General features: G+C 44.5%; 1 protein-coding gene across 1 annotated transcript; it reads right to left on the reverse strand.

Annotated features, from left to right (window-relative positions):
• Positions 1–59,927: 59,927 nt before the first annotated feature.
• On the reverse strand, positions 59,928–103,030 carry LOC311231844 (kinesin-like protein KIF2C). The gene is made up of 22 exons (XM_084318465.1): positions 102,905–103,030; positions 102,238–102,332; positions 101,227–101,337; positions 97,717–97,765; positions 86,300–86,335; positions 84,008–84,094; positions 83,164–83,289; positions 82,229–82,329; positions 81,760–81,855; positions 77,207–77,261; positions 76,181–76,343; positions 75,933–76,023; positions 75,228–75,291; positions 73,743–73,828; positions 73,060–73,202; positions 70,499–70,712; positions 67,613–67,723; positions 67,237–67,304; positions 66,825–66,903; positions 65,921–65,998; positions 61,313–61,406; positions 59,928–60,228 (listed from the first exon to the last, which is right to left on the reverse strand). Exons 1-22 carry the CDS (start codon positions 102,957–102,959, stop codon positions 60,155–60,157), a joined length of 2,076 nt encoding a protein of 691 aa, XP_084174591.1. The 5' UTR covers positions 102,960–103,030; the 3' UTR covers positions 59,928–60,154.
• Between the last annotated feature and the right edge of the window lie 41,149 nt (positions 103,031–144,179).

Below are 144,179 nucleotides of genomic sequence, written 5' to 3' on the forward strand. Positions count from 1 at the left end.
ACTCAGGGCAGTATGGGGTAGAACACATAGTAGCATACTACATGAACCTAGGCGTCCACAAAGACGACTTCAAACTGGAAATAGTAACTACAGATGAGGTACTCAAAAAACTGAGCGCCCTCCAACCAAACAAGGCCACTGGCCATGACAACATCCCCTCCAAATTCCTCAGAGACTCAGCAGCAGCCATCACCCCAGTCATCACACACATAATAAACCTCTCCATAAAACAGGGACACGTCCCCAAGGACTTCAAAATTGCGAGAGTAACACCCCTGCACAAAAAGGGCAGCAAATTAGACCCGGGTAACTACCGCCCTGTTTCTATCCTTACATCCATCTCGAAAGTCATGGAAAAAATAGTATACGAACAGATCGAAAAGTACCTCGCGGAAAAAAATCTAATCTACGAATTCCAATCTGGCTTCAGAACATCCCACTCCACTGACACATGCCTTCTCTACTTGAACGACCACATCAAACAAGAGGTGGACGCGGGCAAATACTGCGGCATGGTCATGCTGGACCTACAAAAGGCCTTCGACACTGTCAATCACACCATTCTGATTGACAAGCTAAAAGCAATTGGTTTTGATAGTTTATCAGTGAGCTGGATACAATCCTACCTGGAGGGGAGGGAACAGATGGTGGAAGTAAACGGTACCCTATCCCCCCCCCTCACAGTGAGCTGTGGTGTTCCACAAGGAAGCATACTAGGACCGCTACTATTCCTAATTTATGCAAATGACATGTCGTCAGCTTGTGACTGCAACTTGTTCCTGTTTGCGGACGACTCAGCCCTGCTGGTCTCTGACAAGAACAAGTTACAGGTTGAAAAAGCCCTCAGCTCGGAACTAGGCAAAATCTGCATATGGCTCGCCGACAACAAACTATCATTACACATGGGCAAAACAGAGTCCATTCTCTTCGGTTCAAATAACAAACTCAGCAAGACCGACGGCTTCTCGGTTACAGTGGGTGACAATATTATCACAAGGAAAGATGAAATTACCTACCTGGGTTCCATCCTAGAGGCTAATCTTTCCTGTGACAAAATGGCATCCAATGTAATAAAAAAAGTCAACCAACGAACGCGATTCTTGTACCGGATCTCCTCTCTGGTAAACAAGAATACCCTGAAGACTCTAGCAGGAGCACTCATTCAAGGGTACTACGACTATGCTTGCACCTCATGGTACCAAAGCACCTCAAAGGCACTAAAAAACAAATTACAAACATCTCAAAACAAGCTAGTCAGACTACTACTTGACCTGACTCCTAGAACCCACCTCACCCCTGCCCACTTTGACAACCTAGGATGGCTTAGAGTAGACGACAGAGTACAGCAACTTGCAATGGGCCTGGTCTACAAGATACACTACGCGACCAAGGTACCCATGTACATGTCAAAATACTTCCCAAAGGTCAGTGAATACCACGATCACAACACCAGAGGGAGCTCCACAAATCATGTAAAACCCAGATTCGGCTCAAACAAGGGACTAAACACGTTTCGCAATTATGCCACATCAATGTGGAACGCCCTGCCTAAAGCTGTAAAGGAATGTGAATCACTACCCACCTTCAAAAACACTCTCAAAAAACACCTACGTGAGACTGCAATTCGAAACTGGCCCCTACAAATGTCCTAACCTAGTTGTACAGTAAATGACCAAGTAAGGCTTTGTCAATATTCCAATGTACAGTGTAAAATGTGTGTGTGTCCCCTACCCAAACCCCCCCCCCCCCCACCTCCAATGTACAGCCCTCACCCAACCCCACCCCACCAACCTCCTCCAATGTACAGTTTCTACGCCAAATGTATATACACTCCTTTTCTGGACACTTTTGTATCACAAACAGTACTGTATTTGCAAATCTGATATGTCATAAATGTATAGATGTAGCAGTACTGTCTATCTGTATGTCATGTATGTCATATATGTTATGATGAATTGAAAATGGGGGACCCTGGTGTAAACAAGACGAAAGTCTTTCTCTGGTCTGCATCCCCTTAACAATTGTATGTATTGAGATGTACTGTACTGTACCCATTCTGCAATCTGTTAATAAACTTTTCAATCAATCAATCAATCCCCTCCTAATAGACAGTCTCCTCCCCACCGCATGTATATTTCTCTCCCACCCACCCACCCCCTCCTAATGTACAGTCCCCTCCTCATCATATACTCTGTCAGGATCTATGGGTAACAGTACTGTATATTTGCATATTGTATGTCACAAATGTAACAGTACTAAATACCTGTATGTCATGTATGTCCCTATGCCATACATGTCATATATGTTGTGTATGTCATAAATGTCACTATGAATGAAAATGGGGTACCCTGATGTAAACAAGACAAACGTCTTTCTCTGGTCTGCATCCCCTTAACAATTGTGTGTATTGGGCCGTACTGTATTGTACCCATTCTGCAATCTGTTAAATAAAGTTTTCATTCATTCATTCATTCATTCATTCATTCATTCATTCATTCATTCATTCATTCATTTATTTATTCATTTATTCATTAATTAATTAATTCATTCATTCATTCATTCATTCATTCATTCATTCATTCATTCATTCATTCATTCATTCATTCATTAATTCATTCATTCATTCATTCATCATCCCTCTCTCTCGCACTCTCTCCAACCGCACGTCTCAACCGAGCCTGGTCAGGGGGGAGGGGCTAAGCCCAATGTGGAGTGACGACCCCTCTCCGCCAATCAGCGCGCGGTCTGTCGCGGCCACGGCTTTTCCCGTGTGAGGCAGCTATTGGCTGTTTATTTCCAAAGGGGCGGGGCGTGGGGTGCCGCGTGACGCAGACGTAGCTGATTGGTCCAGCCCTCCCTGACGTCACCAGGAAATACGGAAATGCCATGCAATGTCTCGTCCTAGCCACCAGGGGCACCACACTCCATGCTTCACCTCGTTGTCTGTTGCTATAACGAGCTAATGCTGCTAATCTCTAACGTTAACTCTCTGAACAGATCTAGATGCAGTGATCGTGTAAAGAACGGACTAACTGCAGCTGCTGGAGACACATTTGAACTAAGGAGGAGTCGAGACTGGCCGTAAACTTCAGAGTGTTGTGAAAGTGAGATGAAGAAACACAAAGCAGGTTTGTTTAATCAGAAGGTCCTTTGGACATTATTCCTTGATCAATATGTTCCCGTTTGTGATTACGGTATTTCACAATTGCCTAACCCTTAATAATAATGTACCCAACAGTTAGACCAGCGGTGCTGCCATAAATAAAACATTAGATGCGATATTACGCCATAAATCATGGGATAACCGTCCGCCATCTTGGTCTGGATATTGTTTAGGCAGCAACTATGTTTGTCGGCTGTGCAGCCTAGTTACTGTACTAACATGATCAGAGAGACTAGTGCAGCCTAGTTACTGTACTAACATGATCAGAGAGACTAGTGCAGCCTAGTTACTGTACTAACATGATCAGAGAGACTAGTGCAGCCCAGTTACTGTACTAACATGATCAGAGAGACTAGTGCAGCCTAGTTACTGTACTAACATGATCAGAGAGACTAGTGCAGCCCAGTTACTGTACTAACATGATCAGAGAGACTAGTGCAGCCTAGTTACTGTACTAACATGATCAGAGAGACGTGCAGCCTAGTTACTGTACTAACATGATCAGAGAGACTAGTGCAGCCTAGTTACTGTACTAACATGATCAGAGAGACTAGTGCAGCCTAGTTACTGTACTAACATGATCAGAGAGACTAGTGCAGCCTAGTTACTGTACTAACATGATCATAGAGACTAGTGCAGCCTAGTTACTGTACTAACATGATCAGAGAGACTAGTGCAGCCTAGTTACTGTATGTTACAACCCCAGTATGTCTAGGGGAAGGGGTGAATAACATAAAAGATGACTGTTGTAATTAGTGATAAATGAACCAAAGGATAAATAATTCAATGCCCACAACAAGTTTAGTTTAAAGAAAGTAATATATTGTGCCTTTTATATATACAAACAAAACAGACTAATAGACAATGACAATGGTGGATTTGATACACACAACCAAAGGGGAAAGGGGGGGGGGGGAGAAGGGAAAAGGAGCTTGAATGATGCCAAAGGAATAAACTAAGTAAAACAAAACACAACTAACTCAGTAAGGAATATCTTGTCTACCTATATACAAACACAAAGGTCAAATAAAACCTACTACTCACTACCTACTCTGACTAACCAAACGTTATGTCCAAAACCTACAATGAGTGGCATCACTCCTTACCTAGTGTCTAGACAATATTACCACTACGTGTACCACCAAATGTGTTGGGCCCCTTACCTGCTCCAATTCCCAACCCACACACACACATACACGTGTACCAAGTTGGCTAAATATATCAGAATCAAACATTTAACCAACAGCATAGAGACAAAAAGAAGGGGGGAAACAGGAAGTGCCACATGGGTTTTAAAACAAGAGGAGAGCTTCTGATTGGTCAACTGGTGATTTGCTTGATGGCTGGGATGACAGGCTGGTTTCCAATTAGTGTCTTGATGAAGGACAGGAACCTGGATCAGAGTATAGCAGGTGGAGGGAGTGGGAGAGAGAGAGAAGGAGAGAGAAAGAGAGAGAAAGGGGGGGGGCACAAAAGTACAAACAACAGCCACATGCTGGAACGTAACACCCCCGTACACAAAAACAAACCCATTACCCAAAAAATAAAAAGAGTGCGGTTGGTACAACAACCACTTGGGTCGATTATGACGATTCGACAGCAACAGGGAACGAGTCGACGGCTAACGAAAAAATTAGTCGACAGAAACAGAACGAGTCGACAGAAACAGGGAACGAGTCGACGGCAACATAAAACTAGTCAGCGGCAACAGAAAACTAGTCAGCGGCAACAGAAAACTAGTCAGCGGCAACAGAAAACTAGTCGACAACAACAGAGAACGAGTTGACGGCAACAGGAAACTAGTCAGCGGCAACAGAAAACTAGTCAGCGGCAACAGAAAACTAGTCGACAGCAACAGAGAACGAGTTGACGGCAACAGGAAACTAGTCAGCGGCAACAGAAAACGAGTCGACAGAAACAGATAACGAGTCGACAGCAACAGAAAAAGAAAGGTAACCCAAACAGTAGACACTGGAGCAAACACACTATTGTTTAGTGGTTTGTCATCAACATCATCAGTAACACCAGAAGCAATCACCTGAACTGAAGCAACTGAGGTGGTTGCTTTTTCCTCTACCTCCTCTGGCTGAGGGTTCCCTCTAAGGTGATACAACTTCAACATGTTAACATGGCAAACACGAGTCTTGCGCTTGCGGTCAGGGGTACTTATCAAAAGGCCTACAACCTTTTCACGAGTCACAGGTAACTGAGGAATACAGCCACTCTTGGTCTGGTCTGTAGAGTTTGGGTGACCTTTGGTCTCTTCCAGTGGTGGGCACCTGGAGACATCAGGGCTAGCAGTTAGAATATCATCACTAACGGCGGTTAGGTGGTCGAGCGGAGATTGCGTTCGTCACCAGCCCCGGAGCTGTGAGCTTGATTCGCCTGTTCGAATCCAGCTCACAGCTCCGGGGTTGTCACCAGCTTGGCTGGCCGTCTGCACTGATACAATTGGCTGTATCAGAGGGTGGGAGAAGCTGGCGGGGTGGGTCCGGGTCGTTGTAAACAGCGACTCCTACAGTTCGGTCGGGGCGCCTGCTAAGCGCGGATTGGACGTGAGGGGGATAGTGTGGTCCTCCCACACGCTACGCCCTCTCAATGAGAATCCGCGCTGCCAGGTGAAAAGAAGCGGTGATTGGCTGGACGTGTGTCGGAGGAAGCACGTGGTAGCCTCCACTCTCCCAAAATGATCTGACTGTGGGGGGTAAAGCGCAGCGACCAGGAAGGGACTGGGAATTGGCATACGACTAACATTGGGATGGGAGAAAATCGGAGGAAAATGGAGGGGGAAAAAGACAAAAAAAAAAAAAAAATAATAATATCATCACTAACAAACAAGGATGTTAGCACAGAGTCAGCCAGATTAACCACATCACCCATTTCTTCCCCTTTTCGTAACTGAGCGTGGATGTCCACGCAGGCAGGGAAGGCCTCAGGGAATAACTGACCAAGGTCTAACACAGGACACTGCTCTGGCTGATCCAATACTTCTAGCACTGGCATCACTTTTCCTCCAGCTATGTCATTACAAATAATGAAGGCAACACCTTCGATTGGCAATGCATGACGCACAGCAATATCAAAGAACCCAGAAGCCAAAGCTGACTGGACGTGGACCTTATGCAATGGCACAGGAATGAAACCCATTTCAATTCCCTGCACTATAACACTAGAGCCACAGGATGTTTGGTCAGAAAAGGGCAGAACGTTAGCAAGCAGGAAGGACTGCTTAGCACCAGTATCCCTTAGGATATGAACAGACTTCTGATCACTCGGATTTCCAGTGAGCGAAATTAACCCATCAAAAATGAATGGCTTAAAACTAGGATCCGGTTCGGTGGGCTGACCTGAGGCAGACGGCCTAATTATCTTAACAAAGCCTACCCCTTTTGTCTGGCATGAACTCTGACCTTGCTGTTGTTTACGTTTAAGAATGTGGCAGTCAGCGATGAGATGCCCAGTCTTATGGCAGTAATAACATTCACGTCGGTTTTTGAGTGGGCAGGTGGCAGTGTCATGTGGATTGATTGCGACACAGGGCCTTCAGGAAGTGACCCTGCAAACGTATCACTACGGGATGGTGTAAAGACCGTTTTGTGAATAAGCGTGAACTCATCTGCAAACACTGCAGCCTGTGACAAAGAAGTTACCTTCTGCTCATTTAAGTAGACCACAATGCGTTCAGACACACAATTCTTAAATTCCTCCAACAGCATCAGTTCTCTAAGAGAGTTGTAGTCCGTAGACTTGTTAGCACTACACCACTTGTCAAAGAGAGTTCCCTTCTCTCTGCCGAACTCAACAAATGTCTGACTTGAGGACTTCTTGTGATTCCTGAATCGTTGCCTACTTGCTTGATGGCTGGGATGACTGGCTGGTTTCCAATTAGTGTCTTGATGAAGGACAGGAACCTGGATCAGAGTATAGCAGGTGGAGGGAGTGGGAGAGAGAGAGAGAGAGAAGGAGAGAGAGAGAGAGAAAGGGGGGGGGCACAAAAGTACAAACAACAGCCACATGCTGGAACGTAACACTGTACTAACATGATCAGAGAGACTAGTGCAGCCTAGTTACTGTACTAACATGATCAGAGAGACTAGTGCAGCCTAGTTACTGTACTAACATGATCATAGAGACTAGTGCAGCCTAGTTACTGTACTAACATGATCAGAGAGACTAGTGCAGCCTAGTTACTGTACTACTAATGAATGAATGAAAACTTTATTTAACAGATTGCAGAATGGGTACAATACAGTACGGCTCAATACACACAATTGTTAAGGGGATGCAGACCGAGGAAAACAAAAACAAACCACGTGAACTTTGGAAATTACTCAATAACCAACTAGGCTGCAGTAAAAAACTTAAAACCAGATTCTCAAACATAAACATAAAGACGGACAACACGCTCATCACAGAAAAGCTGGATGTAGCCAATTACTTAAATAGTTTCTTCACAAACATAGCCACAACACTGGTAAACAAACTACCCTCCCACTCAGGGCAGTATGGGGTAGAACACATAGTAGCATACTACAAGAACCTAGGTGTCCACAAAGACGACTTCAAACTGGAAATGGTAACAACAGATGAGGTACTCAAAAAACTGAGCGCCCTCCAACCTAACAAGGCCACTGGCCATGACAATATCCCCTCCAAATTCCTCAGAGACTCAGCAGCCGCCATCACCCCAGTCATCACACACATAATAAACCTCTCCATAAAACAGGGACACGTCCCCAAGGACTTCAAAATTGCGAGAGTGACCCCTCTGCACAAAAAAGGCAGTAAATTAGACCCAGGCAACTACCGCCCTGTTTCTATCCTTACCTCCATCTCGAAAGTCATGGAAAAAATTGTATACGAACAGGTCGAAAAATACCTTGCGGAAAAAAAATCTAATCTACGAATTCCAATCTGGCTTCAGAACATCCCACTCCACTGACACATGCCTTCTCTATTTGAATGACCACATCAAACAAGAGGTGGACGCGGGCAAATACTGCGGCATGGTCATGCTGGACCTACAAAAGGCCTTCGACACTGTCAATCACACCATTCTGATTGACAAGCTAAAAGCAATTGGTTTTGATAGTCTATCAGTGAGCTGGATGCAATCCTACCTGGAGGGGAGAGAGCAGATGGTGGAGGTAAACGGTACCCTATCCCCCCCCCACAGTAAGCTGTGGTGTTCCACAAGGAAGCATACTAGGTCCGCTACTGTTCCTAATTTATGCAAATGACATGTCGTCAGCTTGTGACTGCAACTTGTTCCTGTTTGCGGACGACTCACTCAGCCCTGCTGGTCTCTGACAAGAACAAGTTACAGGTTGAAAAAAAACCTCAGCTCTGAACTAGGCAAAATCTGCATATGGCTCGCTGATAACAAACTATCATTACACATGGGCAAAACGGAGTCCATTCTCTTCGGTTCAAATAACAAACTCAGCAAGACCGACGGCTTCTCAGTTACAGTGGGTGACAATATTGTCACGAGGAAAGAAGATATTACCTACCTGGGTTCCATCCTAGAGGCAAATCTTTCCTGTGACAAAATGGCATCCAATGTAATAAAAAAAGTCAACCAACGAACTCGATTCTTGTACCGGATCTCCTCACTGGTAAACAAGAATACCCTGAAGACTCTGGCAGGAGCACTCATTCAAGGATACTACGACTATGCTTGCACCTCATGGTACCAAAGCACCTCAAAGGCGCTAAAAACAAAATTACAAACATCTCAAAACAAACTGGTCAGACTACTGCTTGACCTTACTCCTAGAACCCACCTCACCCCTGCCCACTTTGACAACTTAGGATGGCTTAGAGTAGACGACAGAGTACAGCAACTTGCAATGGGCCTGGTCTACAAGATACACTACACGACCAAGGTACCCATGTACATGTCAAAATACTTCCCAAAGGTCAGTGAATACCACGATCACAACACCAGAGGGAGTTCCACAAATCATGTTAAACCCAGATTCGGCTCAAACAAGGGACTAAACACGTTTCGCAATTATGCCACATCAATGTGGAACGCCCTACCCAAAGCTGTAAAGGAATGTGAATCACTACCCACTTTCAAAAACACTCTCAAAAAACACCTACGGGAGACTGCAATTCGAAACTGGCCCCTGTAAATGTCCTAACACAACCTCCTCCAATGTACAGTAAATTACCAAGTATGGTCTTGTCAATATTCCAATGTACAGTTTTGTTTGTACAGTGTCCCCCACCCACCCCTCCTACCCAACCTCCCCCCCACTCCTACCTATCCTCCTAAAGTATTTTGACATGTACATGGGTACCTTGGTCGTGTAGTGTATCTTGTAGACCAGGCCCATTGCAAGTTGCTGTACTCTGTCGTCTACTCTAAGCCATCCTAAGTTGTCAAAGTGGGCAGGGGTGAGGTGGGTTCTAGGATTAAGGTCAAGCAGTAGTCTGACCAGTTTGTTTTGAGATGTTTGTAATTTTTTTTTAGCGCCTTTGAGGTGCTTTGGTACCATGAGGTGCAAGCATAGTCGTAGTACCCTTGAATGAGTGCTCCTGCCAGAGTCTTCAGGGTATTCTTGTTTACCAGTGAGGAGATCCGGTACAAGAATCGGGTTCGTTGGTTGACTTTTTTTTATTACATTGGATGCAGGGACCGAAAACTAAAGCCCGCCGCCCGCCAGGGGCGGTCTGTTTTTACCTTTGGCGCATGACACTTAGAGGGCTGCCCGCCGTGTGGCGTGTAGACGTGTAGTTCATAAGCAGGCCCCTAAAAATATTTGTATGCGAACGGTAAAAATCAATTACGCGCACGCTGTGCGAATACAGATTATAGCCTCTCTCATCTTTTTTTTCCTCCGCTGCGAGATCGTTAAAAAACTACAAGTCCCACATTGCACTCAAGCCAACGGTCCAATCACAGAAGAGTGAAGTGACTGGTTTCATGGGAAATAAAGCAAATGACCAATCGGAAGCTCTCATTTTTCTTGTTTACTTCCTGAAACTCCGCGATCAGGGCTCTCGTTTTCCGAGACACCAACTTATTATTAGGGGTGCACCGATATGAAAATTGGCCACCGATACCGATACCGATTGTTCAACTAACACAATCGGCCGATACCGATACCGATACCGATAATTGTGGCAAAAAATAAGTATTTTTAATTTTTTTTAATATTTTTTTTAATATTTTCTTTTTCTTTTTTAATATTTTTTTAATGAAACTACTGTATATTTGTATGTGTGTTTGTATTTGTAGGCCTCTTTACTTACTTAAAAAAGGAAACATCAAGAAATATGTTTATGGTATCACTGATCCCTCTCCCAGTATCGTCTGGCGGCCTGCAGAGGGATACTATTTTCTCAACCAGAGCTTTCAACCAATGCAATGGAACCATTCTGGCGGCCTGCAGCGGGATACTATTCTCTCAACCAAAGCTTTCAACCAATGCAATGGAACCATTTTGATTGACAGTCGATTCGGCCAATTACGCCACACCGCTAGCACCCACCTCCTGCTTACCACCAAGCGTTTATTCATTTTTCTACTTCGGGGCATGCCGCCATTGATCTGCTTGCAAGAATGCGAGTCAAACTCAGAACCACAACAAGCTAATACGTTAGCTTCCCGGCAGTGCCCGCCGACCAGCGCGCTCCACAGGATGGCCAAACGAGACACAATGATTTTACTGCAACAAATGTTATAATAAAACAAAGCCTTTCTATACATTTGTCTGGTTGAAAACTTTATTAACAGATTGCAGAATGTGTAGTTGGGTACGGAATGAGCAACGGAATGTAACCGAGCTATGCACGGCTTGCTTGCTATCTTCGGGTAAATACTATGCTGATGTAATTGAACGTGTAACTAACTATAATAACGTTAATGCCACAAAACGAATGTTTGTGTCATTTTAACAGCAGATACTTTCTTAAATGCCATCCTCCCGACAGAGCGGTGTTGATGGGGAGCTCTGATGGATTCGCTTGGTTGTGTTATTACTATGCATTGAACAGCTAACCGAAAGCTAGGGTTAACTATGTTAAAGGTTTAGCCATAACGTTACGTTGGCTAAAGTTGGGGCTATTCTTAATCCAGTAATAATGGCTGCAGACCTGCAAGCAAAGTACAGCAAGTTGGCAAAGGAGTATTCCAACGTAAATCACATTTTCACCAGTAACGTTAGTCTTCTGCCTCCCGGCTATGAACGGACTCGGAGTAATGCCTTGCTGCTATGGGTAATAATAATATGCTGATGTTATTGTCCGTGTAACACTAACAACTATATAACGTTAATGCCACAAAACGAATGCCTTGTTAATCATAAATAGTAACTTTGATGCAGTAGCTTGTGTGTGTGTGGGGGGGACGGCGGGCGTTGTGCAGGTGGGTCGCGAGTGAACTTTTTTTTTTTTGCCTTTTGACGCTACACAAATGGATGGTTAGTTATCGGCGACTGCTATCGGCACATTTGAGCTTATCGGCCGATAGGCCGATAGCAGTCAACAAGGCACTTATCGGCCGATACCGATACCCGACCGATATATCGGTGCACCCCTACTTATTATAGTCTCTCTTACCAATAGCAATAGATTTTAGAACACCTAGATTTATCGATAGCAATAGTAATATAACCTTAATGCAACAAAACGAATGCCTTGCTTTGTTAATCATAACGTTGATGCAGTAGCGTATGTCGGTGTGTTGGCTGTAACGGACATGACAATAACATAACGTGTACACATTAAAATTGCGATAATCTATTCTAACATTTTCAAATCGATGCAGTTGAATTTCCCCCTTAGGATCGATGCATTGTTACACCCCTACACCAAAGTCACTGGCCCACTGTGTATCTGTGTGTATAATAACTTGGCTAGCGTTATCAACAGCAGAGGTGGGCAAGCTGCAGCACCGGAGTGCAAGCGATGTGATGTAATTGGCAGACTCGACTGTCAATCAATGGTCTACCTGACACGCAAACTCAAACAATGTTTCTGTACTGGAGGTGTGGTTGATTGATTGAAAACTTTATTAACAGATTGCAGAATGGGTACAATACAGTACAGCTCAATACACACAATTGTTAAGGGGATGCAGACCAGAGAAAGACTTTCGTCTTGTTTACATCAGGGTCCCTCATTTCAATTAATCAGGAAAGTGTACAGTAGGAAAGTGTACAGTATTTCAATAGGCAACCCTGAAAGGATTATTTTTCTAGAAGAGCAACACAGCCAAAACAGACAGTGGAGCTGTTTGCAGATAGCAAGCATTTTGACTTATTGCGTGGTGGCGATGTCTCGCAGATAATACAACTACAAGTATGATTATATAATATATATTTTATTTAAAAAAAAATTGTATATATAAAATATATATTGGCAGGTAAGAAATATGCTTGGCGGGTAGACTCTTCCCATCTACCCGCCACTGGCCGGTGAGTCAAAAAGTTAATTTCGCTCCCTGATTGGATGCCATTTTGTCACAGGAAAGATTTGCCTCTAGGATGGAACCCAGGTAGGTAATATCTTCTTTCCTTGTGACAATATTGTCACCCACTGTAACTGAGAAGCCGTCGGTCTTGCTGAGTTTGTTATTTGAACCGAAGAGAATGGACTCTGTAACTGAGGGGTACAATTCCCTGACTGTATTGATAAGTATGGTATCATTAAACCACTACCGCTTTATGTACTTTAATTACTGGCCATACAGTACATGATATATGAATATGATGAACACTTCCCACAATGAAATCGGTTCCACACAAAGGTATAATCAAGTATTTAATGGAGCAAAAGGTACATAATATACTTTCTATTATACTTTGAATGCACTTGTAAGGCAAAGGAATGTGCGTAGGCAAATCAACAATGAATGTCCATTCTCTGGTTACGCAGGAGGTAATTATACAACCTGAATCTTAGGGAATTATATCTATGGTACACTAGTAATATAGCGGGAGATACTGGAAGGGTCCCCCTGGTTGTAAGCCAGCAGGGGTAGAAGATCTGTCGGTAGTAGAGAGTCTGGTCAACGATGACTAAGGAGACTCCAGGTACAGGAGCCGGTGCAATAGCCTCTTGATCCACAGACGAATACAGCTGTTCTCCGTAGACTGTAGCTCCACAGTGAAGAAAGCTAGCCGGCCTCAGGCTCTCTGAGGCGCCGACTCGACTTGGCTCCTAGCGGGGTAAATCCAACACGTGCAGGCGTCGGCGATTCTCCGCTCCATAAATCACAGGACCAAAGCAAATATATTCCAGCCGCAAAGGGCTATGTAGTCGTCGGGTAGATTAATCCAGTGTACATGTCCACACGGTTCTCGTCTAGGTCTCCTCGGGTGAAAGCGCCATGTGGTCAGCCCAGCCTGGATAAGAACTCTAGCTAATACGAGGAATCGTTGGAGATGCTGGTCACTGTAGAACTTTTAGCCGCACGATACACTATACACAAATAGACTATTATTGACTTAATAGAAATATGTCGCACTCGACGGTATAGCGCCAAACTCTGACAATTCAGTTATTAATTCGCACGCGGTCTCAATGCTCTATTCTGGGGCCAAACAGGCCATACTTCACCGCACGTTGTATCGTGGGTGAGGCTTCAACTTATTGGGTAACATACTTCTGTATTCACCTGCGCCGTATTTATATGCACGGTGAACAAACTAGTGCCAATCTCATTTCTGTCGCGTATCCCTGGGCAAGGCCGGGCATGTCCAGACATGTCTTGACGGTGACTTTGAACCTGACTCCGGAGGCCGGTCTCTGGCGCCTGTGGACCGCTGTCCAATAGGAGAATGAAATATTATGGTCTGTAGTAGGCTAAAGGGATATTCCGTGTATATGTACAAGGAATATACAAGGGATATCAAACGATATACAAATACTATGCAATATATATCAATCAATAAATATATATATTCGGTTTAATCTGATCCTTTGTAACAGCCGCCCCCTAATTAGTCCCACCTAATTAGCTAAGCAGAGACAGATTAACCGCACTGTCCACTACTCAATGTCTGTTGTGAGGGTAGGCAGTTCACAAAGTCAGGGGTCATGGTCGTCATTAAGCGAGTCGGGGAGCCTTGGCGACTATCAGCCTCGCCACGGGTCGGTTGTATGTCCGCCCTTGGCCGAGCACTTCTGCCACTCTGACCTTTCCGTCGGCACCAGTGGTCACTTTGCTTACGCGGCCGGCCGGCCACGCAGCTCGGGGTAGTGACTGGTCTATGGTCATGACGACTGGACGGGATGAAGGGGGGCTTAGGAGGAAGCGGGCCTGAGACTGCTTTGATCTGTGCTTGGCTGTGCCTCCTCCTCCTCCGTCTGTTTCTCTTGTTTGCTCTGTACCCTGTCCGAGGAGGGGCCGGTCCCGGCCGCCCCATCAAGGAGTCGCTTGGGGTGCTGGGTTCGAGGTCAGCTACGTCTGAAGCGCAGCTGAGGGGGGTGGAGTTCCGAACTCCCTCTGGTGCCCACGGTTCTCTCACGGGCCTCTCGCTTAATGTCAATAGCCTCTGCTGTACGAGGGAGTGGCCGGTGTCGCTCGCCTTTGTGTGTAGGCAGCGTGTAGACGTGGGTTGACTGTCAAGTCCGTAGAGGGGGCCCTGGAGCGTCCATCCCAGTCGAGTCTGAACCGCGACTGGGCATCCTTTGGGTCCGATGTGGGCCGCCTCAATTGGGAGAATGAGGTCCGCGTGGTCGGAGCCGATGAGCAGGGTCGGTGTGGCGCCGTCGATAAGCGGTATAGGTAGTTGACGTAGGTGCACATACTTAGCCATCAGCTGTGGGATGGGGTAGGTGTACTGAGACAGGCCTATGTCGTGGCTGGTGAAGACGTTGGTTATACTATACTGCTTCTCGGGCTGGTCCACCGCTGCTATCTTGAAGGAGACCCTTTCACCTTTTATGGTCTTCTGGTCCCTTCTGATGGTGCGTATGGTCATGATATCTTTGACACCCCGCAGGCCCAACTGGGCTGCTGCGGAAGCGAGGAGGAGAGTCTTTTCAGACCCATCGTCCAGGACGGCGTAAGTGTCCAGGACCTTGTCCTCGTAGCTCAGGAGCACTCTGACCACTTTGAGGAGCACTCGGGGGGGGTCCCGCTCTGCTTGGGGTCTATGTGGAGCACTCCTGTTGGTCGGTTGCCTCGTCGGGCTATTCTTATCATGTTATCCTCGCACAAGAATCGGCGGTGACCGGCTTGTGGGGGGTCAGACGCAATCCACTGCTCCATTTCGGCGATGGTCAGTTCCGGGAACACGTCGCACTGGTCCAGCCAGTGTCCTCCTCGGCAGTACGTACAGTCGATCTTCCATACCTCCTTTGCCGGGGGGTTGTCACCTGTCTGTGGTGACACAGAATCTATCTGGTGCGAGTCGCACCGTGACTCCCAGTGTCTGCTGTAGCAGTCGGGACACCAGGGAGCGGTCTGGTGGCTCTTCGGTACTGGTGCCACCGCCTCGGCATGGTACATTACCGCGACGGGCCCACTCTGTTGTCCTGGCTGACGCCTGTTGATGTCATGCAGGACCTCCAAGTGGGTGCCACCGCACCTGCTGCACTTCTTCTTCAAGCGGCACTCAGCTGCTAGGTGGCTGCGCGCGCAGCGGAAGCAGCGGCGGTGGTCCTTGATCCACTGACTCACCTCGTCCGTGGTCAGCTTCCCGAAAGTGTCGCATTGGTACAGCCGATGTTCTCCCTCACAGTACTGGCACTCAATCTTCCACTGGTCCTCTTTCGTCGAGGGAGTGTGGTGGTTCTTGTGCTGCGGTACTGATTCGGCTTGGTGCATAACGGTCACCAGCCGGCGGTTATCCGTTGATCCCCGAGGTCCGAGTCTTGGGCTTGGTCCACTCCATACGAACGTGTCGAGTCGTAGGCTACTGACCTCCCTGGCGAGGAACTCAGATAGGTCTAGGAGGGATGCCTCTGGACCGTTGGGGTCGCGGTAGTCTCTCTGCCGCCAAAAACGCTCTTGTCGGGCGGGAGGGAGCTTCTCTAGTATCCTCTCTACATTAGAGTTAGCGTACAGTTCATAGATCCCTTTTTCCTTTTGGGACCCCAGCATCCCTACCAGGGACTGTACCTTGATAGCGAGGTCATCTAATGCTCTGTTGTCTCTGGCTGGGGGGAGACAGTCAATGTCTCTTATCTCCTGTATCACATAGTCCCATATGCGTCCATAACGTTGGTCGAGGGCTACTAGAGCCGCGGTGTATGGGGTAGTAGAGCTGGAATATGCCAGCGCTATATTGTGCGCTCTGGGCACCTTCAGGTGCTTGAGTAGGATAGCATACTTGTACGGTTCATCTTGTACGTCGGACAGCATAGTCTCTAAGCACATTCGTAGCTCTGTGTACTGTGCTCTGTTCTCGTGTGTGAAGTCCGGGAACGTCGGTGTGCCATGGTACGATGCCATGGATGACTGGCACATCGGTGAGCGTTGGGGGAGAGGCCTCCTAGGCGAGTCTCCTCTTGCGTGTCGTCTTGGGCTGGTACTTGGTGGGTACCGAAGGTCGGGTACCCAGGTTCTGTTCCTCGGGGCTGGCGGTGCGTCAAACTCACCCGTGAGTTGAGTCGGGGGTTTGTAGCGCAGGGCCTCGGGGCTGACGTCTGGGCTGTACTGGACCTCCTGGTCCAGAGTACGTTGCTGCTGGTCGGCTTGACATTCCTCCTCTTCCTCCTCCTCTTCCTCTGCTAGGACCTGGAGTCTTCTGTTCAGTCTCTCGGCGTGGTCCGGTTCTTCCCGGTTGCTGGGTCTCGTATGGACCGGCCGGGGAGGGGGCTCGGAGACGTGGACAGGATCCTCCTGTTGGCGGGGTCCCGGGTCGCTTAGTCGGGTAGGGGAATGTGTCCTAGACCCTTGTCGTGACGATCTCCGGGAGCTCCGTGCGGAGAGAGGGGGTGTCGCCATGGTGATCAATTTGTCCATCAGCTGCGCCTGCAGCCGGTCGCGCTCTGTCTCGCGCTGGGCATGGGCGGCGTCGCGCGCTGCTTCGCGCTGGGCATTGGCGGCGTCGCGCTGCGCATTGGCTGCGGCGTGCTGCGCATCGGCGCGGCTTCTCTCAATGTTCTCTTCCGTCTGTAGGCATCTGGTCTCCAGTCTTATGCGGTCGTCTTCACTCCTTTGTTGCGCCTGGAAGCGCTCTCGCTCGGTTGCAGAATGTTCGCGTTCACGGAGGGCTTGCGCTTGGAGTTGCGCGTGAAGGCGCTCTCGTTCGTCTGCAGCTTGTTCGCGCTCGCTCGTCTGTCGCGCTTGGAGTCGATCGCGTTCACCCTGAAGTCGATCGCGTTCGGTAGAGGCTGCCAGGGTGGCGATGAGTGCCTGTGCCAGCATCTTGTCCGCCTCGCTGGGGGAAGACGCCGGTCGAGGCGATCGGCTCCCGGCAGTACTCGTTGGAGATCCGTTCTCCTGTCGCATACCGAGGAGATCCATCTCCTGGGTGCGCGTCTCTTCTTGTGGTGGGTCGGGTTCCATCCCTGGAGGGCTTTCTTTATCCTGGAGCTCTCCGGGGACTACTTCTTCGGTCTTGGCGGGGGGTAAAGTCGTGTCCGGTCCCTCCTGGTCCCTACCGTGAGCTTGGTCAGTTACGTTAGAACCCACTAGGGCCTCTATTGGCGGGGTAGCCTGGGCGATAGGGTCGGACATAATTTTACTATCTACTTTTTCCGCGTTTACCGTCTGTAGAAGGCTAGGTAGTATATTGGCAACGTAATCCTCTAAGTACTGAGGTGTCTGCCGTCTACGCTGCGGGCGATCTACTTTAGGAGAACCGTTTTGTGGAGTGTTCATCATAGGCCATGTCAATATTAATACCACTATATTAATATTACACTAGTTACCCTCCGGCTCGAAGGACCAATTGTAACTGAGGGGTACAATTCCCTGACTGTATTGATAAGTATGGTATCATTAAACCACTACCGCTTTATGTACTTTAATTACTGGCCATACAGTACATGATATATGAATATGATGAACACTTCCCACAATGAAATCGGTTCCACACAAAGGTATAATCAAGTATTTAATGGAGCAAAAGGTACATAATATACTTTCTATTATACTTTGAATGCACTTGTAAGGCAAAGGAATGTGCGTAGGCAAATCAACAATGAATGTCCATTCTCTGGTTACGCAGGAGGTAATTATACAACCTGAATCTTAGGGAATTATATCTATGGTACACTAGTAATATAGCGGGAGATACTGGAAGGGTCCCCCTGGTTGTAAGCCAGCAGGGGTAGAAGATCTGTCGGTAGTCGAGAGTCTGGTCAACGATGACTAAGGAGACTCCAGGTACAGGAGCCGGTGCAATAGCCTCTTGATCCACAGACGAATACAGCTGTTCTCCGTAGACTGTAGCTCCACAGTGAAGAAAGCTAGCCGGCCTCAGGCTCTCTGAGGCGCCGACTCGACTTGGCTCCTAGCGGGGTAAATCCAACACGTGCAGGCGTCGGCGATTCTCCGCTCCATAAATCACAGGACCAAAGCAAATATATTCCAGCCGCAAAGGGCTATGTAGTCGTCGGGTAGATTAATCCAGTGTACATGTCCACACGGTTCTCGTCTAGGTCTCCTCGGGTGAAAGCGCCATGTGGTCAGCCCAGCCTGGATAAGAACTCTAGCTAATACGAGGAAGCGTTGGAGATGCTGGTCACTGTAGAACTTTTAGCCGCACGATACACTATACACAAATAGACTATTATTGACTTAATAGAAATATGTCGCACTCGACGGTATAGCGCCAAACTCTGACAATTCAGTTATTAATTCGCACGCGGTCTCAATGCTCTATTCTGGGGCCAAACAGGCCATACTTCACCGCACGTTGTATCGTGGGTGAGGCTTCAACTTATTGGGTAACATACTTCTGTATTCACCTGCGCCGTATTTATATGCACGGTGAACAAACTAGTGCCAATCTCATTTCTGTCGCGTATCCCTGGGCAAGGCCGGGCATGTCCAGACATGTCTTGACGGTGACTTTGAACCTGACTCCGGAGGCCGGTCTCTGGCGCCTGTGGACCGCTGTCCAATAGGAGAATGAAATATTATGGTCTGTAGTAGGCTAAAGGGATATTCCGTGTATATGTACAAGGAATATACAAGGGATATCAAACGATATACAAATACTATGCAATATATATCAATCAATAAATATATATATTCGGTTTAATCTGATCCTTTGTAACAGACTCTGTTTTGCCCATGTGTAATGATAGTTTGTTATCAGCGAGCCATATGCAGATTTTGCCTAGTTCTGAGCTGAGGGTTTTTTCAACCTGTAACTTGTTCTTGTCAGAGACCAGCAGGGCTGAGTCGTCCGCAAACAGGAACAAGTTGCAGTCACAAGCTGACGACATGTCATTTGCATAAATGATCAGAGAGACTAGTGCAGCCTAGTTAAATGGGGGACCCTCATGTAAACAAGACGAAAGTCTTTCTTTGGTCTGCATCCCCTTAACAATTGTGTGTATTGAGCTGTACTGTATTGTACCCATTCTGCAATCTGTTAATAAAGTTTTCAATCAATTACTGTACTAACATGATCAGAGAGACTTGAGGAGGCTGGCATCACTTTATACACATGAGTATGGAGGAGATTAGATCACACAAGGCTCAACTACTCTCTTTCTAACACACACACATGCACACACAAGACACTGACGTCACGAGACCGCCGCCATCTTAGTTTTGGGGACAACCAACCAGCAAAAGTGAGCTCTGTTTTTAAAAAGTAGTAACATATAAACATGAAAAAGGCATGTAGGCTACTTGAAGCCTCCAGTGCACACGTACACTGAGAATGGACTATATGGCGAAGTAGCTAGTGTAATGTTTCTGGTCTGGCTGTCACTCTTAGTGTTTAGCAGAAAGAATTGAATGTCCACACGATGACAATATAGCTGAAGGTTCTTTACTTCCACACTTTGGGTTAACTTGCATACATCCAACTGGCGGGCACCGTATCTGACGTCATTAACATGAATCTGGGCTAAACCAACATATGGGTGAAACCATTATTCCAGGATACCACATCCCCCTACTTTTTTTTTAATATTTTATTTTGATTTTCCATTATTCAAAACATACACAAATGCCAATACTGAGACAATTACAGGACAGTAATAACAGCAACAATAACAACAACTATATGTGGGTGCCTATATTAGAGCCATATGAAATCCGCGTTCACGGAATCGCGGACGGAATCGCGGAATTAAGCAATAAAAATGGAATCAACTGCAAAACGTGGAATATTGCAGAATTTGGCCTAATCTGGACTGAAATTCCGTTTTTGGGTGGAACGTTGTGGTGCACACGCGACCGGGGAGGCGGGGACGCTATAGCGTGTTACACACAACACGGCAGTCTCCAAGCGTCTGGCTGCTTCAGTGTTAACATCGTCAAGAAGCTAAGAAATTCTGCAATAAGCCCTCAATTCAGAGCAGAGCAGTATCCTAATGACTTTTATGCCTCCGGTGATAAGGTGTTTTGCTAATTCTGTCAACGTTCCCTGGACTGGACCCGCAAAAACACTTGCGACACTATTGTGATTAAATAGCTATAACGTTAGGACATGATAGCTTCTTGCTAAATCTGGTGCACCCATCCATTTGTTTAATGCAGACGATTGTCATTATACACTGCCTTTATAATCTAAATAAACTTAAATAGCTATGAAACGTTACAGTACATAGTAGGGGTGGACGGTATAAACGGTATACGGTATAAACGGTATGAATTTGCTCTACGGTATGGATTTTGCCTATACCGTGTAACCGGTAGTGCAGCTCTAAAATAGCAATGACGTCATGTAACCACAGCGCGACTATTTCACTCGCATTTGCCCCTAAAAATAGATAGAATTAGTCATAGATAATAGATATGTGCGAACTGGAAAAAGTTATTTAGGAGGCTTCGCGCAGTGGGCGTGCCAGCCCCTCCCGCACGCATGTAAACACGGGTCTACTAGTTAGTCTAGTGGGACGGGACGTCTCCCTGAGCTAACGTTAGCTTAGCTACCGTTACAAAATGACCCAGTCAACTATTCACTTTTAGTTTAATACATGATGAGGCATTGTCTAACCGAACGGTATCTAGTCGGCCAGCTACCGATAGCTCCTGACATCAACAAACGCTCCATCAAGTCTAGTAGAGAGTAGACGTGTATGATAGCTCCGTTAGCCGTTAGCTCACGTTAACACAAGTTAGGTCACCGTTCAAAACGAAATGTCCCATTGAACTAAATAATTCACTGAGGCGTTGTATTAACGTTATATATCCGGCTAGCAGTAGCTACAGATAGCTCCTGATATCAATGTCTTATAACACTGATTCGATGCGTATTCGAGCTGAGGGCTTGTGAATGTGATTTAACGTTATACCAATACTAGGGCCCAGCTGCAGCGCCGGTGAATCCTGGCCGTAGCTCGAGGCTACTCGAGTATAGGTCCAGCTGCAGCTCCGGAGAATCCTGGCCGTAGCTAGAGGCTACTAATGTACACACAGACAGTGGAGCTTGTTGCGTGGTGGCGATGTCTCGCAGATAATACAAGTACAAGTCTAATTATATAATATATATATTTTATATAAAAAAAAAAAAAAATTATATAAAAAAAAAAAAAATTTAATCAAAAACGATGATACCGTGATATATACCGTTACCGTCTATGCTTCAAATTATACCGTGATATAAATTTTAGACCATACCGTCCACCCCTAGTACATAGGACTATAGATGGAAATTATAGCTTCTTGCTAATTCTAGTGCACCCATTCATTTGTTTAATGCAAACGATTGTCATTATACACTGTCCTTTATAAACGAAATATACTAAACTAAAGGTGCCTAAACACTATTTCTGATGGTAAAATGAGCATAAAAAGCAAAATACAGAATTCTGAAATATTAAAACGGAAAAAACGGAATTTGGGAAAAAATAAAATGGAATTTGGAAAATAATAAAACGGATTTCATATGGCTCTACCTATATACGCATATGGTTAATGGTTGTAAATGTGTGGGATAAAGTGATAGAGGTCCCTACATATGTAAACAAACACATCAGGAAAACAAACGACAACAAAAAAAACAGAACAAAAAATAACTATTTTCAGAGACATTGAGAGATACAGGATGTCCTCAACACATCTTTACCAGAATGGAGCTACTAGAGAGATCAATGAGAAGGTCATTCAGTCAAGTTGGGTGGGAGATCTCCAAGATAGTCCAGAAAAGGCTGCCAAATTTTATTGAAATGATCAACCCTGTTCCTTAGTGAATAAGTCACCTTTTCTAGAGGGATACAGCTCTTCACCTCTGAAAGCCACATCCCAAATGGCAAAGGGAGATCTGACTTCCATTTAGTTGCAATACATTTTTTGGCAATAACCAGGAGGAGTTCTGTAAGCTTGATGGAATGACTGCGTGTAAGGTTTGAGTTTGTAAAGTTACCAAGGAGGCATATTTCGGGATCAGTCGGAAATGTTATATTATGAATTTGTGCTATAGCCTCACAGACCCGCTCCCAGAAACTTTGCAGTTTGATACAATGCCAAGTGGAGTGAAGGAACGTGCCCTCCTCCTGGCCACACCTAAAACAGAGGGACGAGATACTAGAGTTGAACCCATGTAATTTGGAGGGGGTAAAATAGACCTGATGCAGAAAATTGAATTGAATCAGTCTTATCTTGAATTTAGTGTGCATGTGACCCCATCTTTACATAGGTCCTCCCAGAGGTCTAAATCTCTCTCCCATCTAGTCCTGGACCCATCAGGTTCAGTGGTCGGCAGAGAGGGTAGTAACTAAGGTGTTATAGACTTGAGAGATGGTTCTCACCATCCTTTGATCATTATGAAAAAGACTTTCAATTAGGGATGCACGATTAATTATGATGTCATCCCGATAAACCCGATAACGTTATTAATAGCTCCGATAATATAATATTTCTTTGGTAAAAGAAAATGCTGTGTGGGTGAATTGGAATGAAGTGCGTTTGTTTTGACTGTAGGCTCATCCCGTTTTGCCAGTACTGTGGTACGACTGACAGCGTGTGGTTTAAGAACAGGGCGTTTTACACAAATCGAGCGCTCCCTTTCTTGGCTGTGACGTAGGCACGTACGTTTCTGAATCAGCGCTGACGTTAAAAACAAAGATGGCCGCGTCGGTACTCGGAATTTCAGAGGAAAAAGATCGCTTGCTATTTGTAATAAATGCAATGGAGAAGTTCCACAAGGAGGGAAAAGGGCAACAACTTGTAATACATCCAGCCTGACGGGTCACCTGCGGCATCACCACCGCTACGATGGTGTGTTATTGTGTTAACTTAGAAGCCTACGACGACGCGAGGAGCTAAGCAAAGCTAGCCCCTTCCATGGCTGTGATGCAACCCTCGGTTGAACGCAGTCACTTATTGCTCCATAGTAGCCAGGTTAATTTGCACCACCAAGGACTGCTTAAAAGCTAGCGGCTTGAGCCCTTGGGTCATTTCTGTCAAACTTCTTTAATTTAGCAAACGACTCGTCAATAGCTGGCTTTGGATTCACAGCAGCTTCTAGGTTCTAGCTTCTAGCTTGTTGCAGGTGACTTGTTGTGGTGGTGATGTGTCCACTCAAAGCCTTTTTTTCAAGGCTCCGCTTTGAAAAAAGAAGAACAAAAAGCTTCGAGCGTCTTAGGTTGGATGTATTATAAGTTGTTGACGGATTGTGAATTTTCATTTGGAAAAATAAATATGGTCACTTTATCAGTCAATACTGTTGTCTTGGCTTTTGTTTCTGTTGTCTGGTTAGGTCACATTTAAGTTGGTGTTAAGTTATTGTCCTGGGAAGTCTTTTTATGTGTTATTATTGTATTGTGATATGTTTTGTTTCATGTTGAAAAAAAAAATGATAAAAACCGATAAAAAATCGATATCGGTTATCGGCCTGAGGAGCATAAAGTTATCGATATCGGTATCGGTGTCAAAAAATCAATATCGTGCATCCCTACTTTCAATGGGAGATTTTTCTGGTAGTTTCCATTGACATTGAGTGTTAACCCTCACAAAATCTCTCAGTTGCAGGTATTTAAAGAAATCTCTTCCAGGAAGTTGATATTTCTCTTTCATTTGCTGGAAGGACATAAAAACCTAATTTTCATAACAATGTTCCAGTCGAGTGATACCTTGTAAAGGCCAGGACTCAAAGTCTCTATTCTGGTATAAGATAGGTATAAGCCTATTTCCCCATTAGAGGGCTATTGTGTCTGAATTCTTTTTGTAATTTTAACCAGGTTTGGACTGAATGGATCATGAAGGGGTTCTGGGTGATGGTCTTAATTGATTTCACGTCCCATTTGTACATGGTATCAGACGGGGTGGTCTCGTTAATGTCTAGACATTCAATGTTCAACCATGAGGCTGAGAGGTCCCCCTCAAACATTTGAGCCAAAAATCTGGCTTGTGCCGCCAAGTAATACAATCTAAAATTAGGAAGTTTCAGTCCTCTCTTTGTATAGTCTAAAGTAAGTTTAATTAAGGCGATCCTTGGGGATTTACCTCGCCATATAAACCGTCTGATCAATCCGTCCAAGGAGGAGAAAAATTTAGAAGGGACTTGGATTGGGAGGGACTGAAATATATAAAGAAACTTTGGCAGGACATTCATTTTTATAGCATTAATTCGGCCTAGTAAGGTGAGAGGGAGGTTCATCCATTTTTCCAAGTCCTCCCCTAGGATTTGTAACTGCCTTAACAGATTGAGCTTATATAGATTCTCCATCTCCTTATCTATTAGTATACCCAAGTATCTTATACCATTTGGTGACCATTTAAAAGGGAAGTTATGTTGAATGGTGTCTTTAATATAATCTGATAAGGGCAGTATTTCACTTTTGTCAAGGTTAATTTTATATCCGGAAAAGGAGCTATATAAGTCCAACAGTTCGACTAAACATGAGAGGGAGCTTTCAGCGTTTGTTAAAAAGAGAAGAATATTGAGATTTTATTGGGAATCTTGTTTTTATGTGCGAAATGGATAATATTAAAAAAGCGTCTAAGATTGTTAGAGGAATGTCTGTTAATTATAAAGCCAGTCTGATCGGAATTAACAAGGCGGGGAAGGAATGTTTCTAATCTTTTGGATGTCATCTTAGTTACAAGTTTATAGTCTGTATTTAGGAGCGAGATTGGCCTGTAGGAGGCGCACTTTAAAGGGTCCTTCCCCGTCTTGTGAATAACCGATATAATGGCCAGAGAGAACGTCTCAGGAAATTGTTTTTCTTCTCTAGCTAATTGAAGGACTTCCATTAAGGGAGGGATTAAGAGGTCTTGAAATTCCTTGTAGAACTCTGGGGGGAAACCATTGTCCCCAGGAGATTTATTTGACGGTAGAAGTTTAATGGTCGCAAAATACTTCGCAAATTGAAAATGGTTTGCTCATAAACTCACTATCCTCGACAGACAAGCTTGGGAGATCAAGTTTGGAAAGAAAGGAGTCTATTGCTGTGCTGTCCCCGCTAGGTTGTGCAGTTGCAGTGTATAAGTCACTGTAATAGTTTCTAAAAGCATCGCTAATTTCTGTGGGTTTATTGGAGATTTTGCCCGGGGCTACTTCAATTCCGTTAACTGCCCTCTTGCTTTCTTCCGTTTTTAGTTGCCATGCCAGTACTTTGCTAGGTTTCTCCCCCAACTCATAGTATTTTTGTCTAGAACGCATAATGGATTTCTCAGTTTTGTATGTATTTAAGTTATTATATTGTATTTTTTTTGTTCACCAGGGTCCTATATGTATCTTTATTTGATGTTCTCTGATAGTCTTTCTCAAGTGTTTGAATTTCAGCCTCAATAGAATCAAGTTCAGCTAGGGGTGGACGGTATAAACGGTATACGGTATAAACGGTATGAATTTGCTCTACAGTATGGATTTTGACTATACCGTGTAACCGGTAGAGCAGCTCTAAAATAGCAATGACGTCATGTAACCACAGCGCGACTATTTCACTCGCATTTGCCCCTAAAAATAGATAGAATTAGTCATAGATAATAGATATGTGCAAACTGGAAAAAGTTATTTAGGAGGCTTCGCGCAGTGGGCGTGTCAACACGCAATTGTCATTTCATAATAAACACATATCACGCATTTTTAACCAGTGGAGAAAGGCAAGAGATTTCCCTATCGTTTTTCTTATATGAATTATTCTACGTTAATAAAACATACCTGGTGATCAACTACAGTTTGCTGTGAACATTATGATGTGTAGTGTTCTGACGGCTGGGCAGCGCGAGCTGGATGCGAGAAGCATATGCAGCTGCAGAGCCGCAGAATCCACTATAACCCACCCATCTGTACCGGCAAAGTGCAGTACTCCAATTCAGCCATTGGCAATTCAGCTGTTGGGTGGGGGGCGCTGTTGAGCGGTCCCCAGATAGAGCCTTAACACTTTGACTGCCGGGAGCCGTCTTTAGACGTCTTTGCTGGCCATGCTAAAGTTGCCGGGGGACGCTGTACGTCGTCTTTATATCAATATTTCAAAAATCTGCGATCGGATTCATAATGTCCCTCCGCTGGCCTGAGATACACCAGCAGGACCCACTGAGCTCTCTGGCGGTTCAGGAGCGTCATCTGGTGGCCGATCGCGCAACCGCTTAACAGGAAGCGCAGTAGAGGTTGTGCTAGATGTCCGTATTGCTTCCGGCCACTCGGGATAGGTTCCGGCACTCTAGCTCGTCACACTACATAGCGATCGATTGCCAATAACTCGATAAACAACATGATTTGGACGTATATACCATTATACAAGCTGGAGATGGACCGGGTAATAATATATCCCATAATGATAAAATTTCTACTCGACGATGATCGCCCAACGGCGCGCGGAGACTGGGGTGAGTTTCAGCGTGTAACGTTACCGTCTTCGATAATAACTGATATTATCAACATTTGACCCACATTAGATGATTGGTATAACGCTGCCCACGGAATTATAAACGCCCCCTCGCCCATCCGGTCAACATCAGATGACGTGTAGTAACTTCTAGAAGTACGTCTAGTTGGAATTTTTTATATCGCGCTGATTGCCATCAAACTGTATTTCATCATCAATATAATGCATTTGGGGCTATATATCACGTTCTGGAGAAAGCTGCAGAAAGAGATGAAAACATACTTATACATTAGACCATACTTTACTATGAATATGTGAATGAAAAAGTTTAACGTTGCTACACAATGAACAATACATATAGGACTTTGAATGGGCCCTAATAATGGCAATGTAGCAATAGAATTTAAAAAGTTATAGCCCTGCAAAGAAGGGGACTTTCTCCATAGACAAATAGCGCTGGCAATCTATGGTATATCATTAATTTAACCTTAGGCAACCAAAGTGTTAAAACAGCTGAATCTGCTGCTCTGCAGCGACATACTCTTTGCAAATAAGTCGTTGCGAGGTGGAGAGAGTCATCACGCAAACCCACGATAATGTTGCCGTCTCTCTCTGCCAAATTTCTCAGTTCTTCGCTTGATATAATTAATACAAATGTCCAATATAACGGAATTCGTTAGCTCATAAAAATGTGATTATAACAGACTGCTGTTTATTAATGTCGGGCGACTGCCCACAGACACCCATTTGATTTAAAGTCGGCAGCAGCACGGAGTCTCTGGACTTATTTTATTTGGAATATAATGACTGTATATACGCAAAAGTAGCCTAGTTTTAAGTTAAAATATTATAAATCTACATGCCTTGAGGATGTCATTATTTATATAGCCTGCCTATCAGGCAAAAAAAATTATTCTAACGGAAACACTGATACCGTGATATATACCGTTACCGTCTATGCTTCAAATTATACCGTGATATAAATTTTAGACCATACCGTCCGTCCACCCCTATTCAGCACAGTATTTCTTTTTCAGTCCCTTTTGTATAGGAGATAATGTGGCCCCTTATGTAAGCCTTGAGTGTATCCCAAAAGATGAGGGGCAGATTGTTTATTTGTTAGTGTAAAGAATGCAATTTGTTCTCTAATAAAGGAGCAAAATTCTGGTTGTTTGAGAAGCATTGGATTAAATCGGCATCTATTGTTTTTATCTTTCTGGCATAAATAAGGATATAATCAGGGGGGAATGATCGCTCAGTAGTCGAGTAAGGTATTGAGCGTTCAATACTCTATGGCCCGAGAGTACTATTTTTTTTCTCAGGAAGACACAAGACATTTTCTAGAATAGATTATGTTTTTGCTTCCCCTAGACTATATGATAGCTTTGACGTGGAATTGGTAACCAGTGCACTATCAGATCACAGCTATTTACTCCTAAAGGGCTCTTTTAGTAGAATGACCTCCCCAAGATGGCGTTTTAACACTGTTGAAAAACACTGAATTCAATTTACAATTCAACATTAAACTAAATTATTTCCTAAATAGTAATACGGGTTCTGTACAAGACCCCAGAATGTTATGGAGATCGGTAAAGGGTTTTATTAAGGAAAACACTACTGTATTTGCCTCCAACCTCCGCAAGAAACGTCAATCCAAATTGGTAGAACTGGAAATGCTACACTCATCACTATTCTCCTCCTTACAACGCAACTACTCATGTCAAGTGGAGTATCAAATCAAAGTGTTAAAAAAAGAGATTAATTCCATTTTATATAATTATTTTTATTTTTTTTACAGTTGATTCCATTTTTATTGCTCAATTCCGCGATTCCGTGAACGCGGATTCCATATGGCTCTAATATCTCTCTACACACACTACCCCACCCCCCTTGCAACTTGCACAAAATACAGCCTTCTCATGTCTATGATCTCCCTTTCTGACACACACATGTAACGGAGGTACCGCGCGTCTATCCACAGTCACGATGGACAGTGTAGTGAAGTGGACGTTAAGTGGTACTGCAAGTAAACTCACTCCCCAGAGGCATCCAGAGTTCACCTCTTGGTATAGCGGTCTGCGATGTCGCCCGCGGCGCGGGAGACCGGGGTTCAACTCCCACTCAGGGCATGTCAAATGAGACCGGTTTCAGTGGTGCCCAGTGACCCGGATGCCCTGGGTGGAGTGAGTTTAGGGGGGTGAGCAGGGCTCTACATTGCGACCAAATTGCTCGCATATGCCCCTAAAAATATGTGTGTGCGAACCGTAAAACTCAATTACGCGCACGGTGTGCGAGTACAGATTACAGCCTCTCGTCTTTTTTTTCTCCGCCGCAAGAAACGTTAAAAAACTACAAGTCCCACATTGCACTCAAGCCAACGGGCCAATCACAGTAGAGTGACGTGACTGGTTTCAAGAGAAAGAAAGCAAATGACCAATCGGAAGCTCTCATTTGGCTTGTTTACTTCCTGAAACGCCACCATTGCGATATGCGAGTTTCCCGAGACATGTAACTTCTAGTCAATACCAATAGCAATATATTTTAGAACACCTAGATTTAGCGATAACAATAGTAATTTAACGTTAATGCAACAAAACGAATGCCTTGCTTTGTTAATCATAACGTTGATGCAGTAGCGTATGCCGTTGTGTTGACTGTAACGGACATGATAACAACATAACACTATGTACACATTAAAATTGCGATAATCGATTCTAACATTTTCAAATCGATGCAGTTGAATTTCCCCCTTAGGATCGATGCATTGTTACACCCCTACACCAAAGTCACTGGCCCACTGTGTATCTGTGTGTACAGCTAACTTGGCTAGCGTTATGAACAGCAGAGGTGGGCAATAGGGTCCAGCTGCAGCGCCGGACGGCCGGAGTGCAAGCGGTGTGACGTAATTGGCAGACTCAACTGTCAATCAATGGTCTACCTGACACGCAAACTCATAAACAATGTTTCTGTACTGGAGGTGTACAGTATTTCAATAGGCAACCCTGAAAGGATTATTTCTCTAGAAGAGCAACACAGCCAAAACATAGGCATTGTATGCATAAAAGGGGCAAAAGCTAAAATTAAGTGACTGCTACTTTTGTAGCAGTAGTTTGATTTGATAGTTTATTTGATAGGGACAGCACATGTTAATGAACATAAAGTACAAAATACAAAATGTAAACATGCATTTGTATTGTGCGTGCATGTGTGTAAATTAGCAAGAGCTAATTTACACACATGCACGCACAATACAAATATACATTTATTTTTGAAAAAAAAAAAAAAAATCTTTTACTTGAAATATTTTCACTGTGCTCCTAAATATTTTTGGGTGCTCCTAAATTTCTTTGTGTGCTCCTAACCTTTTTCATTTAGGAGCACCTGTGCCCCTAGTGAAAAAGGTTAGCGTAGAGCCAGGGGGCGAAATTAAAGCCTGCCGCCCGCCAGGGGCGCTCAGTTTTTACCTTTGGCGCTTGCCACTGGGGGGTCTGCCCGCCGTGTGGCGTGTAGACGTGTAGTTCATAACGATACTCTTATTTTGAAAATCTGTGCAGGTCTCATTTCCGCTCCAAGCGCAGCTCCAGTCATAATATCGATGGCTCCGGCAGTTGGCAACATTCAGTTCGTATGATACTCTTATTTTGAAAGAAACCGTGGCAACGAGTCATATCTGCCCAGCCCTGCAGCGAGATACTATTGGCTTCTGCTCGTATCAACACAGAGGCAGTCTGCTCTAGTCTAGACCGGACCTCCATGAGCTACCGTTACTGTTTAAACAATGACCCAGTCTAGGGCTGGGCGATATAACGATAACGATAAATATCGCGATATATTTTAATAATCGATATCGAATATCGAAATTAAAAAAAAATCGAAAAATCGTTTTTTTTATTTTTTTTTATTATTTTTTTTACCTGCAACAGGGCAGTTTTAAAACCAGAGACAGTGGACAGACTTGTCTTTCTTGCCTGCAACTTAAAGTAATGGCTTTGCTTGTCCAAATGACAATACTGACCAAATTCAGATTTCTTTTTCTCTTGTCCATTTATTTTGTTTGCTTTCTAATTTAAAATACATTTTGAAACCGTCTGTACACAGTAGGCTATGTGTGCTAGCAGAACTAGACTCCAGTCACGAGTCACAGTGCACATGTGCAGTGGTTTGTCCACCAAAAAAGCACTAAAAGATCGAAAATAAACGAGCAGAGCCAGAACTGTTCAACTCCTCTGGAGCCACAGCCAGCAGAGAAGCCGGTTTACTTTAGCTTTTAAACCAGCTGCAGCCTGAGAACTGGAGTGTGAGGGGATGTAACACTAAAGATGGCGGCAATGACAAAGAATTGCTGCAAAATAAACATACATCTGTTGTTTCAATTTTTTTTTTTTTATACTTATAACAATTCGATAATTATCGATATCGAGAAATAAAATAAAATTATCATATCGTTATCGCGATATGATTTTTTTCCATATCGCCCAGCCCTAACCCAGTCAACTATTCACTTTTAGTTTAATACATGACGAGGCATTGTCTAACGGTATCTAGCTGGCTAGCTACTGAGGCCCTGTCCACACGAGCGTTTGGATTTAATATAACCGAAGTTTGAAAAAAATAAACTCCGTCCACACAGGTGAACACAAGTGAACAACCGTGTATAACTGCGTACCCACGGCACCAGCAACCGTTACATGTAGTACAATGCCAAAACAGTAGGCGGCGATGTTGTTCAGACATGAAGGCCATTCAACCAATCAGAAAAGGCTGAACGCTCACTAAACTTCCTGTTTAGAAACACAGCTGGACCCTATTGATCATTTTGCCAACGGAACATATATTTTCAGCAAAGAAAGAAACTGCAATAAACAAACGGATACATTCACTGTGTGTTCTGCCTCTCATTTTGTTGATGAAACAAAACCATCAGCAACACAATTTACCACCAAGAGCGGATAGTTTAGTCTCACAAAAGACCGCCGGTGTTGTTAGCTACATGCTAATGTGAATGGCTATATCCATGTATAGTATATAGCTTAAATGCTAACGTAATGTGGTAACGTTACCGATATGAAATGGATGCAAACGTTATTTAACAGATTGCAGAATGGGTACAATACAATACGGCTCAATACAAACAATTGTTAAGGGGATGCAGTCTGGACTGGGTTCCTTATAACAATAACTTGACAACACATGAGTTTAGTTTAGCTGCAGCTACATGTTTTCTCTGAGCGTCAACAGACATCAGTCGATCACAACACTCTTCAACACAGACGATACGTTTTAAACAAAAGTTTGTTACAATCATTTTCATATAACGCTACTTGGGACAGCTCTGCTGTAAACACTGGTGTAGCTGGCTCTGCTCTAATCTCTCTACCCCGCGGTCTGCCATCCCGTGAACATGGGAAATAATTGCGACAGCTCTGCTGTAAACACTGGGAATAACCTCGGTTGCTATGCCCACACGCAACTGCAAAACCGCAAAACTTCACCCTGGGCACCGGTTTCAAAGACCGCGGAACTTGCAGTGTAGCAAATCCCCGGTTGTGTGTGGCCGAACAGTGCAACTGCGCACATACAATCATGGTTATATTAAAACCAGCGCTCGTATGGATGGGGCCTGATATCAACAAATGCTCCAGCAATAGTCGACTCGAGTGCATAATACCTCCGTTCCCTCGTTAGCTAGCTCACGTTAGCTAGCTCACGTTAGATCTATATGTCCCAGTAAACTAAATTGTCTTAACGTTACCTAGCGGGCTAGCAGTAGCTACAGATAGCTCCTGATATCAATGTCTTATAACATTGATTCAATGCGTATTGTAGCTGAGGGCTTTATGAATGTGATTTGACCAAAGAACCCTAACATTATACCAATAGGGTCCAGCTGCAGCGCCGGAGAATCCTTGCATGCTGAATGTAGAGTATTAGTATAGGGTCCCGCTGCAGCACAGGAGAATCCTTTTTGGAGCTGGAGGCTACTAGAGTACACACAGACAGTGGAGCTGTTTGCAGATAGCGAGCATTTTGACTTATTGCGTGGTGGCAATGTCTCGCAGATAATACAACTACAAGTATGATTATATAATATATATTTTATTTAAATTTTTTTTTTATATAAAATATATATATACATTTTTTTTTAATAAAGAAAAATTTGGCAGGTAAGAAATATGCTTGGCGGGTAGATTCTTCCCATCTACCCGCCACTGGCCGGTGAGTAAAAAAGTTAATTTCGCTCCCTGCGTAGAGCCCTGGTGAGTGTAACGGAGGTACCGCGTGTCTATCCACAGTCACGATGGACAGTGTGAAGTGGCTGTGGACGTTAAGGGTTCCTGCAAGTAAACTCACTCCCCATAGTAGGGCTGCAACTAACGATTATTTACGATTATATCGACTAATCTGTCGATTCTTTTTTCGATTAGTCGACTAATCTAACGATTATTTTTGTCACACCCTCAATCTCTGCTTCCTGTGGGCGCGGCTCCTTCTCCAGTGCATGTTTTACCTCACATGCTCAAGTCTGCACACCTGTGAATGTCACCCTGTTGTCCAGTTCCTCTGCCTTAACACTTTGAGTGCCAGCGATGAGATGTCTCGTCTCTCTGTTTAATTAATTTATCCACTCTGGTTGGATGGTGTGTATATATGTATGTATTGTGCTGTATAATGACAATACATTTTAATCGAATCTCATTTTGAAATCGCTACGCTGCCTATGGACACGACAGTGGCAGACAGCTTCGGAGGTGATTGCATTGCACCATGAGGCATAACAAAAAATATTGTTTGTTTCCGGTTGCCGACCGACCCTGCCGATTTAGGTGCGACCCATTATATTTTATGAGTTTTTAAAAAATATATAAAAAAAGAAAAGAAAGGACTTTTTTTTTTTTTTTTTTTTTTTAGAATAGCGTTTCATAGAAATCTTAGTCAAACCTTTAGTATTATGGATATTAAACATGCTGGCAGAGTACATGCATCTATGTTGTTGTGAACATTTTAATTAAATAAAGAAATTCCCTATCCATAGTAGCCGTGGGAAAGAATAATAAAAAAAAAGAAATCCCTTAATCGGGCTTAACTTAGCATTAAAAAATGCCTTAACTGACAACCAACAGGAAACAAACAATATTTTTTTTTATGCCTGGTGATCCACTCAACAGGTAGCGATTTCAAAATGAGATTCGATTCAAATGTATTGTCATTATACAGCACAATATATACATACACACCATCCAACCAGAGTGGATAAATTAATTAAACGTAAAAAAAAAAAAAAAAAATTGAACCAGAAGTGATTTGAACTTGTGACCATAGGATCCACAGCCAGCAGACTAACAAGGTGAGCTAAGTCGGATGTTAAAACTGAGTGACTAATCCAGTGTTTCTCAAAGTGGGGGGCGCGCCGCCCAGGGGGGACGCAGAGGCATGACAGGGGGGCCTTGAGATCTATAATTTTTTATTTATTTTTTTTATTACAGAAAATTATCACTAAAGTGCTATCTGTTGCAGCTGCACTGTTCTCCATGAAAATACCATTTCTCAAAATCATTATTTAATAAAACACAGAAAAGGATCACCAAGTTACTCTGGATAAAAAAAAAACCTTTACAGACAACATTGAGACAAAGCTTCCTGACACATCTCCATCCAAACTCTTGGAAGAACTCTTTGAAATCTCATCTGATACCACCTGGAGAGCTCGTTTCAGAGTGTGGTGCTGAGTACCAAGTATCTCATCTCATGGCCCACCAAGTATCTCATGATGCAGCAGTTAAGGTGTTGATACCATTCAGCACCACATACAGTATCTGTGTGAAGCTGGCTTATCATCCATGACAGCTCTGAAAACAAAATATAGGGCCAAGTTGAAAGGTCACGATATTGGTGTTATTTCAATAAATTTAAACATGGCCCATTTCATGACTATTTTGTGGGGGGGGGGCAAAATATTTTGGTCCGCCAAAGGGGGGCCTGACAGAAAGTTTGAGAAGCACTGGACTAATCCATGATTTACACTTGTGCCAATTGCGTTTGTCCCTAATCTTTAGTATTGGCATTAATAAATCAGATGTCATGTTCTACAGTAGGAGTTACTACTGTGATACCCATTAAAACAGTAATTCGAATAATAGAAGCCTGCTTTGCTGGAATGATTCATTTCAAAGATGAATTGGATAATGCAGGCGCGAGCTGGGCGTAACTGGCGTAGAAAACTTACCGGGGGCAAAACTAGCGTACGTCAGTGGCCAATCAGGCCGCGCAAACCGAACACGGAAGTGCAATCCTCTTAGGGAAAGTATTCACGCGACCGGTACCCTGTCCCGCACATACAGGACTTCTCTACCCACCTAGCGGGGGCCATCATCTTCTCCAAGGTGGACCTGGTGCGCGTGTACCACCAGGTGCCGGTCCATCCACGGGATGTGCCAAAAACAGTTGTCATTACACCCTTTGGACTTTTTGAATTCCTAAGAATGCCTTTCGGGCTCATGGGGGCGGCGCAGACGTTTCAGCGCCTGATGGACTCTGTGCTCCAGGACATGCCGTTTTTGTTTGTGTACTTGGATGACATTCTTGTAGCCAGTACGTCCATAGAGGAGCACATGACACACCTCCAGCAGCTGTTTGAGCAGCTCAGTAAACACGGCCTCATCGTCAACCCGACCAAGTGCCAGTTTGGGCAGTCCTCCATCACCTTCCTCGGACACCATGTCACTCCACAGGGAGCCACCCCACTCCCTGCCAGGGTGGAGGCCATTGCCAGTTTTCCTCGTCCCCGCACCGTACGGTCTCTACAGGAGTTCCTGGGCATGGTGAACTTTTACAACCGGTTCCTTCCCCATGCTGCCCACCTCATGCGCCCCTTGTACGAGGCCCTGCGGGGCAAAGTGCCCAAGGACGAGTTAGATTGGTCCTCGGGGATGGACGGCTCTTTTGTGGCTGCCATGACCGCGCTAGCCAACGCTGCTCTGCTGGCGCACCCCTCTCCCACTGCCCCGGTCGCCCTCACGACAGACGCCTCTGACTATGCAGTGGGAGCGGTGTGCAAGCAGTGGGTGGGCGGTTCCTGGCAGCCACTGGCCTTTTTTAGCAAACAGCTCCGCGACAACGAGCGTAAGTACAGTACTTTCGACAGGGAACTGCTGGGTCTGTTCCTCGCCACTAGGCACTTTAGATGCCTGTTGGAAGGCCGCCAGTTCCCTGCCTTTGTGGACCACAAGCCGCTAACGTTCTCCATGGCCAAGACCTTGGAGCCGTGGTCGGGACGTCAGCAGCGGCAGCTCTCGGCGATCTACGAGTTAACCACGGACATTGAGCACATGGCGGGCAAGGACAACTTGCCACTTCCGACTGCCTCTCTCTGGCGGTCATCAGATCCGTCCACTTGGGACTCGATTATGCCGCCATGGCGGCAGACCAAGCCACAGACTCAGACATTCAGGCCTATCGGACGGGCCCTACTGCACTGCAGCTGGAGGATGTGGTGTTCGACACAGCTAACGCCACTCTCCTCTGCGACATCTCCACTGGCCAACCGCGCCCTATGGTGCCTACGGCCTGGCGGCGCCGGGTTTTTAACATGATCCACAGCCTTTCCCACCCAGGTGGGAAGGCCTCGACTAAGCTGGTGGGGGTCAAGTTGGCCTCCAGAAGGATGTTAGGACCTGGGCTTGCTCATGTGTGACGTGCCAGCGTGCCAAGGTGCACCGCCATACCAAAGCCCCTTTGGCACCGTTTATAGTGCCAGAGAGGCGGTTCGACCACGTGAATGTGGACCTGGTGGGCCCCCTGCCCACGGATATACTCACCTCCTCACCACCGCACTACGGCGTACAACCCGCAGGGCAACAGACTTTGTGAGCGGTTCCATAGGGACATGAAGGCCGCTCTTCGGGCTGCCCTTACGGATGGCGACTGGGTTGACCGCCTCCCGTGGGTCTTGCTTGGTCTTCGTTCTGCCCCCAAAGAGGACCTCCAGGCCTTGTCCGCTGATCTGGTGTACGGCCAGCCGCTGCGGGTCCCTGGGGAGTTTTTTCCGGAGGCCACAGCTTCCTGGTCCGTCGCCTCCCATCGAACAGTGTCCCGGGGTGTTGCCGATGCCCTTATTCCAATTCCAACATCCCGCCACTGCCTTCCCCAGTCCTACGTCCCCAGGGACCTGCCATTGTCCAAATATGTGTTCATCCGGCACGACAGACATCGGACCCAGCTGCAGCCCCCTTATGACGAGCCTTTCCGTATCCTGGAGGCAGGCACTAAAAATTTTGTTGTGGACATGGGGGGCAGGCCAGAGCGGGTCACTATAGACCGTCTTAAGCCTGCTCACTTGGACAAGGACGAACCAGTTCAGTCGGCCCTACCCCCGCGGTATTTAGTCGAATACAAAAAAATATATATATATTTATAATTTTTTAATTTATTATTTTTTCATTCTTTCCAAAAGAAAAGAGGCCTAGAAGCATGGTTAACGCTAATGGCACGCATACCAGAGGCTAACTGCCTACGAAAACAGGCACAGAGGCGCTGAAAGAGGATTTCACCGATCTAATGAACACACTAGACTAGACAAATATCAAGATGTATCCATCAGTGGACCAATTGCATGCTTTTGCAGAGGACAAGAAGCCTTCAGTCGACTCCTTCAGACATTAAGCACCCCCCACAGCCCAAATGGAATGATAAATATATATATATATATATTTGTTTTTTAATATTAAAAATATGATACTTTAAAAAAAGAAATTACCAATAGGCGACTAACAGCAAATTTTGGCCAATCATGGTCGACCATCCAAATCCTTAGTCGGGGACAGCCCTACTAGCCTCCCAGGAATTACCCTAAACCGCTCTAAAACCATACTTATATTCACCACGGTATAAAACGGGAATGTATGGATGGAAAAATTATTCCTTTTTCACATCTTGAATGATAGATACTCTATGTCAAATGGGCCATGTGTTAATGATACAGTTATCTACTGCATCTTTATGTTTGCTATTCATATTATTATTATTCCTCCCTCCAGACCCCCCACAGCTCTCTGTCTGTGAAGAGGAGGTTCCCCCTGAGCAGCAGGAGAGGAGCCCCAGTCTGAGCCAGGAGGAGCCAGAGCCCCTACAGATGAAAGAGGAACATGAGGAACTCTGGATCAGTCAGGAGGGAGAGCAGCTCCAAGGTCTGGAGGAGGCTGATATCATCAAGTTCACTTTCAATCCTGTCCCTGTGAAGAGTGAAGATGATGAAGAGAAACCTCAGTCCTCATGGTTTAACCAAACCCAGGACCCAGAGTCCCTACAGATTAAAGAGGAACAGGAGGAACTATTTCAAGATCTAGAGGAGGCTGATGGCTCCAAGATGACCTTATACCCTGTGAAATATGAACATGGTGGAGAGAATACTCTGTCCTCACTGCTCAGCCAAACCCAGGACCCAGAGCTCCTACAGATCAAAGAGGAACTACATCAAGGGCTGGAAGAAGCTGATCTCTCCAAGATCACAGTAGACCCAGTGAAATGTGAAGATGGTCAAGAGAACGCTCTGTCCTTCCAGCCTCTTCAAACCCAGGGGGAGAAAAACAGAGAAGCTTACTCTTTACCCAGCACCTCAACTGGACAGATGAAAACAGAACCTGAAGGAGAGGACTGTGGAGTATCAGAACCAGCCAGTAACTTATATCCAGATGGTGATGTAGAACCAACTAGAGATGGCCAGCTTCTCTCTTCAGACTGTCCTGAGACTGATGACAGTGATGATTGGAAGGAGAGTGGGGAACCTCAGTCAGGTTTAAAGATGCTAATATCAGACAAGAAACAAAAAACATTAAGTTTGTCTCATACAGGACAGAAACCATTTAGTTGTTCAGTTTGTTCAAAGGGGTTCCGTGATAAAGGACATTTGAATATCCACATGAGAACTCATACAGGAGAGAAACCATTTAGTTGTTCAGTTTGTGGAAAAGGGTTCACTCACAAAGGAACTTTGAACAGACACATGTCAACTCATACAGGAGAGAAACCATTTAGTTGTTCAGTTTGTGGAAAAGGCTTCAGTGACAAAGGAACTTTGAACAGACACATGTCAACTCATACAGGAGAGACACAATTTAGTTGTTCAGTTTGTGGAAAAGGGTTAACTCACAAAGGACAGTTAAATATCCACATGAGAACTCATACAGGAGAGAAACCATTTAGTTGTTCAGTTTGTTCAAAAGGGTTCAGTATGATTGCAGATCTGAAGAGACACATGATAACTCATACTGGAGAGAAACCATTTAGTTGTTCAGTTTGTTCTAAAGGGTTCAGTGAGAAAGGACATTTGAAGATCCACATGAGAACTCATACAGGAGAGAAACCATTTAGTTGTTCAGTTTGTTCAAAAGGGTTCAGTGATAAAGGACATTTGAAGATCCACATGAGAACTCATACAGGAGAGAAACGATTTAGTTGTTCAGTTTGTGGGAAAGGGTTCAGTCAGAAAGGACATTTGAAGATCCACATGAGAACTCATACAGGAGAGAAACCATTTAGTTGTTCAGTTTGTGGGAAAGGGTTCAGTCAGAAAGGAAATTTGAAGATCCACATGAGAACTCATACAGGAGAGAACCCATTTAGTTGTTTAGTTTGTGGAAAAGGGTTCAGTGAGAAAGGACATTTGAAGATCCACATGAGAACTCATACAGGAGAGAAACCCTTTAGTTGTTCAGTTTGTGAAAAAGGCTTCAGTCACAAAGGAACTCTGAAAATACACATGAGAACTCATACAGGAGAGAAATCCTGAAGTTTGTGGAAATGGTTCAGTGATAATGGGGTTCTGAGAAGACACATGGGAAGTCATACTGGAGAGAAACTCTAGTTGTTTAATTTGTTGGAACAGGTTCAGAGGTTCAGAGATAAAGGGAATGTGAAAATGCACAATAAGTCATTGTAGACCATTTAGCTGTCCAGTTTGTGGCAAAATATTTATTCAGAAAGGTAATTAACATGGAAACAACATGTTAACTATATTCAAGGTGAAATATCTAAGTCATTAGAAATCTTGTATAAATGTAAGGATATATTAAACTATAAAGCCTTGTACATTATCTACTGCTCACCTTACATATCTTACTATGTGGGATATGTAAGTTTGGGGGTCGACATAAAATACTGTAAATCCGATAGTCTTACTGCAAAAGCGTGCCATCCGGAGCCTTCATAAGGCTGGTTACTATGACCACACAAATCCACTGTTTATAAAGTCTCATGTTATGAAATTTAATGATTTGGTTTATTATAAAATTATGCAAATAATGTACAGAGCTAAAGCAAAGTTACTCCCGGACGGACGGTGTGCAAAGGTTTTTTTTTCAATACATGAAAGAAAATATGATTTGAGACATTTGTAAATTTACTGTTCAAAAAGCTAAGAAAGGGATTAAAAGGAGATGTATTTCTATTGTTGGGGTTAACTTGTGGAACAATGCTGATATACATAAGAATGAGTCATTCGCTTTTGGTTTTTAAGACAATGGTTTGTATAGCTATTTTTTAAGATTACAAATGTGAATAATTATTTTTTGTTATTTTCTTTTAGAATACTGTTTGAGTCTTAATTTTGTTAAGAATATAGGACAGGCATGTATAAGCATTATGCTTCAGTCTGTACCTTTTCAGTCACTGCCAAATCAAAGATTGTGGAATGATTGTGTTGTATTGTGTGATGACTGAATAAAACTACTACTACTACTACCTATAAAATAACTTTTTGAGTGATAAACCCAGCTTGTAACTATTTTCACATTGGTCACACCAATTATTATATTCTTAGTCTTCTAGTTTATAACAGAAGTATTGGGTTAAAAGTAGGGATGCTCGATATTGGCTTTCTTACCAATACCGATATACCGATATTGTCCAACTCTTAATTTCCGATACCGATATCAACCGATACAGATATATGCAGGCCCCCCCCCCCCCCCAAAATGGAATAAATTCAGGTAATTAACATTACATATCTCTTGTTGTGGAATTAACACAACATTATGCATACTTTTGACAATAAATAAAATCAGAATTTGTTCTTACTTGCTTGCCTGGGTAAATAAAGGTTATAGAAATAAAAAAAAAAATTGTTTTTGAAAACCGATACCTAGGGATGGATACCTATTTGAACCGGTACCTGTGAATCGGTACCTTTTTTCGGTACTTTAGTCTCAAAAATGGTATCGATATCGGCCGATAATATCGGACATCCCTAGTTAAAAGCCCATGATTTGATGCATAACAGCTTTCTCCTACACAAGAGCAGAATATGTCAGGTAAACTGGCTCCCCCTTGTGGTTGATCCTTTATTTCAGATCTACAGTCAGTAGCCAGTATTGAAACTATTCCAGTCAGAGATGGTCATTATTGCTGGTATGAGGTTGACTGTTTAATATCTGAGATGAAAGAGATTTGCCTTTAATACACATGTTGCTGCTGCTGGTCATGTATTTCAAAATGAAAACAGGGTCCCTTCTTATTAATGATAGTGTGCAATAAGTCACCCACTAAGTGATATTTCTCTGTAAACTACAGCCTTCCTCTCCTAGTGTTATTGAGGCAGTGCAAGACATTGATAATAGGAGACATTTGATCCTTTATCTAAAGCTATCTGCTCCATTGATTACAGAGTAAATAACACTTATATTAATAATATTTAATCTGGCATAGTTTGTAGGTTTTTGAAAGTCATGACTCATTCCGTTAAATAGGGTGAAGATAGAAGTTCTCAATAATTACAGACCAATTTCCAAACTATTCTGTAACACAAATCCTGTAATCATTGGTAATGAATAATCAACCCAGTGTATTCTGTATTGAGCTCTCAACAGTTAGTTCCAGAGTTAAGTTATGTTATTATGTCTTAAATAGTGTATCTGCTATGGGCAACAGAAAACATTGTGCTGTTCTTTTCATCAATCTGGATTGCATTGATATAATTCACTGCTTTTTGAGAGATTACATAGTATTGGTTTTGATTCAACAGGGATTCAACTAAATGTGTTCCATTCCAGGAGCATAGCTGTAACAAGAAAATGTACAAAGTATTTAACACCAACCACTTTGAAAGAAGTCATCCAGGCTCTGGTTTTGTCTTGAGTACTATCCGGTCATATGGTCATCAGCAGCAAAAACACAAATAGCAATTACAAATAGCTCAAAACAAGGCTGCCAGACTCGCTCTCCACTGTTCAAAGTGCACTAATATTGGAGTTATGCACAGAAATGTATCATTGCTTCTGGTTGAGAAACATCTGCAATCTCGTCTTATTACTTTTCTCAGACATTTTCAAGTTGTCAAAAAAACACAGTATTTTTATGATAGAATTGTTCACGTAAGAGAAGAACATGACCATATGACCAGACAAGCTACGTCAGGCCATCTACTGGCACCTAAACCCAGGACAAATCTACTCAAATCTTCTGTGACTTACAGAGCTATCATGGAATGAAACTCATTGTCAAGCTACTTCGCTGAAATAGAATCCAAAACTACTTTCAAGAAGACATTTAAATACCATCTACTAACGAGCATGCACTGAACCCTTATGGCATAGCAGTGAAAACCAATTGACTTTGTTAATTGTATTTATGTTGATGGCAGTGAGTGCTGCTCAGGTAGCACTATTTTATTTTTATACTTTATACAGATAATTATCTTGTACACTGTCATCCTTAACTGAGGATGAGATTGTTAATGATGTTGATAATTATGTAATGTCTTGAATATTGTTGTATTGTTTTAAGTGTCGGACCCCAGGAAGAGTAGCTTTTGTCAAGTGCAAAAGCTAATGGGGATCCTAAATAAACATAAGCATATTGTCTCATCTCATTTTCATGCAGATGCTGTACTGTATTGTTTACAGACTCTAGAATTAGCTGTTGAGAACCTGCCACTTTAGTGCTGAGTAAGATATGTATTAATGTTAAACTGGTACTGAATGAAAATTAAACAAATTAGTTTTAAGCGTCTTTGGGTACCCAGAAAAGTGATATATAAGTTGGATGTATTATTATTATTATTATTAATAAAGTTCCAGCTGTTTTCTAGATCACTGTGAATGGATCTAACATTGAGAGTGTTGTGGAATATTTAAAATGAGCCAAGACGGTGAACTGTAGAAATTCAGACCGAGTCAAACAATTTCAAAAGAAAATCGTTTATTTCTGTGATCACAGAAGAGTCCTCAGTTTACAATCAGAGACAAGTATACACAAGCATCTGACCAGAAAGTGAGACAGAGGTCTGGTCAGACTTACAATCAAATACACAAGCTTGGAGTGACAAATGAAAACAAAGATGACAAATGAAAAAACATTCGTTTATGCAACACTCCCAGACATTCCCCAGTGAAGGTAAGGGAAAAACTCACTAAAAACCTAGCAATAGGGAAAAAGCACTACAGACGATGTGGAGGAGAGAAACCTTAGAATGGCCGTTCAAAGGGGGATCCCCCAACTTCGATGTCGGTGATCATATAGTGTTGCTATGGATGATCGATGGGTGGAGAATATAACAGGTGAATAGTTGGTATGTATGTACATATACCTGTAATAAAACACATGTACATGCAATAGCAACTGGGGTACAAGCTAAGGACAACAGCAACAAAATAAAAAGCATAGAGGAATGAGCACTAGTATGAAAATCAGATAAAGGCTAAATGTCAAGGCTCGGAGCTCAAAATATCAGTCATATACCATTTGGATGAATGTATGTATTCCACTCTGATCCATTTGAAGTAGGGGGGCGACGTAGATAAGATCACACCCCCTTGGCCATCACCATGAGACATCCACCACCTTGATCATCACCAGGAGACATCCACCACCTTGGTCATCACCACGAGACATCCACCACCTTGATCATCACCACGAGACATCCACCACCTTGATCATCACCACGAGACATCCACCACCTTGATCATCACCAGGAGACATCCACCACCTTGATCATCACCACGAGACATCCACCACCTTGATCATCACCATGAGACATCCACCACCTTGGTCATCACCATGAGACATCCACCACCTTGATCATCACCATGAGACATCCACCCCCTTGGTCATCACCATGAGACATCCACCCCCTTGGTCATCACCATGAGACATCCACCACCTTGATCATCACCACGAGACATCCACCACCTTGATCATCACCACGAGACATCCACCCCCTTGATCATCACCATGAGACATCCACCACCTTGATCATCACCATGAGACATCCACCACCTTGATCATCACCACGAGACATCCACCACCTTGATCATCACCATGAGACATCCACCACCTTGGCCATCACCATGAGACATCCACCACCTTGATCATCACCATGAGACATCCACCACCTTGATCATCACCATGAGACATCCACCACCTTGATCATCACCATGAGACATCCACCACCTTGATCATCACCACGAGACATCCACCACCTTGGCCATCACCATGAGACATCCACCACCTTGATCATCACCATGAGACATCCACCACCTTGATCATCACCACGAGACATCCACCACCTTGGTCATCACCATGAGACATCCACCACCTTGATCATCACCATGAGACATCCACCACCTTGATCATCACCATGAGACATCCACCACCTTGGCCATCACCATGAGACATCCACCACCTTGATCATCACCATGAGACATCCACCACCTTGATCATCACCATGAGACATCCACCACCTTGATCATCACCATGAGACATCCACCACCTTGATCATCACCATGAGACATCCACCACCTTGATCATCACCATGAGACATCCACCACCTTGGCCATCACCATGAGACATCCACCACCTTGATCATCACCATGAGACATCCACCACCTTGATCATCACCATGAGACATCCACCACCTTGATCATCACCATGAGACATCCACCACCTTGATCATCACCACGAGACATCCACCACCTTGGCCATCACCATGAGACATCCACCACCTTGATCATCACCATGAGACATCCACCACCTTGATCATCACTAGGAGACATCCACCACCTTGGTCATCACCATGAGACATCCACCACCTTGGCCATCACCATGAGACATCCACCACCTTGGCCATCACCACGAGACATCCACCCCCTTGATCATCACCATGAGACATCCACCACCTTGGTCATCACCATGAGACATCCACCACCTTGATCATCACCATGAGACATCCACCACCTTGGCCATCACCATGAGACATCCACCACCTTGATCATCACCATGAGACATCCACCACCTTGGCCATCACCACGAGACATCCACCCCCTCGATCATCACCATGAGACATCCACCACCTTGATCATCACTAGGAGACATCCACCACCTTGGTCATCACCATGAGACATCCACCAACTTGATCATCACCATGAGACATCCACCAACTTGATCATCACCATGAGACATCCACCACCTTGGTCATCACCATGAGACATCCACCACCTTGGCCATCACCACGAGACATCCACCCCCTTGATCATCACCATGAGACATCCACCACCTTGGTCATCACCATGAGACATCCACCACCTTGATCATCACTAGGAGACATCCACCACCTTGATCATCACCATGAGACATCCACCACCTTGGCCATCACCACGAGACATCCACCCCCTTGATCATCACCATGAGACATCCACCACCTTGGTCATCACCATGAGACATCCACCACCTTGATCATCACCATGAGACATCCACCACCTTGATCATCACCATGAGACATCCACCACCGTGATCATCACCACGAGACATCCACCACCTTGGTCATCACCATGAGACATCCACCACCTTGATCATCACCACGAGACATCCACCCCCTTGATCATCACCATGAGACATCCACCACCTTGATCATCACCATGAGACATCCACCACCTTGATCATCACCATGAGACATCCACCACCTTGATCATCACCACGAGACATCCACCACCTTGATCATCACCATGAGACATCCACCACCTTGGCCATCACCACGAGACATCCACCCCCTCGATCATCACCATGAGACATCCACCACCTTGATCATCACTAGGAGACATCCACCACCTTGGTCATCACCATGAGACATCCACCAACTTGATCATCACCATGAGACATCCACCAACTTGATCATCACCATGAGACATCCACCAACTTGATCATCACCATGAGACATCCACCAACTTGGTCATCACCATGAGACATCCACCAACTTGATCATCACCATGAGACATCCACCAACTTGATCATCACCATGAGACATCCACCAACTTGATCATCACCATGAGACATCCACCACCTTGGTCATCACCATGAGACATCCACCAACTTGATCATCACCATGAGACATCCACCACCTTGGTCATCACCATGAGACATCCACCAACTTGATCATCACCATGAGACATCCACCACCTTGGTCATCACCATGAGACATCCACCAACTTGATCATCACCATGAGACATCCACCAACTTGATCATCACCACGAGACATCCACCACCTTGATCATCACCACGAGACATCCACCACCTTGGTCATCACCATGAGACATCCACCACCTTGATCATCACCACGAGACATCCACCACCTTGGTCATCACCATGAGACATCCACCACCTTGGTCATCACCATGAGACATCCACCACCTTGATCATCACCATGAGACATCCACCCCCTCGATCATCACCATGAGACATCCACCACCTTGGTCATCACCATGAGACATCCACCACCTTGATCATCACCATGAGACATCCACCACCTTGATCATCACCAGGAGACATCCACCCCCTTGATCATCACCATGAGACATCCACCACCTTGATCATCACCACGAGACATCCACCACCTTGATCATCACCATGAGACATCCACCACCTTGATCATCACCACGAGACATCCACCCCCTTGATCATCACCATGAGACATTCACCACCTTGGTCATCACCATGAGACATCCACCACCTTGATCATCACCACGAGACATCCACCCCCTTGATCATCACCATGAGACATCCACCACCTTGATCATCACCATGAGACATCCACCACCTTGATCATCACCATGAGACATCCACCACCTTGATCATCACCATGAGACATCCACCACCTTGGCCATCACCATGAGACATCCACCACCTTGATCATCACCATGAGACATCCACCACCTTGATCATCACCATGAGACATCCACCACCTTGGTCATCACCACGAGACATCCACCACCTTGGTCATCACCATGAGACATCCACCACCTTGATCATCACCATGAGACATCCACCACCTTGGTCATCATCATGAGACATCCACCACCTTGATCATCACCATGAGACATCCACCACCTTGGTCATCATCATGAGACATCCACCACCTTGGTCATCACCATGAGACATCCACCACCTTGATCATCACCAGGAGACATCCACCACCTTGATCATCACCACGAGACATCCACCACCTTGATCATCACCACGAGACATCCACCCCCTTGATCATCACCACGAGACATCCACCACCTTGGCCATCACCACGAGACATCCACCCCTTGATCATCACCATGAGACATCCACCACCTTGGTCATCACCATGAGACATCCACCCCCTTGATCATCACCATGAGACATCCACCACCTTGGTCATCACCATGAGACATCCACCACCTTGATCATCACCATGAGACATCCACCACCTTGGTCATCACCACGAGACATCCACCACCTTGATCATCACCATGAGACATCCACCACCTTGATCATCACCATGAGACATCCACCCCCTTGATCATCACCATGAGACATCCACCCCCTTGGCCATCACCATGAGACATCCACCACCTTGATCATCACCACGAGACATCCACCACCTTGATCATCACCACGAGACATCCACCACCTTGATCATCACCATGAGACATCCACCCCCTTGGCCATCACCATGAGACATCCACCACCTTGATCATCACCATGAGACATCCACCACCTTGATCATCACCACGAGACATCCACCACCTTGATCATCACCATGAGACATCCACCACCTTGATCATCACCACGAGACATCCACCACCTTGATCATCACCAGGAGACATCCACCACCTTGATCATCACCATGAGGCATCCACCACCTTGATCATCACCACGAGACATCCACCACCTTGGTCATCACCATGAGACATCCACCACCTTGGTCATCACCATGTGTAGCGGCAACATGCCGGTGCCGCTTCCTGGTATAGACGGGGAGTGAATCCATACGCACTCAACGTCCAAAGAAATAGTCTTCCACACATTAAGCTCCGTTATCAGACACCGATGTGGTGATCCGATTTAATTAGAATAGGTAGGTTACATGGGAGGGTTGATCAAAGCGATCCTAAGCATCATATAACCTGGTCTAATTGCTTAAAGTGTTTCCTAAATAAGACTAATCTAAAACGTTCCCGAAACGTCCTGAAGCGCTGAAGCGTTCTAAGCGTTCTAAGCGTTGAAGCGTTCTAAGCTGTAAGAAAATCATATGCCTTCCCCGTCGGCTACAGCCCAACAGCTGATTCCTATCACCTATTTAATGATCTCCGCCGCGCTGTGGCCGATCACCTGACAGGTGCAGGTGATCCACCCACAGTACAACAGAGTCCACCCAACAGGTTACACAGAATCATAACATTCCCATGAATTGTAACCTTCTATTAATAATAATAATGATAATACTAATAATAATAATAATAATAATCAATAACAAAAAACACTCATTCGGCCTTTACACCGGCCCCTAATTGTGTTTACACAATTACAAAATAAATAACATGGCCAGGTGAGTGTTCATTTACGGCTGGCAATCCTCCTTTTGGCTCCAGTAGTAGGCACTGGCTGAACCTTTGTCATTTGGAAAGGCTTCCTGGATCCGTCCGAGCGGCCAGGGTACCTGGGCGCTGTGTAGTCCACTATAATGGCTAAGGCACAGTCCTTACCGGCCCCATTATCTTCACCAAGCCTCACCTTTCTCTCTTTAACCGGTGTGGCTGATGCTCCTGCTTGTGTTTGCCATCCAGAGGCTGCCGTCTTGAGGGCTTGGGGCAGCTCTGTCATGGCTCATGTAGTCCACCATAATGGATATGATAATGTTCATTCCGAGTCCGTATTCTGGTCTTCTGGACATTCCATGTTACAAAATAATAAATCTTCATAGCGATGATTAATTCATAACTTAAAAGAGTCCATAATAAACTTAAATGTCTTAATGATGCATATTCCTTGGTCTTAATTGGGTATTATTGTCGTGTGATCAATACACCAATGCATCATGTTCACATTCTTGTGTTTGTGTTTCCTTTTCTCAAGGTCAAGGCCTTGTCAGGACCTTGGTCAGCCTCCCCTTTACCCTACCAAAGTGGGCTGAAAGGGGGGGGGCTTGAGAGTCCACAATCCACCTCACTCCAGAGTTTGCCATGGTGGTGCCTTGGAATGATGATGTGAATCAAGCACCACTCATGTCGTCTTCTCTTTCTTCTTTTATGATACACCTTGTACCAGACATGGCTATCTTCTTTGTTTAGCTCTTGAAGAGGTACATTCTCTGTGCTGTTAGATATGCCAGTCTTCTCTTTGCACTTAGATCTTTTAGTCTTTTCTTTGCTCCTAGATCTTCCAGAGTTGTCTCTGCTCTGAGATCTTCCAGACTTGTTTTTTCTCTTAGATCCTCCAGAGTTGTCTCTGCTCTGAGATCTTCCAGACTTGTTTTTTCTCTCCACCACTACTCCTCTCTTGTTCTTAGTCTTCTTGGGCTTGATGTCCTCTTCTTCATCCCGTTTACTTTTCTTGACCTTGTTTTTAGTCTGGATTTTCTTAGGTTTGAAGTCGATTCCTGTCACATCATCTCGCTCCCTCTTCAGAGACTTCTGGTGTTTAGGAGAGTGGTAGGGGTCCTCTTCATGCTCAGACTTCATATTCTTACGTGAACTGTTCTCTTCCAATACAGAACTGTTCTCTTCCTTCTTAATCTTGCCGTCTGGTGACTTCACTTTCTCCTTCTTTCTCTTGTTCTTGTACTTGTCCTTGTCCTTCCGTTTATCCGTGCCGTCATCTTTGCGCTCTGCATCCTTCATGAGCTTATTTTGCAGGTGCGTGGAAACCTGAGCCACCTGTGGCTTGGTGGCGGCTGTCTGCTGCCGTTTCAGCTGTTGTCTTTGTTTGCCGTCGAGGAACTTCACTTTCTCCTCTGGCTTCTTCTTCAGCTGAGCCTGGCTGGCTGCAGACTTCGGGGTTGGTGCCATCTGGACTTGGTTCTGTAGCTGGTTCTGCTGAGCCTGGAGGACCAGGCTCTGGGCTAGCTTCTGTTGTTGTTGCTGTTGGTGTTGTAGTTGCGGTTGCTGCTGCTGCTGTTGTTGTTGTTGTTGCTCTTGCTGCTGTTGCTGCCGTTGTTGCTGCTCTTGCTGCTCTTGCTGCTGTTGCTGCTGCTCTTGCTGCTGCTGTTGCTGCTCTTGCTGCTCTTGCTGCTGTTGTTGCTGCTCTTGCTGCTCTTGCTGCTCTTGCTGCTGTTGTTGCTGCTGTTGCTGCTCTTGCTGGTGTTGCCGCTGTTGTTGCTGCTCTTGCTGCTGTTGCTGCTGTTGTTGCTGCTGTTGCTGCTCTTGCTGCTGTTGCTGCTGTTGCTGCTGTTGTTGCTGTTGCTGCTGTCGTTGCTGCTGTTGCTGCTGTTGTTGTTGTTGTTGTTGTTGTTGTTGCTGCTGTAGAGACACGAGGTAGGCCCTCCCCTGTTGAAGCTGAAGCAGTGAATTCCAGAATATTTTTCAAATCTGTCAATGACAAGAATTAATTTCCATTATCGTGCATTGAATAGATACAGTATGAAGTTCCACCTTTTGAACACAAGATGGCGATACGACACAGGTTGCTGCTCAGAGCCACTGCTTCTCCACAAGCTGCTCTCTCCCCCATGCTTGCTTTTTTCCCGTAGCCTCTGTGAGCGAAGACCCTCTTTGATTGCAGCGAAGAAGAAAAAGACGCTCTCCGATTGGCTAACCCTAACTCTAAGCATAACCACGTCGAAAGAGGGCCTAAGCATAACCACTTCGAAAGAATGCCTAAGCATAACCACTTCGAAAGAATGCCTAAGCATAACTACTTCGAAAGAATGCCTAAGCATAACCACTTCGAAAGAATGCCTAAGCATAACCACTTCGAAGCAGAGAATATATGTACAAGGCGGAAAAGACCCTTCGGAGCTAAACCAGTCAGAGAGGGTCTTTTTTTCTTCGCTGTACGCGGCCTAGCCAATCAGAGAGCGTCTTCGCAAACAGAGGCTACGGGAAAAAATCACGCCTCTCCCACGGAGCGCCTGAGTGTATCGTGACAACCACTGAGCAAGGGCTCGGATATTTCACGTACTGGCCGAAAGAGAGACCAGATCCCAGCGATTCTCATAGTTACATCAATATTGTGCTGTCAGAACCATTTCATGTTTGTAGGTTAATTATTTATTAATGTTCGCTATATGGCCAATTCCGGACAACACGCTCATCACAGACAAGCTGGATGTGGCCAATTACTTAAACATTTTCTTCACAAACATAGCCACAACACTGGTAAATAAACTACCCACCCACTCAGGGCATTTTGGGGTAGAACACATCATAGCCTACTACAATAACCTAGGGGTCCACAAAGACGATTTCAAACTAGAAATGGTAACAACAGCTGAGGTACTCAAAAAACTGAGCGCCCTCCAACCTAACAAGGCCACTGGCCATGACAATATCCCCTCCAAATTCCTCTGAGACTCAGCAGCCGCCATCACCCCAGTCATCACACACATAATAAACCTCTGCATAAAACAGGGATACGTACCCAAAGACTTCAAAATTGCGAGAGTAACCCCCCTGCACAAAAGGGCAGCAAATTAGACCCAGGCAACTACCGCCCTGTTTCTATTCTTACCTCCATCTCGAAAGTCATGGAAAAAATTGTATACGAACAGGTCGAAAAGTACCTTGCGGAAAAAAATCTAATCTTCGAATTCCAATCTGGCTTCAGAACATCCCACTCCACTGACACATGCCTTCTCTATTTGAACGACCACATCAAACAAGAGGTGGACGTGGGCAAAAACTGCGGCATGGTCATGCTGGACCTACAAAAGACCTTCGACACCGTCAATCACTCTATTCTGATTGACAAGCTAAAAGCAATTGGTTTTGATAGTCTATCAGTGAGCTGGATGCAATCCTACCTGGAGGGGAGAGAACAGATGGTGGAGGTAAACGGTACCCTATCCCCCCCCCCTCCCAGTGAGCTGTGGTGTTCCACAAGGAAGCATACTAGGACCGCTACTGTTCCTAATTTATGCAAATGACATGTCGTCAGCTTGTGACTGCAACTTGTTCCTGTTCGCGGACGACTCAGCCCTGCTGGTCTCTGACAAGAACAAGTTACAGGTTGAAAAAACCCTCAGCTCGGAACTAGGCAAAATCTGCACCTGGCTCGCTGATAACAAACTATCATTACACCTGGGTAAAACAGAGTCCATTCTCTTCGGTTCAAATAACAAACTCAGCAAGGCCGACGGCTTCTCAGTTACAGTGGGTGACAATATTGTCACAAGGAAAGATGAAATTACATACCTAGGTTCCATCCTAGAGGCTAATCTTTCCTGTGACAAAATGGCATCCAATGTAATAAAAAAAAGTCAACCAACGAACTAGATTCTTGTACCGGATCTCCTCTCTGGTAAACAAGAATACCCTGAAAACTCTGGCAGGAGCACTCATTCAAGGGTACTATTCTTGATCCCGCCTCTCCTTTATTACATTAGTGCCGATTCTACCTAGAATAGTCTTATCACATCATCCCATTTCACTAATCCTAGGTATTCTAACCGAACACCCCTCAATACCCTAACTTTAAGTGCTGCGCTGGTGTGCGGCCGAGACCAGAGACAGGTTGTGAATCCTGGTCTCTGGTGCCTTCCGACATCAACATTTTTTCTGGTCCATTACATCATTCACTTCTACCTATAGCAACCCCAATTTGAGACCGCTCGACCTCCACCAATTTAAACGCACCATTATTACTTACCTATAATCCCGCTGTCCTCGGCTGATGACGCGAAGATTTTAACAGTCGCAGAGGCATCGATGATGGGGAGAGAATCTTTCTGTCCCTTTCAGAAGTAGCTTTCGTCATCTTCAACCGGCTTTGGCCGAATACAGCACGGGTCACGGACCATTTGAAGTGTCTTCTCTTCATTTATCTAAGTTCTGTGATCGTATAGTCTTTACCCTTCTCTCTGCATTGTTTGCATTTCAGGGGTTCGGTTCTATTAAGGAAACGCAGACTAGGTGGTCTGAATCAAACAAATGGGGTGTTTATTTCCATTCTTAATAAACACATCTATGAATCAAACAAGTACAGGGTCTTCATTGTATATCTAATAGTCTCTTTGATGAGGGGGCAGTTGGTCCCGTTCTGATAGGCTGCGACCGTCAGAGCGTTCTTCTCCTGGTGTTGGTTGTCTCAGCAACCCTGGTCTCCATGATTCTCCAAGCTGGGAGCGCTTGATTCGTCCTCTCTGTCGGTGGGTGTCTCCCTTTGTGGTTGCTGGTTGCCAAGGCAACTCTTCTCCGCGATTCCCTGACGCAGCGCGGGGGCGCTCGTTTTCCTCCTCTCAGGATCGTCTTCCCAGCGTCTGTTTCTCTTCTCCTCCTGCCACAGTGCCTTAAAACCCTGCTGGACCCGCCTCCCACAAACGTCCTCCCTATGACGCTCACAACTGGCTCATCCAATCACGGTTCTGTGGCTAGTTTGATAACTGGGGAAGTTTGGTTCAGACACTCCTCTTCCCCGTATCAGAGGAGATTAATTTTATCCTGGTTAAACAGTACACGTATCAATTCCACCATAGCCACATATATATTGTTTGGTAATTTTCAAAGACCAACACATCGCTTCTTTTATTGGTGTTTGTACCTTCTATTATACCTGAAAAAGACTATCAGATTAATTACAATCATGTGGTTATTGTAATTTCTAACTTTACATTTTAGACTATAAATATTTAGCCTTGCCATAGATATTGACTTGTTGGCCTATATGCATCGATAATTGAAGACACTTTTCAGTCCTTAACTGTTAATGAGGGGTCTCCTGTATGGTTTTCATCCTGCTCCGTCTCAGTATATCTGTATGAAAAGAAATAAGATCACCCTTCCTTTGAACTGTGGTGCTGTATAGTTTTTTTTGGTCTTTTTCCCCCTCCATTTTCCTCCGATTTTCTCCCATCCCAATGTTAGTCGTATGCCAATTCCCAGTCCCTTCCTGGTCGCTGCGCACTTACCCCCCACAGTCAGATCATCTGGGAGAGTGGAGGCTACCACGTGCTTCCTCCGACACACGTCCAGCCAATCACCGCTTCTTTTCACCTGGCAGCGCGGATTCTCATTGAGAGGGCGTAGCGTGTGGGAGGACCACACTATCCCCCTCACGTCCAATCCGCGCTTAGCAGGCGCCCCGACCGAACTGTAGGAGTCGCTGTTTACAACGACCCGGACCCACCCCGCCAGCTTCTCCCACCCTCTGATACAGCCAATTGTATCAGTGCAGACGGCCAGCCAAGCTGGTGACAACCCCGGAGCTGTGAGCTGGATTCGAACAGGCAAATCCAGCTCAGCTCCGGGGCTGGTGACGAACGCAATCTCCGCTCGGCCACCTAACCGCCTCATAAAATACCTTCTAACCCTTACACAAACACGTTTTTCTGCTGGTCTCAGCTTATTTGAAGGCTAGCCACATTTGTCCTTCCCTGACCTAATAACTAATTAACTTCCACAAATAACGTGCGACTTTGTTACAGCTTTTACCAAGGCTGAGTCTTACAGTTTTTTCCATGTGTGTGGCAATGTTTAACCTAAGTCCATTTTTAGAGGTAATCTGACCTTCCTCAGCTGTGTTCAGTGTTTTCTCTCCTTACATCTCAAGGTAACTTTTGGCCATCTGTCACCATTTAGACTGAGGTCAGTTAACAGCCTTCTTGTTGACTCAAATGTATGGTTAACCTAACAGGTGATTTGGCATAGCTGTGAGTCTCTATTTTTAAGAGAAAATAACCTAGTCCTTTTGGCCATCCTATTTCTTTGCTATTACAAATATGTGCATAATTTCTATTGTTTAATTTACAGGTTTTATTTAGATAATATACGACACTTACACCTAGCCATTTCGAAAAGAGTGCGCCATTCCCTCTCTGCCACTCCGTTCTGGTGTGGGGAGTATGGACATGACGTCTCCCGTCTTATCTTGTTCCTTCTCAACAGTGATTGGAACTCTCTATTTGTGAACTCTGTTCCGTTGTCGGACCTCAAGCATATTATGTTACCATAAGGGGCTACGTCTGCCAGGAATTTCTCCGTGGCCTGGAGTGTTTCACTCTTTGCTTTGAGAAAGTAAACAAACACTGCCCCTGTGCACACATCTGTAAAATACTGTACATATCTAAAGCCTCCTATGGACTCGTTGCTTACTGGACCAGCTAGATCTGTGTTAACTAGCGCAAGTGGTACCTTTACTTTTTCTGTGGGATTTCTGTTTCTCGATTGAGTAAACTTCCCCTTTATGCACACTACACATTCTGTCAGGTCTACGCTTTTCACCTTCAATGTGCATGCCTTCAGTCACTGCTTGCAGTTTAGTAAATCCTCGTAATTACAATGACCCATAATCTCATGCCATGTCTGAATATCGTGACTGACAGTCACATTACACATATCATTATTATTACACTTGTCGTTGTCATTACACTCTGTAGATAATACATTCTCTTGTACACCTTTATGTTAAATCGCGTACCGTCAGGCTCTACAAGAACATTTTTACCTTCATCGAAGAACACTTTGGCACCGTTCGCAGTAGCAGCTATTACAGAGAATAGTTCTTGTGGGAACGTAGAGAGCGTTCTTTAACGTCACTGTACACCGGCGCCCCTCACTGTCTATGAGGCATACCTGTGCATCGCCTCTCTCTTGCGCCAACCCGTAGGTGCGCTTCCCGTCTGCCAGCTCCATGCTGTGTCTCTCCGGGTCGAAAGTGTTGTCAAAGTTCTTGAACCGACTCCTGTCGTTGATGACGTGGGACGACGCACCTGTGTCCACGATCAGTCCCTTCCTTTGGGCCTGCTGCAGCTGCGTTGGCTGGGTGACGTACGCTGTCTGCGCCCCGAAGATGAAGTCTTCTTGCCCCGCTACTCTCCTGGCGTCGTCTCGATTCGTCTCACGTCCACCGTCGCCGCCATCTTGTCCATGCGCATACCGCTCGCTCTGGTCGCGTTTCTTCATGCACACTCTGTCTGTGTGCCCCGTGGATTTGCAGAAGCTACACCAAACAGTCTTTGTGCAGTTACCTTTCCGATGGCCTTTTTCTCCGCATCGCCAACACGCCAGCTCCGTTGTGGGCCTATAACCTGTTGACAGTCTGCTATGGGGCGACAATAATATGTTCATGAGGCATGGTTTCTATCTTTAGCCATTAAACGGCGTGGTTTATTTCACATTGGTCCACAGCAGTACATGAGACATCCTTCTCTTATGAGAGCGAAGGTCGAAGAGACAGAGGGGGAGTCGGCATCTCCTTATATACCCTCTACCTGGCGGCAGCATTAACAGCTCCGCCTATAGCGCCCTCTAGTGGAAACAGGTATACATAGACAGTTACTCAGTTACTTGCATATAACCTCTAACTTTAACACCCTGTCTCGAACGTTGTTAGACCATGCCTCCCACTGGTCGGCTGCAATGTGGACCAAGCCTTGCATCACGTGTCCCGCCCGGTACACGAGGAGGCAGCTGTCGCATCTTTTCACCTGTACAGCACGATCTCTCAGCGGCGAGGAGTAACGTGTGGGAGGCTCACGCTGCCCCCGTTGCTTCCCGATTCTGCTGTACAGGTGCACCAACCGACCTGTAGGAGTCGCTGTCCACAACGTCCGATCCCCACCCACCGGCTTTCCCACCCCCTAATACTGCCAATTGTATTAGTATGAACGACCAGCCAAGCCGGAAGCAACACGCTCGAACCCAGCATCTCCTGCGTTAGTGGCGAGCGCCTTGCCCACTGCGCCACATAGCCGCCCTAAACCATTACATATCTGTAAATTTCCCTGGATACAGGGGGTGGCTCATCTTACTTCACTTGTACGGTAACATTGCCAAGGTGGAGCTTGGCTGCATGTTGTTGGAGCTCCACTCCAGGTATGCTTGTATGCTACAATGGTTTTATAATTCAGAGACCACAAAAAGGTATGTTTAAATATAGCTCATGTTATGGCACTCAGTAAGCTCATGACATGGTTCCACAGCGGGGCCTCAAGCTGCAACACTGAATGGTTTTCATAGTGGGATTACACAAACACCATTTTATATTTGAAACAGCGGCTAATCGTGGTTGTAGATCATGATTGCATTAAATGGCTCTTCTTAATGTCAGATTGTAGGTTAACAAATCCGTCTTAATTAATTATCTGATAACTGAAAAAGATTTGCAATGCATTTTATTGGTCGAGAGTCGAGACCTGGCTAAAAGACATCACTGATAGAAACCAGTTTATGTTTATTTTATCAGTCGGCCAGGCAAAATAAGAAGGGAGGGATTGCCACCATTTTAGCCACATCATTTGTATGTAATGACATTGACCTGGGTGACTTTACATAATTTGAATACCTTGCTATTGAGCTCAAAGCTGAACTGTCTTTGCACATTATACTGACCACCAAAATACTTGTCACTATTTCTACAGAAATTCTCAGAGCTGATCTCATTTGGCATCATTAGATGTGAAAGATGGAGATCTGAATATTCATATGAATAAGAACATCAAGGCCATTGAGGTTATCAACCTACTAGACAGCTTCAAACTCATACAACATGAACTCATCAACATGGTAACACTCTAGACTTAGTGATAACAAGGTTGAACTGACCATCACTGTATTTCTTTATGCTAACCTAATCCTAATGTAGTTAGACGAAGGGTACTCCAACTACAGAGGAAAAGTTCTCCAATATCATGAGACTATCAGAACCATCCAGCTTGGACAGTTTTTTAAATTGCATGGTTGAAAATCTCAACACCTTATAATTTACACTGGATGCCATCACTCCACCGAAGGTTAAAAACAAGTCAACTGGCAAAGTCTCCCCATAGTTAAACAATAGTGTTGGTCAGATTAAGAGAATCTGTAGAGCTGCTGGACAAAAATGGAGGAACGCTAAGCTCACAGTTCACTGTGATACTGTATAAAAAGAAAACATGACCGACAACAAAGCAATACAGGTGGCAAGAAAGGATTACTTTTCTAAGGTTATCACAGAGAATGCTGAAAACACCATTGACCAGCTAGCTACTCAACACTGCCCCCACCCATCTGCATCAAAATGTGAAGAACTTTCACTATTCTTCAATAACTAAATATCAATCAATCAGAGCCAGCATTACCCCTGATGCAAACACAAAAATATGTAACCATGGGAAAAGTCACTTGAGCTCTAAAAAACTGTCATGGGATGTACTGTAACTCCTTTACTTCTTGTATTGACCCTATAACTACAGCATTTAAGTGGATATTCAAGTGTCTCAAATCATGTTAGAGATTATAAACGCAACGCTTCTGACTGCATCTTCAAAACAGCCATCGGAAAACCTACTAAAGAAACCCAAACTAGTCTAATGTACTGAACAACTATAGGGTGATATCCAACCTTCCATTCATTAGCAACATACTTGAAAAAATATAGTCTCAGTCTGCGGCTGGGTGGCGCAGCGGACATTGCGCTAGTCACCAACGCAAGAGTCACCGGTCTCAAATCCGGCTGTCAGCGTTGCCTCCGGCTTGGGCCGGCCGTCATACTGACTCAATTGGCAGAGTCAGCGGGAGGGGAGTCGATGGTTGGTAGTCTGGTCGTTGTAAACAGCGACTCCTACAGGTCGGTCAGGGCGCCTGCACAGCAATGACAGGAGATGGCGGGGGCAGTGTGAACCTCCCACACGTTAACACCTCGCCAATGAGTCCGCGCTGGCAGGTGAAAAGAAGTGACTGGCTGCCTCCACATGTATCGGAGGGGACATGTGATAGGCTTCTATCCTCCCTACGACCGGCCAGTGGGGGGCACATGCGAGCAACGATCAGGACAGGGGAGGGAGAATTGGCACGAGAGGAAAATTGGGATGGTAGGGGAAAAAAAACAGAAAAAAGGAGGAGAAAAAGTAGGTCAAAAAATATATAGTCTCAGTCCAAATAAACTCCTTTCTTGAAGAAAACAGCATCATGGAGGAATTTATTTTTGCTACGGTGAAGCACTTTGGGCTGTAATTCTTGTGACTGGGGACCAAGTGTATGTGGTGTTAGCATACAACTAATGGATGTTGTATTAACTATAGCACATTATCAATTGATTGATAGGACGCATAGTGCAGGTCAATGTGATAGCGTATGAATGAATGTTGTTCATTTTATGGCAAAACGTTATTTACTGTAAATGAGCACTACTTTAATTCAGTCTATTTTATGCTAATCTTGTCTGCACATGCTTTTATTTAGTCATTTTACTGCCGTGAAACACCTTGAGCTGCAATTCCCGTATGAAAGGTGCTATACAATTACGATTATTATCATTACAACTTCAGTTGAATCAGAATTATATTTTACTTTTTAATGTGTTCCGTGGATTTTATATTCTGGGGAAAGTAATCCAAACGTAATTGAAACAAATCCTGTTACTAAGGTAGTGTCAAACAAAGGATGTGATTATCATGTTCAGCAGGTCAACTGTAGCCTTCCCTAACCCTATAATATATATTTCAGACAACTCATTAAAATAATAATTTTATTGAGCATGTACATAAAAGCAATTAGATTTAAAATATACAAAACATTTATAGAAAAATTAACACAGAGGTCCCCGGATGAATAATTAAAACAAATATAGAAAAAACTATCAAATAACGTATATACACACGTGGTTGGCGTTCAAAGGATGGTGCCCAATAACGTATATAAATGTTGTTGGCGGGGAATGAGTTAAAAAAAATAGAAAACATTAAAAAAAAAAAACATATTCATGCCTTAGCATGTGGCAAAATGTGGCACCCTGGCCATCTTCCCCTCAGCGACTGCACTCTCCAATTCCAGGACAGTCTCTGAAGATGAGGAAAAACAGACATTAGGTCCCAGATAAGATCTCATACCTACTCTGCTTCAGCAGAATAGGCTAGGGTAGTTACAGCAGAATAGGCTAGGGTAGTTACAGCAGAATAGGCTAGGGTAGTTACAGCAGAATAGGCTAGGGTAGTTACAGCAGAAGAGGCTAGGGTAGTTACAGCAGAATAGGCTAGGGTAGTTATAGCAGAATAGGCTAGGGTAGTTACAGCAGTACAGTACAGGCTGTACAGAATAGGCTAGCACAAACAACACTACAAACAGCGGTTGACAAAGTGTTCGCTGTTGGAGCAGTTATCTTTTTTGTCATCTACTGTATATAAGGGGCACTTCACAAAAAAAACAATAGAGATTTATTTTGCACATAATCTTGCATACATCCCAAAACTCCACATTAATTTAGTTTCAGAGTAATCGAGTTTGAATATGGCCATCAGTGATGTCACACGGGACATTGAATCCTTAAAACACCACAAGGATGCAATGTCCCCAATGACATCACTGGTGGCCATATTCAAACTAATTTACTCTCAAACTAAATGAATGCATGCAACGCAAAGTGCCCCATTTCTATAGAGCCATTTTATTTAGTTAAGGTCATAACTCTGCTTCCGGATCCAAGCAGATTTGATTTAGAGTTGAAATCATGACCCAGCTCTCAAAACATGAAATGGTACGTAATCTAGTGGTGCCCTCAGTTTATTATGTGCTGCAGTGAGCATTAGAGCTGGGTCAGGATCTTCGCCGTTTACTGCCCTGGCATCTCTGTACATGCAAGTGGATTCATCCAGATGCCATCATTGTTTACAAACAGTAAAGGGGTAATAGAAGGGTGGGCTCAAGCAGATAACGGTTTCTCAACCTTTTTCGGTCGAGGACACCCCAAACTGATGAACATTAGGCCGAAGGAGAGTTGCATGACTTGCAAGCAGCAGTAAACAGAGATGACCATGAATTGGTTTGAAAATAAATCCATACATCTCATAAGGATCAAGGCAACATTTCCATTCACATTTTTATCAAAAATGTGAAAGAAATTCAAGGTGTAATTTGATTTCTACCAACCCAGTAGTTTCTTGGCGTAGTCCACCAGATGAGGGAGATCTTCCTCAATGTCGTATGATCCATTCCCCATTGGCTTAAGAAGCTCGCTGCCCCTCTGGAGAACAAACAATATTGTGCCATTTCTTTAACACATTAACTGCCACGCTTCTATCCATCAATGTATGATCACTGCCACCAGTCTAAGCCTATGGAGATGTTCACCTTCTTTGCAGGGCTATAACTTTTTAAATTGTATTGCTAAATTGACATTACTATGGCCCATTCAACATCGATTATCTATCGTTCAGGATGTAGGAACGTTATACTTTTTCATTCATAGATTCATACGAAAATACCATCTAGAATATAAGTGTTTTTATCGTTTTCTGCAGTAATTCCTAGAACGCTAGTTACAGTATAGGCCCAAATGCATAATATAGATTAGATTATCGATTGCAGTTTATTCGCGATAGACGCTATATTAAAAAATCCAACTGAATACGATCCTAAACGTTATGACTCATCATGCAAGGATGAAAGGGGGGGGGTCGTTTATAATTCCGTGATAGTCAGTAAATGCTTTTTGCAGGGTTCGTACACCTTTTCCAAGGCAAAATACAAGCACTTTAAGCATTTTCAAGGTGCATTTTCAAGATTTTCCAGCATCTTATGCGGCTGTGGTAAATTAAATATTTACTCAAAATGATTTCACTTCTTCCATTACATTAAATCAGATGTTATTGTGCTATAAACAACCAAAATGATGTAGACTTGGCATCATATATAACCTGGCTGAGCCGATGTGTTATGCAGTAACGTACTGTATATCTGTATGTCGTGTATGTTATAAATGTCATGATGAATTGAACATGGGGGACCCTGATGTAAACAAGACGAAAGTATTGCTCTGGTCTGCATCCCCTTAACAATTGTGTGTATTGAGCCGTACTGTATTGTACCCATTCTGCAATCTGTTAATAAAGTTTTCAATCAATCAAATGTGACGAGCCAGGCCAATTTTAGCATGTTAATTTATGGAATATGCAATCTAACAGCTAACGTGAACTTTACAGTAAATTACATGGATAATAATGTTAAGGTAGTTAGTTCATTCCTGTAGGTAAACAATCACTCAAATAATCACCAGATAAAACTTCTTATTTAGCAAATTTTCATTAAATATTTGATTGAAATTGAACAGACTTTGAGGTAGGCAGTCAATCAGCTCCTGGAGCCTTATGTATGTATGTAATGTATACAAAATCAAACACTTTAAAAGCAAAACATATCTCATTGAGAAAAAAACTGCATCCAACAACACAAAATAGTGCAAACAGGCTGTGGTAAATTTACTGGAATTAACTAACTACCTTAACATTATCCATGTAATTTACTGTAAAGTTCACGTTAGCTGTTAGATTGCATATTCCATAAATAAACGTGCTAAAATTGGCCTGGCTCGTCACGTTTGATTGAAAACGTTATTAACAGATTGCAGAATGGGTACAATACACTATGGCTCAATACACACAATTGTTAAGGGGATGCAGACCAGAGAAATACTTTCATCTGGTTTACATCAGGGTCCCCCATTTTCAATTAATCATAACATTTATGACATACATGACACATAGTAAGTTACTGCGTTCCAGACTACAACTGCTCCATACCAGTTCCACACCAGTCTCCGTAAATGTTCCATTATAAAAATAAAATACCATTTCAATACACAACAAGTTTTCGTGTTTTGAAATACATGAAAGGAAATGAGCTAACGTTGATTTGCCTAACGTTAAGCTATGCTACATGCTGCCTATTTCAAAACACTGCAGTGAAAAACAGAGTCCGGTAAACACGAGTTTGTAATTCCAATAGTGTATTCTGCCTGTTACTTGACTATTTCGATTATTGAAGTGGTATTTTTATAACGAACATTTACGGAGACAGGTGTGGAGCACTTGTAGTCTCGAACTTAGTTGTACCTGGCGAGCCAGGCCGAGACACGTTAATAACATCCATGCTCATTGGCTCACCTTTCATGTGACTCGAAAGTGCAGACTCCCCCATGGTAAAAATCTTCAAGTCCTTTCTGCATATTTTGCACACGGCTACTCGAGGATGTTCTCCTCTTTTTAACCATGAATTATATTTGATATCTCCGAGCCAGAGCTCATTAAAACGGCAGCCTCCCGGCATTTTGGCCACACACTCGCTGTTCTCAGATGGCACAGGTAAAAACACTAGTACGGATAGAGCCGAGCCACATTTCATTTTGCGTGAAAGGCGAACGCAAAATAGGCTCGCTCGAGTCGCTCCGACTTATTTTATTTCTTTGTCTAAAAACCAAACTATTCAGTCAGATAGCGATTTATTATTAAAGTATAAAGTGCAATTACAATTTCAATAACTTTCCAGCACTTTATACACAATTCAAGCACATTTAAAACTTTGAAAACAGCACATTGAAATACAAGCATTTTCAAGGATTTCCAGGACCCATACGAACCCTGTTTATGTAGTATGGGTGATATATTGATCAGAGCGGTTTGCATTGAAAAGAATAAACAATCAAGCTGAAAGTAACGTTACTGTCCTCTTACCGTTCGCCGATGAGACTGGAGGAAAAAGATCCCACTTATTTGACGTCGATCGACTAGATCCATTTCCGGTTTGTATGGCGCAATAAACGCCAAAATCATATCGATTATTGAGTTATGGCAGCGATCCATATACACGGATGCGTGTCTAGATTCCCGCAACAATTTGTGACTGCCGGACGGATTTCCCAGATGCACCGAGATCACCAGAGATCCATGTCCGGTTGTAACTCGACCGATCATCCACCAGGTGGCGGTATTGAAGCGTTGCACGGTTGTGCCGAGTCCCACTGTCTCAGCCGAGGCTGGGTGGCGGAATTATGAATACCATGGCGGAAAAATGAAATATGATCTCAATAACGTCGTACGCAGTGGATTGGCGGAATTCGCATGATCAGCCAACCCGTCGTAAGCCGTTTATGGCGGTGGATGTGTTAAGACTGATGGGAGGGTTGGGGGTATGTATTCTTGAATCACAGAGGGAGGGGGGGGGGTGTTACTCTGTGTTCAGGCGTCTACAGAGTACATTACTTGCCACCACCCCTATGCTTTTTACATTTTCTATAGAAATTACATTTATATATCAGTGCCCACATTAAAATTGGAACCTATTCAACTCGATCAAATTACTGGATGGTTCTTAGAGTCCCTCAAGTTTGTTCTGATCTAGGAGAGTCAGCTTTTTCCTTTGATGCCACCAACTCTTGGAATGTCCTCCAACTCTGAAGTTGGAGGTTCTCCCTTCTTTAAACGTATGATTTCAAACCATACCTGTAACTGTTTTAGCAGATTTTTTAAATATTTAAAACGTTTTTTATTTTTACTCTTGTTGCCTAAAATGTTCTGTGAATATTGCTTTTATTATGTACCGTTTACATTTGTACAATCGTCGTTTCTGTAAATGAGGGAAACCTCGGAAGCTTATTTTAAATAAAGGTTGAAATGAAAATAAGAAACACTAATTTCCATCACTGAAAGAGAGTACACACACTACACATTCCTCGCTCCCTTCTGTTCTTTCTAAGTACTTCATCGCTATTATCCCTCTTTCCTTTACCGTTTCAGTAGCACGACCAAGGGTGCTAAACATGTTTAAGCGTGTAAATCAGACAACATTATAAACTGAACGTGCGGACAGCAGCTATTTTTAGGTTTCACATTCACTAGTGTTAACTTCACCTGAAAGAGAGAAACGAGGCTCTAGTCTAGAGGTGCATGTTATACAACGATAGTGGAGGATTCGGATTAAACCCTGTAGCAGTGAAAGCTCAACTGGAGGAACTCAGAGGAACAGGCTAGACCAGCAAAAGTATGTTTGTGTTACACACTAAATAAGGCTACCGGTAGTTATATTGGTCCGTCTGTCAATGAACAGATAGAAAAGTGACTGAAGGTATTACCGTCTGTTGGTTCATCTTTTAATTAGAACCCAACGTCAACACTCATTTGAACAAGAAGGAGGGCTGCAGCGTCTTTGTGTTGTGAATCCAGTGTTTCTTTGAAGGTGCTCTTGGATGAAGGGAGCCAGTTGAATAAAAATAAGGACGTTTCAGGCACTCTTCTTGTATATAAAAAAGGCTTTAATAAATAGCTTAGTTCATTGTAGAACAAATTTGTAGAAGAGTGCCTGGAACTTCCTTATTTTTACATATATACTAATCATTGAAAATGGATTAAGAAAAGATGTAGACCGACACACAGCGGATCAATGTAGCCGCATAACGTTAACTCTACAGATATCGAGGGTAATTTTGTTAAATGTCCGGTGTCACCAGTCATGGGAAATTCCACATCTCTGTGGAAACCCTAATGGGGGGTTGGGGTATGTATGCTTGAATCACAGCATAGAAGAGACATTTCCTGCCATGAGTTATAGAAGGCACAGTTTTACTGCTTAGCATATTTAGTTTTTTACGGTTCAACTTAGTAGACATGTCTAGTCATGTGGCAGGCTTGTATGGCTCGTCTTATACCCATCTGATCTATAAAAGTATATACACCCCCCTCTATCCATTCATCATCCCATCCATACCTTGAGTTCTTCCTGAACCTTGTCCTCTAGCTCCTGGATCTGAGACATTGCCTCAAACATGCTGGGAACCACAGAGTCCTGCAGAGAAGGGAGGCATGATTAGAAAACCTTGCACACAGGAAGAAAGTTTACCAGGTTTTATGAAAGGATTATTTCACTTGTTTTTCAACCTAGACACAATTTTTCGTAGACCTTTTGTAATGAAGTAACCACAAATGAGAAAGTTGACTTTTTCTAAGTGCTCCATCATATCCAATAGGGCAACTGCATAAACATGAAACAAATTAATAAATAATAATCCTCAAAAGCAGCCAAATACTCCATGTCATTTTAAAACTATGAAATGACTAAAGTTAAGTACTTCATGAAATAATCACCACCCATGTATATCAACACAAGTTATATCCAGTCCATGCAGTCTATTTCCTTTCATAGCCCATGCACACCAGCTCCTTGATTTACCAATCTTTTATTTTCTCCCATCCCCCAATGTTATGCCAATTTCCCCCTGGTCGTTGCACTGTCCTACTGGAGCTAGACTTCCACATGCCTCCTCCGATACACGCGGAGTCACCAGCTGCTTCATTCCACATGGCCTCAAGGAGTTTCACTGGGAGAGTGTAACACAGAGGTTCACGCCATCTCCTCCAGATCCCCTCTCTGAATGAACAGGCCCCCCGACCAACCAGTAGGAGTCACTATTCCAATGGCCAATTGTGTTCGTAGGGATGACTGCCCAAGCCGGAGGTACCGCTGTCGGGAATTGAGCTTGGGTCTCTGTGGTGGTAGGCGACTGCTTAAACCTCTACACTACCCAGCAGATCCCAACCAATCTCATGCAGACCCCAGCGGAGTCCTATGTGCCATCTCTGGACTACGATCGGGCCTTTGTGTGAACTCTGACCTCGTCTGAAGAGACGTCCATGGGCTCCTGTGCTTTGACGGCTCCACCAGCTTTGGATGTTCCATTCAGCTCCTTCACCCTGCCCCAGGACGGGAGGAAAACAGATCCATCAGTATGGTCACTACATAGCAATTAGGCCTGGGCCATATGTAAACAAGGACAGAGTATCATAGATGTATTGGCACATTAATTTAAGTGGTCTTAAGACAAATTTCTGTAGCTAGTGGTCACCACTAGGTGCACAGTGGCAAACCATGAGTGAATGACTTGACTGTGATTAAGCGAGTGACATTGCCGGTCTATGAAGTGTGCATTATATATACACATAAGTATGCAAGTATACAACATAAAATACAGCGCCATCATTGGTCACCATCACATTAAATGTAAAAGCTTTAACCGAGGTGGGTACCTGTCAGCATATCGTAGTGTGTTCAGTGTATAGTCACACGATGGCATTCCAGGGGACACCATAGCTATCTGGAAAGACAAACCACAAACAGGATGTTATATTTTGGCTTTATGCTTCGTTGTAAAGTCAGGTGTTCCATCCTTGAGGGGGTCGGCAGAAGAATGGGGAATAGTTTCATTTCACTCAAGAATAACTATTCTGATCACATCACATGTTTCACACGGTCATTTCACCACCTACACTATAGACCGTTATATCTTTTCAGACAGGGGTGCCCGAGACAATCTTCAAACGGGGATCTGTGGGCTAATGTTTATCAATGTGCAGGTCCTTGACATGAAACGAGAACCACTGTGTTGTTATTGTATCGACTTACCATGCAGGTCCTCGAATTGTCTCCGATGAACGAGTCTCTGAGGACCTTTGTTAGTGTGCTCTCCCTGAAGGGGATGTGATCACTGTTCTTACCCAGGGAACGGATACACTCCTACAGGAAATGAAAAGAGTCAAACCTTGTCTAAATCGAATCTCAGACTTCATAAACAATGGCATACCAAAAAGGAATGAGAAAAGTAGGGGGCAGTAAAGGCCTTTCTTTGCATTTCAGCAACAGTCTACCTAGAGATTCTGAAGGTTGCAGTTCAGTGTTTCCCCTAAGATTTTTTTCAGGGGGGGGGGGGGGGGGCAAAACTACTAGTGTTTTCGTGGGGCACGTGTGTCACAGATACGTGGTGTCAACAGTGTCGTCATAGACTGTTAGTATCGGTGCATTTCTCTACACTGAGCTAAAATGAAACGATTGCACATAAATTAGGTAAATAAATATTAACAATATTTATTCACATAAATTTACTTATTTACAATTATACATACAGTAGTGACAAACATATGAACTATTTACAATACAGGGAGGCACATACAACACTCCTAACTATTTACAACCAGTGTCAGAGCGAGCGCACTCAAGTTGTTTGGATTCTGAGGGCTCAGAGTGCACACTGGACACTCTGACCAAGAGTCAGTTTATCAGAGCGGAGCAGATTTTCAGAGTGAATTTATTAACTCACCTTAACTAGGGCCCTATGAAATCCGTTTTTATCTTTTCCTGTTTTCGGATATGAATTTTCCTGTTTTTGGATTTCTCTGTTTTAAATTTTCCCGTTTTCGGATTTCTCTGATTTTATATTTTTTCCTTTGGATTTAATCAACAAAAAAACGATACAAAATTATGTTTTTAACTAACTTTAATAACAGTACATCTGCAAAAAAGTGCCAGTGTAGTTCAATGTTCAGTGCCAGTTAGGTTTCTTTTTTCCAATTCAGTTCAAAGCAGTTCAACTGCCAGTGCAGTGCAATAACTAAATAATAATTTGTTTAAAAGAAATCAGAAAAAAAACTGTAAAATGTGATTTATTTCAAAGAGATTAAAGGTTCATGCTTCTCCCCATCTCTGGCTGACATCACCATTGTGATACATGGTTAGGCTGTGTTTTCCTCAGTGAGGGATTCTCTTTTGTCGGTCAGCAGCGTTTTGTACTTGCTGAAGCTTCTTTCTGTATAATAATTTTTTAAGTTTAAATAACATTATCTGGCCATCCTCAGTGAATACTATCAAACTTGCCAAAGACTAGAGTTGGGACGGGCCAGTTCACATGAAATATCCAGTTCATATATCAACTTATATCAACTATCCAGTTTGTTTTTATAGTGTAACGTTTGGTTACTTGGAGAGAGAGGAGAGAGAGAGAGACTGAGACGTGCGACGCTAGTCAGTCTCGGAGTTGTCTCGGAATGGATTTGGTAGGTTTTTTCTGCATCTCCGTAGACCGTGCCGCACCACCGTTTTAAAGTCTTAAGTGAAAATAGATTTATATGAAAACCGATTTATGTATAATTTAGCTAGCTCGCCCCGCCAAGGCAATGGTAGGGGAAACACTGCAGTTGATCTAAGCAATCTCTAATAATCATGCCATGGCCTCTGCTACTGTGCATGTACAGTATGATGACACCCACAAGTATAAAGGCCATCATATCAATTCTTGTTTTTATTTTAGATTTGTATTAATTTCTTTTGTCTCAATTAATTAGATGAATTAATGTATCTAGTTTTTATTCACTTGACCTACATGTTGTTAATTCATCTGTACAATATAGAACTCTTGAGCACTGTGTTGCTAGGAGATGTGCTTCATTCCCTGATAAAGATCAAGCCAAGTAACATCATCCCGATTCATTTGCTCATTTGCTCTGCTCAGCAAGTGAACATCGGAGTAATAATTGTCAAAATAATAGCACAGCCAAGGAGCACACCCGACATACACCCCATCCAAACAGAATATAAACATTTGACAGACAAGTCTCATGACATGTCAGATCAAAAGGACATGGTTGGCCACCTCTGCATTAAGAATATAGTGGCTAATTCCTACAACAATTTTCCTACAGCTAAATTTAGATGTTGTCAACTGTTAATAATTTGGGTTGATGTTAGTGCTTTATAATATTTAAATACAAGTCATAGTTTATAAATTATTATACCAATGTCAGACTTTGTTTTAAGTTGAACATTTTACTTATTAATTAAGGGTTTTGTCAGCCATAACTATTTCCCCAATGTCAGAATATTTATATTGGCTTATAGCAAATAAATACTTTGCATTGTAACCAAGCAGCTGACTGCATGAAAATAAGGGACAATGCATTAGCAATAGGCAAAAAGGGATATTATTATATTGCGCTAGTGTGAATATGAGAATGTTAAATTCCGTTTCATCAATTATTTATTAGTCTGTTGTGATAAATGATTCCCTGATGAAGATCAAACCAAGCATCATCATCCTGATATAAGGGACAATGCATTAGCAATAGGCAAAAAGGGATATTATTATATTGCGCTAGTGTGAATATGAGAATGTTAAATTCCGTTTCATCAATTATTTATTAGTCTGTTGAAGCATCATCATCCTGATTCTCTTGTACATACTTGTATGCATTTACTCAGGAGTTAATCACAGGATCCATACACATTATATCCCAAGTAGTGTACATCAACTATATATGCAGGGTGTGTAATACATGCAACGCCCATGTTCGCAAAAACTTGACATTTATACATCAGGAGTGACAGAGGAAAGAACAAATAAAAAACATTGTGAAGCTTGGCGTCTTGTTGCCATAGAGACAGAAACCTTAGCCACGTCGAGAGACGGTTGCCAAAAGTGTCAAGCGCCCTAGCATACCGGTAAACAACTCTTTAGTGTACCTTCAGGGCCAACAGGCTGCGGTTGATTTCTGCCGTCTCCAACATCGTGGCTCTGTCGTTGCTGCTGACGTCGTTGCCTCGCTCGTTGCCCGCCAGATCTATCAGCGAGAACTTGCCATGCAGCATATAGCCGCGGTCGTTCCGCCTCAAGACAATCTGGAGGATGGCGTGGGAACGTGAAGAGTTTGCATTAGCCGATGTTTGGCCTGAGGTCCTAGGAGAGGTAGAGGACATTTTAGTTCCGTTAGCGATGTAGTACTGCTTTTCAAGGACATGGATTTGTAAACAAATTTTGTTCTACTAACCCAACAGTATTTTATGTCACTGAAGCACCTACAATCTATGGTTGGCTGAATAAAATACTGTGCGCTTGTCTGTTTGTAGCCTAATTACATGACAATGATTGCAAATTTGTTCAATGATGTATACCAATATTGTGCAATTAAAAATCAACTAGCTTACAACAATCTATAGCTGAAGATTATTCTCCACAACAAAATAATGTCAAAACCGTGACATTTAAAAAAGAACCACACCAACATTATGGGAAATGTGCTTACTGTCTAGAGTCAGACAAGAAGATAGATACTGTTGTAAATTACCCACCATTTGTCATACCGTGTATTATTTCTATTCTATTCTTAGTCCTAGTCAGGCATCTCTCTGGACAGCCCAAGGGTGCTTAGTCTGGTAATTAAATACAGGTGGTGAATTGCCGGCACCCGTGTTTCCATTGCAGACTGAGAGTGCGTTCCTGAGGAAGTAAGTTATCAACAGCCTCCAATGTAGTGCCTGTGGTTTATGCTAGGTGAATGTCACATGTAGCCTGCATTGTGTGTTGTTGGGGTGCTGTGATTTGTGTATGATTATGACGACTTGGGGTTTGCTGCTTTGTGTTGCGTTTGGTTCGTGCCGCTAATTGAGCTAATGCTAGCCAGCTACCATGCTATATGGCATATTTCCAGTGGCATGTCAGCACTAGCGTTGGCTCGGTTGGCCGCAAGGCCGAGCATGGCATGGGGTAGAGACTAGTCGTGGTCATGCATATGGGTCACCTAGCGGCCTAATGCAGGCAGTGTATAGTGCATGATACATACCGGGTTTAGTCAGACTAGGAAACGAAGCTGAGACGTATAGACGTGGACAGAGAGACAGAGCTGGAGGATGGTGGGAGGGGCCTCCCCTCCCCTAGGCCTCTAGGTAGCGAGCTTCGGCTAACAGGGAAGGCTTTTGGATAACCACTAGGCCTCGACCACCATCGGACTGATAGCAGAGGAGACGGTAGAATTTAAGGAATTAAATATACTTTTCAAGGACCTTTCCGAACGGTTTTCCCATCGGGTACAGAAGCTATGTTTATGGAAATAAACATCAACGTCCAGGAAAGGTATCCTGTTTTCCAGTGTGTCGTTAATTCTTTTGAGACGGATGCATCACCGGGGAGGGAGAGAGGGTATCAGTCGGTACGATGAGTAAGAGCTAAACACAACGCAGAAACTTCACGGAACCACAGGTGACGAGGTGATTACTGGCAGATATGCCGAAATCCAACACTGCTAATTATGCATTCCGCTAATTCCTTGTTCTCTGCTTATGTGTTGCAGAAAACCACTCTCAAAATCCCTCTGAAATACCACATATCACTCCCTCTCTCACCGTTTCATCCAGCCTTACAACCTGGATGGAAATTACTCTGAAATACCAATCACTCTGAGAAACCTCATCATCCTTGATCCTTTGATACAATATTAAAACTACAAAGGACTGTTCTGTGTGTCTGCTCTCTGACCGGGGTGTGTCTGCTCTCTGACCGGGGTGTGTCTGCTCTCTGACCGGGGTGTGTCTGCTCTCTGACCGGGGTGTGTCTGCTCTCTGACCGGGGTGTGTCTGCTCTCTGACCGGGGTGTGTCTGCTCTCTGACCGGGGTGTGTCTGCTCTCTGACCGGGGTGTGTCTGCTCTCTGACCGGGGTGTGTCTGCTCTCTGACCGGGGTGTGTCTGCTCTCTGACCGGGGTGTGTCTGCTCTCTGACCGGGGTGTGTCTGCTCTCTGACCGGGGTGTGCCGTTCTGGATAAAGTGGCTCCAGCTAACAATGTTATATCTTCAATAGATACCATTTTCTCTGCATTCAGTAGGAAGCTATCCGGCTGCCAGCGAGCCTAGCTTGAGAACTTAATGGAAGCGGCCGCCTAGCTGTAGCTGTTGGCCAAAACGTTAGGCTAGACTAGTGGTCCTTATCCGCTTCCATTCATTTGTTAAACTAGGCTAGCTTGCAACCAGATAGTGTCCTGCTGAACGCACAGAGGAAATTGTTATCAATCTTCTCGTCTACTCTGGAGACAGTAAGCGCATTTCCCATAATGTTGGCATGTTCGTTTATAAATAATTATTTATAAATGGTTCTAATCTAAACAATAATCACATCAGATTACACTGCATCGTGTGCCGAGGAAGAAAACAAGTAAATACAAATATATCACCACAACATCAAAAGTTTAAATGATTCAACATCCATCACCGACCACACCAACAACAACCCCACGACTCTACACATCATGCACCTGTAGCCTGTGCCGAGTTCTATGAGCTTGATGACATCTTCAGGCACGGAGACCTCCACCTCCTCCAGACCCACCACCTGGACCTGCTGTCTGTCATCCTCCAGAACACGCAGCTTTGCCTTGTTGTTGAGCAGGTCAAACACCTGGCGGACACAAGCGGCGTCACTAGGGCTACAATCTCAGCCCTCAAACAAATACACACCCCCCCCCCCCCATATTTTTCTTGACCATTGTATCACAAGCAAAGGCTAATATATTAGCTAACTCACCGGTAAGCCACCACCCAATGACAGATGGTACGACACATGCTCAGATTACAGGTAGAGTTTGGGGACCAAAAAAAAAAAAAAAAAAAAAAAATCAGGATATGATGCAAAATCATGGTAGTGATCATGGCGGCCCCAAGTATCTAAATTTCAAACTGGGAGAATCCCATCGTAGTTGCTTCTTTTGAATGGGGGGGGTGGCGTTTGGCTCCAGCAGTTGTTATCGCATTTAAGCTCACGGCATGATGTCACACAAACTCCCCTTCCACACCAACCTGCGACGAGGTGCAGCATTGTGGGATTATGAGAAGGAGCCCTAAGAGGGTGAGTTGCCCTATATGCCATAATGGCAAAATTAACTAAATTACTTAAATTTTTTTATTTTAATTTTTTAAACAGTCAAATGATGTTTGGTACCTTGCCGTTGTAGATCTCAAAGAAGGTGACGTAAGGTGACAAGCTGGCGTACCTCCTCTGGTTCAGGAAAGTGAAAACATCTTGAGCTGCAAAGAAAAACACAACATGCGAGTAAATTGTCAAATGTCCAGACAAAAAGTGACTTGATACATCCTGGGTGTGATGCACAATGTTATTGTCTAAATATATCTTGTATACCGTACTTTTCGCACTATAAGCCGCACCTGACTATAAGCCGCAGCAGCTAAATTGAATGATGTGTACATATATAAGCCGCACCGGACTATAAGCCGCATGTGTTTTAATGTTTAATTACCATATGTAAGGAGTGGAGCCTGCGGCTTAATTTGACTCAACACGGGAAACCTCACCCGGCCCGGACACGGAAAGAATTGACAGATTGATTGCTCTTTCTCGATTCTGTGGGTGGTGGTGCATGGCCTCTTATATTGAGCTTTAAGTTCCCACCTCTACAGAGAATGACTCCCACCTCTACAGAGAATGACTCCCACCTCTACAGAGAATGACTCCCAGAATTGGGACACAATACTGTCGGACAAATAACAAGAATTAACTCATTTACAAGTTGTATTAAGTTTAGCAAATAAGGATAAATAACATTTCAATGCAGTAAAAAAAGAAATATTTATTTTCGGGTTTTGTCCACATATAAGCCGCACCGTTATATAAGCCGCGGGGTCGAAAAATGGGGAAAAAAGCCGCGGCTTATAGTCCGAAAAGTATGGTAATATATTAGAATGTTGATTGAAAATTGTTCCCACTGTCCAATATGATGAACGTCAATTGTTCCCACTGTCCAATATGATGAACGTCAATTGTTCTCACTGTCCAATATGATGAACGTCAATTGATTTATCCAACATATGATGAGGCAGATATCGTGATAATCAAAATTAGTCCTTGTGGATGTCAGGATATACATTTGTCTACACATCACTCATGCCTACATTCATCAAGTTTCAAGTTTCTTTAATAGTTGTCATACAGAAGTACAGAATACTTTTATACAAAATGCTTCTTACTGTTACGCTCCAGAGACTGTGCTAGAGCTAGACAACTCATCCTGGTGCTGAATCCTTACACCCCTAGTTACCACCAGCTGCAGGCCTCTCTCAGATGGTCCCCAGCACTGATCTGGTCCCTGGACCAGTATGGATTAGGGCCGCCACTTCCCCCCCCCCACACCAATATCCAACCTGACAAATGTTAACTGATCGAATTCAAAATGTAAATTAATATTCAGGCGCCTTGCTTGCTGTGCACATCTGTCTCTCCTCTGATCGACTGAGTGCTAAGCACAGCAGAGGCTCAAAGAATAAAAGTTTAAATTACTTTTGAACAAATTCTCCTCTACTTAGGCTTTATTTAAACTTGATTGGGGGGGGGGGGGGGGGAAGTGACGGCCCCCCTGGTAAGTATCCATTTAGGCCTATGAAAATATTTTGACCAGAGCATTTAGCCTACCTGCCAAAGCATAGATTCCTTTGGCACTGTTCTGGCTCTTGCCTGAGAAGTCTCCTCCCATCGTCTGAAATGTCATGACAACGTGTTTAATGTAGAATACAACTAGTTTTAAGAATTCATGTTATTGCTACGCTCTTGGGCCCAGGAAATACATGGGAATGTGAACACACATTTGAAATATATTTGGAATTTCACTTTATTTAAATTAATTTCCTTTAGGTTTTTCCAATTTAGATCCTCTTGAATGGACATTGACCCATTCAATCTTTATTTAATCTCGAAAGAGCAGGCTCAGACTTCGAGAGGAACAATGCATAATACGAAAAGAATAAAACAGAAAGTCAATCAATTAGACCCCAAAGCAGGGGAACACCACTCAACTTAAACCTGCACTATGGTAAAGAAGCTATATTGTTTCAAATACAAGTTCCAAAGCCAAAATCACAGAATTAACCTGAAGAGAAAACCCTCCCAAAACAATGTACAGTGAAATTCCCCATACGAGTTATTCTGGACAGGTACGGTCAGTGCTGCAGAATCCATGAAAAGGCTTCAATGTTATTTCTATTAGTTATTTCCAAGAAACAAGGGAGGACTTTAACCTTGTCCAAGGGGTTATGGGGATATTATGTGGTTCAGAACTGATGAGACTATTGCATAATCCAATAAAATGTTTTATATAAAATTTTTTTTTTTAAAACATACGTGAGTCTTTCCACTTCCCGTTTGTCCATAAGCAAAACAAGTAGCCATGCCACCTTCAAAAATACTCTGAACCAAAGGCTTGGCAGTGAACCTGTGGGAAAGAAATTAAGACACTGTCAAACTCAAATTATATTATGAGCAATTATGTTATTGTTACCATCCAGCTTTATTACTACAATTACCTTGTATGTTTAGCATGTTTTACATTGGCATGTCATACCAATAAAGTCTGTTAAGAGTATAATTACCAATACACCAGTTCATTGGTGGCAGTCTCTTGAAAGGAGTAGTCGAAGTGGAAGGTTTGGTTCTCCAGATACTTGGTGAGGTCCACTTTCTGCTTGGGCTCATGGACCAACACTGTGTCCTTTCCTGGTACAGACACCACGTCTATGTCCTTCCTAGCCAGCTCTGATAGAGGAGCATCAGGTTAAAGGGATAGTTCTACACCATGTCTATCTCCTTCCCAGAGGAGCATCAGGTTAAAGGGATAGTTCTACACCATGTCTATCTCCTTCCCAGAGGAGCATCAGGTTAAAGGGATAGTTCTACACCATGTCTATCTCCTTCCCAGAGGAGCATCAGGTTAAAGGGATAGTTCTACACCATGTCTATCTCCTTCCCAGAGGAGCATCAGGTTAAAGGGATAGTTCTACACCATGTCTATCTCCTTCCCAGAGGAGCATCAGGTTAAAGGGATAGTTCTACACCATGTCTATCTCCTTCCCAGAGGAGCATCAGGTTAAAGGGATAGTTCTACACCATGTCTATCTCCTTCCCAGAGGAGCATCAGGTTAAAGGGATAGTTCTACACCATGTCCATCTCCTTCCCAGAGGAGCATCAGGTTAAAGGGATAGTTCTACACCATGTCTATCTCCTTCCCAGAGGAGCATCAGGTTAAAGGGATAGTTTGGATTTGTGGAACCATTGCCCCATTTCCTACTTACCAATGTATGCTGTTGGTCAGTAGTCCTTTCTCAGCACAATCCAAGTTGTTCCTCCTACCAGCTCTGGCTAGTTAGCTCCACTCTGATGTAAAGTCAATGGGGTTGAGCCCCCGTTTGTATGAGCTCACTGAAATCTCTAGCTTCACGTCTTTTCATTCGTTTGTGGCCAACTAGCTAGAACAGCATGGATTGTGCTGAGAAAGGATTCTACCAGTCAACATCATTGGTAAGTAAAATAAAATAAATCAAAGTTCCAAAAATCAAACCTATAGCCATTTAATAATACAATGGTGAGGGGTTTGTCACAGGTCATTCTAAAAACATACCTTTCTTATTGAGTGGCCTCTTGCGAATAGCCACACAGATTCTTTGATGTTTAACCTGTACAATAAAACAAAAAGAATGTCACATATTTGAGAAAAGAAATTAAAAGACTCGGGCACATTCACCCATGGTTGTTTAATATGGCTTACCTGGTTAACAGTATATACAGCATTATTGTACATGCCATCATACAGAGTTATGCATATAGAAGGATTATCCGCAGGTATACAGACAAATACCGTATGTGTATAACGCCTGTCCCGTCTCCCTGTCTCCCTGTGAGTGGCTGTCCCGGAGTGATGACCGGAGTGCTGGACGTCCCGTGATGACACCCACCCAGGATGCGACCCCCTCTGCGTGCCCCCCCATCTCCGGCTGTCTCGTAGTGATGACCGGAGTGTTCGACATGTGACCCTCTCTGCGTCGCCCCCTGTCTACCCGTCTTCGGCTGGGAGGATGCACCCCTGTGCCTCAATCTTTAATCTTATAAAATGCTCAGTTTCACTACACACATGGATGCATGCTTACCAACTGTTCGCCTGTTTTTAATGCAACACTAATATCACGACATCTTTTTTTTTTATCTACTTTTTCTCCCAATTTTCTATTTTTCTCCCTTCCCCAATTTCATATTGTCCCTCCCCTGTCTCGAACGATGTTGGCCACTCCTCCCACAAGCCGGCTGCAATGTGGACGAAGCCTTGCATCACGTGTCCTCTGCGGTACTCAAGGAGGCAGCCGTCGCATCTTTTCACCTGCACAGCGCGATCTCTCAGCGGCGAGGGTCTGCGTGGGAGGGACACCCCCCCCGTCCCCCGCCGCTTCCTGATTCTACTGCGCAGGCGCACCAACCGACCTGTAGGAGTCGCTGTCAACAACGTCTGATCCCCACCCACCAGCTTCCCACCCTAATATTGCCAATTGTATTAGTATGAACGACCAGCCAAGCTGGTAGCAACGCCGAGAGCTGGGCTCGAACCAAGCATCTCCTGTGTTGGTGGCGAGCGCCTTGGCCACTGCGCCACCTAGCCACCCTTATCACGACATCTAAGAAGGGAGATCCCCCCTTGAATGGCCCTTCTAAGGTTTCTCTCCTCCACATTGCCTGTGGTGAATTTTTTTCCTATTGTTAGGTGAGTTTGCGCGTGGGGTATGTCTCGGAGTGTTGCATGCATGCATTTATTTATTTTGAGTTTATTATAATTTTTTGGACCTTATGGTACTCTTTGTTTTTTCTTGACTTGTGTAACTGAGGGGTTACAAAACCCTGACTGTATTCAAGATTGTGATAGATTAAACCACTGCTAGTTATGTACTTTAATTACTGGCCAGACAGTACATCAAATATAGATGGTGAACACCCACAAGAACACGGCATTGACAAAGAAATAGTATTTGAGGGTAATTTATTATTATTAGGCAACGTTAGGTTACAGAATGAGAATTAGGGTCGCGCTTGTATGGCGAAGAATATACGTAAAGTCAGTCAATAGCATGAGTCACTAAGAATAGCAGGAATCCTACGACGGGTCTAAGTTGACACCACCTGTCGTATAGTAGCAACTAGATAGGGCAACACTGGTACCGACTGGAGACAATGGGTTCCCTCCGGGGGTGTAAGGCCTGGAGGGTAGAGGAATGTTCGGGTACTCAGTCTGATTCAATGAAGAATAAAGAGACTCCAGGTACAGGAGTCGGTCCTTGTAAACTCCCTTGATCAGCAGCAAAGCAATAATTGTAATCCAAATGCTCGATAGCACTGATGACAGCTAGCCAGCCTCCGTCCACGAGGCCAGCCCGAGTTGTAATCCTCACAAGGTTGAATCCCAAACGATAGTGGAACTCAACGATGCTCTTCTCCGGGTACCACGTTCCAAATCAATATAATCCAACCAGTAATGGTTCTGCAATCGCCGACTCTGGTTCTCCTGTGCACTATACTTCACATTAAACTAGGTCGAACTTGACGTTACTACATTAAACTCTGACACTTTACTATCCTATTCGCACATGCTCTCAACGCTCTGTTAGACGCACTGCTTCTCACTCCATTAGAATCACACTGAACTTGTCACACTGCTTGCTTAGACGAACTGCTGCCGTGCGCACCTGCGCCAGCATATATACTTAAGTGGTTATCTAGTACCAAACCTCAGTTCTTGTCTGGTATCAATACACTGCCTCCGGGCATGTTCTGACATGCCCCAAACTCGCCCATTGCACCTGTCTGAGTGCGAGACTGCCTGGAGCCTAGGGCTCTATCCAATAAGGAGAGCGAATATTACTCTGGTTTGAACGTAGGTAAAGGGATATTCCGTGTATATATATAAATAATATACAAAGTATATCAAACGATAAAGGTAGATTCTCAGTTTAATCTGGCCCTTCACAACAACTTGTGTTGTTTCTTCTTGACTTGTTTAAAGAAGACGTGTCTCTGTTAAGCACTTTGAGTTGCACTCAGTGTATGAAAGGCGCTATATAAATGAAGATTATTATTTTACATATATACGGTAAATATAAATATGCGGTATATACAAGTGTATATATATATGTATGAATATATATACGAGGTTGTTAGTTAACCTCTTAAGCCCGATCTTTTTCAAATGTAGCCAAGAGTAAAGAGCCTATCAAAACAGCAGTCAAAGTATATTTTCAGCACATTTGTTTACCAATTATGTTAAAGGGGAACTATCTTATAAATGGCCTTTTCCTGTGGTTTGCGTTGTTTTCTAGCAATGTGGGGTTGTACCAACACTGACTAGATGTGAAATTTCTTCAGTTCAGCTCAGACAAGAACCTCCCCCACTGAACCAAGGCATTCAGAATTTACTGGCTCCCTGACGTAAGTAGGTGCTGCTGATCTGCATATCTCAGCCCCCTCTGTGGTTGTAGCCACCGCCCACAATCAACAATTCGCTCAACAACGGAGCGAGTGGAAATAATGCGAAAGCGGTTACCCAGTCACCGACACTTCCTCAAAAGAGAGACACCGATAGAGGGAGAGAGGCTCTCATACAGTGCGACTCGTCTCGGAACATTTACACACTCGCGACCGAGTGTGTGTGGGGGGAACACATGAGCGCTCTGAGGGATCTCTCCTCTCTCTACATCCGTCTCTCCCTCTCTATCTCCATCTCTCCCTCTCTCTCTCGAGTCATGTCAACCTGTTGCAAAATATCATAGCGCACAATTAGAAATACATGTTGCAGTCCGGTCAAAAATGGCGGAGCTATGGAAGTTATACAAAAGTAACTGTACTTACAGTACATTTCATTTACAGTCTTTGCTGTGAATCCAGATTGAACTGCCATTGGAAAGAGGAGATTTGGCCCAATCCATAGATGTATGACTTGGCCATAATAAGGTCATTTATAGACCTGATATTCTATATTCATATTTCAAATTGCATGTGTCCGGATGGCAAAATTCAGTAGTGCATCTACAAAAAAACCTGTAAATCTGCCCTTTGTTCATTTTCTTAGGTTTTTAAGTACACTTGATCTCAAGGTGGTGCTGAATGAGCTCAGTGGCAATTTCTCACTTTGTCAATGTTAGCATGGTGTTAGGGCCCGCGTCCACCTAGCGCATATTTCTCCGTGAAACATGCTGGGAGTGCGCCGGCAGCGCTGGCTTGCAGCGCATCTTGTAGATGACAGAAAGAAATCTACAGCCATGCCGCGGTTTTGCACATATTATAGCATATTTGAATAACTTTATTGTATATTAATTATATATATAGTTATTGCCTGACACCACAGTTCGCCCTTTGCTTTTTATTAGCTTTTTAGTAGTGTATTCGTGTAGTTATTATTATTAGTTTTGTCGCGAATCTCAATGGTCTGTGGGAGACAGCCAGACAGGCAGGCAGCTCCGGTGTCAGGTTACAAACAGAGTGGTAGATGAATGGCTGTGATTGGTTGTCTGAAAATGAGCCCAGCGCATCGCTCTGAAAGTTGAGAAAGTTTAAACTTTCGACCGCACAAAAAAGCTGAGAAAAGAAGCCGACGGCAGCGCACTTCCTAGAGGCGGCCGCATGCGCTCCCTCCCCATTGGAATACATTGAAAACAGATGCGTGCGGTCAGAAATATGCGCCAAGTGGACGCGGGCCCTTATTCAGTCAGAAAAAAAATTTATATTCTCATTTGGTTTATTAAAATGTACTCTAGCATAGTAACCGACACAATATGTCGCGACACTGGGAATACATTCCCTGTGGCTCATAGATGTCCCTAGATACCAAGAACATGCACCTTGTAGAAGTGGAGCAATCTTCCTTTACTTGGGTATGTACTGGTACTTTTAGGCAGATTTTCTGAAAATATGGCTAGGGCTTTCTTTTTAACTTGGGACAGCAAACGTAATCATTCAGCAACAAAAACGTTCTGTATTCAATGGTGTAACCATGGCCTAAGGTTAAGATTATTATGATTAGTGTCGGGCAGTTGTAGACCGTGAAAGTAGTAGGTAGGTATAAATTGAGTATAGGCAACAGAGTTTAGAGTCAGGGGCAAAGGTTTAAGATAGGTCAGGCACTGGCTCTAATCTTACCAGGTCGGAGGTTGACAGGGGTAATATCTCCAGGGTCTCTCTGAAATCCTCAATCATCTGATAGAACTTGAGGTTTGGCCGGTTGGCATCCCCCATCTAAAAATGAAATGTTAAAATATCTAAATTAAATAATCACTTTGGCACTACTGAAATTGTTAAATCTCATTACATGTTTTCTTTCAGGTCAGAAAACAAAACATTTAAGAGTTTCCTAAGAGTTTAACATGCAGGTAAAACTCAGTAAATGTACAACATTTACTAACTGAGGCGGTGTATTGATATGCAGTATCCAGTCAATCAAATACAAAAGTGTAGAACTACTAAGTAGTTTTTCTTCCTCATCTATTAAAACTGTCTACCAGTCAAATGGGAATAAATAACTCAAAACAGCAATCTAGAATCATATCTATGCATCCATCAAATGTATATCTAATCATGACACCAAATCCAATCGTGAGATTAGTCTGACCTTTCCCCTCTTGGTCAGTAAGTCGGGCTGCTTCACAGGACAGGACAGACGTTTGTTCCCCTTGGTCCCATCTGGATAGGCCATAGTCCTCCTCCTGCCTGCTATACAAAGAGATAATGGAACCAATATTATAGTCACAGGAGAAATTAAGTCAAATTAAATCCTCAATGGGGGAAAAAAACACATGGATTGGTCATAGTGATACAAAAGTAGTGATTTTTACAGATTGTTTTTATACAGTATGTATGCTCACAGGAAATCATCAAACATCAAAAATGTAAATTCTCAACATCTGTAATGGATATCAGCTAGCTAGTAGACAAACCACTTCATTTACTAGCAGTTGATTTACCACCTGCTAGCACAAACTGCTAGTGTAATGTCCACTAGCAGATGATTCCCATGAATTTGAAAGCTTATTATGCTGCTACCTTGACATCTCCGACATGTTACTCCTAGGAACAAACCTATAGAAGTGCCGGGTTGGGAGGGTCACAGAACAAACCTATAGAAGTGCCGGGTTGGGAGGAGAGGGTCACAGAACAAACCTATAGAAGTGCCGGGTTGGGAGGAGAGGGTCACAGAACAAACCTATAGAAGTGCCGGGTTGGGAGGAGAGGGTCACAGAACAAACCTATAGAAGTGCCGGGTTGGGAGGAGAGGGTCACAGAACAAACCTATAGAAGTGCCGGGTTGGGAGGGGAGGGTCACAGAACAAACCTATAGAAGTGCCGGGTTGGGAGGAGAGGGTCACAGAACAAACCTATAGAAGTGCCGGGTTGGGAGGAGAGGGTCACAGAACAAACCTATAGAAGTGCCGGGTTGGGAGGAGAGGGTCACAGAACAAACCTATAGAAGTGCCGGGTTGGGAGGGGAGGGTCACAGAACAAACCTATAGAAGTGCCGGGTTGGGAGGGGAGGGTCACAGAACAAACCTATAGAAGTGCCGGGTTGGGAGGGGAGGGTCACAGGCTCCTCGTTCTCTATGGCAGGAACACCATTTGATGGCAGAACAAATCCCAGTCTGGCATCTTTCCTCCTACCAGGCTGGTTAGACACGGCTGGGTGGGAAAGATAGTGTACTCTAATTATTAAAAAGGAAGGCAATAGGGATGTAGGCACGATACGAATTCCTAAACTTTCAGTGTCGTCCATTACAGAGTACCAATCCATCGCTTTTCACTGAACAACAAACTTACGACTATCAGTTTGGGGTCATTGAAATTATTGCAATATAATCCTTCTGGCATGTTATACATGTTTCTTGGTATAGGACTTGGTATCAGGGAAATAGTCCATGGCCTCCTGTTAACCTACAAATATGATAATGAAATCTTCGATATGGTTAAGTATTTAAAGTTTGCCGTTGGCCACTCTAGCACTCTCATCTCGTTATCAACCAGGAAATGCTTAGTTGCAAGTTGATCTAGTGTGATCTATGCAGGCAGCAACCAGCCCCGTTCCATCTCTGGAAAGAGAAGGCAGAAGCAGGGTTGTCACTTCAGCGTTCCTTTTGGCGGTACGAATGCAAACAGAAAAATGCCATAAAAAAGGTATGTAGTTCTCGGGGGAGCTCCCCAGTGGGTAGTTCCCACCAGGCAGTCCCTAGAAACGTTGGTCCATAAACTCCTAAAGAGCCACATGCAGCTAGCTCACAAAACAGGTTCCTGACCAATGGTCTAAATCTGTAACATTTGGATCAGAACTTTTAGTACTCAGAATCTGCAATGAACAATAGCATCACATTGCACCCTGGACCCGCCCCCCAACCCCACATACCAGCGTGAGAAGACTCTCGGATAGGTTCAAGAACAGGCCTGGCAGGCTCAGGCTCAGGCACTGCGATGTAACGGCTCTTCCTGACGACTGATAAAAACAAATCCAAGTCAGACAGATGGGAGGAAGGAAGAGAAATTGCTTAAAATGTGTTTGCTGTAAGAATATTCTATTGAAAGAGCATTTGTGCCCTTTCAATAGAAAAGGTTACGATATTTCACAGTGACAATAAACCATAATCCCACCAGGTGAGTCTAAGAACTGCGCCTTAATCAATGTAATGATTTACAGCACTGGACCAGTGCATCAAGATGGCATTGATGGTCCAAGCAATGGTGCAAAGCATTTCATTTTCAACGTCATCATTTAGTAATTTTAAAAGAGTGAGAGTATAGCCAAAGAGGAATGTTTGTTCATGAGAAATTTACAGGAATCGTTTCCCCAACCAAAAGCAAGCAGGCCCAGCAGGACAGATGGACAAATACAGTAAGTAGAGTCCGCACATTCTCTTAAAAAGGTAGATCCAAGGATCAAAATGTTGACCTGGTGAAAACACTTATACACTAGGGCCCATATTTCCCAAAGCAATCATAGCACTAGCCCATTTGACTCGGACACCAGATTGATCTTAGTGTCAAGAAGGTTTAGAAAAACAGGGACCCGGTTGATTGTGCTACATACATCCTTTACATTTTGCGTGAGCATAAATGTGAAAGATGGAAAGACAGAAAGCTCAAGTCAGGGCTCGACATTAACAGCGTCCCATTGTACTGAGGCAGTGAGTTTATTTTGGACGCTCAGGTTTGTCATTTGGGACCGTCAGAGATGATCAGGGAAACTATTTCTTTCACTATTTGGGCACTTTTACACAATTCCTGTGAGTCTATGGAACACCTCTGTAATATATATATTTTTTTTATTCATCGTTTTGTATTTCTAATCAAGTCCTCAAAAACAGCATTTTTCTACCTCAAGATCTCGAGCCGTTTTGAGCCTGGGCTCCAACCACTGTGTGCAGCTGTTCTTGTATCTCAACATTATCATGCAGCTGGATAAAAGTGTCAGCTAAATAAAATGCTAAATAGTAGTAAAGACATTCGCATAGTAGGTAGTAATATACGGTAGGCAAGGAAGATTATTTAGTAGCAAAGTGCATGATAGTAAATGACGATGGCTAGTTTTTTTTTTTTTTATATTGATTGAAGTGTGTTTTTGGTCTACACCGGCTGTCCAGACGGTGGGAAGTTCCTCCATTGTGGAGCCAAGGACCGAGAATAGCCACATTCTCTTTGATGGCCCCCCCCCCCCCCCCGGATAGGAGTGGGTCTGAGGCAGCCAGAAGATGTAGAGCAGAGGGTTCTTGAGGGTGTGTAGTTAAGAGTAGAGACCATTGACAAAGGTAGGTGGGAGCCATTCCCCTCACTGCACAGTATGCCAGGTCAACCTTGAAGCGGATTCGGGATATGGGCTTTTAACATAACGTTGCTGCACTTGTGCGTTTGTCTGTGCTACGATCCATCAAGCTACGATCTAGATATGATAAAGTGGGTTCGCGGGTCTGAATCTCTGCTCATCACATTTTGCCAATTTACTGGTAAGCATAATGTTTACTTACTTTCCTGCACAACACTAAAGTGAATCAGTGTGGGTGAGAGGATTCTCTGATTGGAGGAAGGCAAGTGAGAGCGCAGAAAAGAGAGAGTAAAAGAGCATGTCCAGTGATGGAGATGGCCTTGCACAGGCAACATTATTTTTATTGGGTTTAGATTGCAATTAGCCTTTTTATTATTAGCCCTTTGCCATATATCACCCCCACCCCATTAGGCCTAATTCATTGTCTAATAATGCACTGGTCTTTATTCAGTTTCTCAATTTCAATAGAATATCAATCTTTCTTACCTTTATAGAGTATCAGCATTATGATCATAAATTATTTCTATATCAGAGTCTTGATCATTTCAATAAAAAATATATATATTTTGGGATTGTGTACATCAGGACACTAAAATATTTTTTTGGGACTGGTGAAAAAAGTTGAGCCCTGGCAAGGGACAGTCTGTCAAATCACAAGTGACAAAAGATAAACAGCGGTGCTTATTTTTACACAAACTCTACAAAAAGCATGCAGTGTAAGTTAGGAGTGTAAAGGGAGTATTTGAATGCAGGTCCATACTGGCCAGGTAGTGATGGCAGCAGAGCGCCCAGAAACATGTAGTTCCACCCCTGATCTCGTGGTGAGGATTAAGTGATTCATTAGCTTAATAGTGACAAGAGGACCATGCATGGCAGGCTGACCTGTCTCTTCAACCTTGGAGGCTGCTGCAGCAGAGGCTTATGGGAAGACAAAGATGGAGACTTAACTATTGAACTACTACACACAAGAGATGGAACGGTTCATGGGAAAAAACGGCTCGACTCCGCGGTTCGGGTCGCCTAGAGACAGTCTGGTTCACTATGCTACTGTGGAACCCATAGCCTAATTAGTCTAGTAGATAGCGGGGGTATCATGCACCCCCCGGAAATATTCTAACCAGACTTTCTAGATTGATAGGCTATGTTAACAAGTGGTCAGAGTGTTCCATGTATAATTTATATGCAAATTAAGGACGCGATCATCAAAATCGCAAAGAAAGGGTGGCCGGGTAGCACAGCGGACTAAGCGTCTGTCTACCACAGCAGAGACACTGGTATCGAATCCGGCTGTCAGCGGTGCCTCCGGCTTGGCCGGTCGTCATACTGGCACAATTGGCAGTGTCAGCGGGAGGGAAGCCGGCGGTGGGTGGTAATCTGGTCATTGTAAACAGCGACTCCTACAGGTCGGTCAGGGCGCCTGCACAGCGAGGGAGGGAAATGGTGAAGGTAGTGTGACCTCCCACGTGTTACACTTCACCAATGAGAGTAGTCACTGCCAGGTGAAAATAGGCTGCTGGCTGTCTCGTATGTATCGGAGGAAGCATGTGATAGACTTCAGGGCTCCCTAGACCGACCAGTGGGGGGCACATGCGCGCAACGACCAGGAAGGGGAGGGGGGAATTGGCATAACGACTAAATTGGGATAAGAGGGAAATACAGAAAAAGAGAAAGTGGATAAAAAAAAACTAAAATATAATCGCAAAGAAATCAGTTTAATATATCTCAGCCAATATTGCAGATAACTGAACAAGGTGTCTAGACCCATGTTTTGAGGGTCAAATATCACAATAACACTATCCCTAGAGCAGGGGTTCTCAACCTTTCTGCTGCCAAGGCACCCCTGTGTTCAATAAAATATTCCAGGGCACCCCTACATACGATAAAGACTTTTCCGGTCCCGTCTTTTTTGCTACAACGATAATAATAATAATAATAATTCATTTAATTTATATAGCGCTTCTCAATAACCCGAAGTCGCTGACAGTAGTCGGGAGCAGGAGTACAAACAAAGAAACGAAAGCAAAGAAAGAAAAACAAAAACAGCAAAGGAACAAAAACAAGAGGAACATGAGACCATGGGGGGAACAGGGGAGACAGCCTGATAGCACAAAAAAGACTGGAGACAGACATCAATCAGGTTGGAGGGGAGGGGGAGGTTTAGGGGTGGGGGGGGGGTTGAAGGCAAGGGAGAACAGGTGGGTTTTGAGGCGAGCTTTGAAGGTGGAGAGTGTAGGAGAGTCTCTGATGGACTGGGGGAGGGAGTTCCAGAGTCGGGGTGCAGTGCGAGAGAAGGACCGATCTCCAAAGTTTTTAAGCTTGGATGTCGGGACAGTGAGGGAGGCAGTGGAGGAGGACCGGAGGGAACGGGTGGGGCGGTAGGGTAGATCAGTCAGGTAGGGGGGGGCCAGGCTGTGGAGGGCTTTGAAGGTGAGGAGTAGTGTTTTAAAGTTAATGCGGTGTTTGATCGGGAGCCAGTGGAGGGAGTGGAGGACAGGAGTGATGTGTTCGCGGGACCGGGTGTTAGTGAGGAGGCGGGCGGCTGAATTTTGGACCATTTGCAGTTTATGGAGGGAGCGGGAGGTGATACCAGTGAGGAGGGAGTTGCAGTAGTCCAGGCGGGAGGAGATGAAGGCGTGAATGAGGGATTCAGCAGCGGGGGGGGGAGAGGCAGTGACAGATTTTTGCGATGTTGCGGAGGTGAAAGTAGGATATTTACGATGACAAGTGCTTGCTTTCAAAATAATGTTTATTTAAGAAACCGGGAAACACATTTGCATGTATATGCAGGCTATATAATGCATTATTAACAGGTATTTCAGGTCTAAATGGCTTAGTACTGTTGACATTACACTGCTTGTAGTAGTAAATCAAATAGCATATTCTTTAAATAAAATTATCACTAAAGTGCCATCTGTTGCAGCTGCACACTTTTCCATAAAAATAGCATATTTGGATAAGTTTGACCATTTCTCAAAAACAGATTCTTTTTTTAAATACAGAAAAGGATCAACAAGTTACCATTTCTCAAAATATAAATAAATACAGAAAATAAGCACTCGTTCACTCAGTGGACATTTCTAGCTCAATGCGAGGTCTGCTGCTGCTGGCTAATAATACGGTCAACGGTGGCAACCCGTGTTACCAAGTAAACAAATCATCGTCAGCTCTCAGATTGGTAGTCAGAAGCCCGCACCGTTAGCGTTACTGCGTTAGCATCTAGCCTTGGCAGACTATTTGATTCGTTAAGGGCTCGAAATTGCATGAGTTTTGGTCATATGCTCCCGAAATGTTCCCGTTGTTTGGCTACTTCTATGTGCAGTGAAAACTACTCGAATGCTTTATAACCTAGTCATTGATTTAGTTCAGGGTAATCTAAGATTAGCCGCAGAGCTAACGCTAGTTAGCGTGAGCTAACGCTAGCTAATCAAGCTCAGTAGCTCACAGAGAGAGATAAACAGCGGATAGTACAGGACGATACAAATAAAATAAAAAGGCGGGTGGGGGCTGTTGTGTAAACCTTGTACTCTTTAGTTCACATATAATAAGAGACGGATTATTTGCTTGCTCCACCAGTGCACCACTCCACAACAACACACACCAACTCTCGTCACAACGCTTTACGGTATTTTCACAGCACTGTCGCAACATTACCGTAAAACGTGAACACCGTTGTGACCCACTTGCTCCACTAGACTGGTCTCGCCCTCTGCTGGCGCGTGTGTGCACTACACTCAAAACTCCGTTTCACTGTAATAGAAGCTGAAGCGCATCTGTGATTTTGACGGTGACGGACGGTATTGATTTTCAATACGTCGGTATTTCTAAATACCCCGGTATATCGTAATACCATCATACCGCCCAAGCCTACATGTCATCCTCAAGGCTCAACTTGGCCCTATATATATTTTTTTTTCAGAGCAGTCATGGATGAAAAGCCAGCTTCACACAGATATGTGGTGCTGAATGGTATCAACACCTTAACTACTGCATCATGAGATACTTGGTACTCAGCACCACACTCTGAAACTAGCTCTCCAGGTGGTATCAGATGAGATTTCAATGAGTTCTTCCAAGAGTTTGGATGGAGATGTGTCAGGAAGCTTTGTCTCAATGTTGTCTGTTAAGTTTGTTTTTATCCAGAGTAACTTGGTGATCCTTTTCTGTGTTTTGTTAAATAATGATTTTCAGATTTTGAGAAATGGTCAAACTTATCCAAATATGGTATTTATGGAAAACCGTGCAGCTGCAACAGATAGCACTTTAGTGATAATTTTCTGTAATCCAAAAATAAAAAATAGCACCCCTGGGAGCTCTCTGCGGCACCACCCCTGTTGATAACAAGTAGCCTATGCAAATCTGTGCAGTCTATACAAAATCGTCACATTTTTACAAATTAGTTGAGTAGGAAAGTGGATACCATCATGCACCCCCTGGAAATATATTGTTAACCAGTGTTACTTGATACAAATCTGTCAGTGTCCCATGTATAATTTATATGCAAATGAATGACATCAAAAAAATGTATGTCGCTATTTCAGCCAATATTGCAAATAACTGAACAATGCATGCATAGATTGATGTACCCTCTTGCTGTGAGTGCATGTTATGTACAGTAGGGGTGGAACGATACGCATTCGAACCGTACACCGTTCAATACGACCTCCACTGTTCGGGGCGTCTGTATCGTACGGTTCAGGGGATGCGCAAATGAAAAAAAAACTTAATGGCACTTAGCCGGGAGAGGTGAGCGCTAGCTGCAGCAGCAGCACTGCAGGTGCTAGTCAGTTTGTGGAAATGGCAAGCGCAATATAAATCAATCTTCATTACAACTTTAAAAACATAGCCATTAACATTACATAGGCCTACACACATCTTGCCATAACGTTAGCAGTTTGTACAACACAACGCACGTTTTAACAATGGTAGCCCGCCAGCTAATACAGTCAATGAAATGTTATGTAGCTACTAGCTAGCAGAGGAGAAAATGAGAGTCCGAGAGGCGGGGTGTTTAAAGACAATGATAGGCGTTTATTCAACATCCAAGAAGGCTAACATACAACTGTGTTTACTAACTACAAACCGGGACTATTGCCGCTTTTCCACTGCATGTTATGAACTCCCGCTAAAATGTCCCTGCGGACCCACCAACCCATAGATAGTTCCAACTCACCGAATTACGTTAATCCACCCCACAGTTGCACTCAATATTTAAATAATGTTAGTCTAAATAAATGTAGACGGATAATGTACGTATTTTAAAAATAGAATGAACAGAGCAGTGTTGTTTTGAAACAGTAGTGTGTGTTAGTTTGATGTATGCTGCAATTTATATTGATGGCCTTCTAATTTGTTTATTTATTTTAAATAAGACACTTTTCCCTTTGATAAGAAATCCAGCCATATTCCTTTCATTGTATTTCAAATACTGCACTTTAATTTCAAGCGGAAAACTAATCTTTCCATTAAGAACTGACAATCAGGGAATTTAAACATTGTTTTTTGTGTGTTTATATTAAAGAAAGGAAAGTCTAGTGCTGGCTGAGCCTATTGTTTGTTTGCACTAAGTTAATACTTTGACAAATGTAGCCTATATTTTTCAGTCAGTTCGGTCTTTGTGTACCAAACATTATTTAAGGCTGTAAACACTGTAAACCTTTTTTTTCCTTTTTATATAAATGAGAAGCATGTTTAGATTAGAGTGTTAATTCTTTTTTAATAAAAAGCAACGTATATCGAACCGAAAACCGTTAGCCCAAAACCGTGATACGAACCGAACAGTCGATTTTGTGAACCGTTCCACCCCTAATGTACAGTATGTTCTTGTGTGCATGCTCTCCAACCAACAGGAAGAGAGGTAGGTTGGTTGGAGAGCATGAAGAGAGGTAGGTTGGTTGGTTGGAGAGCATGAAGAGAGGTAGGTTGGTTGGTTGGAGAGCATGAAGAGGTAGGTTGGTTGGTTGGAGAGCATGAAGAGAGGTAGGTTGGTTGGTTGGAGAGCAGGAAGAGAGGTAGGTTGGTTGGAGAGCATGAAGAGAGGTAGGTTGGTTGGAGAGCATGAAGAGAGGTAGGTTGGTTGGTTGGAGAGCATGAAGAGAGGTAGGTTGGTTGGTTGGAGAGCATGAAGAGAGGTAGGTTGGTTGGTTGGAGAGCATGAGGAGAGGTAGGTTGGTTGGTTGGAGAGCATGAAGAGAGGTAGGTTGGTTGGAGAGCATGAAGAGAGGTAGGTTGGTTGGTTGGAGAGCATGAAGAGAGGTAGGTTGGTTGGTTGGAGAGCAGGAAGAGAGGTAGGTTGGTTGGTTGGAGAGCATGAAGAGAGGTAGGTTGGTTGGTTAGAGAGCATGAAGAGAGGTTGGTTGGTTGGAGAGCATGAAGAGAGGTAGGTTGGTTGGAGAGCATGAAGAGAGGTAGGTTGGTTGGTTGGAGAGCATGAAGAGAGGTAGGTTGGTTGGTTGGAGAGCATGAAGAGAGGTAGGTTGGTTGGTTGGAGAGCATGAAGAGAGGTAGGTTGGTTGGTTGGAGAGCAGGAAGAGAGGTAGGTAGGTTGGTTGGAGAGCATGAAGAGAGGTAGGTTGGTTGGTTGGAGAGCATGAAGAGAGGTAGGTTGGTTGGTTGGAGAGCAGGAAGAGAGGTAGGTTGGTTGGTTGGAGAGCATGAAGAGAGGTAGGTTGGTTGGAGAGCAGGAAGAGAGGTAGGTTGGTTGGTTGGAGAGCATGAAGAGAGGTAGGTTGGTTGGTTGGAGAGCAGGAAGAGAGGTAGGTTGGTTGGTTGGAGAGCATGAAGAGAGGTAGGTTGGTTGGAGAGCAGGAAGAGAAGTAGGTTGGTTGGTTGGAGAGCATGAAGAGAGGTAGGTTGGTTGGTTGGAGAGCATGAAGAGAGGTAGGTTGGTTGGTTGGAGAGCATGAAGAGAGGTAGGTTGGTTGGAGAGCATGAAGAGAGGTAGGTTGGTTGGTTGGAGAGCATGAAGAGAGGTAGGTTGGTTGGAGAGCATGAAGAGAGGTAGGTTGGTTGGTTGGAGAGCATGAAGAGAGGTAGGTTGGTTGGAGAGCATGAAGAGGTAGGTTGGTTGGTTGGAGAGCATGAAGAGAGGTAGGTTGGTTGGTTGGAGAGCATGAAGAGAGGTAGGTTGGTTGGAGAGCATGAAGAGGTAGGTTGGTTGGTTGGAGAGCATGAAGAGAGGTAGGTTGGTTGGAGAGCAGGAAGAGAGGTAGGTTGGTTGGTTGGAGAGCATGAAGAGAGGTAGGTTGGTTGGTTGGAGAGCATGAAGAGAGGTAGGTTGGTTGGTTGGAGAGCATGAAGAGAGGTAGGTTGGTTGGTTGGAGAGCATGAAGAGAGGTAGGTTGGTTGGTTGGAGAGCAGGAAGAGGTAGGTTGGTTGGTTGGAGAGCATGAAGAGGTAGGTTGGTTGGTTGGAGAGCAGGAAGAGAGGTAGGTTGGTTGGTTGGAGAGCATGAAGAGAGGTAGGTTGGTTGGTTGGAGAGCATGAAGAGAGGTAGGTTGGTTGGTTGGAGAGCATGAAGAGAGGTAGGTTGGTTGGTTGGAGAGCAGGAAGAGAGGTAGGTTGGTTGGTTGGAGAGCAGGAAGAGGTAGGTTGGTTGGAGAGCAGGAAGAGAGGTAGGTTGGTTGGTTGGAGAGCATGAAGAGAGGTAGGTTGGTTGGAGAGCATGAAGAGAGGTAGGTTGGTTGGAGAGCATGAAGAGAGGTAGGTTGGTTGGTTGGAGAGCATGAAGAGAGGTAGGTTGGTTGGTTGGAGAGCATGAAGAGAGGTAGGTTGGTTGGTTGGAGAGCATGAAGAGAGGTAGGTTGGTTGGTTGGAGAGCATGAAGAGAGGTAGGTTGGTTGGTTGGAGAGCAGGAAGAGAGGTAGGTTGGTTGGTTGGAGAGCATGAAGAGAGGTAGGTTGGTTGGAGAGCAGGAAGAGAAGTAGGTTGGTTGGTTGGAGAGCATGAAGAGAGGTAGGTTGGTTGGTTGGAGAGCATGAAGAGAGGTAGGTTGGTTGGTTGGAGAGCATGAAGAGGTAGGTTGGTTGGTTGGAGAGCATGAAGAGAGGTAGGTTGGTTGGAGAGCATGAAGAGAGGTAGGTTGGTTGGTTGGAGAGCATGAAGAGAGGTAGGTTGGTTGGAGAGCATGAAGAGAGGTAGGTTGGTTGGTTGGAGAGCATGAAGAGAGGTAGGTTGGTTGGAGAGCATGAAGAGGTAGGTTGGTTGGTTGGAGAGCATGAAGAGAGGTAGGTTGGTTGGTTGGAGAGCATGAAGAGGTAGGTTGGTTGGAGAGCATGAAGAGGTAGGTTGGTTGGTTGGAGAGCATGAAGAGAGGTAGGTTGGTTGGAGAGCAGGAAGAGAGGTAGGTTGGTTGGTTGGAGAACATGAAGAGAGGTAGGTTGGTTGGTTGGAGAGCATGAAGAGAGGTAGGTTGGTTGGTTGGAGAGCATGAAGAGAGGTAGGTTGGTTGGTTGGAGAGCATGAAGAGAGGTAGGTTGGTTGGTTGGAGAGCAGGAAGAGGTAGGTTGGTTGGTTGGAGAGCATGAAGAGGTAGGTTGGTTGGTTGGAGAGCAGGAAGAGAGGTAGGTTGGTTGGTTGGAGAGCAGGAAGAGAGGTAGGTTGGTTGGTTGGAGAGCATGAAGAGAGGTTGGTTGGTTGGAGAGCATGAAGAGAGGTAGGTTGGTTGGTTGGAGAGCATGAAGAGGTAGGTTGGTTGGTTGGAGAGCATGAAGAGGTAGGTTGGTTGGTTGGAGAGCATGCACACAACATATACTGTACATACATGCACTCACAGCAAGAGGGTACATCAATCTGTGCATGCACGCACATGCACCCCCACCACACACGCAGTTACTGGTTCCATGAAAAAACGGACATCCACATTTGTGTGTAGCTGAGGTAACTTCTTACCTTGTTTGTTTGGCGGTTGAATTTACCCAGGGAAATAAGAGTAGTCATTGGCAAAGATGCTGAACAGAGGACGTATTTACCTTATTACATACATGTAGACTAGGGATGTCCGATATTATCGGCCGATATCTGCAGTAAAATGTGATATCGGAAAATATCGGTATCGGTTTAAAAAAAAATAAAAAACAACAATATTTGTTATACCGTAATTCCTCTAATAGTAACCGGGTCTCAAATACAAGCCGGGTATCTATTAATGGCCGGGTGCGCTCTTGAGCTAAGCAATTATAAGCCGGCCTCCTAATACAAGCCGGGTTACTAATATACTGAGCTGCATACTGAGCTAGTTACTTGATTTCACTTTGAAAACGTTTAAATGACCAGTGACCACCTGTAATTGCACTGTTTACTATTTCATACAGTACTTGGTTTCAATAAATGAACCCAGTACATTTTACTGGGTTCAAACTGACACAAAATGTTGATTTATTCATTATGATCCATTTGAAAATTTGAAATATAGGCCTCCCTCTTATACAGGCCTCCTCCTAATACAAGCCTGGTACCCGCTACAGTTGAAACAAATACAAGCCGGGGTTACTATTAGAGGAATTACGGTATATATATCCAGTGAAATTATTAGTTAACTGAAATTCAGTTTTTTGGACGGGGAAACCCTGCATATATCGGTATCGGTTGATATCGGTATCGGAAATTAAGAGTTGGACAATATCGGAATATCGGTAAAAAAGTCAATATCGAGCATCCCTAATGTAGACTTATGTAAGAAATGGCATTGAAAGCAGCACTCTTGTATATAAGCATGCCAGAGATATATGTGACCACTTCAGAAATTGTATTACCATCTTTAACCCTCAAAACATGAGCCCACATCTTATGTTGTTCAGTCATCATATGATGAGTCTTTATTGGTAAAAATTAGGGATGCTAGATATTGGCTTTTTTACCGATACCGATATTCCGATATTGTCCAACTCTTAATTTCCGATACCGATATATGCAGGGTTTCCCCGTCCAAAAAACTGAATAATTTCAGGTAACTAATAATTTCACTGGATATATATATATATATAACAAATATTGTTATTTTTTTTTTTAAACCGATACCGATATTTTCCGATATCACATTTTACTGCCGATAATATCGGTCGGCCGATAATATCGGACATCCCTAGTAAAAATGCTTTATTCTTTGTAAAGGTGCCACTAATTTGCATACTAGCCACCACAAATAGGTGATCATTCTGGGAATAGTTTTATTATGATTTTTGACCCTCAAAATATGGGTTTAGACAACCTACTTGTTCAGTTATTTGCAATATTGGCTGAGTTAGCGACATCATTTTTTTGATGATGGCATCATTCATTTGCATATAAATTACACATGGGACACAGATAGATTTTTAACATAGCCTATCATTTTCTACAATTTTTTTCCAATCTAGAAACACTGGTTAACAATATATTTCCAGGGGGTGCATGATAGTATCCGCTTTCCTACTCAACTAATGGTAAAAATGTGATTATTTTGTATTGACGGCACAGATTTGCATAAGCTACTTGCATAGAAACATGTGATCACTCTCTAGGGATAGTGTTATTGTGATCTTTGACCCTCGAAACATGGGTCTAGACACCCAATTTGTTCAGTTATCTGCAATATTGGCTTAGATATATTTAAATGATTTCTTTGATAAAAAAAAAATGTCCCCTCCTTTTTTCCGATTTTTCTCCCATCCCACTGTTAGTCGTTATGCCAATTCCCAACCCCCTTCCTGGTTGTTGCGCACCCCCCCCCTACTGTTGGTCCGGGAGGCCGGAGACTGTCACATGTTTTCCTCCGACACATGTGCAGCCAGCCTGGCAGCGCAGATTCTCACCGGGAGAGTGCAACGTGTGGACTTTTACTTACTTAGGCCCATCGCTCCCAATGGAGCATAGGCCATCTACGACTTTTCTCCATCCAACACGGCTTTGGGCTGTCCTTTCTGCCTCCCCCAGGTAGTTCCTTCTCTCTTGAGCTCCGCCTCAGTGTCCCGCCTCCAGGTGTTCTTAGGCCGCCCTCTCTTCCGCTTCCCCTGGGGATTCCAAGTCAGGGCCTGGCGTGTAGTACTGGTAGCCGGTTTCCTCAAAGTGTGGCCTATCCATCCCCACTTTCGTCTCAGGATCTGCTTCTCCACTGGTTCCCGTCTTCCTTTCAGCCATAGTTCCTCATTCTTGATTTTGTTTGGCCACCGGATCCCAAAGATGCGTGTCAGACAGCTGTTTATAAAGGTCTGTATCTTCTGCAATGTTCTTTTCGTCATTCTCCAAGTCTCTGAACCGTAGAGAAGGACGGATTTGACATTTGAATTGAAGAGCCGCACTTTGGTTGTCATGGCTATGTCCTTGGAGGACCAGATGTTCTTCAACGTGTGGAAGGTCACACTATCTTTCTCCAGATCCTACCCTCGCTGTGCAGGCGCCCCGACTGAACTGTATGGGTCGCTGTCCACAACGCCCAGGACCCACCCACGGCTTCCCTCCCCCTAACTCAGCCAAACGAGTTAGTATAGCGATCAGCCCAAGCCAAGGCAATGCTGACTCTCCGGGAGTCGAGACCGCAGCCTCTTGCATTGGTGACGAGCACAATCTCCGCTACGCCACCTGACTGCCTCTTTGCGATTTTTTGATAATCCCATCCCTAATTTGCATATAAATGATACATGGGACACTCAGGCTATGTCTATCAATCTAGAAAATCTGGTTAGAAGTATATTTCCGGGGGTGCATGATACCCCTCTCTATCTACTAGACTAAATACATCACTTGTGGAGTGTATATGGAGTGCTTTTGTTTGTATAACTGTTTACTCAACTTGTGTAGAGGGGAAATGTACCCACTTACTGTAATAAAACACTAAGAATAAGGAATAGAAAAGTTGGTTAACGGTCATTAGTCATTTTTGCCTGCAGCAATTAAATCCAAAACCACTAATTATACTAAACAACTTTTCATTTATTTATTAATCTATTTAGATACTTGCCACAAGTCAGAATGTTAATATTTCCTCTCAGTTACTTTCCAAACTTGAACAGACACAAGGCAGACCCGTCAAAAAAGTATCCAACAGTCCCACTACACACTCACTACTGTATGTCTAGATTCTTCACACAAGTCCCATTATGAGAGCCACCTATAATCAACAAATGGTATGCGTTCCTTACAAATACATTTTAAGTGAAAATTCTATTTGAATTGGCAATGGAATACCCCCCCTCCTCCCCCAACCGTACAGAAGACTGATGTCAAATCTGTGATATGAACTGAACCAATATTTTTGTGAATCGTTCCACCCCCCACACAAAGAACTGAGGGTAATAGGAGTCTGCTCACGCAGGAAAGGTACTTACAAGAAGGAGGGGCAGGAATCCTTGATGAGCGCAGTCGACCACCATACTTCTAATGGGGAGGGGTGGTGTGAAAGAATCCAAGTCATTACACTCAAGCCCATGGACACCATAGTGTGTGCTTTAGATTTTAGATTCACTAAGACAGGTCTACCACACAGGAAAACAAACCTTCGATAAGAAGCTGCTACTAGCAACTATTTAAGTAAAAGATTCATACAACAATGAACAATTATCTTATTGATTAATTGGTGCATCTAAACAGCACTTTTTTTTTTATTATTTACATTTTCCCATGAATGCACACTGAAATCAAGCTAAAGCATGCAGTTTAACTGGGTATTTTCTTCTTATTTTGTGTCAGACTAGGCGCTTAAGAACATTTAACTGCTACCAATGGAATCCAATAATCAATTTCTAATAGATTAGGGCTGTCTTAAATACTTCTAAGCTTCGTTCGATGGGCATGGTATTGGAATATGAAAATTAAATTCGATTATGAAAAAAAATAATAATTTTGTGCAAAATCTACTCTGCCTCTCTTTGTTAACTACAACAAGCAATGCTGTTTGTTATTTAAGATGAGGTCGAACTCGGCACTGACAGATTTGTGTTCATTGTGCTGCTTTTATAAAGCCTCAAATGACGGCTTACAATATTTCATGGAAGCAAAGTGTTTAGTTTGTCTAAGATTTTAACTTTACAGCACTGACAAAGTTGAACAAAGTGCTGTACAAATCCAAAATATATATATATATATTTAAAAAAAAAATCGAAGGTCAGCCCTATAGATTAATCATGACACCCTTAGTCAACCCTGCTCTTGTCAACCGATTTATACTATACAGACAGCTGACTGGTTATTCCTGGGTTGTGAAGTCTAAGGCAAGGCTGCTACTCTTCTTCTTCCTTTTTCCGGCAGTGTAAACGCAACATGGCGTATTACTGCCCTCCTCAGTTCTATACTTCCAACTATGCCCACAATTGCTGGGCATGGCTGGACACTGTCTTTAGGACTCTGGACTTCTTGGTTTATCACAATCCCCTTGTTCAACTCGCTTTCTACTTCCTCCCATCAGACCCTTCATATCCAGATGTTGTACTGCTACTTTGACAATTATTTTGATCCTTTCAGTTTTACTCTTAATCGTACGTGTTGCATTTATCACTCCTGCTACAAAGGCCACAAAATTCTTCTTCTCCTCCCACATCTTCTATTTATCCTCCTGTACTATATTTTTGAACCCGTTCCTTATCCTGCTTTTCCTGTGCCGTCATCTTAGCTTCATAGGAGATTTTGCCGCTCTCATCTGTTGAACCGCCACCTCTCTTTTCATCACTTCACATCCCCAATATGCAACACTATGCTCCTTTCCACAGGTACAGCACTTGGTTCCACTCCCTCTCCACACTCATGTTCCCCACTACATCCAGCACATTGCTTCCTCTTTTTGCACATCTTGGCTATATGCCCAAATTCTTGGCAGTTGAAACATCAATGGTTTAGATACAAACTCCCTAACTCCTAATATACCATATATCCCAAGAACACCTCATTTGGAATACCCTAATTTTCAAACTGAATCAAAGTGGTCTCAGTCTCTTTCTTCTCCCCTTTTCATTCTTTCAGCGTTTTACACTCCTATTATGTTTGTCTCTTTAAAATGTCGACCAATGTCGACGTGGCGTAGTGGGCAAGGCGCTCGCCACGAAATGCTGGAGACGCTGGGCTCGTCAGTTCGAGCCCAGCGCTCCACATTTGCTTTCAGTTTAGCTGGTCGTTTGTACTAATACACATTGGCCGTATTAGGGGGTGGGAAACTGATGGGTGGGGATCGGGCGTTGTGGACAGCGACTCCTACAGGTCGGTTGGTGCGCCTGCGCAGTAGAATCAGGAAGTGGGGGCAGCGTGAGCCTCCCACGCGTTACTCCTCGCCACTGAGAGATCGAGCTGCGCAGGTGAAAAGATGCGACTGCTGTTACCTCAAGTACCGGAGGGGACTTGTGCTATGTATGACTTAGTCCACATTGCAGCCGGCTTGTGGGAGGCAAGAAACAGCGTCCGTGACAGGGGAGGGTTGAATTGGATGATACGAAATTGGGATGGGAGAAAATATAGAAAATGGGAGAAAAAGTGGATAAAAAAAAATAAAAAATGTCGACCAAATTCTCCATAGTAACTTCGATTGATATTCCAGAAATTACCCCCTGGCTTGCACCCACCATCCCTTAGCCCCTTTCGTGACTGATGCACAAGAGTGAATACACACACCCTTATTCCTCCATAGGAAAATCCCACAATTAACTCTCAGAGAAATTTCAAAAGGTACTCAGTTGCACGAGGGTTTCGGACAGACAAACGCTAGGGTTTGAAAGCTCGGTGTTGCCATTAAATAATTTTTATAAACTGGTCAACACAGCTTTATTTCCGGCATTGGGTGCCTGATGCGCATGCGCTGTGATCAGGCAGACTAAAGCCGTTTTGAGCAGTGTTGATCAGTTTATAAAAATGAACTGTGTATTCACTCGTCCAACCTTGTTGGGAGTGCATCACAGACCGAAAGGGGCTAACTGTCCCTCTTCTCCCCCACTCTTATTACTTTAGAGATATTGATTTTTCCAATGCTACTCATTACCTTCGCCTTCTCCAACTGCTCTATACGTATACATACTACAATGTTTCCATCTCTCAAAACGTTTGTTTGCATACTTCACTTCTCCTAATTGCTCTCTTGTGAGTTGTTAACTTTAATGGCCCGATTTTTTTTAACTCTCCCTTCTCCCTCAAATCTCACCACTATATTCAGCAATTCTGTCAAGTCCTTCCTTTGCCCTACCCTCAGCCCCACCTCTCTCATGACTAGGGATGCTCGATATTGGCTTTTTTACCGATACACTGATACCGATATATGCAGGGTTTCCCCCTCCCAAAAAATTTAATAATTTCAGGTAATTAACATTACATATCTCTTGTTGTGGAATTAATACAACATTATGCATACTTTTGACAATAAATAAAATGAGAATTTGTTCTTACTTGCTTGCCTGGGTAAAAGGTTATAGAAATGTAAAAAAATTAAATTAACATTTGAAAACTAACTGATATTTTCCGATATCACATTTTAATGCCGATATCGGCCGATAATATCGGACATCCCTACTCATGACCCTTCCCCTCCCTTTTCAGTCATTCTCCCCGAGCTCCTCTCCCACACTACACTCCATACTGTATTACTGTCACTATCCATCTCCTTTCCTGTGGCAGCGCTGCTCCCAGTCCCGTTGGTGTGTCGCTCTCACTGTCCACCATGGCTCGCAATCTATAATAATCAGCCCCAAATTACATCGTGTGGCGGCTGTGTTTCTCCGCCGCTCTTCACCTCCCTCTCCCTCCCCTCTCTGTGCTCTGAAAAAAATGGGGGAAATCTAGTTTGTGGGGTCCTTCTAGCTAGCATCTAGTAGCCAACAACTTCCGCATTCACAATCTGTCCAAGGCTACTCTACTACACCTGCCTTGTCTAGACTCGGAGCAGGAGTAGGTGGCATGACGTCCTCCAACGTTGCGTCAGTGGAATTGACCAACTCCATGCCTTTGTTGAGATCAAACAGCTCGACTAACTCAACCTGCAAATATAAACACAGGCAGAAATGCAGGCATTACCATACGATAACCCATGCTCAACGAAACTTGAGGCTCCTGGAATAAAGCTTTATGAAAATGTTGATATGGTACTGTATGTTATTACACAGAGGTACTAGGTCTAAAAGATAGTCAAGACGGAAATACAATGTACATGTCAAAATACTTCCCAAAGGTCAGTGAATACCACGCCCACAACACCAGAGGGAGTGCCACAAATCACAATGTGGAAAGCCCTACCCACAGCCGTGAAAAAAATTTGAATCCCTACCCACATTCAAAATCGCTCTTAAAGAGCACCTACGGGAGGCTGCAATTCAAAACTGGCCACTGTAAATGTCCAACTGGCCACTGTAAATGTCCAACCCCCCCCCCCACCTAATAGACAGTGCCCTCCCTACCGTATGTATATATTTCCTCCCACCCAGCCACCCCCTCCTAATGTACAGTGTCCTCCCCATCATATGTATATATTTTCTGTTAGGATCTCTGGGTAACAGTACTGTATATTTGCATATCATATGTCACAAATGTAACAGTACTATATACCTGTATGTCATGCATGTCACTATGAATTGAAAATGGGGGACACTGATGTTTTGATTGAAAACTTTATTAACAGATTGCAGAATGGGTATACAGTACAGCTCAATACACACAATTGTTAAGGGGATGCAGACCAGAGAGACTTGTCTTGTTTACATCAGGGTCCCCCATTTTCAATGCATCATCATCCATGTAACCAAGACAAACGTCTTTCTCTGGTCTGCATCCGCTTAACAATTGTGTGTATTGAGCCGTACAGTATTGTACCCATTCTGCAATCTGTTAAATAAAGTTCTCATTCATTCACGGCGGTTTTTGTAATGAGTCCAAACACTGACCTCCTTTCCTCGCAATGAGTCGTGGTCCTGCCATTCCACCATGGCTATGTTCTTGACCAAGTCGATCGACTTCACGGTGGCGTAGTGCACTCGCCCTGTAAGAACAAGTCCGTAATTATAGGAGGAATGTGATCATTTCGAAAAGCCCACAACAAAGGAAACTATATTTAAAAAAATATATATATAGTTTATAGTTTCATTGCCCACAAGGAATTGACAGAGAGAACTGTGCAAAAGGAAAATCCCATCAAAAACACGTCATGTTTACATTTTGTCATTTAGCTGACGCTTTTATCCAAACCGACTTACACGTTTTGTACAAGACAGCAGGAAGCAAACTATCAGCTGAGTAACAATGTTCATCAAAGTGTTGAGTGCTACAGTGTAGGTTAGTATATCAGGACAAGTGCATGACAGTAAGGTTAGTTAGGCTTATACTTCACGACATAACTTACATCAGAATCAAACAAGAGACAGAGTTATTATGTTAAAATTAGTTAACGTTTATTTGCTAAAACCTGCTGCAACCATATCCCAACTTTCCATAATTGCCCAACGTTACGTTAGATTAATGCACGTTAGTTAACAGTTAGCTACTTAGCTAACACTGTATGAATCACAAATACTCCGTTAGCGTTATTTAGCTATGCAAGCTAACAATGCTCACCATCACTCCGACTGATCTTTACGGGACACCCGACAGTAATAATTTGAAGGTTCATATTGCAGCCGTTCGTGGAATCTAATATGCTATTTGCAAAAATAAATCTCGTACGTTAGCCACGTTAGTTGTCAGAGGACTGGATGTGTACAAAATGTTTCATTTTTAAACTAGGTCGTTATCGCACATGAGAGCAGTTGATTGGTCCTATGCAAGGACGTAGACTGTGCCTGATTACTGCTACGTCATGACGTAAAGATGCCTTCCAGCTGTTAGGCTGAGTAGCCTCCAGCTGCAGCCCCGGAGATTGTTCCAGATTGGGCAACTTCCGCCCGCTCCCACGACATTTCTCCCGCTGACAGGACAATGCGCTGATTGGCGGAAAGTACGGAAGTATCTCGAAGTACGTCTGACGTATCTCGAAGTACGTCTGACGTTTCTCTACGTTAGCGAGGAGGATCAACAAGCAAATGAAGAAGGAAGGGAGACCATTTTGGACCATATAATAATACTGTAGTTGTGGTGAATGAGGTGTTGAAGGAATAGCATTATTTGATATGCACCAGTAACCTGTTTGTTCAGTGGTGAACGAGGTGTTGAAGAAATAGCATTATGTTGCTCCTACACCACATCATGTTCATATTAACATTTGTATTCTGTAGAATTATTTCTAATCATTATTCTTTCTTTATCATTTCTACATATTATTGATTGGTTTGGTAAAGTAAATGGGGGTTGAAATGGTTCTTTTAAAATATTTGTATATTAATAATAAGTGTCAGTTGTAACCTTTTTTTGTTTGACATGTTTGTTTATTTTCAGTTGATGATGATTTATTTCCTCCTTTCCCGCCCATACAATACAATACAGTAATAATACAATAAAGACACAGTTGTTTAAATGTTTATTTTCTTAATTTAATTTCCTATACAATGTAGGAACCGCACAAGTGATTGATTGGATGAAAATTGTATTAACATCAGGGTCCCCCATTTTCAATTCATCATAACAACAACTGTACAAGTCAAGTCAAGTCAAGTCAGTTTTATTTGTATAGCACGTTTACAAATGACTAACAGCCAAACCAAAGTGCTTCACAACATGATAAAAAACACATACAATGCAATAAAAATACACTAGAAAAGAGGTAGAGTACAGTACATATAGGAAAGCAAGGGCAAAGTGCAATAAAAGAGACAAGAAAATTTGATAAAAAGTGCAGAGTGACAGCTGACGTCATGTATAGATGCTGGGCTAGCTCTGGTCAAAGGCCAGGGAGAAGAGATGTGTTTTGAGCAAGGATTTAAAAACCTCCAGGCTCTGGGCAGATCTTATGTGGGGGGAGGCTGTTCCAGAGTCTGGGGGCAGCAGCAGCAAAGGCTCTATCTCCCCTGGTTTTTAGCCTGGTCCTAGGCACCTCCAGCAGCAGCTGGTCAGCAGACCTTAGGGCTCTGGATGGGGTGGGGTGATGTAGGAGCTCAGCTAGGTACGGTGGAGCCAGCCCGTGTAGTGCTTTAAAAACAGTCAGTAAAAGTTTTAAATCAATACGGAAACAGACGGGGAGCCAGTGGAGAGAAGTCAGAACTGGTGTAATGTGGTCACGTTTCCTGGTACCGGAAAGCAGGCGGGCAGCCGCATTTTGTACCAGTTGCAGGCGACGAAGCAGCAACTGGTCAATGCCGATATACAACGCATTGCAGTAATCCAGCCGGGTCGAGATAAAGGCATGGATCACCCTCTCCAGATCCTTCTGGGAGAGGTATGGTTTGGTCTTGGCTAGGAGTCTGAGGTGGAAAAAGCTAGTTTTGACCACCGAACTAACCTGCTTATCAAATTTAAAATGTCTGTCGAGCAAAACTGTACATTGGAATATTGACAAAACCATACTTGGTCATTTACTGTACATTGGAGGGGGTTGGGTTACAACACAGGAGCAGAGTATAAACAACAGTACAGGAATGAGAAACAGTCTAAATGGGTTTTAACATTTTAGTTTATTTCATGCGTATATGATCTGTAATACCTGATCGGTACAATATCTACTAACCTGATCAATACAAGCCCCCCCCCCTCATGGAACAACTCTTCAATCAAATCACTCAACAACCGCACGTCAGCGCAGACGTACTTGCTTTTGATTTTGACGTTCAATTAACACGTTCGCTAACGGACGTAGAGAAACGTCAGACGTACTTCGAGATACTTCCGTACTTTCCACCAATCAGCGCATTGTCCTGTCAGTGGGAGAAATGTCGTGGGAGCGGGCGGAAGTTGCCCAATCTGGAACAATCTCCGGGGCTGCAGCTGGACCCTATTGGTTAGGCTGAGTAGGGGGTATCTGCAGAGCCGCAGAGCCAGGCTTGGACGGGTTGGAGGCGGGGCTTCGTGGCGTAGACAAGTATTAGTGGCCTGGACAAGTATTTGCACTACTTTGCATGCGGATGAGGGGGGGCGCGGGGGGGGCTCTCTCGCTCGCTCCCTCTCTCGTTTATGACACACATACACTCGTTTACATCAGGGTCCCCCATTTTCAACTTAACTTTCGTCTCGTTTACATAGACAGTAATGTTACATCTAGACATTTATGACATACCAGATCTACAAATATACAGCACTGTTTGTGATACAAAAATATAGTAATAATAGAGTATATACATTTGAGGGGGAATACATTTACATTTAGTCATTTAGCTGACGCTTTTATCCAAAGCAACTTACAAGTTCTGTACGACAAGTCATCAGGAAGGGCACAACTCTATCAGCTGAGTAACAATTTCATAAAGTGTTGAGTGCTACAGTGTAGGTTAGTTTATTAGGACAAGTGCATGACAGTAAGGTTAGTTAGGGTTAGATTTATTTTTATTTTTTAATTCAGATAATGGTTGAAGAAGTGCGTCTAATAGATGAACCCTTCAAGAGCAACGGGTACAGGGTTTTAAGACTGCGATTGTGACATGAGTACATGACACAAAATGATTGGTCATATTGTTGTGACATGTAGCCAGCAAACAATGTATGGACATACATTCCCAACCAAATGTTTAAGTTTGTCATGACTATAGCCAGGTTTACTTCAAATACTAAGTAAGTCAGCATCATGATAGCCCAATTTAACAAAAAAACAGAGGACGTCTCCTCTGTTTTGAGGCGGATGGAGGAGGGCAGGATAATTAATTGCTTTCTCTGCATTGCTCAGCGGCGGTGATTATGGCCTATTTAAAGCAGCTACAACTAGGCAAAAGTTCCTCAAACACCCATCGATCATTCTGTCAAGCGCCACGCCCCTTCTTCTCTGTATCGGTACTAAATACCTGTATGTCCCTATGTCGATATGACCCTGATGTAAACAAGACAAACGTCTTTCTCTGGTCTGCATCCCCTTAACAATTGTGTGTATTGAGCCGTACTGTATTGTACCCATTCTGCAATCTTGTTAAAATAAAGTTTTCATTCACACTCAAAATCTGTGTTCATTTTTTATTTTGCATACTAATGTTCTGTGTCTTGAGTCGTACTTGTATTGAAAAACTGATTTTATATGTCTGAGGAGAAGACTGGTACTCATCATCTTCGTCTCCACAAAGTACTGGGGGGTCTACTGTATAAGAAAAATGACATGTGCTTAACTACATTTCTCAATAGTGTTGCTCCTTTTAACCAAGTAGCGTTATTTGGAGTGTAACGTTAGCTATTTTTAGACCCAAGTAGTTACTCGCTACTGCCCAGAGAAACTGGACTGCTAAATAAAGATTAAAGATCTAGCGTTCGTTGATGCTCATTCAATGCTAACAACATTAGCTAAATAGCTAACAAAATAAATACAACGTATAGCATTAGCTACAACACAGAATAACGTTAATACAATTACATGCATCATTGTTTACAATGAACGGGTGGGGCTAGTCAAAGGACTGGACACGGGGACAAGTTAAACATGAATTAATGTATTATAACAGGTAATCGAGTTGCGCTCTCGTGCCTATGCACCACGGCTATTCTATTATTATATACGGCTTTGACGCTTCCTCCTCATCGTTGATTGCCTGTAGTAGCTGCATCTAACATTAGTAGCTAACGTTAAAACTAACCTAAAGTTAGTTGTTCACCAACAATCTCAACATTTGTTTTATCATTAGCTCAAAAACACAGAACCGGACGAGACAAGTTGGCTGCTAGGATAATAACAGCAATACTTCCGCTCCGGTCGGTGGGCTTCAAAATAAAAGTCTAAAACACCGGAAAAGACGGAGCGGTGGGCTTCAAAATAAAAGTCTAAAACACCGGAAAATACGTTTATTTTGTACAGCGGTTTCCTCCACGAGTACTCGAGTACATCATGTGATCAATCGATCTGGATTATTTTTGCCCATCCCTAATTTATCCTGTGCTGAAGTCTCCATTCCAATAGAGATAGTATATATTTAGGTGTTTATTTGATTATTGTTTCACTGCCTTTTTATTTATTACGTTTCCAGTTTTTTCCTCACACTTTAGTAACATTTTGTACATGGTACCACGGCGCAAGGTACATTAATAATACATGTACATGTTAAAAGGATGACACAAAAAGCCAGACAGAGGGCTTGTTTCCAGTTTGTTTTATAATAAACAATCAAACTGAGCATTTTTTAATTTAGGATATTTAAAATGTCTTCCAATGTTAAATAAAAGTTTATTGCACTTTGAAACGGTGTCCTTGCATTATTATGCTATTATCATTATATTAGTGAATTTTTAAAAGAAAATTGAGAACTTTTGGGAAATAAACTTCTCCAAAATAAACTTCTCTAACCGGTCGCAATAATATCGCTTATCGCGATATTTTCGGGGGCAATTAATCGCCCAGCAAAAATGTGTTATCGTGGCAGGCCTAATGACTACATTAACCAGAATGCCTGGCAATATTTACTTCCTTCTCCGAGACTGAGCCACTAAGCTCCTCGTCACAGACACAGCGCAAAGTCAAACCCACACACAACGGACAAGATAGCAGTTCTCATTCATCAAAGCACACACACCAAAGTTCCACCACATGAATCTCACCGTGACAAACCGGGAAAGCCACAAAGACACTAGCTCAGCTGTGCACCTTCAGCGAAGTGTGCTAGCCTAGCCACAAGCTAGCGGCAAACATTCAGACACAACGTTCATTCATTTATGCAGATATTATCCGCAGGCTGCATTAGCAGCCAGCAGCCAACGTGATACATTACATTGTGTTTATATGTGACATAGCCAAGTTAACAACGTTTCAATCCCTTAATCAAGTCCACTTACCAATGGGCGATGTGATCCTGTCAGTGCTATATTTAGAATGACAATCGCCAGCCACCATTTAAAAGGCAGCTGCGCCAACTGCGCATGCTCACAAGCGCAAACACCTGTTAACTTATTTAGACCCCTTTACATATCTGATCCTTATATTAAATAAACCAAAAGTCTTGACAGGCATATTTGAAATAGGCTGGTACACGGCTGTGCTGCAAGACCTCTGGTGTTAATCTATTTGGTATTTGATTAAGTCTCAGAACAGTATTTATACTCGTCAGTGATTCGATTTGTGCTTGTTGATTTCTCAATCGTTCATCTCGCTCCTCTTGTCCACTTCTTCCATTGGGCTTGGGGGAGGCTGCTCCACAGGCCGGCGCTCCCCATCTGGACAAAAGACAGTTAGCAAACGTTAAGTTAGCTAAAAACACCAGCTAACTAGCGAGGAAGAAAAGTCAGACAGCAAAAATTAATGACAGCAAAGTTGATGTTGATAACACTGTAGCTAGCTAGCTAGGATAACACCAGCTAGCTAGCTGGCTAGCTAGTTGGCAGCTAACGTTAGCTAACTAATAGTTTGGTCTACGTTTCTAATACATGCCGTCAAATATGATGTCTTTATGAATTGACCTTACCTTTGAGCAAACATAAGTGTCCTTGGAAATTGTCTTCACATTCAGTTGTGTATGTGGTCGACGACACAGCAGAATCCATCGCTTGCATTTGTTGATTTTCTTTTGGGCTTCGGAAAATATACTCCTCCATCCAGTCTTTCAGGGTACCTGGTGTCCGAATTACAGGTACCCCACACACATCGTTTCACCATCAGATATTAGCTAGATAATAAACATAGAAACTGAACTCTTCACAGTGGTTTCGATCACAGACATCTGGTATTGGTTTGATGCGCCCTACAAACAGCGTTTCAGGTGATGTCCGCGTTTTCTGCAAGCGAGGATTTTCGCTGTGATATGTTTGGACAAATTCAATTTGGGGCGTGGTTTAGCGACAGGTCTATTACTCTGGGGAGAGTGAACGTTGTACTTTGCAAGACTCTTATTGTTACTGTTTTTTATCTGGTATTTTTTAGGCCACAGCCCCACTGATATCCAGTACAGTGGAGGAGATGGCATCTTGCAGTCACCCCTCTCTGTTGGAACTAAAGGAACTATCCGAACTTCCGGTTTAGCTTTAGAATGGAGTAGGTCGCATGTGACACAGCTGCTCACCCGTTATTTTTTTTTCCGTTTTAAAAACATATTTATATACCATTAATGCGTTTAAAACTTGACGCATATATCAACTGAGACTATCAACTAACTATATTGACCAAAAGAATCGAGATGTCACCAAAGAAAGACAAAGCGAGTCCAAAAACAGTCGTAGAGGTCCCGCCGCAGGAATCAGGATTCGTACAGCGGACAGCAGGAAATATAGACTTGACAGTGGCCGCTTCAAGTTCAACCCCATCAAACACCTCCGCAGATACCGAACATATCATCCGGAAAATGGAGGAAATGGGGAAGACAATAACTAGCATAATAACTCAAAAAGTAGATGATATTAAAGAATCTATTGAAGGCAAAATTGATGCGCTGAGAGCGGACGCCGACGCACAGATTAAACGCACAGAGGCTCTGGAAAAAGTAATGGAAGCCCACGAAAACAATTTCACTCGCATCTACAATGAAGTAGAGGTTAACAATGTTAACCTAACTGCTGAGATGAAGGGGAACTACAAAGAAATCAATACGGAGCTCAGCGTAATAACGTTGGAGCTTAAGCGAATCAATGAAGAACAGAAAGCCAAAATATTCGAGATGGAATATCAAAAACGCAAGCTGAATATTCGTATTGTCGGTCTGGACAAATCAGTGAGATGTGCAAACCCTGAAGAGTTTGCCACAGAATTACAGAAAATCTTGGGAACAGAGATCCTTCCTAAAATACCAGAGGTGGAACAATGCTTCAGATTGGGGACCCGCTCCATTGGCAATAACGCTAAGCCCAGAGTGATATTGGTTATACTGCGCCAAGTCAGAATAAAAGAAATGATTATTCGTGAAACTCGCAGGATGAAAGGCAATCTGAAATACATGGAGGTACCAATACACTGCTTTGAAGATTATTGTCGTGATGTAGTGGAACTGCGTGCCAAGTTCAAGACGGTGATGTCTCAACTATACCTGGAGAAATACAGACCCCTACTAATATACCCTGCAATACTTCGCATTGTCGATAAACAAGGAGCAAGGGTTCTCCTCAACTCGCCTGAAGATGCAGCCAAATTCTTGTCTGCACAACACGCAGAATAGTGTATAAATGGCCTTTTAATCTCAGTTATGCAAGGTCACCATATAGTACAATCTTTAATAACCGAGGATTTGGGACAGAGAGACCTACGTGCTCAGAGTTTTTGAATGCTTTCCCCGACGTGTTTATATTATTGCGGACATATTGGATTCAAGATTGGAACACTCCAGAACATACTGGAACATTCAAACAATGTAAAAATGACATATTGGAATAATCTAGAACATCGAAGCATTCTTTGATATATGGAACATTCTGGAATATCAGCAATACGTGGTCATTCACTCTACCAGAAGCCCCTCGGGGGAATAATCAACAGCTATCTAGATGCAGAACCACAGAGCCATCATAGCCGGCCGGCAGAAATATCACTCTACACAACGATCATCGCCCACCCCGGTCAGGGGAAATGCTGCATATACGTATTTAAAAACTGTTTTTTTATTAATGGGAAATAATTCCACTACTTCTCCAATTTATACTTTAGATGTTTAAGCATAGCAATGCTCTTTTAAGATCTAAGTTAATGTTCTCTTCCTTTTACTTGTTTTTTTCTTTTTCATCCGCTCTCTCTGATTTATTGAGGCTCTCTCTTCAGTTCAATACCTTCATATTATTCATGGGTTACTATAAATGACACAAGTTCATATAAAATGTAAGTGATTAGGGCATGACAATTGAAGCTTATTTTTGGTCTTTATTTTTAGTTTTATCTCATTACATTTTTATTTATTTTTTTTTTACGGGAAAGTGGCCAAGCCACAGTCGACATTCTACTTATGGTAGAATTTAGAGTGTTAGATCCTATGGTATACATAGGAATGTTAATGATAATTGGATCATTCTGGGATATCCGGTGGTGCAAGGGAGGGAGTCATACGCAAAGGTTGTGTTCATGGAACACAATCCTGTACGACTCTTGGTGGGAGGGAAGGGTAGAGGATTTTTATTTGTATATATGTATGTTTTTAAGCTCGGCTCTCAACGGGACCTCACTAGTGGGATGTATATCTATTATTGCCTCGCACTCCAGAAGCATTACCAAAAATTACAATGCAACATGTATAGACTATGGCTAGTTTGAATATAATGATATGGAACACCGGGGGAATAAATAACCAACTCAAACGCAAAAGCGTGCTCACACTGATGAAAAAAGAACATGTGGACATTGCTCTGCTAAGCGAAATGCACATTCTAGGGAAAGACATAGATAAATTAGCGGACAACATATACCATAATATCAGTCACTCCTCTATTGGTACGAGAACTCGGGGTGTAGCAATAGTTGTTAAACGTAAGTTGAATATTGTACTAAAGGGAGTATGGTCTGATGTAGAAGGTCGGATAACTATAGCTAAGATTGAACATAAGAACAGGAAAATAGCGTTGATAGCGGTATACGCCCCAAATTTGTACGAAGAAGATTTCTTCACTACATTAACCAATGCAATGTTAGAAACACCGATCACACTAGAGGAACTCAAGAAGGCCATAACCGCAATGAAAAGTGGTAAGGCTCCTGGAAGAGACGGTTTCCCATCAGAAATGTACCTTTCTTGTTGGGACATAATTGGCCCCTTATTACTAAATATGATCTTATACTCAGTCAAGGAGGGGAACTTCCATAAAAATGACAATATTGCACTCATAACAGTCCTCCTTAAAAAAGACAAAGACCCCAACGAGTGCGGTAGTTATAGACCTTTAAGCCTCCTCGGAACAGATATCAAACTGTACTCTAAGGTATTAGCCATCAGATTACAAAAGCATATGACGTCTTTAGTTCACCCGGACCAAACTGGCTTCATAGGAGGCCGCCTGATCACTGAGAACATAAGACGTATACTGCACGTACTTGATGCCGACAAGGAGGACACCATACCTAAGGCGATGCTGTCCCTGGATGCTATGAAGGCCTTTGACAGGCTGGAATGGTCGTATCTGTGGGCAGTGCTAGAAAGGATGGGGTTAGGAAAAGGATTCATCGATATGATTAAAGTATTATACAAAGACCCATCGGCCATGATTACAACAGGCACAATCATCTCCCAAATATTTCCGGTATCACGCTCTGCCAGACAGGGTTGTCCTCTTAGTCCCGGACTGTTCAATCTATCATTAGAGCCTTTAGCACAATATATAAGACAATCCCAATCCATAGAACCAATCGTAATCAAGGGCACACAACAAAAAATTTGTTTATATGCGGACGATGTAATATTGTTCATGCAAAACCCCAACACCACATTGCCTCATCTGCTCAAGTTGATTGAGGACTTTGGTGATTTATCGGGATTTAAGATAAATTGGCCGAAGTCGGCTTTCCTTCCACTTAACACCCCTGCAAAAAAAGATACAACCCTCCCAGGACAGATACCGATGGTAAAACATTTCAGATGCTTGGGAGTGGAAATATTCCCTACCATAAGACAAACGGTGAAGCACAACTACACAAAAATCCAAAACAAAATCAAAGACGACCTTGATAGATGGGCAAAACTTAAAAACACAGTACAAGCACGGATATCAATAGTTAAGATGGATGTACTACCTAAAATCAACTTCTTCAGTTCAATGCTACCGTTACCCCCTCCAGAGGGTTACTGGAAAAGATTACACTCCTCCACATACAAATTTATTTGGAATAACAAACCACCACGTATAAAAAGATCCACCGCACAGAGAAATAAAGCAGATGGTGGCATGGCATTTCCAGATTTTTTCCTATATTTTAAGGCGTACACATTAAGTCCATTGACAACATGGTTTGACTCCCAAGCATTAGCATCCTGGAGAAAAATAGAAGAAAACATAGTAGCCCCACATAGACTGAAGGACATAGCATACACTAAACTACCAATCAAGCACTGTGAACGAAAATTTGGCCCCATAATTACTCATGCGATCCGGATATGGCGTGAATCACAAAAAAAAAATCCTAACCCACAAAAATGGCACAATCATACTCCCTTATTCAATAACAATGCACTCTTAATTGGAAAACGACCTATAAGATTCCCTATATGGGAAGAGCAAGGCATACACTCATTAGGGGATGTTTTTAACAAACAGGGTTTTTGTAGTGATAAAGAAATACGCAAAAAATTTAATCTCACCAAGTCCACATGGCTTTTTCACAAACAGTTAGAGCTATGTTTGAAGTCTCACGGTGTTCCATTAGACAGACCAATTGAACACCACAGATACCACAAATTCTTCTACGCAAGAGAGACATCGAGAGGTTTTGTTTCAGAATTTTATCATCAATTACTAACGTCCTCGTATGAAACCCTCCAACTTGACTCTGTCTGGAGGAGGGATATACCAGACCTGGAAAATGACTTTGATTGGCAAGGAGCCTGGGCAAATGTCCGACTTACATCAAGGAACCCGGATCATCAACAAATCAATCTTAACTATATTCACAGGACATACTTGACTCCTATAAGACTGTGCCGAATGGGGCTTAAACAAGATTCCAAATGCACCCAATGTGCAAATGGGGACGAAGGGACATTTATGCACATGTATTGGGACTGCTCACCAGTTAAGGCATTCTGGAAAGATGTGACCCAACAATTATCAAAACTCGTATCTTAGAATATACCTGTACACCCCTCGGTATTATTATTGAATGATGTTTTTGAGTTTGCAGTGAATCCACAGCTAAAGAGATTGGTTTTATCGGGTATCACAGTAGCCAAAAAGCTGATCGCATCACGCTGGTTTCAACCGGGAAAAATGTGCCGTAAAGTTTGGTTTCTTACATATCTCAATGTAATTTACCATGAAATATCTACAGCAAGAATTCTGGGTCTCAATGAATCCAAAATGTCAATGTGGTTAGAAGTGGTGGAGAGAATAAAAGCTAGCTTATAATGGTAGTGTCTGGTTAGGTGCGAGGGATAGTGGAGGTACTTCTCAAGGTGGGGTCCGGGAGGGGGGGGTTCGAGCTGAGCATATGTGTGTAGGTTTTTTTAGATAACAGGTATTAGGGGTATATCTTAAGACAACTAACTAAAATGTGATCTCATTGGATGTGCCCTGACAATTAATGCTTGTATATCTTATCGTGTGTTGTCATGTTTGTTTATATGTTTGTTTAAAAAATAATAAAAAAAATAAAATACAAAGGAACTATCCGTCTACTTGGTGGACTGCATTAAAACACCAGGACTTAACGGAACTGTGAATGCAGGAGGAGGTAAGGCTCTAAAGGGTAAATCCATCTTCAGTGTTCATACAGATGCTTGAAATAAATCATGCAAAGACGAGGCGATCGTTCAAACTAGGGATGCCCCGATCACGTTTTTTGCCACCGATACCGATCACCGATCGTCGTGAGCCATATCGGCCGATACCGATCCGATACCGATCGTTTTTGATTAAAAAGAAATTAAAAATTATTTTATATAATATTTTTTTTTATATAAAATATATATATTATATAATTAGACTTGTACTTGTATTATCTGCGAGACATCGCCACCACGCAACAAGTCAAAATGCTCGCTATCTGCAAACAGCGCCACTGTCTGTGTACTCTAGTAGCCTCCAGCTCCAAAAAGGATTATCCGGCGCTGCAGCTGGACCCTATTGGTATAACGTTACTACTGTCACATTCAGCAAGCCCTCAGCTCGAATACGCATTCAATCAATGTTATAAGACATTGATATCAGGAGCTATCTGTAGCTACTGCTAGCCGGCTAGATGACGTTAAGACAACTATTTAGTTCAATCGGACATTTCGTTTTGAACTGTGAACTAACGTCAGCTAACGCAAGCTAACGGAGATATCAACATGGACTACTAGACTTCCTGGGGCATTTGTTGATATCCGGAGCTATCAGTAGCTAGCCGGCTAAATACCGTTAGACAATGCCTACTAAAAGTGAATAGTTGATGTAATGATAGGTGCTATCATAGCTGCTACCACTAAGTGGCAGTATAACATCATGCAACCTGTAACTATGGTTACTGGTAGGGCTATATAATTAGGACACCTGTGTACAACCTTCAGACAATAAACAGCTGGCTGAAGCAAGCATAAAGAACTAACCAAGTGTCTTATTTATAGTAGACTACAATCTTTACATGGTACCAGGAGTAAAAACAAGAAGATGGAATCATCATCATCATTTAAACCACCCGGCACATTGAAACTGACGGGAAATGTGGATGCGAATTGGAGAGCGTTCAAACAGCAATTTTGGATGCGAGGAAAATAGCCATGCTACTCACCATCGCCGGCACGGAGGCAATAGAGGTCTTCAACACCTTTGTGTTGCTGCTGAGCCCGAGGATGTTGACAAGTTTGACGAAGTCATACAAAAGTTTGACGAGCACTGCTTGTCAAGGAAAAATGAAACGTATGAGAGGTACATCTTTCGTTGCCGTTTTCAGAACCCGGGTGAGTCCTTTGATAACTTTCTCACCGATCTCAAGATAAAGGCAAAGTCCTGCAATTTTGGTGCTCTCAGAGACTCTATGGTAAGGGATCAGATAGTGTTGGGGACTAATGAGAAGAAGATCAGGGAGAAATTGTTGAGGGAAATGGACCTCACGTTGGAGTGGGCTATACGGATATGTCAAGCCAGTGAGCTAGCGCGTCAACATTCAATTACGTTCAGTGAGCATGCGCACGGAGCAGAGTGCCAGGAGAGCGAGGCAGTGAACGCCCTGTCCGCGAGAGAAGGGCGATGGAACAAATATAGAGACAAAGATGAAAAAACTAACATTAGAGACACTGACCGGGAGATGTTCAATTGTAAAAGGTGTGGTGAAAAACACAAACCAAGACAATGTCCTGCTTATGGGAAGATGTGTGCCAAATGTAAGGGACAAAACCATTATGCAAGAATGTGTCTATCCAAGAAAAAAGGACGTGGTGTGAGAACAGTGCAAGAAACGGATGACACTGACAGTGATGATACATTATTTATTGGTATGGTTTCATGTGAGGCAGATGCTGACAGCACACAGCCCTCAGATTTGCGGGATACAGCCCATACTGTAAACGCTGTAGGTGATGACAGATGAATTGCGCCACTGATGGTCAATGGGACAATCGTGACTTTTAAAATTGAAACAGGGGCTGAAGCTAACTTAATAAATGAAAGTGATCTCAAAGCACTTAGTGAGAAGCCTAGAAAAATCACAGAAAAAGTCACAAAACTGACAGCTTACAATGGGCAGGCAATAACAACAAAGGGTGGATGTAGACTTAAGGTCACAGCGAAAGACAAGCAGCACAACCTTTTGTTTACCATTGTGCCTGATGGTCATGATTCTCTCCTAGGAGGCAAAGCGTCTGAGGACCTAGGACTAGTGAAGAGGATCTATCGGATAAATAGTGATAAAATAACAGAACTACAGTGTGAGGGAAGTACAGACATAGTCAATAAATATCAGTCTGTCTTCAAAGGTCATGGAACATTACCTTTCACTTACAAAATTACGCTCAAAGATGATGCTAAGCATGTAGTGCATGCCCCACGAAGAGTGCCAGCAGCTCTCAGAGTTGGCTTGAGAAAAGAGCTGGACAGAATGACACAAATGGGTGTGATTGAGCGAGTGGAGGAGCTCACAGACTGGGTGAATTCCATAACATGTGTTAAAAAAAAATCACAAAGGACTTACGAGTCTGCCTTGATCCCAAAGATCTGAATGAGAATATTAAGAGAGAACATTATCAGATCCCCAAACGAGAAGAAATACAGAGCGAGATGACAGGTGCACAGTACTTTAGCAAACTAGATGCTTCACATGGATTTTGGCAGCTGAAGCTGGACCCAGAAAGCAGCAAGTACACCACCTTCAATACACCATTTGGGCGTTACTGTTTCTTAAGGCTCCCGTTTGGCATCAAATCGGCCCCTGAGATCTTCCATAGGGCGATGGAGTCAATAATAGAGGGTCTGGAGGGCACCAGAGTATACATCGATGATTTGGTGGTCTGGGGAAGTACGCGCCGTCAACATGATGAAAGACTCAAGAGTCTCTTACAAAGAGTAAGAAAGAATGGACTAAAATTAAACAGAAAGAAATGTCTTTTTGGTGTTACAGAGATTACCTTCTTGGGAGACAAACTCTCAGGAGAGGGGGTGGGGCCTGACCAGTCAAAAGTGCAGGCCATACTGGACATGCCACCTCCCACGGACAAAAAAGGTGTCTTGCGAGCCATGGGAATGATCAACTTTTTGGGTAAGTTCATTCCTAATCTTACCTCCAAGACAGCATGCCTCAGAGAGTTGTTGCAGCACAACACAGTGTTTGAGTGGACTGCTCGGCATGACAAAGAATGGGGAAGGATGAAGGAGACTATGACTACTGAGCCATTCCTCACATTCTTTGATCCTGCAAAATCAACCAAGCTCTCCACCGATGCCTCAAAAGACGGCTTGGGAGCTGTGCTGCTGCAATTGAACGGAGGCAAATGGCAACCTGTAGCATATGCGTCAAGGTCAATGACAGAGACGGAGCAATGCTATGCACAAATTGAGAAAGAGACTTTAGGCTTAGTGTTTGGGTGTGGGAAGTTTCACACTTATGTGTATGGATTGCCAACCTTTACAGTAGAGACTGACCACAAACCACTCATATCGATCAGAAAAAAAAACTCAATGATATGTCCCCCAGAATTCAGCGCATGATGTTGGCGTTACAGCGCTATGATTTTGATCTTATTTACACGCCAGGGAAATACATTGTGCTAGCGGATGCATTGTCAAGGGCACCGGCTCCAAGTGGTGATACACCAGTCAGCGCTATAACCGCTGAGGTTGAAATACACGTCAACATGGTGACTGCATTGCTCCCCGCCTCGGATGTCATGTTACAGCACATTGTGGAGGAGACTGCAAAGGACCCGCTGCTGCAGAAAGTGGTCCACCTTATCCAAAATGGTTGGTCAAAGGGAGTCTGTCCACAGTTCTATCCAGTGCGTGCAGATCTGTGTGTAGCTGATGGACTGGTACTGAGACAAAATAGAATCGTCATTCCTCAGTCCATGCGCCAAGACATGCTTTGTCGTATTCATGAGGGACATCTAGGCATGGAGAAATGCAAAAGGAGGGCAAGAGAAGCAGTGTATTGGCCAGGCATCAATAGAGACATTGAGGAAATGATACAGAAGTGTGAAACATGTCTCAAACATCACTACAAACAAACCAAAGAGCCAATGCTGGTAGCAGACCTTCCCACTGCACCATGGCAAAAGGTGGGCACTGATTTGTTTCATCTACAAGGCAAGGACTTTATTCTGGTGATTGATTATTTTTCGAATTACCCAGAAGTAGCTCAGCTTTCCAGCACGTCAGCACAGTCTGTCATCACACACATGAAAGGGTTTTTCGCCAGGCATGGAATCCCACAATGTGTAGTCAGTGACAATGGTCCACAATATGACTGTGGGGAGTTCAGAGACTTTGCAGAGCGGTATGGGTTTAAACACATTACCTCTAGCCCCTTGTATCCACAGGCTAATGGACAGGCTGAAAAGGTGGTCCAGATTGTTAAGAGGCTGCTTAAAAAGGCAAGAGACAGTAACACTGACCCATGCTTGGCTTTGCTAAGCTACAGGGCAACACCTCTGGAGTGTGGAGCGTCCCCTGCTGAGCTCCTCATGCATCGCAAGCTGCGCACCACGCTTCCACACATTCCAGATGAAAAGGACATGGGCAGGGACACCAAAGAACTGTCCGACAAGAGGATGAGACTCAAGCACAGACAGAAACTGAACTATGACAAAACAACAAGGGGACTGGAGCCCCTGCAGAAAAACGATGTTGTGAGGATCGAGGGTCCTGATTTCTGGACCAGGAAAGCAACAGTCCTCAGGGAAGTAGGTCCCAGGTCATTCGCTGTAGAGACTGAGAATGGACAAGTGTTCAGGAGAAATAGGAGGAGTCTGTTGAAGACTCAGGAGGACACAGAGAAACCAAGCGGGGACACTGAATCTGAACTATCACAACACGGTGGTAATGCAGCAGACATGCAACACACTGCGCCTCCTTCACCTACCACAATGGCTGAGACATTGAGAAGGTCTTCTAGACCTAAGAAACCACCTGTGAGACTCATAGAACATTGTTGAATGGTTGATTGTGTTGAAGGAGAAGGTTTGTATGGTGGACACATTGTGGTTGGTGTTTATTTTAATAATAGTATAATAATAATAGTAAGGTTATGCTCACCTGTTTGGAAAGAGAAGTGTTGATAGTTGAATTAGTGATATTGGTGATGGAGAAGATTATGTATTATGGTATGGTTGACACATTGTTGACACTAGGTGATTTATTTGACTAAGGTTATGCTCACCTGTTTGGAAAGAGGATGTAATGATAGGTGCTATCATAGCTGCTACCACTAAGTGGCAGTATAACATCATGCAACCTGTAACTATGGTTACTGGTAGGGCTATATAATTAGGACACCTGTGTACAACCTTCAGACAATAAACAGCTGGCTGAAGCAAGCATAAAGAACTAACCAAGTGTCTTATTTATAGTAGACTACAATCTTTACAGTTGACTGGGTAATTTTGTTTAAACAGTAATGATAGCTAGGTAGCTAACGTTAGCTCAGGTCGAATGCACTATCTAGACTCAGCAGAGGAGCCGCCTCCTCTGTGTTTACAAACTCTACACGGGTGCGGGCGGGGCTAGGGAGGAGGAGCAGTTTACAGGTCCTGTGCGTCTGAGACAAGCGAGTGAGATATCCACTTGATCAGTTTCCGCGATCGGCGAATATGACTCATTATCGGAATTCCCCGATCTCATATTTATACTCAATATCGGCCGATACCGATCGCTGGCCGATCGATCGGGGCATCCCTAGTTCAAACTATATCCCCAATTGTTTTTATGCATGTTTTGCCATGATTCTTATTACCATCATTTTCAAGGTGACATAATACTGTGATGAATCTGAAGAAAATCTCCATATTCCAATAAATCTAACTTTATTTTAAACTTTACATGAAATGCAAAAAAAAGTATGCGCACATGCGCACAAAACACTCTATCTCACAATCTAGAAAACCAGCCTGGATTATTGTGCAACAAGGCGATTTTTTGCGTGGTATAGCGCACAAAAGAAGGTATGTAGAAATAAACAGTTTTGGCCCTGTTGGAGTAAAATAAATAATAATAATGAATAATTCAGTATAAATAGTGCCTGTCAAATTAGACATACTATTGTCTCCATAGCAATATTATAGAATATATGATGGGTCCGCAAACAAGTGTTGAGTTTAAAGTGCTTTGCAAAAGTGTGAGGATTCGCCTGTTCCCTGGACCTTTAATTCCCTGTCTCCTCACCTCACCAGCCCCCACCCTTGCGAGAACTTTTCCCTGTGTCCTACTCTCTTCACCAGCCCCCACCCTTGGACTTTCTTGTTCCTCTACCTTCACGCACCTGTTGGGAGTTTGCAATCTGCTCGGGAAGAGTACTTAGGTTGCAGGCTCCCCTCCAGTCCTTGTCGGGTCGTTCTGTATCTGTGTCTGTGTTCTGTATCTGTGTTCAGTGTTCATGGAGTTCTGGACGCTACCATTCTGTACGTCACCATCACCTGCCGCGTCTCCGGCGTGAGACGACGGCCCAGCCATCACCACCTGTCGCCGTTTGCCTGGAGTGGGACACCGTCTTCGCTCTCTAATTCTCTACGGGAGGTTTTCCAGTGTTCCCACTCCAGACGTCAAGGCGGCACGCCATTGCTCCCGATTTCCACGGGAGGAAGGCGTCTCTTTGTGATCCTCGTTCCAGGGGTGAGGCTCGTCGTCGCTCCCTAGTATTCAACGGGAGGACGGCGTGTTCCCATCCCGGTCCCCTGGGACCCCCTTTGTTCTGCGCTGCCCGTCTGCAGCATCTGAGGAGGAGGAGGAGGATCTCCGTGCCAGGCCCCCGCTGTCGGGCCCCTGGCCCCGTGCCAGGCCCCCACTGTCGGGCCCCTGTCTCCGTGCCAGGCCCCCGCTGTCGGGCCCCTGTCCCCGTGCCAGGCCCCCGCTGTCGGGCCCCTGTCCCCGTGCCAGGCCTCCGCCGTCGGGCCCCTGTCCCCGTGCCAGGCCCCCGCCGTCGGGCCCCTGTCCCCGTGCCAGGCCTCCGCTGTCGGGCCCCTGTCCCCGTGCCAGGCCTCCGCCGTCGGAACCCTGTCCTCATCCCTGTAAGCAGCTCTGGCCCTCGCCCTGTCCAAGGCCTTACCCTGTTCTCTGTCCCTGTCTCCAGCCCGCCTCTCCGGGCCTCTGCCCCTGTTCCCCTCTCCAGTGCCCCTGGTCCTAGTCCTTGTCATTTAGCCTTAGCCCTGTCCCTTAGCCTGTTCGCCTCTTAAAGGCACAGTGCCGCATTTTCCTTATTCCTTGACTCTAGTGTTTTTGTGTTCTCCCTTAAAGGGACTGTGCCGCTTTTTGTTCTTTAATAAATATTTGCCCTGTTTTTGGCTTACTCTCATACCTGTCTTGTGTTGTGCGATTGGGGTCGGTTACAAACCTTAACAGTACGACCCGACCAGTCGACGACCCCAGCCAGCACAGACAGTGTATGTGAGTTAGCCCCTTTTAGTTCCCCTGTTAGCTCCCCTGTTAGCCTCGTTAGCTCCCCTGTTAGCTACCCTATTCCCCACAGCTAGGACTGTCCTTTCAGCTAGCTTGTTCTCCTTTGCTAGTCCAGCCCTGTCTGCTAGCCTAGCTCTGGCAGCTAGCGCAGCCTCTATGCTAATGTAGCAGTACAGCTAGCATAGGCCCTGTAGCTAGCGATGCTCTGGCAGCTACCCAGTCCCTCTGCTAGCCCCACTTTAGGTGTAGCTTCCCCTGCTAGCATGGCCCAGTTTTTTTTTGTTTGTTGCTTTGTCTTGTCCCCTGCCCCGCTGTCTGATTTTTTGGTCGCCCGGTGGCTCCCGTGGAGGGGGAGGTACTGTGAGGATTCGCCTGTTCCCTGGACCTTTAATTCCCTGTCTCCTCACCTCACCAGCCCCCACCCTTGCGAGAACTTTTCCCTGTGTCCTACTCTCTTCACCAGCCCCCACCCTTGGACTTTCTTGTTCCTCTACCTTCACGCACCTGTTGGGAGTTTGCAATCTGCTCGGGAAGAGTACTTAGGTTGCAGGCTCCCCTCCAGTCCTTGTCGGGTCGTTCTGTATCTGTGTCTGTGTTCTGTATCTGTGTTCAGTGTTCATGGAGTTCTGGACGTTACCAGTCTGTATGTCACCATCACCTGCCGCGTCTCCGGCGTGAGACGACGGCCCAGCCATCACCACCTGTCGCCGTTTGCCTGGAGTGGGACACCGTCTTCGCTCTCTAATTCTCTACGGGAGGTTTTCCAGTGTTCCCACTCCAGACGTCAAGGCGGCACGCCATCGCTCCCGATTTCCACGGGAGGAAGGCGTTTCTTCGTGATCCTCGTTCCTGGGGTGAGGCTCGTCGTCGCTCCCTAGTATTCCACGGGAGGACGGCGTGTTCCCATCCCGGTCCCCTGGGACCCCCTTTGTTCTGCGCTGCCCGTCTGCAGCATCTGAGGAGGAGGAGGAGGATCTCCGTGCCAGGCCCCCGCTGTCGGGCCCCTGTCTCCGTGCCAGGCCCCCGCTGTCGGGCCCCTGTCTCCGTGCCAGGCCCCCGCTGTCGGGCCCCTGTCCCCGTGCCAGGCCCCTGCTGTCGGGCCCCTGTCCCCGTGCCAGGCCTCCGCCGTCGGGCCCCTGTCCCCGTGCCAGGCCTCCGCTGTCAGGCCCCTGTCCCCGTGCCAGGCCTCCGCCGTTGGAACCCTGTCCTCATCCCTGTAAGCAGCTCTGGCCCTCGCCCTGTCCAAGGCCTTACCCTGTTCTCTGTCCCTGTCTCCAGCCCGCCTCTCCGGGCCTCTGCCCCTGTTCCCCTCTCCAGTGCCCCTGGTCCTAGTCCTTGTCATTTAGCCTTAGCCCTGTCCCTTAGCCTGTTCGCCTCTTAAAGGCACAGTGCCGCATTTTCCTTATTCCTTGACTCTAGTGTTTTTGTGTTCTCCCTTAAAGGGACTGTGCCGCTTTTTGTTCTTTAATAAATATTTGCCCTGTTTTTGGCTTACTCTCATACCTGTCTTGTGTTGTGCGATTGGGGTCGGTTACAAACCTTAACAAAAAGATTCCATGTGTCGGGGGCACAGAAGCTAAAAGCAGATTTTCCCAATTCAGTGCAAACTCCTTAAGTGGCTTTATAGTAGAAGCAGCAGCATGTCTATAAACTAGGGTTGTCCCCGACAGGGCCGCCTCAGGGGGTGTGCGAGCAGTGCGGTCGCACAGAGTGGGAACCCGTCTGGAGTGGGAACACTGGAAAACCTCCCGTAGAGAATTAGTGAGCGAAGACGGTGTCCCACTCCAGGCAAACGGCGACAGGTGGTGATGGCTGGGCCGTCGTCTCACGCCGGAGACGCGGCAGGTGATGGTGACATACAGAATGGTAACGTCCAGAACTCCATGAACACTGAACACAGATACAGAACACAGACACAGATACGTTTTTTTTTTTTTTTTTTTTGCGAGGCCCCCCTTCCCGCGAGGCCCTGTGCGACCGCACTGCTCGCACACCCCCTGAGGCGGCCCTGTCGGGGACAACCCTAGTTTATAGACATGCTGCTGCTTCTACTATAAAGCCACTTAAGGAGTTTGCACTGAATTGGGAAAATCTGCTTTTAGCTTCTGTGCCCCCGACACATGGAATCTTTTTGTTAAGGTTTGTAACCGACCCCAATCGCACAACACAAGACAGGTATGAGAGTAAGCCAAAAACAGGGCAAATATTTATTAAAGAACAAAAAGCGGCACAGTCCCTTTAAGGGAGAACACAAAAACACTAGAGTCAAGGAATAAGGAAAATGCGGCACTGTGCCTTTAAGAGGCGAACAGGCTAAGGGACAGGGCTAAGGCTAAATGACAAGGACTAGGACCAGGGGCACTGGAGAGGGGAACAGGGGCAGAGGCCCGGAGAGGCGGGCTGGAGACAGGGACAGAGAACAGGGTAAGGCCTTGGACAGGGCGAGGGCCAGAGCTGCTTACAGGGATGAGGACAGGGTTCCAACGGCGGAGGCCTGGCACGGGGACAGGGGCCCGACAGCGGAGGCCTGGCACGGGGACAGGGGCCCGACGGCGGAGGCCTGGCACTGGGACAGGGGCCCGACAGCAGGGGCCTGGCACGGGGACAGGGGCCCGACAGCGGGGGCCTGGCACGGAGACAGGGGCCCGACAGCGGGGGCCTGGCACGGAGATCCTCCTCCTCCTCAGATGCTGCAGACGGGCAGCGCAGAACAAAGGGGGTCCCAGGGGACCGGGATGGGAACACGCCGTCCTCCCGTGGAATACTAGGGAGCGACGACGAGCCTCACCCCAGGAACGAGGATCACGAAGAAACGCCTTCCTCCCGTGGAAATCGGGAGCGATGGCGTGCCGCCTTGACGTCTGGAGTGGGAACACTGGAAAACCTCCCATAGAGAATTAGAGAGCGAAGACGGTGTCCCACTCCAGGCAAACGGCGACAGGTGGTGATGGCTGGGCCGTCGTCTCACGCCGGAGACGCGGCAGGTGATGGTGACATACAGAATGGTAACGTCCAGAACTCCATGAACACTGAACACAGATACAGAACACAGACACAGAAACGTTTTTTTTTTTTTTTTTTTTTGCGAGGCCCCCCTTCCCGCGAGGCCCTTTTTCATCACATACCTAAAATCTAGTTTTGCTTATATGCTTATATATTTCACATTAGACACGTTTGTAGAATGTGTCTGACTTGTTCCTGGGTCTGCACCTGGGTCACTATTGGAGCTCTGGTGCTCTGCAGCAGGCATTGGTTTCAACGAAGGGAGTGGTTACTTACATCATAGTACGCAGCCGGAAACTTAAACGAAGAAGAAGAAGAAGAAGAATCAGCTGCGTTTGAATATTTCGCGCGTGCAGCTTTTGACTATTATGCTTAGTTATGCCAGCCAAGGTCGGTCATTATCAGTCGGTCAGTCACCAAGGAACGTTGACGAAAGGCGGGACAAATGGCCGGAGCCTTGTCATGATGCAGTCGGGATATAGGCCATGGCCCATGATGATGTCGGCTAGTAGCTAGCTTAGCTAAAGGCTATCTAGCGTTAGCTAACCTGCAGCCAAGGATGAAGAGGGTTGTTTGGCAGATGAACTTCGTCAACTCCACGCGGTTGTCTCCATCCTCTTGGACGTTTGGTGAGTTTTTAACCTATTCTATTAACTCTATTCTATTCCCGCCGTGGACATCGCTCTCTCTCTCTCTCTCTCTCTCTCACTCTCTGGAGCTAAACTGGCCGACTAGCTAATAGTACTACTAGTAGCTAACGGTGTGTGCCTGGTGTCAGCACCTGGCTGTATGTAGCCGCATAGCTTGGTTCTGCGTTAGCTAATGGTTAGCGATAGCCTGGTTGAGCTAACTGTTAGCCAGTTAGCTGTTTAGCTTCGACGTTAACTGCCGGCTGCGCTCGGCTGGGAACGTTCGTTTGATGCTATCAGTTAGCCTTGAGTTAGCTGTTAGCTTGTGCTACGACCATTGACATTAGCCATGAGAATAGCAGGGGGTTCTGGCACTCTGACTACGACATCATCTTTGACAGAAGATGTAGTCGGGCCTGCACCATGACAAGGCTCTGGCAGCAGCTTATTTTTGTCCCGACAGCGAGAGGCCTTTCGTCAACGTGGAGACCTGTGTTACGGCCTTTCGCCCTGCGTTCCTTGGTGCAGGTAAGATTAATGAAAATGTCATGACATTACCCCACTCTTCCTTCCTTCCCCTCCCGAATGTTTTGTTAATAACGATGTTTTTTTTCAGGCAAAACATATGCTACTTCACAACATTTGGAGATACGACATGTGCTGTGTGTGAATGTCTTGGTCGTTTGTGTAGCTTGGGTAGCGTTGGGCCGTTGGCCAAAGCTGTGTGTGTCACAGTACCTGGCTAGCCTATTTAGCTGATGTCGGCCATTGGCTCCTTGCTGCTTTGGTTTCTCTGGTATAGACCCTCTTCTCTTTGGATTTAAGTGTTGATCTTTGTCCTTTTGGATCTCTCATACATGCTCTCTCTCTAACACACACACACATGCTCTCTCTCTCTCTCTCTCTCTCATACATGCTCTCTCTCTAACACACATGCTCTCTCTCTCTCTCTCTCTCTTTCTAACACACACAGTCTGCCTATGGCGGCCTTTCTCGATGGCTAGGCTGTGCTCGCTGAGTCTGTATAGTCAAGGATCTTCAGTCACAGTGCTCAGGTATTCTGCCACTGTGTACTCTCTGTTTAGGGCCAAATAGCATTTCAATTTCTTTCCAATGTGTCTCTCTCTCTCTCTCGCTCTCTGTACACTGTATATTGACTGTAGAACGGGAGCTCTCTCTCGCTCTCTCTTTTGCTATATGTTGACTGTATCATGCCCCGCCTCGGGCAGCACTATTATTTAAGAATATGTTGACTGTATGAAAAAAAAAAAAAATAAAAATATATATATATATATATAATTTTTGATTTGTTTGTAACCTTTTGGGGGGGGGGGCTCGCGTTCAATCTCGCACAGGGCCTCGCATTTCTCCGGTCCCCGATTAAGGATTTGGATAATCGACTATGATAGGCCAAAATTTGCCGTTAGTCGTTTTCTTTTTTTTATCATTCCATTTGGGCTGTGGGGGGTACTTAATGTCTGAAGGAGTCGACTGAAGGCTTCTTGTCCTCTGCAAAAGCATGCAATTGGTCCACTGATGGATACATCTTGATATTTGTCTAGTCTAGTGTGTTCATTAGACGGGTGAAATCCTTTTTCAGTGCCTCTGTGCCTGTTTTCTCAGGCAGTTAGCCTCTGGTAGTCCGTAACCTGGGCGTCACCCTTGACTCCACACTTTCATTTCACTCCCACATCAAATCTGTCACCAAGTCTGCCTTCTACCACCTCAGGAACATCTCCCGTCTCCGACCCTCACTCTCAGACTCTGTGGCTGAGATCCTGATCCACTCATTTGTCACCTCCCGGTTGGACTACTGTAATGGAGTCCTGTTCGGGGTACCCAGCAAAGCCCTGGACAGGCTCCAGTTTGTCCAGAACTCAGCTGCCAGGGTTCTCACTCACACCAAGCCCTGGCAGCACATCACCCCCACCCTCATCCATCTCCACTGGCTTCCAGTCAGGTTCCGCATCACCTTCAAACTCCTGCTCCTCACCTACAAATCCCTCCATGCCCTCGCCCCCCGGTACCTGTCTGATCTCCTCCACCAGTACACTCCATCCCGGAACCTACGATCCTCTGATCTAGGTCTCCTCTCCATCCCTCGCACCAGGTTACGGACTTTTGGGGACAGAGCCTTCAGCGTGGCATCCCCTACCCTCTGGAACTCTCTCCCCCCCGAAATCCGCAACGCCCCAACCCTGGACACCTTCAAATCCGCTCTAAAAACACACCTCTTCACCAAGGCTTTCCCCATCAGTTAGTTTTAGATTAAATTAGGTCCATTATCCCCTACTTTCCCTCATCCCCTTTTCCCCCTCCCCCCCCTACTTTCCTTGCCCTATTTTTTGTCCTGATTGTAAAGCGACCTTGGGTTCTATGAAAGGCGCTATATAAATTTGATCTATTATTATTATTGGTATGCATGCCATTAGCGTTAGCCACGTTTCTAGGCCTCTTTTCTTTTGGAAAGAATGATACAAAAATATATATATAAATAAAATTATAATTTTTTTTTACTAAGAGGTTGGCAGTCGACTACGGCTCCTTTCGACCGATTAGTCGACTAATCCACTAATAGGGGTCAGCCCTACTATAAACTATGTGTCCATAATCCAAAACAGAAATAGCTTCAACAACCCTCCTTCTGCTAAGCATAGGAAAATAGGATTTGTTTCCGTACAAAAAGCCAACCTTCTGTCGCAGATTACTTGCAATATGATTCATATAAATAGTAGGCATTAGGGATTCCCCGATCACGTTTTTGGCCACCAGTCACTGATAGTCTATGAGCCATATCGGCAGATACACTGCAGATACCGATAGTTTTTGGTTTTGTTATAGCAGCTGGCAGTATTATACTGTAGGTCAAACACAGGCATTCTCAAAGTCTGGACTCCGGACTAAATGAACGAATCTAATCTTAGAAATTAAGTAAAGTGTACTTACTGGGTGTTAAGCACAACAGCATCTAAGTTAATTTACTTCTGACCATTATAGTCGAAGTATTTTCCTATGAAATGAAACTCATAAGGAGCGGCTGGGTAGCGCAGCGGACTAAGCGTCTGCCTACCACTGCAGAGACACTGGTATCGAATCCAGCTGTCAGCGGTACCTCCTGCTTGGTTGGTCGGCCATACTAACACGATTGGCAGTGTCAGAGGGTGGGAAGCCGGTGCGGTGGGTATCCTGGTCGTTGTAAACAGCGACTCCTACAGGTCGGTCGGGGCGCCTGCTCAGCGAGGAAGGGATCTGCGGGAAGTAGTGTGATCCTCCCACACGTTACGCTCCCCCAATGAGAGTCCTCGCTATCAGGTGAAAAGAAGCGGCTGGCTGACTCTGCATGTATCGGAGGAGACATGTGATAGTCTTCAACCCTCCCTAGACCGGCAAGTGGGTGGCAAATGCGCGCAACGACCAGGAAGGGGGGGGGGGGGGGGGGGGGGGGGGGGATTGGCATAATGACTAAATTGGGATGGGAGAAAAATACAGAAAAAAGTGGGGAGAAAAAGTAGATACAAAAAAAAGAAAATAAGATCACATAAGGCTATTGGCGTTCAGTTACAGCTATATTGGCCAACGTTAGCCAGCCAGCTACTGCACTACGAACTGCCAGCAAGCTAGCTGGCTACCCTTAACACATTGGGTGCCACGCAGTATGCCCATCTTTACCACCCTCTGCCAGTGCTGTAACCCTATGGAGTGGCTCACCTTCTTTGCAGGGCTATAACTTTTTAAATATTATAGCTATATCGACATTACTATGGCCCATTCAACATCGGGTATCTATCGTTCCGGATGTGGGAACGTTATATTTTTCCATTCATACATTGTCGTGTTCGTACCGTCGAGAATATAAGTGTTTTTAGACTGTATAGCAGTAATTCCTAGAACGCACGCTATAGGCCCCGGCGCGTATTATACATTATCGATTGGCGTTTTGTCCCTATACACGCTATTTAAAAAATGTCAAATGCATATGATACATTATGCTCCATCATGTGTGAAGGAAAGGGGGGGGGTTAGGGTTTATGATTCTTTGATTGTCACTAACGGCTTTCTTTATAGTAATACACCATACATTGATCGGACAGATTGCAATGAAAGAAATGGACAATCGAGCTGGACATAACGCTAGATTCCTCTTACCTGTGGCCGATGCGTCTGGAGAAAAAAAATTTCAATTATTTGACGTTGATCTGCTAGATCCATTTTCCGTTTGTGTGACACAATAAACGCAGAAAGCATATTGATTCTTGCATCTCGAAAGCGATCCCATGCACTCGAGATGTGTATATTGATCCACGTTTCAAGATATTACAAGGCAGAGCTTTTTCCCCGATGCACAGAGCGCCACTTTCGGTTTAGAGTGGAGTGTAACTCGCCCGAAATCCACCAAGCGGCGGTATTGAGGTGTTGCAATATCAGACAGGGTCCAGCTGGCTCCAGGAGGCTTCCTGGATGAATTATGAATGCCAATAGCGAATAAAAGAAATAACGATCATAAAAACGAGTTTACTCGTTGTTGGCACTCAACGCATGGCGGCCAATAACAAGTATACTTGTCATTGGCAATTAATGTGTTAACCCACAATACAACAGCTATCCAGCCAGCTACTGCACTACGAACTGCCAGATAGCCAGCTGGCCACCCCCAATCCACAACACAAGTCAGCCAGCCAGCCAACCGTACACAATACGGTCTAAGCCAATCACATCGATTGGTTAGCTAGACTAAACACGTTTTGCAATTATGCCAACAATGTGGAACGCCCGCTACCCACAGCCATAAAATAATGTGAATCCCTAGCCTCCTTCAAAACCGCTCTCAAAGAGCACCTATGGGAGGCTGCAATTCGAAACTGGCCCCGGTAAATGTCCATAAATGTGCATAAATGTTCCCTCATGTGCGCACAGACTAAAGACAATGCCTAATTGACTCTAGGAATGGAATGTAACACATTTCATTCACAAGTTTTGTGTGAATGTATCGGAGGACGTATTTGAACACACCTGACGACCTGAGCTATTGTTATGCAAAGTAGCCATGATGTGAAGTATGTTGTGTGCCAGGTTAATGTACTCTACTATTTTTGATTGAAAAACTGATTTTATATGTCTGAGGAGAAGACTGGTACTCATCATCTTCGTCTCCACAAAAAGAAAAATGACATGTGAAGTATGTTGTGTGCCAGGTTCAAACAGTGCTGTATACAGGCATGCGTTCTTCATGGGACGGGGTTGCAACCCCAGATAAGTACTCGCTATTTGCATATCAATAGCGCCGGTCGTCAGGTGTGTTAAATACGTTCTCAGATACATTCACACCCAGTGGCGGTTGGAATGCCCCACGGGCCCTGAGGCGAGATTGACAGCTCGGGCCCCCCCCCACATCGATATTTATTGTATTATTAAAAAAAAAATGTATCAACATTTTAAATTTTTTTTCCAACATGAAACAAAACATATCACAATACAATAATAATACATCAAATGTATATACTCTCTTTTCTGGACTCTTTTCGTATCACAAACAGTACTGTATTTGCAAATCTGGTATGTCATGTATAGATGTAGCAGTACTGTCTATCTGTATGTCATTATGTTATGATGAATTGAAAATGGGGGACCCTGATGTAAACAAGACGGAAGTCTTTCTCTGGTCTGCATCCCCTTAACAATTGTATGTATTGAGCTGTACTGTATTGTACCCATTCTGCAATCTGTTAAATAAAGTTTTCATTCATTCACCATGACATTACGTTAGTTAGCATCCAAGCTAGCGTGATAACGTTAGTAGTTAGCTTACCTGCAATAATGTTGTCATCGTCCTGGACAGATAAGACTTGTTAAATCATAATATATCCACACTTTGTGCTGGTCCTCAGTAAATGTCCCATTTAGCTGCTCGGCGTCGTCGGATTTTAATACACCATCGTAGCGGTGGTGATGTTTCAGGTGACTTAGTATGTTGGATGTGTTATAGCTTGTTGCCCTAGCAAGCGATCTTTTTCCTCTGATGGCGCGTTCACGTTATGTGGGAAGAAGCAGAAGAACCAGAGGACATCTCGTTGCTACAACTAGGAAGCCTTCACGCATTGACTCGATGAAAACGCCCACATCCATACTTCCGCAATTCGTGACGCGAAGTGGGAGATATCGGGGTCTATAAAAAATCCCATATGTCCTAGTAGGAATTACCACTAGGAGGCTGACCTGAATGGTTTTTCCCAGTCGGAAGCTGGTTCTTCCGATTCTTCCCACGTAACGTGAATGCGGCATGAAACTATTCGTAACGGACGCCATCTTTGTTGTTTACCTCCGCGCTGCTTGTGAAACTTGCATGGCTACGTCACAGCCAAGAAAGGGAGCGCTGGATTTGTGTCAAACGCCCTGTTCCTAAACCACACGCTATCAGTCGTACCACAGTACTGGCAAAACGGGAGGAGCCTACAGTCAAAACAAACGCACAGTCAGTCTGTCGATCCAGTCCCACACGCGAACGGCAACTCCATTCAGTCCCGTGCCTGGGCCCGGGCCCCCCCTCCCCCCAGACCCCCCGGGGCCCTAAGGCAGCTGCCTCGGCTGCCTTGCCTATATCGCCGCCTGTGTTCACACCTAACTTGTTGTGAAGACATGTGTTACATTCCATTCGTAGAGGCAATTAGGCACTGTCTTTAGTCTGTGCTCAAGCGAGGGGACATTAAATGCGCATTCGCGGGAGCGCGCGCACGCGCCGGGAGCGCGCGTGCACGTGGTGCGTGCAACCACAGATGATTTCAATAACGCACCACTGGCTGTATATGTACAGTTTATTCCTACTCCTATCCAAGCTCCGGGAGGGTCATCAAAGAGAAGTCGCCTATTCTCAGTCCTTGCCCCACAATGGTGGAATGAACTATACCCCAGTTAGGACAGCCGAAACCCGTCCAATCTTTCGCCGTCGACTAAAGACGCACTTCTTCAACCATTATCTGAATTAAAAAATAAAAATAAATCTAACCCTAACTAACCTTACTGTCATGCACTTGTCCTAATAAACTAACCTACACTGTAGCACTCAACACTTTATGAACATTGTTACTCAGCTGATAGAGTTGTGCCCTTCCTGATGACTTGTCGTACAGAACTTGTAAGTTGCTTTGGATAAAAGCGTCAGCTAAATGACTAAATGTAAATGTAAATGTATTCCCCCTCAAATGTATATACTCTATTATTACTATATTTTTGTATCACAAACAGTGCTGTATATTTGTAGATCTGGTATGTCATAAATGTCTAGATGTAACATTACTGTCTATGTAAACGAGACGAAAGTTAAGTTGAAAATGGGGGACCCTGATGTAAACGAGACGAAAGTTAAGTTGTGTATGTGTGTCGTAAACGAGAGAGGGAGCGAGCGAGAGAGCCCCCCCCCCCCCCCCCTCATCCGCATGCAAAGTAGTGCAAATACTTGTCCAGGCCGCCTGTTACTGTTCCGCAACTGTAAGTTACTTCCGGGGTAGGCCTGATTGGCCCCGACAGGCACGTGACAGGCGCGGCCACGCCCCGCGGCAGCCTCAGGACGCGCAACTTTCTCTGCCGCGCGGCACGCTCCGCGGCAGCATTATGTAGCAGTAATACGCCCGTTTTCACTATCCAGAAATAGCTCAATTGGCAGTGCTGCATTGGTGTGGATCCTACCGTCCGTTGCTGGCAAGTTCGATTCCCTTCAATTATTATTATTTTTTTTTTAACGTGAATTCGTTCGCCGTTAAGTTTAGGCATGTTAACTTTAAGCATTGTTTCGGAGTTGGTTAAGGTTAGGCATTGTTTCGGAGTTGGTTATGGTTAGAAAGGTTAAGTTTAGGCGCTGTTAAGGAGCTGGTTAAGGTTAGAGTCTGTCTTAGAGAATGGCAATATTCTTTCGGAGTTGGTTATGCCTTATGGTTAAGGTTAGGCATGGTTAAGGTTAAGGTTAAGGTTAGGCATAGTTTCGGAGTTGCTTAAGGTTAAAGGGTTAAGTTTAGGCGCTGTTAAGGAGCTGGTTAAGGTTAGAGTTTGTCTTAGAGAATGGCAATAGACAGCCTATTTCCGCGTTGCAGCGCGAGGCAATAGACAGCCTATTTCCGCACGACAGCTCTCAGCAGCCTCGTTGCGCGTCCTGAGGCTGCCGCGGGGCGTGGCCGCGCGCCTGTCACGTGCCTGTCGGGGCCAATCAGGCCTACCCCGGAAGTAACTTACAGTTGCGGAACAGTAACAGGCGTCCAGGCCACTAATACTTGTCTACGCCACGAAGCCCCGCCTCCAACCCGTCCAAGCCTGGCTCTGCGGCTCTGCAGATACCCCCTATTGGTTAGGCTGAGTAGGGTATATCTGCAGAGCCACAGGAGTAGGGTATATCTGCAGAGCCGCAAGCCCAACGTCTGGGCGGGGCTTCGTGGCTTGGACTAGGTTTTGATTGATTGATTGATTGATTGATTGATTGATTGATTGATTGATTGATTGATTGATTGAAAACTTTATTAACAGATTGCAGAATGGGTACAATACAGTACAGCTCAATACACACAATTGTTAAGGGGATGCAGACCAGAGAAAGACTTTCGTCTTGTTTACATCAGGGTCCCCCATTTTCAATTCATAAGGACATATATACATGACATACAGATAGACAGTAGGCCTACTGCTACATCTATACATTTATGTATATGTATATTTACATACCAGATTTGCAAATACAGTACTGTTTGTGATACAAAAAGAGTCCAGAAAAGGGAGTATATACATTTGACGTTCTATATAAATGTCCATGTCCTGATGAGGAAAAAACAATTAATAGTCATGTGTAACACTTCCCCTGGTCCTGTGGGACCAGCCGGCAACCCTCCGCCCGGTTCGGTTGGTCCAGGACTCAGACATACACAACCCTGCGTCAATACCCTTCACAATACAACATTGGCAACCGGTGGGCTGAGCCAGATGTGGCAGATCTGGCATCAGCTCACACACCTAATTAACATTGTCATCTGCCATTTATGTTTGTTATGTTCGTTGTCTATGTTGTCATTGTTGTTTCCATTGTGTTAGATTTGTGTTCCCCTGTCTGTGTTTTGTAAATGTGTTTTAGTCTGTTGGTCTCAGTTTGTTCTATTGTTATTGTTTTCCCCTTGGGCTCTATGTTCTGTGCTCTGTGTTCTGTTAGTTTTGTCTACCACACCTGTGTCCTGTTTGTAATTACCTTTTGTCTCTAATTAGTGTTTGTATATTAAGTGTCTGGACCAGCAGAGACTTGCTGGTGCTCTGGAAATGAGTCAGTGGGAAGACGAGGCGCCGATTCCTCCCTCCCCATCAACATGGACCCCCTGCAATTTGAATTATGCAATTTGCTTATGTGACAATGAAACTGACTGACTGAATTCAATATCCCAGATTCTGGAGCAGAGAGCGATGACGCCCCACTGGACAGAGCAAGTCGCATGAGCATGTCACTCAGTCCTACAGGTGAGTGTCTACATAATAATACATAATGCTATATATATATATCATGTAAATAAAAGGACAATAATGTAAGTAATGTGTTACATTCCTGTGATTCCAGAACCAGAGGGGAGTCGGGCGACTGAACCCAGTGCAGGGAGAAAACACACATCTAAGAGGGGTAAGTTGGCCTCACTCTGCACACCACTTCCAGCTCTGACCTCTGACCCCCACACCACGTCCAGCGCTGACCTCTGACCCCCACACCACGTCCAGCTCTGACCTCTGACCCCCACACCACGTCCAGCTCTGACCTCTGACCCCCACACCACTTCCAGCTCTGACCTCTGACCCCCACACCACGTCCAGCTCTGACCTCTGACCCCCACACCACGTCCAGCTCTGACCCCCACACCACGTCCAGCTCTGACCTCTGACCCCCACACCACGTCCAGCTCTGACCTCTGACCCCCACACCACATCCAGCTCTGACCTCTGAACCCCACACACACTCACTCATTCACTCACACACAGTTTGTAACTACGTGTTATATGAATGTTTGTCTACAGTAGGGGTGTTATGATAATTGTATATTTGTATAATTGACAGGTCGCGGGGTGCGACGAGGAGCGAGAAGCAGGTCGGTGGCGAGCCGTAAGAACCAGGATGATGCCTGGTCTCGTGAGGGCTGGGTGCCTTGCAGACTGCCCTTCACAGCCCAACCAGGACTGCTCCAGGACGCCGCGGCACTGGAACTGCCCGGCCTGCAGCCTGGCTAAATTTATTTTTAACTGATGAATTCCTCAACATGATCGTTGCCCAGACCAACCTGTACGCGGATCAGTCCATTGCCCTGCTGGATCCCACACTAACTAGTAGCAGGGCACTGGTTTGGAAGCCCCTCTCACTGAAGGAGCTCAAGGAGTTCCTTGGCCTGTTATTTTTAACCAGTGTACATCCGAAGCCTTGCTTGGATATGTTTTGGTCCACAGATGAAACGATCATCACACCGTTCTTCTCGACCACCATGCCAAGGAACCGTTATGAACTGATATGACGCTTCCTCCACTTCGCCGACAACACAGCCCTAGATGTGAGAGATGAAACTTTGCAAAGTACGCTCTGTAGTCGATCATGTGAGTACGCGGTGTAAGGATCTTTACCAGCCCGGCCGCGACAATCGCCATCGATGAGGGGATGATGGCATGGCGAGGCCGCCTGCCGTTCAGGGTCTACAACCCAAACAAGCCAATCCGATATGGCATCAAGTCATATTTCCTGTGCGAATCCACCCGAGGATATTGCTTCGCCTTGCAGCCGTATTGTCGGGAAGGGGGTCACCTGGGGGATACGGTAGTCGGTCTGCTTGGACGTTTAGCGGGCTTGGGATATACCTTGTACATGGACAATTTTTTTTTTTTTTTTTTTTTTTTTTTTTTTTTTTAAACAAACACATAAACAAACATGACAACACACGATTAGATATACAAGCATTGTAAAACAGTGTACATCAGTTAACTCATCGTTTGGATAAATGTCTTATACAAGATATACCCCTAATACCTGCTATCTATTCCCCTACACACATATGCTCTTGCTCGCACCCCCCGCCCTGGACCCCCCCATGGACAATCAGTCCATTATCCTTCGCTCCTAACCAGACACTACCATTAAATGCTAGCTTTTATTCTCTCCGCCACTTCTAACCACATTGTCAATTTGGATTCATTGAGACCCAAAATTCTTGCTGTAGATATTTCTAGATAAATCACATCGAGATATGTAAGAATCCAGACCTTTCGGCACATTTTTTCCGGTTGAAACCATCGTGATGCTATCAGTTTTTTAGCCACTGTAATACCAGATAAAACCAATCTCTTTTGTTGTATAGGTACTGCATATTCAAAAACATCATTCAGCAGTAATATAGAGGGGTGTACAGGTATATTCAAAATTAAGAGATTTGATAATTGCTGGGTCACTTCTTCCCAGAATATCTTAACTGGTGGGCAGTCCCAATACATGTGCATAAATGTCCCCTCGTCCCCATTTGTACATAAGGAGCATTTGGAGTCTTGTTTAAGACCCATTCTGTTCAGTCTTATAGGAGTCAAGTATGTCCTATGAATATAGTTAAGATTGATTTGTTGATGGTCCGGGTTCCTTGATGCAAGTCGAACATTTGCCCAGGCTTCTTGCCAATCAAAATCTTTTTCTAGGTCTGGTATATCCCTCCTCCAGGCAGAGTCTAGGTGGAGGGTTTCATACGAAGCACACAACACAAAATTAGTCTATATGCGGACGACATAATACTGTTCATGCAAAACCCTAACACCGCAATGCCTTATCTTCTCAAGTTGATTAAGGACTTTGGCGACCTATCAGGATTTAAAATAAACTGGCCAAAGTCGGCTTTCCTTCCACTGAACGCCCCTGCAAAGAATACAAGTCTTCCAGAAGAAATACCAATGGTTAAACACTTTAGATGCTTGGGAGTTGAAGTATTCCCTACCATAAGCCAAACGGTGAAACACAATTAGAAGATGATGAAGAAGATGGCGCCGCTATGCCCGGTCGCCTGTCTGTTCGCTCCGTCGAGATTGTGCTTACTTTTGTTAATATTTATAGTTTTAAGAGTTTTGTCTGCACCAACAGTAGGTGCATTTAATGTGTATGACCGTCAGTCACTTATAGACATCGGATTTTACGGGAAACTTACCGATTGGATTACTCCCTGAATCAGCTTTCCGAACCGCAGCAATGGCCTGTGGAAATTCTCAGAACAATGGGACCAGATCCTGACCCCAGGAACAAAGGATCCAGGCGGCGAGGGAAGAGAGCTGGGATCCGTAACAGGCTGAGATCCAGACGACACTGAACGCCACTACCCAGTATATTGCTAGCCAATGTACAATCAATTGACAATAAACCGGACGATATCCGAGCAAGGATTCAATACCAAAGAGACGTTAGAGACTGTAACGTTCTCTGCTTCACCGAGACGTGGTTGACGCCGGACGTCCCAGACCACGCCATACAACCGGCCGATCACTTCTTCATCCATCACAAGGACAGATCAGCATTGTCCGGCAAACAACGTGGAGGAGGTATTGCCTTCATGTTTAACAACAATTGGAGCGATCCAGCTAACGTGAAGGAATTATCGAACCACTGCTGCCCAGACCTGGAATATATAACCATCAAGTGTCGTCCTTTCTTCCTCCCGAGGGAGTTAACGGCGATCATCCTGGTCGGAGTGTATATTCCACCGCAAGCCAGCAATAGTGCCGCGCTCTCCAGGCTCCACGACGAGGTAAACAAACTCCAGGCAGCGAACGTTAACGCCGCCATCATAGTGGTGGGTGATTTCAATAGCGCCAATCTGAGAAAGGTCTTACCTGACTTCTATCAGCATGTGACTTGTAACACCAGAGGCGGTAACATCCTAGATCACTGTTACACGCAATTCAAGGGTGGCTACAAGGCTCATTCTGCTAGTGGCTTTGGTAAGTCAGATCACGCGTCCATTTTCCTTTCACCAAAGTACAAACAGAGAATCAAAAGCACTCCTGTAGTCTTGCGAGAGGTGCAGAAATGGGATTTGACGTCATAGGAGACGCTCCAGGCTGCGTTTGACTGCACAGACTGGAGCGTGTTCCGCGACACAGATAACATTCATGTCTACACGGAGACAGTGCTGGACTATGTTCGTACTTTGGTGGAAGAAACAATCCCCACTACCACAATGAGAGTTTACCCAAATCAAAAACCCTGGGTAGACAAATCCGTCCGTGAAGCTCTGAGAGCGCGCACCAAAGCATACAACGACGGCCTAGTGGCAGGCAACATGAATGACCACAAGGTGGCGCGATACAACGTAAGGAGGACAGTGACAGAAGCCAAATGGCGCTACAAGGATAAAATTGAACTCCAGTTTGAACAGGCTGACTCTAGAGCTATGTGGCAGGGGCTCAAAACGATGACAGACTACAAAGGCGCCTCCCTCAAACTGAACAGTGACATCTCCTTAGCAAATGACCTCAATACCTTCTATGCGAGGTTTGATGCTGGTAATAACAACACCAGCCCACAAGCCACGGCAATGGGGGGGGGGGTCTGCTGCTGATGGAGACTCAGTGTTCAGGGTAACAGAGCATGAGGTGAGGCGGACCTTTAAAAAAGTGAATATCAGGAAGGCAGCAGGTCCGGACGGCATCCCCGGCCGCGTCCTAAAAGTCTGTGCCGACCAACTGGCCCCGGTATTCACTGACATATTTAACCTGTCCTTAGAACAGGCTGTCATCCCCACCTGCCTGAAGAAGTCCACTATTATCCCTGTACCCAAACAATCCAAGCCTGCTTGCCTCAACGACTACCGCCCTGTAGCTCTCACCTCCATAGCCATGAAGTGCTTTGAGAAGCTAGTAAAGGGCTACATCTGCTCCTCCCTCCCCATCAACATGGACCCCCTGCAATTTGCATACCGCCCCAACAGGTCCACGGAGGACGCCATAGCCCATGTGCTGCACACAGCAGCATCACACCTGGACAAGAGGCAGGGGAACTATGTGAGAATGCTATTCATCGACTACAGCTCGGCATTCAATACCATAGTCCCCTCCATACTCATAGCCAAGCTCAGGGACCTGGGCTTGAACTATGACCTCTGCCAGTGGGTCTTGGACTTCCTGACGGGCAAACCCCAGGTGGTGAGAGCAGGCAACTGCACCTCCTCATCCATCACCCTCAACATAGGGGCCCCCCAGGGCTGTGTTCTGAGTCCCCTCCTCTACTCCCTGTACACACACGACTGTGTGGCTCAGCGGAGTAGCAATACAATCATCAAATTTGCTGACGACACAGTGGTGGTGGGCCTGATCTCTGCCAACGATGAGAGGGCCTACCTGGAAGAGGTCAAGGTCCTGGCGGGATGGTGCCAGGAAAACAGCCTCTCCCTGAACGTCAGCAAAACAAAGGAGATGATTGTGGACTTCAGGAGGTCGGGGGTCAAGGACTACAGCCCCCTCAGCATCGACGGGGCACCGGTTGAGAGAGTCAACAGCATTAAGTACCTCAGAGCCTACATATCCGAGGACTTGACATGGACCACACACATTGACAGTGTTGTGAAGAAGGCACGACAACGCCTCTACTTCCTCAGGCGACTAAGGAAGTTCCAAGTCAGTCAGAAGATCCTTAAGAACTTCTACTCATGTACAATAGAGAGCATCTTGACTGGCAACATCACCTCCTGGTTTGGGAATAGCACTGCACAAGACCGAAGCAGACTACAAAGAGTGACACGTTCAGCCGAACGCACAATTGGAGGGGGGCTCCCCACCCTCCAGAACATTTACAACAAGCGTTGCAGGGGCAAGGCTAAGAGAATCATTAAAGACTCCAGTCACCCGAACAACTGCCTCTTTGAACTGCTGCGGTCAGGCAAGCGATACCGGAGTCTCAAGGCGAGCACAGAAAGACTCAGAAGAAGCTTCTATCCCCAGGCCATCAGGCTGCTAAACGAACAATGAACACTACACAACAACAACCATCAAACGCACATAGCACACACATCCACACGCACACACTCACTTTAAACAAACACACTGTAGCACCCACTCCACACACTTTATAGCACACACCCACTTTAAACAAACACACTGTAGCACCCACTCCCCACACTTTATATTTATTGATGAAGGATTGCACTACAACTCGTACACCTTACTGTAAATTGTACCTAAATTGTACCTCATCCCATTTCTGCTTTGCACTATATAGTACTGTACATTAGTACACTGCATAGTATTGTATATTATATGGTAACTCAGTTACGTCTATTCTGCATCGAACATTGTACATATGTCTATACTGAACACTGTGACCTCATTTTCTACTTCTAAATTACACGCTATACTATGTTATTTGATACTATCTTGTCTAGCACAGTCTCTGGAGCGTAACAGTAAGAAGCATTTTGTATGAAAGTATTCTGTACTTCTGTATGACAACTATTAAAGAAACTTGAAACTTGAAACTTGAAACATTCTGGGTGTTGAAGTGGGTAGGTGGAGAGGACGTAATGGCGTCGGTGAGAGGAGGAAGGCACGGAGGAGGGTTGGACCCGGTCGCTCGGAGAGAGAGAGGGAGAGAGAAAGCGGAGTCGAAGCAGGGCGGGGGAGGGTCTGAGAATTGGGAGGAAGTGTGTCGGCGGATGGACGAGAGCATAGACGAGAGGATGCTGGCGCGGAGTTTGGAAGTTGATGACAGAAAGTTATGCGGAGAAGTGGAGGCGGCACCGGAGTGGAGGGTGGGATCCCGTTGTCTTGCTGACATTTCGGGGGAAGGCACGTGGTACCCGGGGGTTGTCTCCTGGATCGACGGTAAAAAGTGCCGGGTCAAGTTAGACGGCTTTATCGGTTACGAGGAGTTGGATGTGGCCGCCTTGCTGATCCATGATGAACTGCTTTCGCCGTTGGGAGCTGGGGCGGGTAGTGAGAGCGAGGGAGATGTCGGTAGGGACGGGGATGGTAGTGACAGGGGAAGGGAGTCAGATGGTGAAAGTATGGAGGGGGGTGAGAGCGGGGGAGAAGGGTGGAGTAAGGTGGAGAAGAGGAGCAGGGACAGTGGGAAGGGGATAAAGAGGAAGAAGGGTAGGGGAGATAGCTCGAGTGGGTCAGAAGGCGAGGGTGGAGGAAATGGTGTTGCAGAAGTGATTCATATAGTGGTTAGGTTTGAGGGGGAGGGGGGAGTGAGGAAATTAGGATTTTTCGAGTTGCCCAAACTCATAGGTAAGCAATTAGGGGAGGTAAAGTATGCGAGAGTTTTGGAGGATGGGAATCTGGCCGTAGGGTGTGTTAGTGTGGATCAGGTGGAGAGGGCTAGGAAGATGAGGAGCATTGGAGGGGTGGGTATAAGTAAGGTGGTGAGAGTGGGGGAGAAGAGGGAGGGGGGATGTAAGGGGGTGATAGCTGGGGTTTCGGTGGAGGTTAGCGTAGAGCAGCTGGTGGAAGAGTTAGGGAGAGATGTGCGTAATGGGAAAGTTAATGGTGCAGAAAGGATGAAGAGGGGGGCAGATAGGGTAGTGACGGAGACGGTTGTGATTAAGTTTGAAGGTGAGGTTGTTCCAAGTAAGGTGTATGTAGGGAGTGGGGTGTATAGGGTTAGGGAATTTGTTCAGAGTCCTCTGAGATGTTACAGGTGCCAGGAATTTGGTCATATAGCAGTTTCATGTAGGAAGGGACAGAGGTGTGCTAGGTGTGGCGGGGAGCATGACTATGGGAAGTGTGGGGAGGGGGTGAAGCTGAGGTGTTGTAGTTGTGGAGGGGAGCATAGTGTAGCGTTTAGGGGGTGTGAGGTGATGAAGAGGGAGGTTGTGGTTCAGAGTGTTAGAAGGGAGGGTAAGTTATCATATGCAGAGGCGGCTAGGAGGGTAGGACAAGGAAGTCAAGTTAGGGTGCAGGGGTTTGTAGAAGGGCAGTTGGCAGAAAGGGTAGGGCAGGAGGATAGAGAGAGGGTGTGGGAGGAGAAATTGAGTATTGTGGGCTTTGTGGCAGGGGTAATTAATACTGCGGCAAAGATTGAGGGTAGAACAGATAGAACAAAGATGATTGTTAGGATAGCGGTTCAACATTTGGGTATGGAAGGTCTGATATTGGAGGAGGTGGTTAGGGAATTGAATAAGGGGGCAGCGGGTGACCAAGGAGTACAGAGTCAGGCAGCAGGGGGCAAGGAGTGTCTCGCAGAGGGGGGCTCAATTGGGAAGTAGCAGCATTAGTTGCACTCCATGAAGGTGAGGGGAATTGGATTTTGTAGGAGGTAAAGGATACCAGTAGATGGCGGCACATACCCTAACAAGTGGTCGGCCGCCGTTAAACCTCAATAAGAAGAAGAAGAAGAAGAAGAGACTTGCTGGTTCATTGTCTAAATGTTACCTGTGTTTGTCAGTCGTGTATCCTGTCGTGTGAGTAAATACTGTTATCGTCACCACGTCGTCTCTTCGTATTCACTCTGCTACCAGGGTTCACCATGCCGAGTAAGCGCACTCGTAACATGATACGGAAGCTGTGTAAAGAATGCAAATTGGATTCCTCTGGGTCACGCACTGACCTCCTTCTGAGACTATCTACTGAAATGAAGTCGAGGCACACTTATGATAAAATCTTTGAGAAGATTTGGGCTGCCTCAGGTACGACACATTACAGTGCTGCTTTAGTGTTGCCTCTGGTTATTTAAAATGTGTATCCAGAAAAGATATGCGAAGGGCATAATTTAACTTTGTCTAAGACTAACTGATGTGATTCTATAAGTGTTTGATTTTCTTTCATTTCAGGTGGATGGGCTGTAGTAATGTGTCCCTGTGGCATTGTCTACAGCATCAAATGCAATTTGCAAGAGGAGAGCCCTCGCGACTATGCCGATATGTTAGATCCTAAAAACTGTTAGAAAAACTGATTTTATGTCTGAGGAGAAGACTGGTACTCATCATCAGGTCCACAGACGGGCCTCCCATCTTCGTCTCCACAAAGTACTGGGGGGTCTACTGTATGTGTGCTATATTTCCTTTAGAGTGAAAGAAAAATTATATGTGAACAAGTGTGTTGTGTGCCAGGTTAATGTGCAGTCATGGTAAAGTGACGGGTGGACCACCACTTATGTCATGTGTCCAGGCAGGCCTCAGGTACAAGTCATTTTAACTCCAGCAGCCCATTACGTACCAACCTGTTTCTTTCCCCATGAATCCCTGCACAGCCACAGACACTAAACCGAAAGAAGCTTTAGCTGCCATGACAAAGATGCCAGACATCCATACATCTGCTTATAGATCTGTTTGATAATGTCTAGCTCAGGAAAGGCTGAGAAAGGCACCTACCCAACCTCTTCCAATCCTCCAATGCACAGTCCCCCCCACCCAACCCCCTCCAATGTACAGTTTTCCCCACCTACCCAACCTCTTCCAATGTACAGTTTATTCCCCCTCAAATGTATATACTCTTTTTAGACTATTTTTGCATCACAAACAGTGCTGTATATTTGTAGATCTGGTATGTCATAAATG

The sequence above is a fragment of the Notolepis coatsorum genome, assembly GCF_963971535.1.
Source record: "Notolepis coatsorum genome assembly, chromosome: 7".
NCBI classification, from domain to species: domain Eukaryota; kingdom Metazoa; phylum Chordata; class Actinopteri; order Aulopiformes; family Paralepididae; genus Notolepis; species Notolepis coatsorum.

What these genes read in the sequence shown, in the direction of transcription:
- LOC311231844 (XM_084318465.1), bottom strand. Translation starts at nt 102,959, where the DNA reads ATGAACCTTCAAATTATTACTGTCGGGTGTCCCGTAAAGATCAGTCGG. An exon ending in TACTGACCAAGAGGGGAAAG is followed by an intron (nt 81,856 to 82,228) that starts GTCAGACTAATC and finishes TTTCATTTTTAG; the next exon opens with ATGGGGGATGCCAACCGGCC. An exon ending in ACAATTCGAGGACCTGCATG is followed by an intron (nt 67,305 to 67,612) that starts GTAAGTCGATAC and finishes TTGTCTTTCCAG; the next exon opens with ATAGCTATGGTGTCCCCTGG.